Source organism: Chaetodon auriga, chromosome 11 (assembly GCF_051107435.1).
Source record: "Chaetodon auriga isolate fChaAug3 chromosome 11, fChaAug3.hap1, whole genome shotgun sequence".
Taxonomy (NCBI): domain Eukaryota; kingdom Metazoa; phylum Chordata; class Actinopteri; order Chaetodontiformes; family Chaetodontidae; genus Chaetodon; species Chaetodon auriga.
In genome coordinates, this window is record NC_135084.1 from 11,280,465 (window position 1) to 11,423,927 (window position 143,463).

The 143,463-nt window shown below is 42.5% G+C and overlaps 7 protein-coding genes across 12 annotated transcripts in view; 3 read left to right on the top strand and 4 right to left on the bottom strand.

Moving 5' to 3' along the window:
• Window positions 1-7,521, top strand: part of tmem87b (transmembrane protein 87B) — a 9,203-nt gene extending 1,682 nt beyond the window's left edge. The window contains exons 6-19 of one of the 4 annotated variants that reach the window (XM_076743428.1): window positions 96-273; window positions 1,053-1,114; window positions 1,329-1,512; window positions 1,998-2,097; window positions 2,201-2,294; window positions 3,006-3,077; window positions 3,859-3,967; window positions 4,045-4,103; window positions 4,201-4,304; window positions 4,392-4,465; window positions 4,576-4,646; window positions 4,793-4,845; window positions 4,948-4,978; window positions 5,236-7,521. In XM_076743428.1, the coding sequence (XP_076599543.1) occupies window positions 96-273; window positions 1,053-1,114; window positions 1,329-1,512; window positions 1,998-2,097; window positions 2,201-2,294; window positions 3,006-3,077; window positions 3,859-3,967; window positions 4,045-4,103; window positions 4,201-4,304; window positions 4,392-4,465; window positions 4,576-4,646; window positions 4,793-4,845; window positions 4,948-4,978; window positions 5,236-5,277 (1,233 nt within the window). In that variant the 3' untranslated portion in view covers window positions 5,278-7,521. Of the gene's footprint in view, window positions 1-95; window positions 274-1,052; window positions 1,115-1,328; window positions 1,513-1,997; window positions 2,098-2,200; window positions 2,295-2,659; window positions 2,743-3,005; window positions 3,078-3,858; window positions 3,968-4,044; window positions 4,104-4,200; window positions 4,305-4,391; window positions 4,466-4,575; window positions 4,647-4,792; window positions 4,846-4,947; window positions 4,979-5,235 lie in introns of all 4 variants that reach the window. The other 3 variants (XM_076743426.1, XM_076743424.1, XM_076743427.1) reach the window with 3 other exon arrangements.
• Window positions 7,522-9,695: 2,174 nt separating this feature from the next.
• fbln7 (fibulin 7) lies at window positions 9,696-20,431 on the bottom strand. Its single transcript, XM_076743162.1, has 8 exons — window positions 20,141-20,431; window positions 18,656-18,818; window positions 16,020-16,196; window positions 13,944-14,069; window positions 13,707-13,844; window positions 12,933-13,070; window positions 12,392-12,530; window positions 9,696-10,925 (listed from the first exon to the last, which is right to left on the bottom strand). Exons 1-8 carry the CDS (start codon window positions 20,216-20,218, stop codon window positions 10,553-10,555), a joined length of 1,332 nt encoding a protein of 443 aa, XP_076599277.1. The 5' UTR covers window positions 20,219-20,431; the 3' UTR covers window positions 9,696-10,552.
• Window positions 20,432-21,429: 998 nt separating this feature from the next.
• Window positions 21,430-29,885, top strand: zc3h6 (zinc finger CCCH-type containing 6). The gene is made up of 12 exons (XM_076743673.1): window positions 21,430-21,884; window positions 23,747-23,966; window positions 24,083-24,205; window positions 24,294-24,534; window positions 24,666-24,808; window positions 24,975-25,103; window positions 25,193-25,307; window positions 25,426-25,535; window positions 25,642-25,874; window positions 25,973-26,388; window positions 26,484-26,669; window positions 26,934-29,885. The coding sequence occupies exons 1-12, from the start codon at window positions 21,799-21,801 to the stop codon at window positions 28,424-28,426; spliced, it is 3,495 nt and encodes a 1,164-aa protein (XP_076599788.1). The 5' UTR covers window positions 21,430-21,798; the 3' UTR covers window positions 28,427-29,885.
• Window positions 29,886-30,321: 436 nt separating this feature from the next.
• Window positions 30,322-33,443, bottom strand: LOC143328464 (uncharacterized). The gene is made up of 5 exons (XM_076743612.1): window positions 32,407-33,443; window positions 32,143-32,322; window positions 31,887-32,059; window positions 31,680-31,797; window positions 30,322-31,559 (listed from the first exon to the last, which is right to left on the bottom strand). Exons 1-5 carry the CDS (start codon window positions 33,289-33,291, stop codon window positions 31,350-31,352), a joined length of 1,566 nt encoding a protein of 521 aa, XP_076599727.1. The 5' UTR covers window positions 33,292-33,443; the 3' UTR covers window positions 30,322-31,349.
• A 4,945-nt stretch (window positions 33,444-38,388) lies between these two features.
• itga9 (integrin, alpha 9) lies at window positions 38,389-85,402 on the bottom strand. Its single transcript, XM_076743933.1, has 28 exons — window positions 84,963-85,402; window positions 84,547-84,674; window positions 82,919-83,025; window positions 80,534-80,657; window positions 78,633-78,700; window positions 76,363-76,492; window positions 76,199-76,284; window positions 76,042-76,104; window positions 75,449-75,586; window positions 74,897-75,002; window positions 73,141-73,235; window positions 72,738-72,828; window positions 72,378-72,423; window positions 72,110-72,264; window positions 70,199-70,359; window positions 54,580-54,732; window positions 53,290-53,366; window positions 52,710-52,857; window positions 48,914-49,000; window positions 48,655-48,734; window positions 48,428-48,511; window positions 47,865-47,973; window positions 47,642-47,749; window positions 46,217-46,342; window positions 45,922-46,041; window positions 45,738-45,833; window positions 42,686-42,805; window positions 38,389-40,808 (listed from the first exon to the last, which is right to left on the bottom strand). Exons 1-28 carry the CDS (start codon window positions 85,148-85,150, stop codon window positions 40,710-40,712), a joined length of 3,093 nt encoding a protein of 1,030 aa, XP_076600048.1. The 5' UTR covers window positions 85,151-85,402; the 3' UTR covers window positions 38,389-40,709.
• Window positions 85,403-87,158: 1,756 nt separating this feature from the next.
• On the bottom strand, window positions 87,159-110,863 carry golga4 (golgin A4). Of its 3 annotated transcripts, none has more exons than XM_076742435.1 (25): window positions 110,645-110,863; window positions 109,422-109,493; window positions 107,754-107,855; window positions 104,637-104,705; window positions 104,191-104,502; window positions 104,045-104,092; window positions 103,903-103,959; window positions 103,717-103,815; window positions 103,275-103,419; window positions 102,964-103,154; window positions 101,668-101,751; window positions 101,164-101,311; window positions 100,898-101,076; window positions 100,480-100,578; window positions 100,209-100,364; window positions 95,609-99,201; window positions 95,393-95,514; window positions 94,877-95,007; window positions 93,635-93,721; window positions 92,175-92,195; window positions 91,962-92,030; window positions 91,512-91,587; window positions 89,552-89,649; window positions 87,997-88,083; window positions 87,159-87,865 (listed from the first exon to the last, which is right to left on the bottom strand). In XM_076742435.1, the coding sequence occupies exons 1-25, from the start codon at window positions 110,720-110,722 to the stop codon at window positions 87,851-87,853; spliced, it is 6,138 nt and encodes a 2,045-aa protein (XP_076598550.1). In that variant the 5' UTR covers window positions 110,723-110,863; the 3' UTR covers window positions 87,159-87,850. The 3 variants fall into 3 exon arrangements, with proteins under 3 accessions (XP_076598550.1, XP_076598549.1, XP_076598551.1); XM_076742434.1 differs by having other exon boundaries at window positions 104,191-104,517; XM_076742436.1 differs by lacking the exon at window positions 107,754-107,855 and having other exon boundaries at window positions 104,191-104,517.
• Window positions 110,864-128,232: 17,369 nt separating this feature from the next.
• kcnk12 (potassium channel, subfamily K, member 12) overlaps window positions 128,233-143,463 on the top strand; it is a 23,165-nt gene continuing 7,934 nt past the window's right edge. Inside the window, exon 1 of the mRNA XM_076743917.1 lies at window positions 128,233-129,113. Coding sequence (XP_076600032.1) covers window positions 128,774-129,113 — 340 coding nt within the window. The 5' untranslated portion in view covers window positions 128,233-128,773. The remainder of the gene's footprint in view (window positions 129,114-143,463) is intronic.

Here is a 143,463-nt window from a genome sequence, read left to right on the forward strand (position 1 = left end):
GAAAACAGAAAAAAGTGCTCTTTAGGGAGCACAGTCTGTCTCAATTCAGTGTTTTTTGAAGTGATAAACACTGTATTATGTTTGTAATACTGCAGGATGAAAAGGAGATCAGATGGCTCACTGAGGAGTATGATGACAGCAGCAGCAGCAGCGTGAAGAACGGCAGTTTAAGTATCAAAGACAACGTCATCGCCACCACGTGGAAGGATGGGCCGTACCTGCTGGTTGTTAAGTTTGTGACCAGTCAACAGGATGTCAGCTGGAATTTAACAGGTGAGATTTTACATGATGAGCAACTAATGGACTGTGTGACTGGCTTAGAGCAACATTATCGCCCTGTATTATTTCACTCTGCGTGGACATGCCGTTGAAAGCATTGATTGATCGAAAAGTCGGCCAGAACGGTGCATTAATGTGTGGAAATGACTTCCCTAATCAGAAGCTGGCTCATAATTGCGAAGCTGCCTGCAGCCGACAGTGAAGTGTCAGATTTCAAAACCAAGAGAAACAAATTATCAGTGGCTGTTTGCATGCACACTAATTTTCCACTGTTATTACCAATTTGACGAGGTTCCACATTTGATGTGGGTCATGTAAACACCGTATTCTGTCTGTAGCATTTTCCAATTAAGACATGTGGGATGTGCTGATATTATTTGGATTTTAGGAACATTCTTTGGATTTGTATACTTTATGCCCGGCCTTGCCGACAGTTTGGAAGGTTGTGGTCGAGATGTGTGCACAAAACAAAAGCCCACGTTTTAGGTTTAAAGGAGAAACACACCTACCTTTAAACATTATTAATCATTATCACAACTCCAAGTGTTTCAAGAAGGTGGTTGAATGAGTGAGAGAGGGAGTTAATGGGAGAATGCACGGCTGCATGTAAATGAAAATATTAGCAGAAAATACATTTGCATTTGCCATGTATACAGCATAGTCAGAATATTGTCTTTTTTGGTATAAGGACATAAAAAGGGAATATTTTGGGCAAGTAAATGTAATCAATGTGTTTGCTTCACTTGTCTCATGTCTGCATTTTGTTTTTCCAGTTCATGTTGTGATGAAGGGCAGCCATGGCTACATTTCTATCACAGAATGGCCTCTCATGATTGTAAGTAGATGAGTTAAGGAATCAGTTTTTGTGAATTATGTCAGAACCATTAATCACCCATTTGTAAAACAAATACCTTTGAGCCTCATTATATTCAAGTGACCTATACGTAATAGTAGATGTTTTTGGATGACCCGTCCTCATGTGTCTAATTAATGAAGAGAAACTGCTCTCACGTGCGTTTCTATACTAATCCCTCACTCTCGCCTCGCAGTTCTACATGGTGATGTGCATAGTGTACATCCTGTACGCCCTGCTGTGGTTCATCTGGGCATCGTGCTACTGGAAGGATCTGCTGAGGATCCAGTTCTGGATAGCAGGCGTCATATTCTTGGGGATGGTGGAGAAGGCTGTTTTCTGTGCGGAATATGAAAACACCAATGCTGTCGGCTCTGCTTGTGAGTGTCTACGGATCAGTCACAAAATACCTTTTACCTTTTTCCATGTGAGACAGTAAGATGTTTCTTTCCATGCCTCCACGCCGGCAACAACTGTGGTCAGAGGTATTGTGTTTTCAGGTTGTCCATCCGTCCACATTGTCGTCACCACAGGCTCATTGGTTTTGCTGATGTTGAGCTTCAGGTGATTGTTGTTGCACCATGTGATGAAGCTCTCCATCAGTCCTTTGTACTGCTCTGTAAAAATAATCTCTAAGTGAAGACAGCTTGTTTCTCACTCGAAATTATTCACTGGAATCATACATGTCAATATAGTTTTAACCAAAAAAGACACTTAATACCTTTTATTAAGTCGCTTCAAAGTCTTCAGTACATGTATTATATGAGTCTGACCAGATGTGGATGTAAAGGTAAATTTACTGGTTGGCTGAGTCGTACAACCATAAAGTGGTAATTCTAGTTCTTCCTGTTGCTCCTGCCTTTAGCTCCAGGTCTGTTGATCTTTGCCGAGCTGGTCTCTGCCCTCAAGAGGACTTTGGCTCGATTGCTCGTCATCATCGTCAGCCTCGGCTATGGCATTGTAAAGTATGTCAGCATTTATCTGCACACACAACCACACAGCTACTTTATTGTTTGTAAAACCTAAATGATTGCGCAAACAAAATCAGGCAATCCGCTTTCGTTTTAGGCCTCGACTGGGGACAGTAATGCACAGAGTTGTGGGGCTCGGCATCCTCTACTTTGCCTTTGCTAGCATTGAAGGTGTTCTGAGGATTACTGGGGTGAGTTATGTTCTCTGATTTATTTATTTATTTAGTTTTTTGATTGAGATCGGACGTTAGAATTGTAATTGTTTATTTAATCTAACAAAGTCATAAAATCCCAAAGATACTGACAACGATTTGAATCAGAGGAAGGTGATTCATTCCCATTATTCAATGGTCAAAAGTGAATTTGATTAAGATTCTGATGATCAGTGACTTGGACTCATTGTTTCACCTCTGGTTGATTATAACCTGACATGAAAGATAATCAAGAGTTAACTGTTAGTTAACTATTATTAGTTTGTTTTTACATTTTGTTTTGAAGTAAAACTGACATCACTGTTTGTGTATTTTCTTGATTTGTTGGGTGGGCAAAAATCAAGGGTCGAGACAATGGCCCGGTGCTCATTACAGAGATTGTTCTGGCTGTGTGTGACTCCTGCGCCATCTGGTTCATATCCTTCCAGTGTGCTCCTCAGCAGCACCAATAATCAATAGTTTTTATACCCGAACCACCAATCACAAAGTGGACAAACCCGTTTAATGCAGTGTTTTTATGTCGTCTTACCTTGTGGGTTGAATGATTTGATATTTTCTTCTCTGCTCTTTGGTGAACGGTTCTATATTTTACTGCTGATGCTGCCTTTTCATTTCCCATCCTATCTGTGTTTTTCCACATCTCTCTTGTCTTCCTCATGTCCTGTGGTCCTGCTCTATCCTCCCTTCTAGGCGAAAGACTCTGACTTGGCCCTGCTGGCCAGCATTCCCCTGGCTCTGCTTGACTCCTCTCTGTGCTGGTGGATATCCTTTTGTGCACCTAAAACCTATCCCTGTGTGGTTCCCTTCTGCCCTTCACCTCCTTCCCATGAGCCCAGATTAGACCAGGAGAGCTTTATCTGCAGCTGTCTTATTCCTTACCCACATGATTAGCAGTAAAAGAGCACTTAAACTGCAAAGTGGCGGGTTGACGTTTTAACTGCTCTTAGCATCCTCCATTGCTAGTGCTTCTTTTCTTGCGCAGTCAGTCGCAGTCAACATTTTGAAGAAGTTCCTTTTAACAGGCAGTAACCTCGAACAAAACCGCGAACATGAACAGATGGATGGCCATCTGCCTCGACCGGCTGGGGAGAGAGAGTGAGAAATAAGACTATTAACAATAATAATAATAGTGTATCATAGTATACGTATATATTCAAATATTTTTTGAATATGTATTTAATAATAGTAGAGATGTGACTCATAGTCATGACAGTTGCCGTGCCTGTCATGCAGTACCACAGTAGTAGGTGCAACCATGATCCACAATCCAGGTGCTGCCATGATCCATGGGAACCTGCAAGACGAGAAAGCACGAGGACTCTGGGGAAGAAGCCAGCTTAGTAACATTAATCGGACATAGCTGGAAATAGTTGGTAGTGTGCACCTAATTAGTTGAATTGTATAAGACTGTGATTGCAAAGAAGTAAGGCAAAACATGGACGTTAACTACAGCATCACATGTAGTGGTAATCTTCATCGATGGGGCCTCATCGATGAACATGTACAGTTTCTGTGGAACATGTTTACCTTGACTGCCATTAACATCTTTGTCAGCCTGGCACAAACCATCAAGACCCTGAAGCTGAGGAGGAACCCCGTCAAGTTGTCTCTCTACAGACACTTTACAAACACGTTAATATTTGCTGTCGTTGGTAAGTGGCTCCACTTGTAGCAGTTTGCACACAGTGGAGCGAGTTTGTGTCTCAAATCTCGCCCTTTTCTCCCTCAGCTTCCATCATTTTCATAGGCTGGACAGCAAAGAAGTTCAGGCTAGCAGATTGCCAGTCTGTGAGTATGGTTTGGCGTATTTGTATTTGTAGTAGTGTTTCCAAAAATATTTTTAGTTGGCATTTTATTGATGATCACACCTGTTTTTGTGTGAAAGGACTGGATTGAGCTGTGGGTGGAAGATGCTTTCTGGAGGTTTTTGTTCTCCGTCGTCCTGCTCGTCATAATGTTTTTGTGGAGACCATCTGCAAACAACCAAAGGCGAGTAGTGTGTTCGGACTGTTGAATTCACCAACACTTTTTTTCTTTCTTTCTGGTATTTTAACCACTTCATTTCAATACCCACAGGTATGCTTTCACGCCTCTCATTGACGACTCTGACGATGAGGAGATTGAGGAGTTCATCGCCTCTCCGAACATTGGTACAATAACATCATGGGAGTCTTGCTTTCACCTGTAACGCAGAAATTCAGTGTCTAGTATTCTCGTAATATTTATTTCTCTTCCCCGCTTGTGTTTTTTCTGTTCACAGCAGATGGTATAAAGTTGAGGGCATCGAAAAGTGAGGCAAATGGCACAGTGAAGCCTGCTGAAACAAACCCAGTCAGTAACACAGCTGCACACCTTGTTTGAATAGTGTTGTATTCATTAATTAGCTGTCCAAGTTTAGGAAATGCTGCCGTACAAGTTTCACACAGTTCAGCAGATGGCAGCATTTACTTTTTCATCTTGTTTTTCTGCTTGTCCAGGATGAGGACTTGAAGTGGGTGGAGGATAACATTCCTAGCTCTCTCACTGATGTGTAAGCATCCCATCACATTGTATTTATTACTCCAGCAAGGTGTTTTCAAATAAGATGTGTGATTGTAACAGAGTCTGTCTTTGGTCCTGTTTGTCGCTGCAGAGCTCTACCAGTCCTGCTGGACTCAGATGAGGTATGTGTCACTTTCTAATCTTCAAAACAGAATTCACACACAACATTATTTTTCTAACCAGAGATGGTCAGTCTCGATCTGTGGAGATGAGCAACTTTGTTCAAAAACACTTACAGAAATGCCATCGGTACCTACATTAAAATGAAGTGAATATATGTGCTCTGCCACAATGGACTGCTTGACAGGCTGTCAGGCTTGATTGGCAAAATGTCTTTATGTCCCTCTGGCATGGTTTATATTTGCATATTCTTTCCCAGGAAATCATGACGACCAGATATGAGATGTCCAAGCTGGAGTGAGGCAAAGCCTTTGCAGCCATCAGCTGACGTGAAGGGAGGACATAGAAGCTGTCCCTGTCTCTGTAGGAGGGTTTTCTCCAGGATTTCCAGTCGGGTGGTGGTGGTGATGGTGGTGGTGGAGGAGTGCCATTTAGCTTTTCAGGGGATTTCCCTGTTCGGTTGCTACTATGCAGGGTGGAGCAGGCCGCAATTTAGGGGGATCTCTGCTCATGTCCTCATCTGCTCAAGAGCAAAGGACTCTGCCAGAGGAAAACTGTCTTTTCACTGACCAACTGGTTCACTTTTTCCAAAGAGAATGTTTCATTTTATATTAAGTGCTGTATTTATTTCTGTTATGTTCGTGTGAATTTATTTTAGCGGAGAATTAAAGGTCCAGTGTGTTGGATTTAGTGACATTTTGCGCTAAGGTTGCAGATTACAGCCAGATGAATATCCCTCTCTTCACACCCCCCCCCCCCCGACCAAGTGTGCAGGAGAACCTACCGTGGCCACGAAAGGCCCTCTCTGAAGCCGGTGTTTGGTCTTATCTGGGTTACTGTAAGCATCCTAAGGTGATGTAAATACAATGATTCTTATTTTCAGCTTATAATACACTTGTGAAAACATACTCATGAATATTAGTTTGGGTTTTTGTCGTATTCTAGCAGTAGATCCCTCTAAATCTGACACACTGGTCCTTTAAGAACACTGGGCCTCATGCGTGAACATACTCTCAAATATACATTAAGTGTCTTTTACAGGGTCTCTAGATGTTATTGGCTGGTTTCAATAAAACAGGATGCCTATTTATTGTGGGGAAAAATAATTCAAAGGACTTTTTTCAGTAATTAACATCAAAAAATGATTTATCTAAGCTGGTGTTTGCACCAGAAGAGAGAGAGAATTTGACCTCAGTGTGTTATTGATTCAATATAATTCAATATAAATACATTATTGTGAAGTTCCCAAAAGTTATGGAGTACAGTAAACATTCACATGTGACTGTGTCTGAGGTACACTCTTCTTGTTGCCAGCATTAAAATCTGAGACAAGAAAACTTAGAAAACTTCCACCGCAGTGATGTCGAGTAGAACATTTGCTCTTATGCACTTTGAAGGTTGAAGCTGTGCCTACATGTTCTTCTTGTGTGAGGCCTAATCCGTTCAGGTAATTGAGAACAACATGTACGAAAGTGTCGTTCAGGTCTCGCGTTGAAGCCACCCGGCATCCCCAGTATTGGTGTGTGAATGAGGTCGAGAGGGACGAAGCACAAACAGGTGAATTTGTACAATTGAAATTTGCGTGCATCTGGGTTCAGTAGTGTAGAATTGGGGTTTTCAGTCATGTCTTGAATCTACTGTACGTGTGTCTTCTGAAATGAGGAGCAATATACTGTATGTTTGCTAATATGGAGTTCATTATTTATTTGTGTTTCAAGTGTACTTATAAGTTGTTGAAATGTGTGTGTGTATTCACCCGTGTTTACTCTTTAGTGTGTTTACAATGTGTACTTCCTTTTTTTTTGTAATGCATCGGGCCCTGAACAATCTCACAGTGTACCAGGCTTACTGCAACCTGCGGCGTGTTTCTTATTTCTTCCCATTTTTGCCTTCTGTGCTGATGAAATCGTTGTGTTGGATTCACAGAGACCTTAATATCATCCATGTTCATCCAAGAAGTCTTAATACATTTAGATTTTATTTTGGAAATGGCTGGCCTGGTGTGTTCGTCAGTGTTGTTTTAGAGTCAGGACACTGTTATTGTCTTCATGTATGTTGTCTTGAGTAAATGTAACAGCAGGACTTGTAATCTTATCTGTCTGGGCCATCCCATATTATGACACATTAGATGCAGTATGTGGTTAGCACGAGCACACGCTGATCACTGGTTTATAATGTCACTGCTCCTTTTGTTTTTGGGTTGGCAGCCTGGAATAATTGTGCTTATGATGGCAAGCTGTCCTTTTGTTATATAAAACTGCAGACACCTGCAGTGGACCTCGATTACTTGTACAGATGGGCTTTTGGCTGATTCCAGTTATTTCATAATTCCACAGGTGAAAAGGTCTCTGCAGAGAATGATTTTTTTTTTCTTTCAGGGGTGTCAAAGAACCAGGCTTGAACTTTTCATACCAGCAGCTTTCTTCTCTCTTCCTTCTCAGGAAGTCTGCACACCTAGATTAAAAACGAATCGAATACAAGAGATTGTTTCCTGATCCACGATTTTCAGTATTCGTTTGTTAATAAAAATACATATTTGACTAAGGATGTGATTTTGCGACATCACTTAAAATCTGTTTCTTTTTAAAGCTGGTTTTCGAACACCAGGTTCAGGAGGAAATAGAAGAAACTGTTGAATGAATGGGTGATTGTGAGGAAAATTATGATGAACGATAATGAAACACAGAGACTGAAGCACTGAGAGGTTGAATGAAGCCCTGTTGCCGAGTTTGCTCTCGAGCCATCAGCCTTTAATAGGCTTGTTACTAAGAGGGCTGAAACAACATAAAATACACAAACAACCCAATATCCTGACATTCAAGTTGTTTTATGGAGACCAAACTTATTAAACCTTTGAAATTAAAGGTGCACCTTTATACCAGGTGTTCGGGTTAAAACACAAGCATCAGAGACCCCCACAATAAAGAAGACAGAGTTTCAGCTAAAAGTAAAATAACATTTCTGAAACCACCAATGACCTGGATCCATCATGATCTGAGTGTTACATCTGAGCAACCTGCAGCATAAATTCATTCATTTTTTACGACCCATCATACATGAATGTTCTGTCTGAGCTGATAATAAGAGTGCATCAAACAGTATAATATATGGATAAAGCATGTCATTATTATGGCCTGAAATGGCAGATTACAGGCCACTTCAAAGCCAGAGCCGAAAGCAAAGGGACACGCAGTCTGCTTTCCTATACTCTCACATATTTGTGGAGCTCCTCCAAACATTTATCCCACATGAAAGATGATCCACAGGCGACCTCTCCCCCCTCCTGGATAATAAAAGTAGAACAGAATTCCTCCACTGTCTTTCATTCTGGACTAACCCACCAGCATCGCACATGCCTCTTTTCTGTTTTCATGGAGATCCATAGATTTAAGGTGTTTCGACTGAATGACTTATGGTTTTGTGCTTAAATAGGTGAAGTTCAGAGACGTTGTAGGAGGACACTGTGCGTACTGGAATTTCAAGAATTTATGATGTGGAGATTGTTTCCTTTGTTTTGTGAAAAGGTGCATGTGCTTTTTATAGGTGCTGTTTGACCAGGAGCTTTATAGTCCCAACCACAAAATAATAATGCACTCTAGCCCTGCAGTAACAAAGCAGATTACTAAAGCTCAAAGCACTAGTTTATGCTCTTCTTCAGCCAGTGTTGCTGAGTTTTTACTTGTCCCGTTTTGGGACTGCAGGTTTCCTGTATTTTGCCTAATGTCATGATTTCTGAGATGTGTCCAATTACCACAATTTAGCTGTTTTTGTGCCCGTTTCAGCCTGAAGTTCAGCACTGACAGTTAAGGCACAGGGAACTTGCATTGGTAAAGTGGAACCGTGATCACAGATATTTCCATACCACCATTACAAGACATTTACTTGAAGTTTCACAAACACAATATAAGCTTCCTCATATTGGTATTCACTGCAGGCCACTGCATCTTTGTGTGTCTGCTGTATATGTCACTACTATTACGGTTACTCTCCAGCAAATGGCCCGTGTTATGAGGCTCAGCACTCTCCAGTTGCCTCTGGTGATATCCTTCCTCCTCAGAGTGGACGAAACATGTGAACATCAAACAGCTGGAGGAGCCTGACACAAAGGCTGCAATGTGAGCGCTCCTGGTACGGTTACTGAAGGAAGTGACGCCTGCCATTAAAAGGCACACCGTCATTTTCAGAGCAGTGTGTTCCGTCAGGGCTTGTTTTTTGATTCTCACCATCCAGCCCTCCTCCCCCTGGAAGCATGCAGCTCTTCTGGCTCCTTTTATTGCAGTGTAAACCCCTGGATGGAGACGTGAAGGAAGTTAAGAGAACACATGTGGTGAACATTAGTCTCTTGTTTCTCTGACAAATAGACACACAGAGAGATGTTTTTGAAAATGTGACAGCTAAACCTACTGTTCCTCGTATTCAAGTCAGATAGAAATACTGCGATTCTTGTTTCCGAGACATGAAAAACACTGCTTTGACTTGTATTGTCTACGAACTGCTACCCCAGGGGTCATCTTATAAAACACATTCTTTCTTTCCAACTTTTCATCCATTCGGTCAGATAAGTTTTTACAGCCATCCAGCGTTCATTTATCACCTGTACCATGGTTTAAATTTCGCTCATTAAATTCACTCATAATGGATGCAGAATGAAAACAAGCACTGCCACAGGGACATTTAATACCACACTGTTCAGCATCAAGCGAGGCAGCTCTAACAAATACTGAAATGTTGGATTGACTTTATTTCAGTTACATAAAGACAATTAAAATTCCAGATAAATTGTGTAGTGCATTGGCAAGCTTGCCAAATTATCCTTGATTTAGAATATAATGAGGCTATTTCTGGGTAACATACAGAATATGAGTGATAGAGGAAAAATGCCCAGGTACAGTACTGTATCTACTGTTAAAAACAACTCCCTTAGAATAATGAATGGTGCCCTAAACAAGGCAAGCTAGTACAAAAAACCCAAAACAAATATACAGTATATGATGGAAGATAAACACGTGGCATACAGTATGTTACAATGTAGACACCAGCAATAATATTTCCAATAAATTAGAGCCATGGGAGCACTAATGTCTTATAGGGATTTATCATCAATAAAGCGAAGGCAGTGCATCAGCCCCAGGGCCTGACCCTGAGCTACACAGACATGATCTATGATGGACATAATAATAGAAACACATAACACATGACATAAAAGCAACAGCAATGACAAAAGCAGGTGTCCGTCCCTCCCAACCCATTCATTACGCTTTTGTTTAGCTGGTTTTCATGCATTCAAACGCACTCAGTCAAACATCATCAGTCAAAGCTCACACCGACACTGTTTAAAGAAGCATCTATGATGTTTTCTGACATATATTGTTATTCATAATATAACTGTTAAATATCAGCTTGTCACTCTGTTACTCTTTTGGTAATTTGGCCACTGAATGAACGATGGCCTCAGCTACACAGATAAATGACCTGGGGATGAAGAAACAGTATGAGTAAACTCAGTGCCCATCACACAATCTTCCTTGTTTCTCTTCGCCCTTCTGTCTCTAGTCTTCCTCCTTCGCGAGCTTGTCTCAGAAGTTGTAAGGTGAAACCAGAACGTGGACCCTGGCCACGTGCTTGGCCTGAAAGGTGCGGTCACTGTACTCAGACATGTCCACATCAACGCTGATCTCCTGCGGTCCACGCAGCTGCTGGACCAGTATCAGCTCACCGGTCTGCCTGTCTGAGCGCTGCATGACGAAGATGCCTCGGGAGTTTCCGCCCACAATGCCAAAGCGCAGGCTGTCCGGCCCGGTGCGCCCTGGGGCGGCGGCGGTCGCCATGCGGAACAGCGTGGCAGGCGTCTGCGGGTTGGACGGCAGAGACAGGTAGTGGAAGGACACAGTCTTAGGAGCCAGGTGGCAGGAGCGGCTGTCCATGGGGCAGGGGTTTCTCTCACACTGACTGCAGGAAAGAAATGCAGCAAAGACCTATTAAGCAGTGCAAAATGTGTGTTGAACATTTGTCACGTAATGCGGTCATTTTGTCATTTTTTCTGAGATCTCCCAGATGCTGTCTCGCCATCATCTGAAATTTGTTTTAATTTCCTGCAGCTGTGAGTAGCTATTTCCTTTAAGCGCTGCATTGTGGGACAGACCAAAAATAAAGTGGAATTGCACACTTACCTTTAAACCCATACTTAATTCAGCCACTTACTTCTTCACGGTGAATGCATTACAAAATCAGACCCTGCTTAGCGTTAGCATGTATGATGAAACGGGGGCATGGCTACTGTCTCATTCGATTTGCCGCTCTCTCCCTTGTTACAAGTGTTTTCCCAAACATTAATCCATCCCCTTTGCTGGCAGTGGAGCACTACTTCACCACGTTGATGGTTCAGTAGAAGCAGACAGAGCTTTGTTTCATACTCTTAAATGAGGCAGCTTGCTGGTGACTGGCAAATGGGGAGATGGAAGTTGTAATGTCTCCAAACATTTGGCCAGGACACCGATGTTCTACATGGCTTTAAATTGGAAAAAAAAAAAAAAGAGGTCACATAGCGAAGTTCTGCTGAGTATGCAGGCTCTTTGTCAGGAATGATTTGCATCATGGTGACATAGCTATAACCACAACTCTTATTTTTTATTGTCATCACTTCCATTGGTTATGATATCATTATAATAATGCAATAAAATCTGATGGGAAAAAGAATCTCGACCAGCCAGATGATCACGCAAATCAGCGGTCTAAACCACTTGATATGAAGGTAAAACTGATTGTGAGTGCACCCAGCAAGAGATAGCCTCTCACTGCACGCAACTACAGCAAGTACAGCAGGTCAAAGTTGAACCAGGATGCGTGTTGGCAAACTGTGATGCACGTTTATGGCAGCTTTAGTCACGGCTTCATCTGCAGCCTCCTCTGCTCAAAAAGTTTGGTTAACTTGGATGTTAGTAATATTGCTGCCTTGCCAGATCTCAGCGGTTGTCAGGGCGAGTTTAATGCTGTTTCCACCAATAGCAATGATGGCCAAAACCACCAAAATCAATCCCAAGATTTATGAAGCCTGAGTCTCTTGAAGTATTTTAGGTTACCTTGTTCAAGTGCACCTTTTCAATGATAGACCTTTCTTAATGCAGATACATGTATTCTGACCTCTTACTGTGCACCCTGAGTCACTGGCATGGATTGTTGGCACACCTGAACACAGCAATCGTCAGTTTAAATTGTGCTTTTTCTTGCTATTACAAGTCAAAATGTCTGCCAGGAGCCCATTAGTGCCTCACGGTTGGGTCTGACTTTGTGTACAGATGGCCATTTGAAAGTTGATGACAATTTCCTACTGAAACGTGGAGGACATGATCCCGGTTTATGTTCCTCTACAGCTTTTCACTGACAAAGTCGGGTCACGTTGGGGTGTATCCACTTACAAGGGAGATGTCTTGACATAGCTGATGTTGCCATGAGAACGGGGGCACTCCGGGTTGACACACTGAAAGCCTCCCCCTGTGTTGATACAAGTTGTCCCGCGGCTACAGTTGTGCTGCTGGCTTAAACACTCGTCCACATCTGGAAGACAAAACAGCAAAGGTATGTAAGAATGAGAATCGGGAAGAGAGACTTGCCAGACAGACTCCCTGCTTCCTGGTTACCACAGTGTGAGCAGGGGGTGCTGTGCTGTGATTGTTTATTTGGTTTTTTTCTAGTTTAGTCTCCGGCAAACGCCTCATGTCCTAAAGAACCCTTCTGCCGGGAAAGGGTGAGGTCATTCATTCCGCTGGCAAGCATCGTCAGCTTCAGGGGTGTAAATGAAAGTGGGCTGACAGACACCTCTGCAGAGACTGAACGCTCCGCTGTTAAAGGCTCCTCATCTTTCTAAATCACAGGTATTACTCTCCGGAGCTGCAGCCAGATCGGCAGCCAGGGCCCCCGTGAATGAGCCTTTGTCCTCTGCTCCCTCTTGTCACTCACCCTCACAGCTCCGCCCGTCTGGGAGCAACTTGTAGCCTTTGGGGCAAGAGCAGTGGTACGAGCCTGGGATGTTCACACACTCATGGACGCACAGCTTCCCTCCTTGGTCCAGCCGGTACACTTCACACTCATTTACATCTGTTGAGAGAAGGAAATGGATGTACGTGCCTGCTATAAACATGCGTCACATGACCAGGCCATGGCACTGTGCATATAAGAGTAGCTATGAGGGAGGAGATGTTTGGGACATAGGTAATGATATACCTCATACACACTGTTTAGTTTACAACACACTGAGGAACCAAGGCATGTTGTGTCTTTCTCTCAGGTTGTTGTCAGTATTTAGGTGCCTTAGTTTTGCCCTTTGAGTATCCTGGACATCAACACAGTTGGAGTAGCTGCATGAAAGCTCCCATTTCAAAATGTTACTCAACAAACTACATCTTAAAAGCAATTGGACTGTGACCTAAACGGATGCTAATCAGATTGTGACCTCTTGAGAGGATTATCTTGTTTGTCACAGACTGGCTCCACACATTACTCTCATTTGTGACCATATTAATCACTAAAGGAGTAAATGATCCAGGTATTCAGAGATCTTTCCAGCAGTAAAGCCCCTCTAACATCTGCTATTTGCCCTGCTGAGATGGCGTTGAGCAGGGCGCCAGCTCGAAGGAACTGCTCTGTAGCTGACCTTGCTTCTCTGTGAGGAGGAGCAGCAAAAGGAGAATTTCCCCACAGGGATCAATTAAGTAGCACATAATTACAGCTCACCCTGACAGATGCTGTTGTCAGAGGTGCCACTCATGTGAAAGCCCGCATCGCAGCTGCAGTGCTGGGCTCGGTTCACTTGGGCACAGCGAGGTCTCCGGCTGAACGCTGGATCATTCATAACACTCCACTCAGGTGGCGCTGCATTCGGGGAGAAATTATGAAAGTGGGAGACCTGTGCTGGACACATTGTTAACATGCACGTGAGCAGATCTCAGACGTTCATTTCGTGGTACTGACCTGTCTGGGTTTGGTGCTGGCAGTGAGAGCCACTCCAGTTCTGGGGGCAGGTGCATTTGTACTGGTTAACACCTTCCACACAGGTGCCTCCATTCTGGCAGGGATTACTTGCACACTCACTTATATCTGTGGGTGAAAAAGAGAGTGATCCCTGTCATTAACTTGTTGAAAAACACAACGGCAAAATCATCTGCAGCCCTGTTCATCAAACAGCATAAGTGATGGTAAAGACTGGGTCCTGTTTGAAATGGTAGTTTCACTAAAAAGAAAGAGTATGACACACACAGAAGTCCTTTTATCACCCATCCATAGAATCCCTTTACCATCTGTAAGGCCATTTACCATCCATCCACAGAGGGGCAATGAGTGTCCACCCACTTTGATAACTGATACTTAAGACTGAGAAACTGCCTGGTACTGTCATTATGGGCACAGCATGTCAGCTGTGAGTCAGTGATGCCCTTTTATTTGTTCCATTTCTGGAAAAGTAATACTTATCTTGATGAAATTTAATGGAGGCTATCATTAAAGTGTAATTCAATAAAATCCATCTGCATCTTCAAAGTTAAAAGTGCAACTTGTTGGTCTCTATGTTTTTCTCATATCTTCCTGTGTAGCAATGTGAAGCACATTAGAAGATTTAAAGGCTTTTCCATTCAGCAAAACAAGCAGTAGTGAAGTATCTTGTTGTCAACACCTTCTTAACAAGTTCCCATAAAACATTTTTTTAAGTGTTTCTATGGCCTCCACCTGGACATGTGCAGACTGGTATTACTGTAAATGCCTTTCACTGTACAGTAGTGTCAGGAATGGCCAATACTGAAATGCAAAAGGAGCTTGGTAAAAATACTACTGTATTCATACTGATATGTCTATAGTTGAGATTCATTCAGTCACCCACTAATAGTCTTATTTGTAACTGATAGCTCGTCAAACAGTGGCTGAGAAGATGCTTAACCTGTGTAAAATGATCTATCACTGTAACACGGCTCTACAATGTGTTCTGTCTGCCGAAGTTTGGACACAAGTGGACAAATAGCCTTATGAGCTCTGTTTGTGCGGTGAGCTCTCAGAGTTGTGCAGATGTTCAAATCACGAAGCAGCTTCTGCTCTTTGAGCTCCGGCGCTGAGGCCACAGTATAGGCTACTGGATGACAACCAGTCCCTTTAATGTTTATTTGGCTTCCCCAGGGGCCACCACAGGGCCATAACATGAAAAGGCCCACTTCTCTCTGCTAGATATTTTTAAACTCTTCTTAACTTTAAGGTTTTCACACTCAGTCAATACTGCTTTTTAAACATGACTAAATTTAGACCTGTTGCGCTGGGCTGAAAAACATGAACAGGGATAATACTGTGCAGAGTCAAGCCTTCTCATGTTGTTCTAGCCGTGAATGTCAATAAACGTATGCACATGCCACTTGGAATTTTTGGAAGAGAGCCACCAGTGCAGTCTGAAGGAGCTATCAATAGCATGCTTTGCATACTTCTGTGCTATCAGACCATGGTGTGGGTATAATGTCTGGACCTAACCCTGTCCAGAGGGACTGCTGTCAAAGAAGCAGGGAAACATGAGCAAGAGACCGGGGCTTTATCTTACAGTAGCTAAACCACTGCTGCTCATGAGGAGCAGAAAGCTGGAGGGTAAGGCACCCCACAGTGGAATGCAGTACAGGTGTTTTTCTGTGTTCAGAGACATTTAATGCCATTTTAACGAGGACTTCATTCAGTATGCTGTGGAGATCCAACTACTCCAAAGAATGCCTCTTTTCATGTCTGTTATCTGTGTATGTGCGAGGATCTCAGTTTGGCCTCTGGGGCTGCCGTCTCTTTCAGCATTCAGACTCTGCTGAGCCAAGGTTGCCTTAAATGGTCTGCGGAGATTTTTGCTCAGCAGTGAATGATACACAGACAAACATTGCACCAAATCATACTAGGCAATAATGGATGCATGTTTGTATGTGGAGAAAGTCATGGGGGTGAAAAGCTCCTAATCCAGTGCTGAAAACATACTGTAGCTGAAGTGAAACTGCAGTCCTCACCCGACTCAAACAGAACACTGGGTCAAAGGCTCACCTTTACAGAGGGCACTGACGCCGGTCCAGGTGCCATTGTCCCGGCAGACACGTGTGGCAGAACCAACGAGATGGTAACCCTGGGAACAAGTGAAATGGACCTCATGTCCAGCAAAGTACTTTGAGCCAAACTTGGTTCCATGAGCGGGGGCTTCCAGAGAGGGGCAGGTGGTGGGAGCTGTGGGAGAGAGAAAGAGAGCACGAGAGAAAGGCTGGTCACATGTGGAGTAAGCCTCCCGACATCCTCTGGCATTCTCTGCCTGGGGATATACACGTGTCACTGGGCAGTGCGGAGCCTTCGTGGGAAAGGACGGTTCAAATGCCTCATTTACAGTCAACCAGCACAGGACCGGCCATTTTCATTCGTCAGAACTTCACCAGCAGCCAAATGTTTTGCTATGCAGCATGGTCTGGAAAGTTTAACGCTTGCATAATGTATAACATAATTACATTACATAACATTATGAATGGATTACATTGTGATCTTTTATGAGAATCGTATGTCTCATCCAGCTCGAATTATGAGAAAATGTTTCCGTTCTTTCAACCACAAATGTAGACCGCTGTAAGATACTGTGTGATAAGTCAGTCTCTCATGGCCAGACCTCCATCAAGTCCAGCTCAGGTTTGCATAATGAGAGCCCACTGTACCTTTTTCTGACCAATTCTTTGGCTTAAGTTTGAGCCTGATGCCACAGGGAGATACCTGTGTGTATTATGGTTTTTGCATGTATTGTATAAAGGGAAACCTATACGTTTGAGTAGGCTAACTATGTTTTATTCTACTATAATAAGTAATTCATTAAACTGTATCTCAATAAAAATGTCTGTGGACTGTTGGATCTTCATTCTGATCTGAGCATTTTAAGCAGGTAGTGCTGTAATTTCACTTTCTTCTCTTCATTTTGTTGAGCCTTTATTGCTGTAAATGTAAAATATCAGCTTTGTCCTGTCTTGCCAAGTACTCTCCACAGAGTTATGGACTGCACTGGTCCATCACTAACAAATTGGCCTCAGTGCCTGCTGCCAAACAACACAATTCCACAGATCCACTTCCCTGTCAAGTACCCAGCTCTGTAACCGAGATGGCCCCGCACTGCAGGATGAATATATAATCCCATAATGGAAGAAGCCGTATCTGGCTCTCTTGATGTGCCTGGTTAATGAAAAACTGTTTGAAGATCAACTTCAAACAATTGAATGTTCCCTAAAATGTTGTAAATTAAATACGCTGGAATCTGAACTGAACGGTTATTCAGTGACTTATTGAACAAAGCCTCAGCCACATCATGCATATATGTGAAACTTCATACAGCGTGGATTGCAAATCAAATTACTACTCATTCAGGAAGCTTTTTCTCTGAAAATATGTCCAATGGATCACGGAGTAAATGACTTCCAGTTTTACAGCCAACCATATGCTGTGTGTTTACATGATCAGTGGAGAAAATGCAGACACGTCTTCTGTATCTTTGGCAGCCTCTCATCAGAGGTATTGATTTTACAGCAAGCGCATAAAGAATCTTTATTTAGTACGACTATAAAGTCTATTTAATATAGTTACTCACCATAAAGTACTATCAGGATGACATCCAACAGTCTAACTTTAAATCAACATAATCAATTGTTTTAAATGGGAAACTTCTACCACAGCAACAACCATTGCAGAAATATGGAATAAATATCTTCAGTTATGTAACACACTTGTCCTTATACACCACTCAATGATGTCTTCAAAATGTGAGTCAGTTGTTTAAGATTTCTTCCAATATCTGAACCAAATGTTCAAAAAGCAGAGACTGGTAGAGTATTTTTTTTTACATATTATGTAAAAGAAAAAAAAAATCATGCCTCAGTGAGAGTTACTTCTATCAACACCACACACTGATTGATTTACTTGAGCAGTTGGATGCATGTTTATGATAATTACATCTTACCAAATGCCATGATCCAGTCTTATTGTAAAATGGCAGACAGAACAGAATGTAATCATTTCTTGCTCAACGTAAACATGTGCAGACGTCAAACAGCCAGAATAAACCTAAAACACCTGTTTCTGTGAGTGTGGGTTTGTGCGTGGCTTTTAAGTAATATATTTTATTTCTGTAAATGAATAAAATGTTTGTCATTTATTCATTATTAAGTAAATTATAGATTAATTAAAATACTACTGCTAATAATAAGAATAATAATTATGGTGGGTAACTTATTTCTGACAGTAAAAAGTTTGATATATGATCATCTACTGTGTAGAAGAACAAGTTGATGAAGATGATGATAGAGGACAAAAGACCTTTTTCACAGAAGAGATTTAGATCTTGACAAGCTTCAGAGGGAAAAGAAATAATAACAGAATGAATTATGGCTGAATTCCTTTCAGCTCCTTCAGTTTAAGGCTTCTTGTATTGTTCACGGTGGCTCACTGTCACACTGGCATGGCTTACTGGGACACATGAATAGACTGGAGCCATTGTTAATATTACTAGTAAAGCCTGCACTTTCCTTCAATGACAAATGTGAATGTCTGCCGTGAAAAAGGCGTGTGAAGATGAAAATGATGATGACTGTGGTGACAGACATGAAAGCTAGGGCGGCGTTAGAGCTGGTGTAGTGTGCTGTTACCTGTTCATTACTCACCAGCTGACTGGTCTGCTTGAGGCAGCTTGGAGACGGAGTTCTGAAGCGTTGCCAGCTTTGACTTCATGATCCTGAGGCCCTCTGTAAACCGCATCTCCTGGCCTTTCAGAAACTTCTCCATTTGACGAAGGACCCCAACCACCTGGTGCTTATCCATGCACGTCTGTGAATAGAGCGCGAGCACCATGAGCAGAATTAAGAGTTATAAAAGAGTCTTGGCAAAACATTTCGGGGTGCGATGACTTTCCAACCAGAAAACGAGCACAGGAATAAAGGTTAGCTCAGTTTAACGCTCATAAAATATAAAACATGAGCGGTGAATAAACATTAATGTGCAGCTGTGGAACATGATGTAACTGAAACTAAATCCATCTTATTGGTGGGCATATGGTTGTTAAGGTTACAAAGTGTTTTCATCGATATCAAAATACATTATGTAACATTGACAAGACCAATTAGTGAGATGTGAGGCATTTTACTCTACTTGTATGATGCACTAACTCACCATGGTTTCTTTTACTTGCTTTCCTCTATTTTCCATTAGACCTCATTGCACTCTCGTGTGAGATATCCTGGGCATACCATCTCTCTTCTTCCCTCCCTCCCTCACCCCTTTTGTCTTACTACCACAACTCCAGTGGCAGACACAGCTGGACAAAAGCTGTCTGGCAGATGTCAGAGGGACCTAAGTCCAAAATGCTGTTCCTCTGTATATTTTGCATGGCGGTAGGACGGCACATGCTCATTGGATAAACCTGAATGGGCAGACTCAAAAATAGCATGGGTGCCACAAGCAGTTACTTGAGGGGGAAAGCTTGTCAAGCCATTACAAGGTTCCACAGGGAAAAGTGCCTCTAATCCTTTCAGGAGGGTTTATTAATCACATGCTCGTTGGAACAGTTTCTCTGTGCAGCATACCTTGGATTCCTGCACTGGCATTTGGTGGGCTTTGTACAATAACAAGCCTCAATACATTTAAATTCATTGTGCGTATGGTTTGGACCTGTGCAGTAGTTAGGCAGTGTTCTGCTCCGTTTACCTGCCCCAGGCAAAGGGGAAATGCCACCAGCTGAAAAGACATGAGAGGACTCATATCCGGACGCTACAATGATATTTTTTTATTATTATTACTTAATGCAGAAGGTATCAATTTCTCCAGTGAAAACTGTTAACTGGTGTGATCACAAACCTGGTAAAACTGAAAATGACACAAGCCTTATACATAATACAAGATGGATGAAGTGGTTAAAATAATTCGATTATTTAATGGGGTGACTTTTTATGGCTAACAGGATTAGAATAAAAATGAATTACTTTCCCTGAAATGTACATGAATATTTCTGAAACAGGCCTACTGTTTGATCACATGTTGACGTTTCATATAGCTGCACACTTTATTGAGAAGGTTGGTCCAGGCAGCACATCCTCTTGGACAATCAAGCATTAAACTAAACATTAAACTAATCTAAAGTAAACTGTTCTTACCTGAACTGCAGCATGACCACTGTGGACGGCTGTCAAACAGAGCAAGAGCAAACACCTGCGTTGGAAAGTCAGAGCCATCTGTGAAAGTCCAGTGACAATGAAGTAATACTGCTCGTTCTCCAAGATTTAGAAAGCTTCTTTCTTTTTATGCTGCTTCAACAAAATCCAAAAAACAGTAATCTCTTGTGAAAATTCGTCCCCTGGTTTCAAGAGTTTGGAGGATGATCATCAGTCATCAGGTGTCTGAGGCAGAGACGCACTCCCGTCTCTTCAGATGCACTCGGAAAGTTTAGCTTCGAAGCTCTGCACGCCACCTAGGTTTCCTGCAGCAGGGATCCCTCCCACCCAGGCACTCCCCAACATTTACACGTTTTTTCTCCTAACATCTCTGTGGCAGAAAAGGAAATTTCACAATAGTGAAAGTCAGATATCTGACAAGTTGCACGAGTATAATATTATTAGTATGTTAGTTATGCTTGTTACCATGGTCATTTAAAGTCACAATAATTCTTTATTTTTCTGCCAAACTCAAATAAATGCATTGGATTTCCTCAGTTTGTTATGATGTTCATTACGAAACAGGTTGCTAACCGCACGTGATCTCTGATTGACTGAGTCGCCTAAACGCACCTGGAGTGACCAAGTTGGCTAACTGTAACAGGTAATAGCCACATAGTTCATTTGTTAAGGATACGTTGTTTTGTCGAGTAGAAAGAAAAACGGTTATTTAAAGCTTATTTTTAGCCTATCGACTAAACATATTTCACACTACCGTATTATGTTTATTAGCTTGACGTTACCGTTGTACAAGCAAAATATGAAGGTCTTTTCGGGTTTGGTTTGTAGAGCCAGAGCTACACCTAGTGGTGAACGACAGGACTGCACAATATTTAACGAGCGCGTGAAGTCAAGCTCATGCAAAGGTCGTGCGTGTTAGTGTTCGCGCGCGAGAGTAAAAAAAACAAGGAAATGAATGCGCAGCTTTCTACAGGAAAGCGAGAAAGATAATCTGCCTCAGCTGTTTGCCTGATTTAAAACCACGAACTCGGTTCGTTATAGCGGCGTAATACACAAAGTTATAAATTAAAACATTAACAAAGGGCAAAATTGAGCGTCGGAGACGCTTCGTTGTTGCAGATGTTGAAATTAACTGACAATGCTTTAAGCCAATGAAAATCGCAGCTCTCTGTGTCCGTGCGCCGTCTGACCAATAGTTGATGAGTATTTGTCATATCCAAGTTAGATAGATCCCGCTACGACTATATATAGGTGGAGGAATACGCGATCTAGGAATGTGCTGCAGACCTCAGAAGCCATTTTGAGATGATGTCCCTGTTGAGAAAGCCTATGAAGATGCTGAAATCAACGAACATGGTTACATTTCTGTCTGTTTCTCCCTCCGTCTCCTCTATTTCACCATGGCAGCTGTCAACCGACGGGACATTAGCAAAGCGGGGTATCAAGCTGTGCTCACAGAGTTAAAACGTCATTGATATGAAAGAGGAGAGTGTCTGTTTACTGTCTCTGTCGAGACATGTAACACCGTGAGTTTTTTCCAGTCTGAAATCTTCCAGCATCTCTCACAACCCAACGTCTCCTTGAGTGACTGAGTGAATTCACTCTTTTACCGGAGAGAAGGGAGGCAGATCCGTTTTCCAATGGCTTCTGTGAGCCTTGTTTCCAGTCCCCCAGCCCCTGTTCTTGACAAAAACATGACAGACTCTGAGCTTGCAGGGGATGAAAGGTCGAGTAACATTCTTATGCGATTCTTAATACGCTCATCTGTGCGTTTCAGTGCTGTGGGTCTACATGCTTGTGTTACTGTTTTTGTTTTTTTAACCATGAATTGCAGAGTTTAGAGTCCACGGTTTCCCCCTCCTCAAAAGGTCTTTGCATGCCTCTTTGGTGCAGTTTAGTAGCGCTGTCCAAATAGCCTAGATTTCCCATCACCGTGTCGATGAGACTCATTCATGATCATTTCCATGCAAGATAGCGGACCTCATCGTTTGTGTTGTTGTGGTACTGGGACGGATTCACGGCTTCATTGTTGCCATCTGCAGGAGGCTATGCAAATGATGTAAATGTGCCACGCCCATCCTCGTCCTGGACTCCCCCTAGCGGACACCTGGCAGTACTGCTGAGACAGGGTTCACGCAGGGTTGAGTTGATGGGCTTCTGCTGGGTTTAGGCCATACCTGTGCCCTTGCCATTGGTCTCTGGTCCTAACAGGGCTGCCAGATGATGTGAACAAAGAGGGACAAGAATTTGCTGGTGTCAAACCAAAGATTTCACCAGGTGATTTCACGGTCTGACACAACAACGAAGATGTAAAAGGTGTTGTAGTGTTTGGCTGGAACAAAAGTTGGTGTCGCCTCAGCTGTTGAACGTGTGTCTGTCCCTGTCTTAGACTGTCCATGCCTCACTCAGGGCATCTATTTGCCCTCTTACATGGATCGATCACTGCTTTAAGTTCTTAAAAAGGGTCAGAAGAGACATGCAGAACGCCAATAGGGACTCCATGTTTGATTGTAAGTGCTAAATAGGGAGATTGTGGTTTTACTGCCTTTGTATTACTGTAACGATGGTATCGTTGGAAAATCCATTTTTCTTTATGTATTGAGTCGTTATGGTGGGATGCTTGTGTACCATCCTCATAAACTGTAACACTTCTAACAGTGATGCTAGAGTGAAGTATTTGCCTGTATTTGTTATCACTCTTCAGTTAGATGTGTGATTATGGACACATGAAAACAGGGAAGGATAGTTTTATGCCAGTTTTCTCTTATCATATGCAACAAGTTGGGATCTCTGCTGCTGTAACTGGACTAAAAGTTGAGTTTAGGTACAGTATTGTGGTACCTTGAGATGTGGATGGTGTCATGTTGAAGCATGATATGCACTAGTGTCAGAAGAAGAGGTATCTCGTCCCTGTGGAGACAGACAGGGATCAGTGGATGGACATTCTTTCCCATTTCACGGTGTCTTCGTTACATGCTCGTACCTGCACTTTGTTTTTAAAGCGGCTGACGTTACATGTTATGGGCAGAATAATAACACTGATACTAATGTATATCATACTTTTATATGAAATGGTTTCACATGGACAGTTATACTTTTTACATTAAATGTCCTTAAGCATTAATTTCAGTGTATTACAGCGTCCATCAATTGACATTGATGTATCCTTGTATTTATTCCTTTGGAGAGTTCCTACATATGTAGTCAAGCCGTTCAGCCTGATAGCTTTAGTTGAAATTTATTCAAAACGTTTGTGACTTTGCTAATTATATACGAATAATTTGCTTTTACTTTACAGCAGACCTTTGTCATAGAGATTTTGACTTGGCAACATGTGTGCTGAATAATATATAATGTAAAGTTACATTATGAAGTCACGGAATAAATCTGAGGATGTTTTAGTACAGAGGTTTCGAGTGTATTGGAAAACTCTGAGATGAGGTTTGCTACTTTGCTCCAAATGAGGGGAAAAGTTCCAGATTATCTGCTCATGATGTGAAAAACATTTGAATTATGTGTAAGACAAAACATACAGGACACAAACCCTTACAGTTGCACTCACTGCACTGACTGTTTTCCTGCTTTTAGAGAGGATGGCGAACTGGAAGACGGAGAAATAGATGATGAAGGGATTGGAATTGAAGAGGAGAACAAAGAGGCTGCAGAGGTGAATGACGACAAAGAGAAAGAGAAGGAAAAAGAAAAAGCTAAAGAGAAAGAAGAAAAGACTCACAGGCACTCCAGGAAAAGATACAAAAAGACCAGAGAGAAGAGGAGGTCTAAAAGGAGGAGGCGCGACAGACAGAAAGTAGGATGCAATCATACTTGTTATTTCAACTTAATATATCTCACTGCTGCTGCAGTTAAAGCATGTGAGTGAACTCATTTTAAATTCAGTGTTTCTCCTTTGTACCCTGTCCTCAGCACCACTCCCCCTCCAGCAGCTCCAGCTCTGACAGTTATGACTCCGACTATGACCGAGTAGAAAGACCCAAAAACCGGAAGAGCCAGGGATCTAGCCGCGAGTCCGATGGCCAGTCGTCTCAGGTGAGCTCATGACTGCTGCCATGCTGTCACTGTGTATTCACGTAAGCATTAGTGTGTGACAGTTTGTCTTTGATTGTTGACTTGACAGCATGGACGAGATTCAAAGGGAGGCCATGGCAAGTCTCCGCCCCACAAGAGCAGCGATTTTGACAAATACAGCGACTACAGTGATGACAAGTATGACTACGATGAAGAGGAGGATGATTACGAAGATGACATGTCCGAGTATCCGCAGGCAAAAGATTCGACTTCCCAGAGTCTGGGAAAGGGACGCCATGCTAAAGACCATATGAAGAGAGGAAACATGAGGGGGATGAAACAACAGCAGTGTATGAACGCTTTTCATTTCAGATCATGTCTGTGAAAGATAGAAGGTTTTGTGATTTATGTGATAATGTAACTGTATGCATCGGTAAGGTTACAGAGAGTTTGATCACTTCTTCTAAAATGTCTTTTTCAGTTGGGCAGAGGGGAAGAGGCAGAGGTAGTGGACCAGGAAGAGGACGCGGGATGCTCAACAAGAACAAGAAGCTCAAGGGCAAACCCTGGGGAGGACGTGGACGAGGCCGAGGAGGAGACCAGGGTATGGAAGACATGGCGCCGGTAAGTATGCCCCTGGTAATTCAGCCAGATGTGTTAGTATTATTTAACAATCCTGAGGTGGGACGCTGTGTACAATGTCAGTAAAATGGGATAACTTGCTAATCCTTTTGGCATACACTGAATATTAACAAGTTAGAAATAGACAAAACTTTCATTTGTTTCACAGGAAGGAAAAAATTCTTCCGGTTTTCAGAAGAAACGGCCAATCATGAGCAAGGAGTTCATCAACCAGCACACGGTTGAACACAATGGTCGATACATCTGCAAGTATTTCCTGGAGGGTCGATGCATCAAGGTGCTGTAGCACTAATGCTGTTTTGCTTGTTTTAACAATGTGACAATGCTGAAATATTTGAAAGATAACAGAATATTTTCTTCATGCAGGGGGAACAGTGCAAGTTTGAACATGAGCTCGTCGTACCAGATAAGAAAAAGGAGCTTTGTAAATTTTACCTCCAAGGATACTGCAGCAAAGGAGATAATTGCATTTACATGCACAATATCCTTTGCTTATCATGACAGCTGTTTTTAATTACATTGGTATAATTGTGTGGTATAATTAACTGGAATCTCATTACACCTTTTAATTAGTCCCATTCCTTAACCTGTGATTGCACATGAATACCCGTGCAAGTTCTTTCACACAGGAGCCAAATGTTATCAAGGAGACAACTGCAAATTCTCCCATGAAACTTTGACTGATGTGACCAAAGAATTGCTTGAAAAGGTAACACAAGAAGAAAAAGTGCTTTTTAGATTTGGACTATGCCAACAGAGTGTCAGCTCTAACGGTCAACAATTATCCCGTTTGCTCTTGCTGACTCATTTGTTAGATCATTAACACTGAAGAGGAGAACGCCCGCGAGGACGAGTTGGAGCTGGAGGATCTGAGAAAGCAGGGAATCGCCCCACTTCCAAAGCCTCCTCCTGGGGTGGGGTTGCTGCCCACTCCTGGTCAGAGTAGTCCCACAGATGGAGCCGCTGGCCAAGCTGGGAAGAAGATCCCCTCCCTGTTTGAAATCAAGGTTCAACCGACTGTAAACTTGGCACAAAAAATTGGTCTGAGGTAACCACGATAATCTGTAATCAAATGAAAAAATGTAATCAAATTCTCCGGAGTGTTTGGAGCTCACCCTGAGTCTGCTTGTGCACATTTTTTTTCAGTGGCTCCAACTTCTCCCAGAATCAAGGTGAAGGCACCAATCAGTTCAGTGGAGGCCCTGAGGACCCGCAGAGTGGAGGTATGGCGCCTTCAGGCCCTGCCGCTCCTCCTATACCTCCCCCTGGATCACCTGTTCCCATGGGTCACCCTACTGGGCCACCCATGCCGCAGAGCCCACCCGGACAACACCCACCACACGGATTTCCAATGCAGCCACCAATCCCCCCTGGTCAGCCCCCACCCTTCCATGGAAACCGACACAATATCAACCCTCAGATGAGTATGCAGAGGCCTCCGTTCCCTCCTATACCTGATCTGCAGATGCTGCAAAGCCTCTTCCCTTTTCCATCGATGGGTCAGAACCCAGTAGAGTTCTTCAGCAGCTTCCTCCGAAACCAGGCCATGGGTCAACAAGGAGGTCAGTGTTATATTTATATGGTTATCCAATAGGTTAATTCATAACTGTTACTGAAATGGCAAAGACATCTTTTTGTTTTATTTTCAATCTGGTAGACCCTAGCTTGGCCTTCATACAGAACCTCCAGCAGCAGATGGGTGCAGAGTCACAGTTGCAGTCTTTACCACCAGCAGTACAGAAAGCCATCTTTTTACATCTGACACAACAGCAACAACAAGAGTCACATCCACAGGGGAATGAGCCACAGAGAGCAGAGGGCCAGGATGATAATGCAAACAGAGGTAAGTCCCAGGGGAAAGAAGCAGGTTTGCTGAATTAATTAAGATAAAAAGCAGAACTGCTTCAGAAATGGAGCACAGGCTGAAGTAACAAGACCTGTATTACCCAGGAAAATTATCATCAGTACATCATCAGTAAACCTGCTTTTTGAAACAAGTCCCAGATGAGACACGGTGTTGATACACAGATAATTCGCAAACGTGCTCTGAGAGAACAAACATGTAAATATGATATAATCTTTCTTTTTTTCTTTGTTTTTTTGGCAGATGAAACTACAAACTGGTACTCCAGTGACGAGGAGGATGGGAGCTGTGTTTCCTCCATCCTTAAATCTCTAAAGAAGCAGAGTGAGATGCAACAGTCTCAGTCCAAGCCCACCCAGGCTGCCACAGGTGCTCCAGCGCTGGGTGACCCTCGGCTTGTGAAGGAGAGGGCCCCACCCAGTGACCCCCGTGTGAAGACAGACCCTCGACAGCGACCCCCAGATATGAAAAAGGACTCGGATGGAGCTACAGACCCACGGCTCTCCAGAGACCCCAGGAAGATGAGACCAATGGAGCCGAGTTCTTATCGCCAGCAGAGCCACCCTGGTTCTCAGAAGCCTCCCACAGGAGATGAGGACGATGAAGGAGAGCGGGAGCTCAGGGACAAAGCCGTTCTCATCCCTCTAGAAGCCGGCCCTGGTGTGCTGCTGCGGGACCCTCGTTGCCAGCTAAAGCAGTTTAGCCACATCCGGGTGGACATCTTGCTCCAGCGGCCGGCCTTTGCTCAGACAGTGGTGTGGGCCCCTGAGGACCTCATCCCTTCCCTCGTTCCCAAACAGGAACACTCCATCAACCTGCCCCTTCCACCCCTAATCGCAGATGCTCAGATGAACCGAACAAACCTGCCTGACCACCCCCCCATCATCAGCCCTCCGCCGACTGACCCCAGACTGGCTGCTGCACGCCTGAAGGAACGTATGAGTCGACTGTCCTCTGGATCTCTAGAGTCTCGATCCTCCACTGAAAGACCTGCGGATCCGCGTCAGCAGAAGTCTCTGGACCCCAGACTCAAGCGTGCAGGGAGTCTGGACTCCAAGCTCCTGGGTCAGAAAGAACCCTCCTCTGGAGGAGGTGTTGTGGACCCCAGGCTACAGAAGGCCAGTGCTAGCTCCGCTCCTCATGCTGCACGAGCCAAGCAAGAGCCGGAGAAGCTGCCTCCATATGCCCCCCGTCTGGCATCCTCTGGAGGAGGGCTAGAGAGTCCCACTACGATCCTTGGGGGCATCAGTCTGTATGATCCTCGTAATCAAACCGAGCAGGCTCAGAAGGAGCAAGCAGAGCCTCCTAAAAAGGCAGGGATCCTCAAACACCCAGATAAGAAAGACAGTACTCCGCCACCATCACTCTCTCCAACCCAACAAAGTAGCTCCTTCGAAGACACTAAAAGCACAGACGTGGCTTCAGATCAGCCTCAACCTTCCAGTTCTCCCATAGTGCCTCCTGCCTCACCTGTCAAACCTCCCGCAGTTCATAATCTCCCCATCCAGGCACTGGCCGGGCTGATCCGACCCCAGTACACTGACCCCAGGCAGGCCAAACTAGGAGGACAGGGCAGTACAGGAGCACAAGAGGAGGCAGAAGAAAAGAAGGAGAAGGGGCAAGAGGAGGCCATGGAGGAGGAACCAAAACAGGACGATCCAGAGGAGGCAGATGACAGGACACTTAAAGATGTGTTCAAGACCTTCGATCCCACTGCTTCCCCTTTCTGTCAGTAGACACTATTAGCCTTTATTTAGTGTTACATGAACCTATTTATTTCTGTATATAAACGATCCTGTATAGAATCCAATACTATACAGTGCACCATACACTTGTCAGTATGGAGACGATGCTCGATATGTGCACAGACACAGTGTATAGTTCCTCTCGACATAATCATATTAATGCTGAAATGTGTGTTTCGGAAGTGTATTAAGGTCTTTTATCATTGTGTAATTTTCATGTATGTTTTAAACAATCAGAAAGAGAGCAGGCAGTACACTCTGTAGAACAGATCATTCACTCTACGCGCAGAGAGGTGACATTAAGTCGATCAAGCCACACTTGTCAGAATTCCCTTGAGAACTTTTGTATTATTTATTTCAAGACACTTTTATATTATGAGATTTTTATGTTTGTGCTCACTTTTATGAGAGGGGATTTTTTTCACAAGGAGTCAACAGATGCTTTCTGGAACATTTACATTTTTTTTTACCACACATCCTGGTATGAGTTTGTGACTTGTCATCCTCTGATACGACTAGGTCAGATTATTAAAAACAGAGTCACTTTTTACCACACGTTTTTCAGACGGGCACGTTCGGGCTACACTGGCTGATGTTGAGGTACAGACGTTTGTGTAGCGATGTTTGAGTGTTGTTGCCTTTCACAGCATTGTGTTTTTAGATTAAAGTCTCTACAATCAAGCCAGCTTGCTGAAATATTTGTGCACAGCTCCCTGCTTAGTTGAGAAGACGTGTGATTTTACAATATTACGGTTCAATTTCTACATCGTACTTTGACTTTTTTCATGAAGTGGCCTCAGTGTTTGAGACTATAACGTTACTGCTGTAGGCTTTTGTAACAACATATTGATGACAGTGAGTGGAGTTAATTAATATTGACTACTTAATTGAGTTTGTCGATGTCGTTCCACAAAACACTCACTGCTAACAAGCTTGTACATAGCAGGTAAACTGTCTATCACTTGTTTTCATCAGAATAGGAAAGAAAGAAAGAAGGTGTACTATACAAAAAGAGAGATGCAGATATATATGATACAAATATGACCTTTATGAATATGTTTAGTATTGAGTTTTGTTGGAGTGCAGCTGCAGCTGACCTTATACGGGGTTATGCGTGCTATAAAGAGTGAATGTTGTCGGCTTCAGGTGGCATCACGCGAGGCAGTTTGTATTATTTGACAGTTGTCGATCTGCTAAGATGAGCTATCCCTGTTGAAACTAAGCTATGTACTTTTTTTATTGTTTTCATAAGTCACATTGTAAATGCCTATTTTGTATCATGTGTACAGTCTGGTTTTGAGTGTTTTAATGAATTATGCTTTTTTCCCCGCCCTTGTCAATATAGTGGTTATTGTTGTAATAATACTGTATGACATTTTAACAACACATATTCCCATCACATCTCAGTGATTTTGTTATGAATATCTGAAATAAAGAGATGAAACATAAAGGTGTTTTCTTGCAGAATCGCACATCAAGTTGTAATCTTAGAGCGTGTTGATTTAGTAACATGTCAAGTGCTACATCCAGCGGTGGAAAGTAACTCATTACATTTGCTCAAGTATGATGTACAAATTTGAGATACTTTTCTAGAGTATTTACATTTTATTGCTACTTTATACCTCTACTGCATTACATTTCAGAGGTATTTTGTTCTTTTTACCTCACTACATTTGTTTTACAGTGATAGTCACTATTTACTTTTCAGATTATTACTTTTGTTTACAGAAAATAGAGAAGCTTATAAAATACATCATAAATCAAGCACTGCCTGTTTGAGGGCTCTTCTCACACTCAGATATCTATGAGTTGTTCGCAGTTCTACCAAAGATTTGTTATGCGTCGGCAGGATTTGGACTCAATCGCGGACACACAGACGGGGAGTAAGGGTAAAATAGGAATTTATTGAATGAGCAATTAGGGGAGACTACAGGTACACAGGAAACTTGTAGCAGGGAAGTCCTGAAAACAGCTGGTGAGACACGAGGTGAGAGCAGCTCAGAGACGCTGGAGTGCACAGAGCTCATGTGGTGTGAGTATTTGCATTGAGGGCACGTGGTGGTGGAGGCACAGGTGAAGCTGGAGATTGGTGAAGGTGAACTCACTGATCAAAAAGGGAAAAAGACATGGGATCAGGCACTGGGGGATCTTTCGCATGGGAAAAAAAAAAAAACTAGATCTTTACTAATACTCGTAGGTAGCACTGGTAACAGCCAACAATACCACTAAGCAGCGGAAACAATCTGGCAACAAGTCCTCAGTCCACAGCCTTTATGCTGTGCTTGATTGTGATGAGTCCCAGCTGTGTTGGAGCTCCCAGCCACCTGGAGAACCACGCCCAGCCTCTGCCAAAAAAAGGAAACACAGGAAACAAAGCCCCACACCTCTCCACAGCACACAAGAAAACCTTACCACACCAAAACAGGATGGTTTCATTTGAATCAGACTTTGAGATTCACAGAGGTCAAATTATTCAGTATTTCACAGAATGGAAAGATAAATAAAAAGTCTCCAAAATTACGACAGAGTTTTGCAGAAAAACTTGACCCCTAGGCTGGAAACCACTTGACTAAACTACCTGTGCTGCATGTAAAGCAGTTCAAACTAGATCCACATCAGTGATTAGATCAAGGTACTTTTACTTTTGATAAATTATATGATATGTTTGCATTTTTACTTTCACTTGAAGTAGAATGGCTTTACATTGTTCTGGTGGTACTTTTACTGAAGTAAAAGATCTGAATACATCTTCCAGCACTGATTAAATCAAATTTCAGCTTAATTTGCTGAAGTGTCCTTGAGGATGACAGTCTTTGAAATCTCCCTCCAAGGGTAAAGTGGATTTCACATTATTATTATATCAAAGAGAAAACAAAAAATGTGATCTGTCTTCTTATTTCTTGTGACACAAATACTACTTGTGTTTTGAGGGGGTAGAGGTCACATTGACTGGTGGAGCAAGACTGGGTGCTAGAGGGTGGGATGAGGTCTTCCTCAAACCCAGCTCATCAGTCTCTAGGTTACAGGTCAGTTGGGCTCGATGGATCTCTAGCTTCCTCCTCCACTGGAAACACAAGGCTGTAGCCTCTGCACCATCAGAGTTCGGCTCGGGCTGCCTCAAACCCTGGAGTAAGAGAGAAATTGTACAGTTTTAATGGCTCAGGAGACAATTCTCACAAAATGTGACATAACAGAAGATCTCCTATCATTACAGATTTAGTTAGATTTCTTATGTTAGATTTACTGTCATGCAGGCTGTCTCTGCAGCGTGGACCCCACGCAGGACTGTGTGGAGTAGATTTTGTGCATTCTTCACGAGGATCTCATCAGATGATTTGCACCCAGGTGTGACAGCATTGACACTAAGTAAAGATACAGCAACAGAAAAAAACATCTCATTTCCTTTCTTTCTTTTATTTTATAGCTTAGATTGCAGCCTAAGTCTTCTGACCTGGAGATGATGTTGAGCTGGTTGGTGATGGTGAGAATCTGCTCGACTATGAGGGAGAGTTCAACCGTACACTGTTTATCCAGGCAGTGGTTGGTAATAACTCTGATAAACTGAGTTACGGACTGGCAGTTTGAGATCACATCTTTGGCTGCATTGACAAATGCCTCTTTATTCTGGAACAAAAGAAATCATTGTGGACAAGAGTGCCTGCAAATACCAAGATCAAGGTAATATAGTGCCCCCTGATGGTCATTACCGGTATTGGGCCTTTCTTCTTCAGGTACTGAGTCATGTAACATATTGTGTCAGCGATCTTCCTGGTCACCTGGACAATTCTGTTGTCCTTGGGATCCCAGCTGTCACTTTCTTGCTTTAAAAAAAGGGACATGTCAGTCAGGCCAGAAGCTTCTTTGAATGCGCCAGACCAGAAACCATCCTTTAGAGAAAAATAGAGAAATGATTTATTGTGACAAACAGGAATCACTGAGCTGTAATGTCTTGTTCATCACGAGGTACCTACATCTTTTATCAAATTTCCATATTTGGCCACAGCTGCAAAGTTCATATTCTGTTCTGCAACATTTTCTATGTTGCCTCTCTGCCAGGATATCCCTGCTGTGTCAGAGGGAAATTTTGCTTTTTTGACTTCAGGTGGAATTGTGGGCAACACGTCTGTGATATCCTCTGGTGTTCTGCCCAGTAGACCAGCCCTGATGTGCTCTTTAGCCTCTTGGTGAATCCCGTCTTGCTTCTTGAGCTCCTCCACCACGTAGTGAGCCTTGGCTGACCAGGACTGTATCTGCACATCCAGACTGAGTGTGTCACAAATGTAGTGAGTCTCCACCATGAGCCTCGCCCGACTGATTATATCTGAGATTTGAAAAGACAGGTGGTCGTTGATAGACCTCAGATTAGAGCGGACACGTGGGTCATGGATATAGTTTAAGGAGTCCTCAACTCTTTTGGTGGCAAGTTTTACACTTTCAAAAAGTGTTTGTGCTGTGTTTTCAAATTTCTGCTCTGCATCTTCTGTGTTGTTCTCTCTAAATTGTTTAGCAGCTAAATAAGCAATGCTGACAAGGCTTTGAGGTGCGCTGTCATAATCCTTATTTGCTTTGCTTAAATGACCAGAAAGCATTTTAATTTTGATCAAAAGATGTCGTTGAAAGAACTCTGACTTTGCAAGTCGCATCACACTTGGTGTAATTTCAAGCTCCTCTGCAGCTTTAAGATAGGCTTCAGTCAGTGTTTTTAGTTCATCCCGGTATCCTGTTAACTGTTTTGATTTGAAAGCACTTTTGCAATTGAGGCTGGTCAACCTCGCTGCCTCTTGGATTCGAAGCGAGCTCTCAGACAACGCTGATAGCTGTTTCTGAGGGCCAAGATGGTTCATTGCAGTTGACATTCCCAAAATCTTATCAAGAGAATTTAGCAAAATCTGAATAGACAGGCCCCAAAGAATGCAAAGTCCCTCTAGTTGGTCGACCTGTCCTTCCAATAACGAAGAGAACTCTACCAGATACCTTGTGTTGTTCTGGGCTTTGTTCAGCTTGCTGTGTAAAACGCTGAATGTTTCTTGACCATCTCCTTGTGACTTTGTTAAATCAGACGATGTCAAGAGCTGGACTACATCAGCACATAAAATCACCACTTCATTTAGTTGCTGTCTGACAGCAGCTGCCATGTCTGGCAGATTTCCTCGCAGCTCAGTGTAAACAGCATGATACCAGGTTCCAGCCACCGGCAATAAAACCTTTCTGGTGTTGTTAATCAGGTCAGAAAACTGTGTGCTGTGTTTGAAGATGCTCTCTGTGCTCATCGCTGAGCTCATCGCCGTCTCTTGAGCCGTCCGGACAAGCAGCGGAGTCAGTGACACCAGCTCTGCTCTGAAACTTTCCAATGTCTGACCATCAACCGCGTCAACAATGGCCAACGCTTCCTTTGCAGCTTGAGCGTAACAGTTTGACAACTCAAGAACACTGGTGCAGGCCTGGTTGAGAGCTGTCACATCTTTCCCTTTAGTCACAGCTACAACTTCATACAGGAGGGGTAAAAGGTCAAATTCAAGAGGCTCCTGGATCAGCCTGGGCTCATCGCAGACAGCTGGCATCTTTAAATCATCGCTGTCATATTTATGAGTCAGTTCTGCATCTATGGTTTCCTCATCTGAGTGCTCCTCTGCATGTTCAGATTGCAAATCCCTCTCCATGACCTCCAAAATAGGAGAATCAGAGCCTCTTCTCATATTATCCAGGTTGAGTTCACACATGTCTTTGACTGGTAACCATGACTGTGAGATTTCAGGCTGACGTGCCCCCTCTCGCAGCGGGCTCAGGAGGTGTGGATGCTGCTGGCCGTCCAGTCCTTGCCTGAGCACTTTAAAATGTTGAACAGCCATGGCAACATTATCTGAAAAAGCAGTATATACCTCCACATTTAGTCTGGAACCTAAAAGCATTTCTCTGACTGACTCGCTCACATTGGTTTGTGATGACTGAACCTGTTTCAGCAGGACCAGGAGGCCATTCCTATAGATGGGGTTATCACTTCTGTCCAGGTACCTCTTCACTGACTGAATCACCAGCTTCATGTGACAAATAAGGTTCGTTGCATGTTCTTTAAACAGTTCATAGCTTTGTTCTCTGTACGCTGTGTCACATCCATGTCGGTCATTGATCATCTCATTAATAGCAATGCTGGTGAGCTCTCTGACATTCATTACGTCACTGAGAGCATCCTGAAGCTGACTCGTCTCTTCCTCCCATTTTCGACACACATCATGAAGCTTCTGCACAGTTTGCATTGAATTATCTGCTAGTTCCAGTGAAAGAGGTGTGATCCGAGCTCTAAGTCTTGTAAGGCCTGCTCGTGAGTTCTCCACATTCTCCAAACTCTTTGCATCAACAGCCACAGCTGAGATAAAATTAGCCATTTGGATTACTCTGTCAGTGGAAGAAATGAAATCCTCAACTAGTGGTTGAATAAAGTTCAAATCCATCTCTGTAGAAGAATGTGCAACCAGGACCTGTCTTGCCACACTCAAAAGTTCCTCAACTGTTGAAGAAGCTGTAAGAAATGTGTCCAAGACTTGATACAGAACAGTGGTCATCAAAGCTTTGTCAAGTATTTGTATTTGCTGCACCAACAAAGTGCAGGTTTTCTCAAGGCTCTGTGCAGAATCATTAGGATCCTCTGAGGACTTTAAAATCCTTTTTATGTCTGACCAGAACTGCAGGATGTGACGACAATGCCCCACCACTCTCTGCTGAAACTCTCTACGAGAAGAATTTGCCACAACCATACAGTGAAATACAAGATCTCTTACCAGGCTGTCAAAACCACAGCCTCGGATTGAGGATGTTGAGGAAATACTAAGTAGTTGCAACAGACTGTTCCTCCTCTCTGTGTAATACCCACAAGGACCCAGTGATCCACTAAGGCATTCACTTTTCAGGGTTATAATAATGTCTCCCACTGTGCCCTGCACCTTGTCCAGAATGTATGTCTTGGCTGCCTGTGCCTGCTCACTTGTAGGGTGTTTGATGGTCGTGCACATGGCCGTGTGCAGCATGGAGATGCATCTTCTCAGGGTCTCCAAGGAATCAAGAAGCTGTTTTGTTTGTTTGGGATCCTGTAAGGAGTGTGCTCTCTCCACTGTCAGACTGTTGAGAAGGAGCAGAGCCTGAGAAAACACCTGGAAAGATTTGAGCAGAGATTTGATGTCTGAGGAAGAGCCAAGCTCAGAAAGGCACTCCAAAACACGATCGGCAGCAGCTACAACTCTCCTTATAGTAGCATCGTCGTCCACAATCAAAACCTAAGAGCAGAGAGAAAAATAAAATGACAACAATCACAACTGAAATGTGGTAAAAAACATTCATGGTCTGAAGAGGATGAAGCCTACTGACTTTGATCATCCTGACTTTTCCTCTTTTACCACCATGAGATTTTTCTTAGTGAAATGTCTTGAAAACTGTACAGATTTTTAATGAAATTTGGTTTAGATATGCATGGCCATGAACTGTAAAGATTGTACATGCTGATGATTAGCAGGTATGAGGTTAACCGTGTTCTAGTTCAACATGTTAGCATGTGAGCATGCTGATGTTAGCGTTTAGCGACCAATTTGCCTTAATAGTCTCATGTGGAGCTGCTTGTACGGCTGTGGATTCTTAGTTTTGTTCATATTCGTACATGATAAGTGTATTCTTGTGTGCAAATGATAAATACAATCTACTCATGCAATAATGTCACTGATCAAATGTGATGACCAGATATAAAATCTACAATAGAAATGAAAGCTAGGTTTGTATGCATAGAAGTCAAAAAAAGTTCTCCATTGTGGTGAGCAGGTAGGCTACTGCATATATGAAGTAACTTGTTTTGCAGTAAGAGTCCATAATATTATGACCATAGCAATTATGGGTGAAGACAAAAGTCAATGTGGCAATCTCTTCCCATAATCTTGGACAATGATGGGAAGCAGTGCTATTATGCCTGCTTTGTTCTCACTGTAGCAACTATTGTTTAAAGAAAATGTTGAAACTCAAATTACAGAAATTGCTGTATTCAAATCTGATACTCTAGTGTGCTGAAATAGTTTTGGCAGATTCGGGCAGCATTTCCCACAACCAAAGAGAAGAAAGAAGAGTTCCTCACACACCATGTGATGTTATACCCCTGCAGAGTTATAAACAGTTATGACAGTGTCAGTAACAAAGTAGATTTTTGTGCCCTTTTTCCAATTTACAAGCTCTGACTGATGTAATCCCCTTTCAAAAATGACTGCATGCTAGCATGACATGACAGATATCAGTAACTAACATTGGATTCATTGTCCTCACTGAAGTTAATTTAATCTGGTATTTATAACAACACTGGAAGTTTAGGCAAATGCTTTTGGATATATTAGGTAAAATCTAGAACGACCTGCAGTTTGGTGTCTTATTGTGATAAGCAGTATTCCTAATTAAGGAAACCTCTGGGAAAGTAAAAATCAGATGCAGCTGTGGACGATGAATCTATTGGCGCCTGTCAGTGCCTTTAATCAGTCAGTCATTTCTTTCTCCTTATCTCTGTTAAGTTTTAAAAGTATAATATCTACACTGAATGTATATTTAGTAAGCTTGCAGAAAAGAAAAACCATACTTTGACTACTCCAAGGAAGACGCTCTGTGTGGCAGTGATGAGCTCCTCTCTGTGCTCATTCAAACTGGGCTGGATGTTGAGTTTCTGGGCTGCCAGCAGCACATGTTGTCCAGACACGGTGACTGACTCCAACAGGGACGACATCTCCATGTGCAAAACTTCATCCTCTGTCTCACATATGTGCCTGGAAGCAAAGCACCTGGTGTTTATCTGATAATATATCACACTTCAGTCTCTTATATAAATTATAAGAGGTCACGTGTTGTTCATGCCTGCAGCCTCGTACATGAAAGCTCCGGTCTTAACCTCAGTAAGCTCCACTCTGTACATACCTGGAAGCCACTGCTGCCATGTTCTCAGTAGCTGCAGCCACAGCCTGGGCTGCACCCTCCAGCTGGCTGAAGTGTTCAGGTTCGTCTGTGCTGTCACACAGCAGCACCAAGTGGCATAAATGACTTGCAATTGGTGCAACCACCTCCTCCACCGCAGCAGTCCTGATCAACCCATGATCCAATGAAGCGGACATAGTTGGCAGAGTGATTCTCTGTGGTCAAAGGAAAACCAGCAGGTCCATCTGTTGTGGTGCTCCGGCTGTATTCAGTGTGGTAGCTGTATTAATAATTCATTGCACTCTACAGAGGAGCTTGTGCTTTGTTTCATAGCAACTGGGGTCACCTGACCAAACACACAACCTCACCAGGTTTAAAGAGTAATCAGCATTTCTTTCTTCACGTACTTGCTGTGTATGCGAATCTGCTGCAGCACTGCTCCTGCAAGGAGAATATGATGCAACTAAAAAGTGTTCTCATTATCAATGACTCTATCACTTATTATTTTCACTTACTGATTTTAGTTTAGTCAAGTGGGTTTAACAAATATTGGACATTAAGGTTTGCCAATAAAGACTTTTCATCCGGATATACTGCCACAACACAACTTGTCATTGAACAGTCAATACCATTGTTGTGACATGGTTGAACTTGAAAGAGAGACCATTTGGCATGTGCTCAGGGAAATGAACTGGACCTTACAAAGGGCTTGAAGTAAATATAAATTGGCAAACATTACAGACATACAAACACAGTTGCATTTTTTAATTAGATTGATGGTTGTGTAATTTATATTAAAAAGTTCTAGGGTATACTGACTATCAGTTGATTGTAAGATAATTGATTACAATGTTCTGTAAAAAGTATTTAAAAAATGTCATCTTTTGTGTAAAAAGCACTGAAGATCAGTGTCCCACTTAAACAGGCAAGCTGTCCAACCAATCTTTAAAAACCTGATTGGGTTTTAAGAGTCTGCCACATTTTTTTTTTTTTTTTTTTTACATTATTGGGTATTGTCTGTACATGTACAGCAAAGCTGCCAGCAGAGAGCACCACACACCATCAGAATAAGAAGTGAACCAATGACCACACAGGACTCATGATGACAAAAACAGCATACGGAGCCATGAAATGTCACTCAATTTATCAACAGATAAATATACAGCTCAGACATCTTTAAACATCAAACATACAGCACACTATAATGGAAATGATATTCAGTGACAGTAGTATACTCAGAACAAAACCCCAAATAACGGTGTGATTAACGGTGACAACGAACATACAAAAAAATATAACCATCACAGTTAAAATTTACCAAAATGTCAAGTGTCGGTTTCTCTGCATGCATCGTTCTAACAGATGCAGAGGAAGACGTGAATGTGTACAGTATATGCCGTCATGCCAGTGGAATTAAATGGTAAAATAAAGTGTATCGGATCAAGAAAAGATTCCTACGGCACAAGCAATCATAGTGAGCCATAAAGTGTCTTTGCACTGAAGTCTTATAGAAAAATGTGAAACATTAAAATATAGTTTTTGTTCTTTGGCATTGCACATTTAAATCTGGCTGTGGTCTACTCCAAAATTCATGAGACTGCAGGGTTTCATCCTAACATACTGCATATCTTTTTTTATATATATAATTAATTATCATCCATAAATTCTCCTAAACTGACATCAAACGAATTTTTTCATGTTATTTTGAGCTCTTCAAATGTATAAAATAGCTATATTCTTACTTCTCTGGGCACATTTAATATAAAATGCATTGCGTTCTGCAAATTCTCGTTCACAATCAAGCCCAGCTTTAAAAAGAACGTGTGGGGTAAAAATTTGGGTACAGAGGAGCTGTGAAGTGGCAGATTTTTAGGACGCTGACATTCCTCTATGTTGACTTAAAATAAGCTTTTCCCAGAAGCCCCAAAGAGCTCATTTATGTGTAGTGATTGAGTGCAGCACATTCCCACCTATTTTTAGGGCATTACTCATGCCACGGGCCCCTATAAATGACTGTAGGTGGACTCCCATTGCAGACTTTCATCTGGCCGTGGAGAGTAATGTGTCTCGTATTTCACACTAAAACCCAATGCCTAATAACATAATAGTAATATTAAATATGGGCTGCTTAGGTGAAGCCTGGAAAGGTTTTGGAAATAAATCATGATCAGATCTTATGTCATGATATAGAGCTAATCATTTCCTACATTAATTCAGTGAGAATTAACAACGTAATCAACTACGATATCTTCATTTGAGCCAGGAAGATTCTGGGGGTCCATCTAAAAAGTTAGCTGCATACCTGAGCAATAGCTTTGAGGAAAAGCGGCTTCAGATATTTGCTCTTCTGTGCATTGCACTTCTGAGGCATTTGTCCATTCAAAGGACCGCAGAGAGTAAAGAACTTCAAATCTGACAAAATCATCCACTTTTATCACCTGCAAACAACTCAGTTAAAAGCCATAACAAATGGAATGCTTAAAGAGTCACGAAGCTTGAAATGTAACTGGCGGCTTTTATGGTCCTAATGACCTCCATGAGCACTTTTACTGGGCCTCCACTGCCTCTGAGACACTAACAGATGACATGAGGACATAGCTTTTAATCATTGTGTGTGCGGGTCTAAAACACAGAAACTCTGGTCGATTATCTGTGGGAGGGAGGGGCAGTCAGATGTGTAAAACAGATATTTATAAGCCAGAAAAACTAAAGAAAAGATACAATCTTTCACTCCCAGGAAGAACTGAATATACAAACGACTCCAATCATATACTATACAGGACAAATCTTTGGCATTAAAGTAAAGCTATGGAGCCAAGGCATTCATTCTTATCAAACATCAGTGCTTTTAGGAAAACATACTGCAGATACAGTATGTTTATAATGGCCTTCAAAACCCCAACTCTACTCGAAGCCCAGTTTTACGCAATATGGCTTAAAGTGTATGTATAAAAATAAATTTGCTATGTAACACAGCCCTGAGGGTTTTGTTGTCCACCAGTATTCATGCCGTCTCCACATCCCCATACGGATGTGGGTCTCCATCAACAGCTCCGCTCAGCTGGCTGGGAGTTACCTCCTTTGAGATTAGCTGAATTCCACAGCAAGTGTCCTCTGGCAAGCCACACTGTCACCTCAGAAGCCTGTTTCCTGGACCCCCACCCACAAAAAACTATCAAGTCTCCAAAAAATATGGAGAATATTCTTCTCTTCCACATATGGAAGACTGAAGGGCCTGGTGCCACTTGGGCGGCTAGGCAGTGAGACCCCGTGCTATTGGATCCTACCCGACCCAATCCCTAATCTCATTGGCTCTTCTGGGACCCCCCCGACTCCACTGCAAGTCTCAGTGGTTCTTTTCCATCCAGTCCCAGCTTTCATCACTGTCCTTCCTGTTCTTTTCAGCCTCGATGATCTCTCTGTAGCGCCGACGGAAGAATCCCATCTGTCAAAGAAGGAGAGGAACAAACATTTGAGTGGTTAGTGAGGTGCATCTGTGGTCAGATCAGACTCCAGGAGTGAAACACCTGTGGTTTTGCATGTTTGAGTTCATCAAATACAAATCAAACATACTTACATTACTGCTCAATGTTTTCCAGAGATTTTTAGGGTAGATTTTCCTCCATGAGGCGGTCATTTTTTCAAACAAGGCTACTTGAGATAGGTAACGCACAGCTGTGACCTTTGAACATAGTCAGCTAGCTGTTTGCCCCGTTTCCAGTCTGTGTGCTAAGCTAAGCTAACACTCTGCTGATTGCAGCTTTATGTTCACTGAGCATTGATTTTCCCAGTGTCTTTCCCAAAATGTTGATCTAGTCCTTGAAGTAACAACACATTGCAGTGCATAAATCAAAAACATGTGTTGATGGTAATTTGGTGATAATTTAGAAACCATGTTGTCATTGCATAGTTACTGAAGGGGGTACTTACAAGTTAGCATTAGTTAGTATTCAACTGTAAAATGTCCTGGTTTTAAATAACTAAATTTATTATCCTTATGTTAAAAAAATATTGTCTGATCCAGTATTTCATTAGATTTTCCAACTTTTTGATATCAATATCACTTTAAAGAGAGCACTATATTGTGTTACAAGTCTGAAGGAAATATATACATTTTTAGACTGTAATATAATGTAGCTAGAAGGGACTGGTGTAAAAACCTACTTGTCGGTGGGTTCAGGGGTGCTCTGACACCTAAGACTTACGAGATTCTGTTGCAGACCACCAATATTTTTAATGTTAAAAAAAAGTACTTAACATAACAATATTTTCTTACTTGTCTTCTGGATTTGATTTTACATAGCCTGTAAAAGTGATGTGACCTTAAGGTCACTGTAATGGATATATCTTTAAGGTACAAATATCTGTAAATTGAGATTTCTCCTGCAGTGAAGCAAATGGAAAACAATGGAGGTCTGGCCAATCGGAAATCAATTTAAAACATCATGGCATGCTTTGAAAAACTGGGCCTCAGTAATGTAAAACATACACAATTTGAGGTTAATAGGCATAACCACCAGCATGGATGGAAGCAAATCAAGCATTTCCCCTGTACTAAGGTGTTGTTTCTTTAGGAATCTAATATTGTATGCTAATTTACATTTAACTGACCTATAACATGCATATACCAAGTGTAATGCAAATGAAATATGAGAGGATTGGGGAGAGCAGTAGATTCTTGGTGTGAATCTAAACAAAGCCATGATGCCGCTCTCCCTATGACTCCATTCATTTATCTGCGTTTGACTACTTAAGTTTATTGATACAGACCTGAACTCTCCTCAGGCATTTCCTGAAAAGAGCAATACAGGACATGTGCTGCTCTTGTAAGTGGGGTTTATTTTGGCAAGATCCAAGGACCTGGGGATCGGGGGGGAACGTATCCCAGGACCAACATTCCAAAGTTTAGTTGTGGTATTCCCGGTGGAAAAAGAAGCAGTGAAACAGAAAAGGAGTTTTGTGCTCACAGGGCCTCTGAACATCAGTGTAATTGCCATTTCCCTTTTAGATACGTCTTTCATGTGGTATGGTGTGAATTATTGTCCGGTCTGTGATTTGTCCTTTTCATGGTTGTTTAAGGCCCAAAGCAAGCTCTCACCCCCACCTCTTCCCCTACCTCCAGCTGTCTCTGTACAACTGGATACTGTGCTGTCGTCTGACCAGAGTCAGGCACAGGGCCTTTGGCTGCGACACACAAGTTTGTGACAACTCCCTCTTGCTTACTGTTGTAGCTTCAGCAAAATATAGTGAGAAAAACAAGCAGTTTCATGACTAATGCTGTGAGCTCCAAAAAAAAAAATCAGTGTGTGCTGATGTGTTTACCTTCCAGAGAAGCACAGCTAACAGCAAAAAGATGAGGATTCCCACCAGCAGACTGATGGCAATGATCCAGCCAACTACGTAACCCCTCGGCTCCTGACTGTGGAGAGCCTCAAACACCAGCTGAAACACAGCAACACTTCAGTCAGTCAGTGAGTCACACTGAAATACATCACACACGGGCAGAGACACAAAGAGTACTCATTAAGTCATGTGGTGCTAATGATGCAATGTAGTGCAACAAGACACATCTTATTTCAGCCTGCTTTAGTCATTCAAGAGGAGCTACATGTAGAGCTAAACACAGCGTGAAACATGACACTGATTGGATTTATTTCATAGAGAACACATTCAGTCAATGAATCATGTAAACAAGAAACACAAAAAGCAGTTGAAATCAATGTTGATTTAAAATCCAGGGCAGGACAGGATGGTTACAGTGTCCCTTGCTGCACATGCAACAAACAGCCTGCAGCACAAATTATAAAGAACTTTTTGTGTTGCAAAACACACTTTTATTCATGTCATATTTCTTGCCATTCTAGCTATGCTGTGACAAATGGACTCTAAATTTGTCCATTTGTATTTTAGTTTATAACAAAGTACCTGTAAAACTAATGACATTCATACTTAGCAGATGTTAGCATGCTAACACCCAGGTGGGGAACATGCCAAACATTGTAACCACTTAACATCAGCATGCTAGCATTGTCATCATGTTAGCATGCTGATGTTAGTTTTAGCCCTCAGCACCGCTCTGTCTGTGCACAGCCTGACAACTTAGTCTTCAACATTGCCTCCAACACAATGGTGGCTTTCATGTTTATTATTACTGGTATGAATAACATCATAGAACTAGTAAAAAAGCTTGATCATCACGGCTTCATAACACACCACTCTTTACACGTTGATGTGTTTAATGCCAACAAATATTCATCTTATTAGGTCAGTGCAATTCAAACTAATATATCACCCACTCCCTTTTTCAATTTCAAGCCTCATGCCTTGAAACTGATTCCTTGAAGGCCTTGAGGCTAATTTTGAGTTATCTCGTCTGTTCTGGGAGGTTTGGCAACTCCTAAAAAATAGCCTGGTTCCACAATAAATATGACCATTTAAGTTGGTTCCCATGACACAAGTGAACGCTGACCTGCTGGTTAATCCGTCACTGACAGCAAACCCAGTTCACTTAACCCAATGCACACTGTAACGCTTAACTGCAATGGAGGGAAGCAGTGTCCAGTGATAAATGCTGTATTTATTGTAATTAAGTAACCACTATCATTGTGAACTGCTTTCAATCGTCAGTGCTTTGATTTTAATTACATTTTCTAATAATTACCACTCATTTTATATGTGTGACGGGCTCCCGTTCTACTTTGAAACAGTTCTTTTGAAGCTGTTTGATATGTCTGTACATGAGTCATTTCCAACAAAATTACTTTGACTGCTCAAATTGGTTTGCACTGAATTAACAGTGGTTTGACTTAAGAGAAATATTGCATTACTCTTCACAACATCTTGGCATGATTTAATGTCAGCATTCAGGCCTTAAATGGGAAACTACACATTCTGGGATTGTGAAATAGTCGGCTTTATTTACTCATGATCTTAAACAAAGGCAAATAACTATAAATAAATGTGTAACTCCCAAACGTCAGATAATCCTGCATAATTTGTTGCTGCAAACAACAATTTCAGAACTGACGGTGGAATTTCACTGCTTCAATGTGCAATGCTGCACGGGCTTTGAACACAAATGCGGCATGAGATGCCAACTGTGAGCCAAGACTCAACCAAGTGGACAAGTGAAGATTAATCTCTGCTGAATAGTTTCCCACATTAACACCTCCCCTGTACTCTGAGCTCTGGAATCTAGCTGTTGTTATGCATGCCAAGGCGCTTGCGTATATAGAAAGTTGAAAGCTCTACTGGTTGATGCTCTCTGACTCTGATTTTCCCAATTTAACTTGTGCAATCAGTTCATTCTGGGAATGTCTGATTGAATGTGAAGTTCATTCAACTCAGCTCTGTGATGCTAAGTTTGTAACTTGCGTACTTACAACAGAATGCTATTGATTTATGTCAGTTTGTTTGCATGCCACGGAGGATAAAAACTGAGCTGCACTAGCTGTAAGCAATGCAACCAGGGACCACAAATTATATTTTGCAGTGTGTACTCTAGCCAGCAGTCATCCTGAGGGAAAAGGTAACTGTGTTCACTAAAACCTAGGGGAGTAATAGTGGCTGGAATGAGCGCACACTAAGTGCTGAAAGAGCAGCACGGTATGGACACATTCATGGCAAGTGTGAATTTTCCAAGCACAACTGAAGCTTAGGGTCAGCAGGGCGGCAGTCCGGTCAGCACCCTAATCACTTGAGAGATCCCACTGCAAGCATGCTGGGTGCTCAATATAATCATCTCATCTGATCTGGTGGGCCATTCAATCACTCAGCAAACAACAGTGGGGGGAGGGTCTGTCCTTGAGCACAGCTGAGGACCCTCCCAAAAAGTACCACCATACAGTATACCCACAGTCCCCAGCTGTTCACTGGTCGTCATGATTGTCATGATGGACTGTGGATCTAAAGATAAAAATATGTATGCTCATGATAGATTTTTCCCAGCAGAGAGCCCCCATCCTTTAACCAGAATGCACAGACTCGAGCCTCAATTAGCATCCGCTCAAGCTTTAAAGGGTTATTTCATCCAAATGCTAAATGCTCCACTTTATTCACCAGCTAGCTGTTAACTTTGCCCGTCTGTTGCAGTGGGTTAAATGGGACACTTGTGCCTGGAAACAAGCTTGATGTGAGCCAGAGTGAGGTAAAGTTGAGGATTGTAAAAAACAAAAAATCAGCTGAAAAAGGCTAAACTGCTAAAAAGAGATCTGATAAAAAAAAAGGGATGGTAATTCTTTGGTTTATAAGCTTGTTAACAGCTTTGTGATGTTCATTGCAGTCATTTTGTGTGCTGTAATTGACCTTGTTTAGGTACCAAACCATTGGAATCAGTGTACGTGGATGGCGTTTTCATAGCTCATGATGTACTCACAGAAATGTCCTCTGGCAGGCCCTTTGGCACCTCCACTGTTCTGTCATTTACTTGCACGCTGCCTCGTGTCACAAACTGGATCACAGAGGAACTATCCTGTGGGTTGAGAGAGGGTGGATTACTGTTACTATTACAATCACAATAACCTGGACTAAATCTATAAAGCTTGCGACATGTTTCTTACCCTCTTTAGGATTTCAGTATTGAGTAGAATTTTTATATCTATGCTCAAAGCCTCTTCTTTCAATTGTGGACCCAGACTGCAGGAGATGGTCATACATGCTCTTCCAGGCCGGTCACAGTCCTTTAAAAAAAGAGAGAAGAAGAAACGGAGAGTCAGGAAAGAGCAGGAGAAAGTGTGTGGGAGAGAGAGGCGTGATAAACAGATGTTGTACTGACTAAAAATACAAAAAACAAGCAGAATCCTCCCAGGGGGTGACAGTCAGTGACCTCAAAGTGCTTGAGGGCAGCATATTTACCAAGACTCTGCGTCCTGATTTGGTGAAGAAGGCAAATATGGAGTAGAAGATGTTCTCTCTGTCCTGGGGGATGGTGCACGGTGTCGGGTTCCTGTGAGGGGTGCAGTTCCCTCGGCTGTCGGCCACCTGAATCAGGACAGTGGTGGAGAAACATTATTTTGACTGAGACTTCAGGTAACATCGCATCCAGTGAACATAAATGAAGACATAAGAATAACATGAAGCAGGAAGTTAGTCATGTTGATGTTGCAAAGATAAGTTTGGATTTGGGTTTGACTGTGAAAAAGTAGACACAAGCACTTGTGTCATCTAAACTGGCCCAATCCCACCATTGTTGAGTCTCCAGGACTCACAGGAAGTTCCTCTCTAAAAGATGCTGGTACCCCTCCCAGGCAGATTTCCCATAAGGAGTGATTTAGAGGTGTCTGGTTTACTGCCCACCCCCGAGGGAGCACTTCCCCTTTCCCCTCTCCTCGGCCCAACCTGAAACTCAGGAGGTGGAAATATCCTCTGGCCTTCCTCATTGTCTGCTCTGCTGCCACCCAGCATGTCTGAGCTTTTATTGCTGTGCTCTCTCATGTCCTGTGTTTCTGCTGCCACTGCTGGTGTGAAGATTCATAGGCCGCACTAACTTTAACATAGTGAAATCCCTCACAAGAAGAGAAGTTTCACAGTAAATAACGAAGGCTGAGGGATTTTGTGTGGAAAAACTAAAAAAGCAACAGTCAGGAACTCGATGTCAAGTATGAAAAAATGAAGGTCTATATAAAATGTTAGAATATCTGGCGATAAAATACAAGTGTGCAACTGTCTGGTGTGCCAAAGGCTAGACGCAGTGTTAACGGCGTCTATGATGTGTGGGTCCAGGCTGGGATGGTACTGGGCAGTAGCCAGCTCTGCAGGTGTCCCATTCCTGTTTCGTGCAAGCTGTCTGATCCCCTGAAAGTGATTCCAGATGGGCTCAAGGAGGGTGGGATTCAGTCAACCCCGTCTGCCCATTCACAGTAAATACAATTAACAGCTTGAGCCCCCCCACATTCTACCTATATGAAAGGAGTAATGCAAAGGTTAAGAAAACATTTAAACCCAGTGGGAGAATGGCGTTTCTTTATCTAAATGCAAAATGTTGTGAAACAAAATGGTCGGCTAGTTTCGGTGGCAACGTCAACACTTTCGCTCAGATTTTCACTGACCCAGTGGTGCAGCACACTAAGCAAATTGCCCATGCCATGACCAAAAGCAGCTTTCTGTCCATAAAAGTGTCCTCTGAGGTGCATACAAGTAACCGTGCCATGAAGAGAAGCAAGACCGACAGGCGCTGGCTGGATAAATGAGCTAAAAATGTGGCTGCCTGCAGGTGAATAAACTAATAAATAATGATTTGGGCTAGATAAATAATGTAGATAGACTGCTGTTGGCATCCACCTGTGTTTCAATGATGTGGAACATGTCAGCTCCGCTGCCAGCCAGCCGGTTGGGTATCCTGATGTCCACAGTGGAGCCAGGGAGCCTGCTGGGCCCCTTGTTTATGGCCTGGAACCACATCAGACGGAGACAGGGAAAGATGGAGACAAAGGAAAATAGAAGTGAATATATAGAGAAACATGCATAAATACTGAAAATCCAAAATGCTCTGAGCTAGCAGTACCTGGAAAGTGAGATTGAGAGGCTGAAAGTTGCACTCCATGTCTTCCAACTGGACGAAACGCGAGGCATCAATGGAGTTTCCATACACAAAGGAGCTCGGTGTCACCACACTGTAGCCACAGTGATCGGGAGAGAAGGAGAAGATGATGCATTCATTTATTTAAATGCACAGAGTTTCATAAGAATCCCTGTCTTCAGTCATATTATTAGCTGGACAGCAGAGCTGTTCTCAGCAGTTGAGACAAGAGTCAGATGTCTCCAGCCTTGCTCTGAAGCCTCCCTTCACATTAAAGACACACTGCAGCCTTATCAGATGTCAGAGTTCGGGCGGATTTGGACTGTTCTGCATCTCTCTGTGAAGCAGAGCTATGATAAACCCTTCAGAGATAAGACTTTTCAAGTTGACATGTTCCACACTGACAAAAGCATTCCTTCTCTTCCTGACAGCCAACAGATGAGCAACCAGGTCAAGTCTCCGTTTGAGGCATACGAACTCGAGACAGCTTTATGTTTGTACACCAGTAGCTACGCTGTTATGGGTGTTCGTGTTAGTCTTGTTCTTACCCAGTAATAGTCGTGTCAGTCTCATGAACCAGAGGGATGGACAGATCTAAACTGTTGTCAGAGAGTTTGTGCTCTGGATTGGCGCTACAACAGACAAGGAGAAATAAAGTTATTCAGTTATTTTATAAATCGATTGTGGATTCAATTCTACACCCATGAAAACTGTGTGGATTAATCAGCATTTTTATTCACTGAAATGAAAAAAAAAACCAACAACTATTACTCACCTTTTTGCTTGAACTAAGAACTGCAGTGTGTCATTTTCCCCTGAGAGCTGACTTGTGTCAAAAATAACTGCAAAATGATACTGGAGAGAAAAAGACAGAATAAACCTGAGTGTCACTGACCGTTTTGCATGTGATGCAGTATGACTGATGTGTTTTTCATGCAAAAAGTCAGCAGTAGGCTTTTACACACCAATGGGTGTGCACTAAAATGCATGCAGTGTTGACATTGTGCAATTAGCTCCATCTCGGTAGCAGCTACCTTAGTCTGTGCTCTCATGAAGGGAAATCCCACGCTGCATTTGAGGAAGTCCAAATCAACAAGCCCACAGGAAATGCCCTTCTCTTCCTGCAAAAAGACAGATAGACAGAGAGTGAGAGGAGGAAACAAAGACAGCCAGGCTGGAGACAGAGTGGGTGACGCTCACGGAGACACAGAGAGGAAGACGTAGTAGACAAGACGCAGACCGTGAGAGGGAACAATCAGTTCTGATAAGTTACCAAAAAAGCATCCAAGTTTTGGATGGTCAAATAAATGCAAATATCAGAGATAATGTAATCTATTATATATGCATGAGAAAGAGCAAGAGCATAGCCTTTAAAAACACACACACAGGCACACACCTGCCAACATTTACAGTGAGATCAAAGTTTTGTTAGAAACAGACCTCTGTATGGAAAAGAATAGCTTCACATATCTTACTGAAGCTCTAAATTAGGTTAAACGAAGAATGTACAAAGCAGTGATGGCACACACACATCTTAGCGGGTGGGTAATTGGACAACCTCCAGGCTGTGTGTTTGGAAGCTTGTCTAAACAATATGGAGCTTCACCGGCTGCGCTGTGTAAACACTCTGGCCTTGACCTGACGAGGAGTAAGAATTCTTTTAGCGAGGGTTCACTGTGAGGCTGTCGGCTGAGCTCGTGTGCTGAAAGCATGAAAGAGGTCAGAGATACTTCAGCAGTTAAAAAAAGGAAAAGAGACAGACTAGCGCTCCTGGAACATGCAGCAGGCGGCTTAATGTAAGCTATACAAAACGGTCCAGTTTGGGCCTGTGTTTATAACAGGCTTCCAAAAGTGATGAAGAAAAGAGGTGTGAAGGTTGTCTCTGCTGACATATTTAAAGGTACAGTATCATCCACACTCCCATTCCCCTTATTCAGCAGATTCCCAGTGTAAGTCCAGGGTGTGGCTGTGCCCTCCATCTTCATTAAGTCAGCTTAAATAAGCAGCGGTGCCCTTTGCATGAGACTACAGCAGGCCCTGTGAGGGGGGGTGGGGACCCCAGCACAACTGGCAATGATGGAATTTCCTCTATTTCCTGTATTCCTCCGTGCTGCTGTGCAAACACCGCCTGTCCCACGGGGCTGGGCAGGATTGGGGAAGTCAGCCTGTTTACCCATCATCCACCTGGCAGCCCTTGAGAGAGAGCAGAGCACTCAGACATATGGCGAGCTGTGCCTCCATGGGGGGAAGAGCGACAAAAGTCTGTTTGTTCAGTACTTCTTCACTTTCTGTCTCTTGCTTACTTTCTCTGGTCTTTCTCTGTCAGGAACAAATACACGCTGGGATTTTCACAAATGGCAGGCCCATTAAATATCACCGGGACTGTTTATTCGGAGTCAGATGAAGCATCTACTGGAGTAGTACGTCAGTGTGGATGACAACACACAGGAGGCTCATTTTCTGCATGTTCTGCATGTCTCTTTATGTCTCCAACCACTTGGGTATTTGTACATTTGGCTTTGCTTCGCTGTACCTTTTCCAAGCGAGTGTCATTACTTTCGACACAGGTATGAAGATGGAGCTTTGGGCTTCTTAGATTTGAAGCGCTACTGAAATTCACAACTTCTCACATTTCTCAGTTGCATTGCCAGTTTCTGGGCCTTTTACCATGATGTTCATTTGCTCTAACTGATAAATCACCAGAAATGTGTAGAGGAAGTATTCAGATCCTTCACTTAAGTAAAAGTGGTGATTTACACATATGAAGCGTTTTGACTATGTAATACACAACAGTGAAACACAGTGCATTACACTGAACATGAATTAGATTATCTAATGTGTCACTTAGCATAGAGCTGTTATATTGTGACGTACTGTATATCATCATTGGACAAACAAACATAAATACGATGATACTGATTTCAAATATCACTGCAGCATGAATGTGAAAGCAGTATTTTAATATTGTACCTGGCTGAGGGGAAAAAGCTCTTCATATGTTTCTGCGTCGTTTAATCTAACAAATCATAAATTAGAGGCAGATAAGCATCGTGTGTACAATCTTAACCTGAAAAGTAACTACTAGCTATAGCTTTCAGATAAACGTGGTAGAACAGAAGTAAAAACTGCCAGAGGGCCACAATTGCCAGAAGTCTAATGGCACAAAACATCTGCTAGGGCACTGGCCTTTTAGGAAAAAAACCCCAAGAGATAAAAAAAGAAAACACAGAAGCCGGTGCAGCAGTCTCTGAGTCCCACGGGAGCAAAGGCAGTGCTCCTGGAACCAACTCACCTCAACAGCCCTCTGACAGCTTGTGCTGCAAGAACAACAGACAGATAACACATCCCACTCGCACTAAATATGAGGGGAGTGCAAGTTCAGGCTTCACTCACTGGAAAAAAGCCTCGGGGGAGGATTGGGAGCTGACCTCAACTTTGGAAAGAGGGTCACACCATCACCTTGGACTTCTCCAGTAGTAATTAGAAGTGTCTCAAGGAGCATATGGCAGTAAATCTGCTCGGTGGCCTCTCTGTCATCTCTTCATACTGTTCACTTCCTGTTCCCTTTGTGCAGCAGGCCACCCTGACTTATCAGGCTCCTGAACAAAAAGAGGCTCTGTGGCTGCTGGTAACCTGATACTTAATTACTTCATTGAATTAGCTATGAAACTCAAACCGAAACACTGTTTTTCTAATATGTGCCTGCAGCATGTATTCTATCTAAATTCAATTTCAGCTTTGGGGGGGGGGGGGGGGGGGTTAAATCATGTCACAGATTGAGCGCTTTACAGAGATGATCCTTATCCATCACAGGGTGCAAAACCCAGCTGGAGGATAAACATGAGGTTCATTTCGAAGGGGAAAGCCTTCATGATGGATGCTGTCCCCTCGAGCAGCCGAAAAGCTGCAGTGAACCGGGGCAGGCTCATATGAGAGCACTCGGCCTGATGTGGCGACTTCACTCAACCGTGAGCCGACCTGCTGGCCTCTTTGCAACAAGTGAGCAAACAGACGTGAGCAGAGGCAGAGGTGGCCGCTGTGAAATCCATCCGCATGCAGCGTGGTCTCGAGAAAAGTCTCTCAGGTTTAATGTGGGATGGCAGTGGGTAGATATTTGTTTAACAGTGACAGAATGCAGAAATCATTTTCTGTTAGAGGTCAGAGAGTGCGAGGCCTGACCAACATCTCCACGAAGGTCATTTACAAAGCTCACTTTACCTGTATTTACCAGAATATATATGGCCCTATTTCATCTTGCATGAGGGAGTTTTTGGACATGAGTAATGTGATTTGAACGGTACATAAGTCAAACTTGTGGGAATATGAAGTATGTGTGTTCTGATTTGATCTCGTGCATGGAGCTCATATGTTGTTAACATGGTGCTTTGCCTTGAATGAGTCAGAGAAGCGTACGACAGGTCGGTCAGAGGAGGTGACCTATGAGAAGAGACAGCTGCTGCTGCTGCTGCTGCTGCTCTCCTACTCTTCATGCTTTTATCTGCAGGGCTGCCTACACAGCTCAGGCAAAGCTTTAAGTTGATATGTCTGTTTTTCTGTGTGCTCCACTGTTTAGACTGTGCTCTGGACATTTAATCAGTCTTTTAAAATAAACTATCTTTTAGAAAATGTAGTGGAAGACTGATGGTATTCAGCCGGAATGTACATATGTGTTACATACGTATGTGTAATGTGGCTGTCGGTATCATTTCAGTGATTCACTTGTGCTTTACCCACATCTTTTCAACTAAACAATCAAATACGTTTGAGAAATAAACATGCGCACTCGAGTAAACAAACAGTAGATACTTCACACTGATGAGAGGGACAGACCTTCTGCCAGAAGTTGATGTAGAACACTTCTCTGGAGAAGTTGAAGTAGATGTTGGTGTCGTAAGCGTCGTCCCCAGCGTTGGAGATGGTCAGGTTCAAAGACACGTTCTTCACTCCTCCGAGGGCCAAATGGGGTTTGCTATGCAGCCTGACAGGAACATGAAGTTGACAATGCATTTCAGAGAGTAAATAAACTTCAGGATGAGCAGTCAGCAAAGATTTATATCAACAAGGAATCTAAGTTTTGTTTTATTTTGAAATTTTGACTGGAAGTAAACAAAAGAGGAGTGGCCTTAAAAACAGAGTATTTGCTTGTTTTTGGACTAAAACAAAGAATATAGAAGATGACTACATCCTACCAAAGCAGGCATATACTGTAAGTAAATGTACAGAGAGCAAAAGATGCACAACAAAAAGAGAGGGAACTCCCTTTGTATGGAAAAACATATGGATATCCTCCAAGCATACGTCATGGTTCCACTACCCACACCCACATGGCCTATGACTTCAGCCTGCTTCCTCAGTGCTGACGAAACGGCAAAGACAGACTGAATCTGAAGTGTGAAGTTTAGTTTTTTACCCAGAGAGCAGCAGTTTCCCATGGAGCCTCAGGTCTGCAGCGCAGTCGTCCGACAGGCAGTTCTTCTCAAACCAAGTCTGAAGAGGAAACAGTAAAGTACACAGTTCATATGACCTCATGCTGTCAGTGCACTGAAAACACCAGCTCTGTGTTCAGACTAGGGGGCAGTGTTGTGTTGTTGTTGGAGCTATCCAGCAGATATTTCTTTATCCACAAAGGCCACAATCTTTACTCTATCTGATCTCTCTTTTAATCAGTCAGAGGATGGCCCTTGGTTTAAGGCTGAATCATGAAAGGAAACACAAGTCGAGCAGTGAGGCTCGATGTAACGTTGATGAGCTTTGGATGAATGGACCCTGTAGGTGCTGAAAGGTGCAAATCCCTCCGTTTTTCAAGAAGTGCAGACGGTGGGGAAACACATGTGGGGCAGGTTAGAGGTGGTTGCAAAGAAAATAAATGAATCAGTCTTTTTGGATTCCACTCAAGAAAAGCTAACACAGATAATAATAAGCTGGTAACCAACACCAAATCATTATAACCTCAATTTGAGCTGTTTCCTTCGTTCCTCCTGCGGTCTGAGGGATGACACGACTTTGTTCTGTGTAATTGTCTGAGGAGACGGCCTAGATCAGAATCTGAATTAGCTGACAGTGTTAAGTTTGAGGGATTTCCTGTCCTCATCTGTTGCAACGCACCTGAACCGAAGCATTTTTACATCAAAGCGCAGGACGATACTGGATATGAATGATTTATGAGCAGAAATGAAAAATGAGCTCGAAAGTGGCTTGAATTTCAGAATATTCAGTATCCTGTGACGGTAAATTGAAACAAATGTGTGAGAAACCCTCAGTGGTGCTCATTTTCTTACACAGAATGATAAATTATGAAATTCATTTTCAGTGATCATAGCTTTGATCATCCATTATATCTCGTGGTCCAGGAAAACAAAAGTCCAATGCAATCATTTAATTAGAGACTACACACTAATATACACCAGAAATGGTTAAAATATGTTTATATTAGAAAGTCCTCTAATGGTTTACTTGTATCTTAAATCCGACTACTGACAAGGAATCTCCCTGTAATTAAGATGCCAGAGGAAGAGGAATATAATACACTGTGGATTATCACCATTCTCCATTTTTTGTCACAATATTAAGCTGTTTTTTCTGGTAATTTATCTTCTTGCCCAAAATCTCTGAGAAGCCCTGAAACCTTTGACATGTCAGTTTAAGAGGATTTCTACTCTCATATATTTCAAAACCACACGATTTTCGCAGAGTGTTTTACCTCATTCCTCACGGCGATCTTGTTTCCTTTCCTCCATCGCAGCACTGGAGTGAGTGCGGGCAGGTCTCGCTCCTGGTGGCCTGTCACCACATGCTTCCCGAGGCTGTAAGCCACCTCGAACGTGATGGCTGTGAACACATCCTTCACGTCTTTCTGCAGGGAGCACAAACAACAAGGCTGTAGCAGAGAATTTGTCCCACCATGTCCACAAGTTAGATGTTAAAACTCCCTGTAACCTCGAAGAAATAACTGTCATGTAACAGCCAGGGTGATTATGGCAATTTAACATCTTTCTCCAATTGACGCCTGGCACAAAGACTGATTGCACAGCAGATTATCAGAAAGATCATACTGTTTGAATGTGATGTTTTCACTGTAATCACTGCGCCAAAGATCCACAGGGTTGAACGCAGATGTAAGGATACTGATGAACCGCACAAACCGATCCAATCTGGTTTAAATGGATGCGTGAAACAAGTCTCTCATCAATTGCTGTTTATTATTTGTCGTTTTGCTGAAAGTAATAAAATCGGGGCCACCACTAAGTTCTCAGCAAAGCGAGCACATGGATGGTTTTTTTTGAACCTGCTGGCACTGCCTCTGAGAGATATCTTTGCGTTTCTGGCGGCTCCATCTAAGACCACAGAAGAAGTGTTTGATTTGGCATCAGGTTTGGAAATAATGCAGACAGAATGAAAACAGAGGGCTAAATGTGATCAAATCCCATATCTTCATTAGATGACAGCGCTGAAAGACGTACATGGGAAAAGCAGATACTGATGTGCCTTCTCATCTCTTCTGTCTGTTACAGCGGCTCAGTGGGTCTGGCTCTGGCCTTCTAAACGCCACAACAAAACACACACAGGCTCCATAGGCGACCTGTGTCCCTTTGCTCAACTGCTGTCTGCTGTCTACCAACATGGAGCCAAACCCAGAACGTAAACACAAAGGGCTTCCCTGTGTTTTCCGGCGGTCACTTAGGCCACTCGTTCTTTCGCACTTTCTCTCTCTTTTGTCCGTTATCATTGCATTTTCCAGTGTCCACCCACCCATCCTCTTTCCTCAGGCCGGCACAGAGCCAGTCTGGGCTTTGAACACATGAGGCATTACCAGTGGAAGACCCACCCAAGCCATCAACAGTGAGAGAGTTACAGCAGGAAGGAGTGAATGTTAGTGCAGGACATGAATAGACAAAAACAGAAGGGGCTCATTTGGGAAACGGTGCTGCACATGCAGATAAAGACACGGCCTTGCTGATACCATCAGTTTTTAGGGATTTTCTGTCATTTGGTTAAAAGTAGGGCTGTAAATCACTTATATTTCCACTCTCAATTCATCTGCCTATTATTTCTTTATTACTCAATTCATCTTTTCATTTCTAAAAAAATTCTAAGAGCCCAAGCTGCCATATCCAGCCTTAAATGATTAACCAATTATCAAAATAGTAGCAGAAAAGAGTTCAATAAAAAAAAAAAACAATTGATGAATCAACTAATTGTTTCAGCTCTAATTGAAACTGACAACGCTGATTGGCCATAACCACGTCAGGACTGCTCAAGAAAAAGGCCGAACAACCCAGAGACAAGAGGTTGACCTCACATCCATCACTTACAGACTTATAGAGACAGTGTTGTTCTAGTAACATGTCGGCTCAGCTGGGAGGTAACGTCACACAATGTTGTAGTCAGTGCTGGACAAGTGGAGGTATATGATGTGAGGCACTGACAAAGCCCTCAGCCTCAGTAGCCATTAAAGCAGAACGCCTTAAATGGCCCCTGTCCGCTTGGCCTCTGAGTGAACTGATCCCCTGGGAGTCGACTGCTCGGGTCTCCAGCCCCAAACTCCCACCGCTTCTCTCACATTTTAACAAGCCACAGGAGAACATGAGAGAGACTTGATGACTTGAAATGAAATGTTGTGTTTTTGCACAATCTCATGCCTAAAGACTGACTTTTATGCACAAGTAAATAAGGCATCTTTCCATTAAAGCAGTGTGCTGTTTTGACAGAGCGTCTATTATTGTGCCCATACAGGATCACTTTCTTGAAACATAGGACTACAGATGGCTAACTAACTGGAGAGCTCCCAAAACTCACAGCAAGCTCATATTAGAAGTGCCAGAGGCCATTCGGTAACACTTGGCCTAAACTTTTATTATCCCTTGATCAATGCTGCCAATTGCCCAACCCGAGTCCACGCCCCTGGCCCAGTCACCTACTCCCTCCTGATCCTGCTTTTGATTCGTGTATTTATGGAACAGAGCAGTTCCTGAGCTCCAGCTGAGAGGGACAACGGCTAGTGTTAACTGCCTAGTACCTATGATTTTATGGAAAGGAACACAACAACTGTTCCTTACAGGCTGGTGAAGTTCACAGGAGAAAGCTTGCGACAGGCCATTCTCTACTCAAAGGCTTCTACTGTGTTAATCCTCCTTCAAACGTAGAGGCCGCAGGGTGGGCCCCCGATATCAGATCAGATCAGCACTTCTGGGATTTATGTTATTTAAAGGCCAGTACAATGAAAGTGGACAAACGAAACAGCAGGTTTAGATTAGCTATCAGTTTTGAACAGTTTAAAGTGACAGTCAGTGACATTTGAAAGAAGAAATAAAACGTTCTTCTGCTTCTGAATGAAGACTTGAACTCATGAGCAGTAAAACGCTCACTAGCTCATTTTAATACAGTCAGGGGTTTTGCTGCTACAGCCTCATTTGGTCTGGTATGACCAGCATAGCTTATGTTGGCTAACTTTAAATAAATGACGTTACTGAATCAGTTTGCTGACTTTGCTTACTATTACTCGGACTCTACTGATGGCAACTGACTTGAGAAGACCCTGAAAAACGAAAGACAATTAAGTGCTATCCTGTAATTACCACTTGTGGCCATGGTCACACTTTAAAACAGATAATTATTACTTTTACAGTATGTGATTATACCATATTTTAAAATCTTCTCATGACATAAGCTTTTTTTTATTTGTTTTTGTTTTTTGTGTGGTTTCAGACCTCTGAATGACCACGAACATAACTTATTCAGAGATTCAAATAGGTCTGACGGTGTGGTCATTGATGGCTTTTTCCGCCATCTGCAGAATCAGTCGGCCAATCAGAGCTAACAAGGTGGATGCCATCATCTTACATAGCTAGTAACCTATTTCTGTCTGTTTTGACACTTCCTCTGGGGGGTGCCAAAGTCAGAAACTTTGAAATCTTACACAAAACGGCTTTAAACAAGATGAAGGATTTATTTTACAGTATCCTTTGAGAGGGAAACACTGCCAATACAAAAGGTAAATTTCCTGCATGGTCACTTTAACGTGGTCTGAACCCTCTCATCATCCCATGGACAAAATTACTTATTATTGGTTCCATTCACACTGCAGATTCCAGCAAACTCAGCGGGAAGCAACCGTTTTCCAGCCATTCCCACTGTACTTTGGAAACTGTAAATTACCAACGGTGGGACAAAAAATCTGCAGTTGCAATCTTTTATGACACACTTGATACAAACTCTTTGTCCCTATATGCATATTCATGTAGTTAACTCACAGGATGGAGGACAGCTTGTCACTCTGCATGTTTTGAGAGAAAACAACTGGGAATCAAACCTTCACCTACAACTCAACCTTTCTCCTCGGAACAAGGTTTCTGCCAATATACTATCTCAGTATTTATGTTCACACCCAAGACCCATTTATTTGTTACGACAGAATATAACTCCCACCTTACCATCCATTCTTTCCTCTCACTTGCCTTTGTGCTGCCTGTATGACTCTTTTCTAAACAGCCATACTTTATGCTTGCATGTTTCCAGGAACATAAACACTGCTACTGTATGCATTAATCTGACTTAGTTGAACACATTTTATAGATTTCACTCTGAACTCTAGTTGAGCTGTACATAAGCTTATGTTGCAAGCTCTGATTCCCACATGTTAATTTGATCAACAACATGGCAACGCACCAAGCTGCCCCTTCATCACAGAGCAGCTCCACCACGGTGGGTGCGGGGAGGATGACGTCAGGCTGAAAACGGCTCTGATCGTCAGTTTTAAAGGTCCCATGCTTGGCTGAAATACACATGAGCTCCTCTCTCAGCCAAACCATTCCTTCAAAAGCATATGGCTTAAGCCCGGTCATGGGAAGTCTTTATTAACTCATGAGGGAAGTGCGCACACAGCACTCCTTTTTAGGACAATGGATGTTTGGATGACTTGCAGGTTGAGGCCATTTCATTCAAGGACTAAACGCCAGAGAATCTTAGATTAAATGGAAAAAAGCTTTTTAGTTAAGTGATGAATGGATTTGGCCTGTCGAAGGTTAGGGTTATCTGTATATAACAGAACACAAGGAGACAAGTTGAAAGTATTTACAATAATGTCTGCAGCATATGGCAGACATGCACTTAAGCAGTTTATCTCAGTTTGTACTTGAAAAACGTGTCGAGGTGAGACAGTTATTGAAGTTTGTAGTGTGTATCTCTCCTCCAGACTGACTACAGGTCAAACTGTAGCAGCTGCTAGAATAGGTTAGCAGATGTTGAGGAGCTGAGAATGACAAACTGTGTAGGAGTAGGAAAGAGTGTCGTCCAACTGTTTCAGAAAACTTTCAGGAGAAGTCAAATGTGAACAGCTTCATTCTGTCTGCAAAAATAATCCTACTCTTCTGATTCTTCTTGGTCGCATGTGTCATGCAGAAAGGTTAAGAGTCTGTACTCCGCTTTATCATGGACAGAAAAGGTCACACATCTATTAACAAATCCCTCATGTTTAACAGAATTATTTTTGGTTTGATCTTCTCTTATTTGATTTATCTGCCATGAACTTCACTCGTATCTAACAACCATCTTTTACATCCTGCTTAATTCCCCCAAGGAGCAGCTCCTCATTTCAGAGTGCTGCTGCCAGCGATGGGATTTTTTTTTTTTAATGTGAAAACCTTTCTTCAAGGACATTGTCAAGGACCTCTTAGTGAGAATGAGTGCAGCTGCCTCTGAAGATGGTGATTCTTTACAGTTATGTTCTTTGTGTGCTCTTCCTCTTGCTGTTTTGTTGCTTTAACTGTGCCCTGATTGCTCAGTTCCTGCACCCACCAGTGTGTCCTCACTGGCTTGTCATTTCAAAGAGGTGTTTTTCTGCCTCTGGTCATTTTAATTGAAGTAATTTACACTTCTTTTGCTTGTGTTTCTGGTGTTATTTTGGTATTCTTTGGACATATGGGGGCAGCAGAACAAGCAAACTCAACACTGACATATTATCACCTTATTGCAAATGTGATGGCAAATAGTTGCTTATTGACACATTCAGCAGACTCAGAACAACATTAGCATTCATTTGGAGTCATGTTTCTGGTCCTATTTTGGTCTTCTGAGAGAAATTTAGCAGCTCTTTAGCAAATGTTCCACTATGTTCATAAGTGAGCTACTGACTTACTGTCTACTGTTTGGTCCTGGGCAGCTGGTCTACCAGCTTTTTCACAGAAAACAGCTGCGTGAAACAACACAGATGAGACGAGAGTGAACCAAAGCAAAACAAAGTTGTGGGCTGTAACATCAAAATAATGAGCTGAAAGATGCAAAAATAATAGCAAACCTGCAGAGAAGGGTGATAATTATCTGTGGGTTCATCACTATGAGAGACAAGCTTCACATTACATGTAGTTATCTGATCAATTTTTTATATAATAATAGTGCAACTTTAAACCCACAATGACAATTTTCTGTGAGCACAACTCTGACGTATCATCATCTTTTAAGTTGATATGGTGAACTTGTTGTTATCCAGCAGTTTAGGGGCAACATTAGCATTCATTTGAAGTTGTGTTTATGGTCATTTTGGTCACTACCAACTCCTGAGGGAAACATCTTGCTCTTTAGCAACTAAATGCTCTACTGTGCTCACCAGCTAGTCGCTGACTATGTCGGTGTGCTTTCTGATGCTGTGCAGGGCACTCTGAACAGTAAAGTTGAGGGACACCGAAACAATGAGCTGAAAGTCACCAATAAGCTCTGTAGAGCTGAGGAGAGCTGCTTGTTCGAAACAGTGACATGAGTCAGGAACTAACCATGTTCTCCATATCCTGTCTTGTTAAAGAACTTGGGTTTTAATACCTTCAGTCTGTCCAAAACCAAATCATTCTGAGTAATCTGAAAATGCCAGACTACCAGTCAGACAAAATGTATGCTGTGTGCCTTTGAAAACTGTTCCCATTCAACATTTCATCATGAGCCATGCTTACTCCAACCAATGGAAACTATTTGAGCCTGTCTGATGTTAGTGGTAGAGGCAGTGATTCTCAGATGTGTGTCCAGTTTCAGGCACCAACCTGATAAATCACACACCGTAACTGCACAACCTGTAGTGCATCAAAACACAGTCCAGGAACAAATCAAACTGCCAAAGTGTTTCAAAAGAGGGAACAGACGGGTTCAGAGTCCATCGTACATCGTGCCTAGCACAAAAAACAAACACGTTATTCTTGCTGAGAGCTACACGGGGAATATTTCTGCTTATTAAACTAATTTCGTAAGAAATGAACACAAATGAGTGGAATTACATGGCAATCAGTGCTTTTAGTAAACAGTGGAGCAGATTTGCATACAAGTAAACCTTTGGGCAGAAATCGCAAAACCCTTCTGACTGACGTGTAAACCTTTTACTGGTCACTTTGACACATAGATAAAAAATGAGGACAGGAGTGTATTTTCACATCAGAATAGTTGGTACAATGAAAGTCTGTCACGTGGTCATGGAGTCATGGAGTTTGAATCTGGAATAATCTCCTCTCTAACTCTCATGCCATTCCCTCCATTCCCCTTTCTTCCCCATCTTAAATCATTAGTATCTTGTGTTTCCGCTTCAATTGTGATTTATGTCCAGTTTGCGAGGGTCATTGCTATTCCTGTTCCTCATTGGAACAGTCCTTAATTAAGAATTCCCTTTAATTTCAACCCCTCCTTGACCTTATCACCCCCCCAAAAAATGCATAGAGCATGAGAGAAAAATAACCATTTTCAAAGACAGAACACTGAATCCTCAAATTCTGGGCTGCTGTTTCCGTGAAAACATAAATCAAGCAAATCCCAACCTTTAGCAGGACTGAGTGCTGCTAGATACGGTGGTGCGTCGTAATGTGTCCCATGAGCAAACACATATTTCCTCCAAGCTGAAAACAGAGAAGCACCATCACTTAACCGACAGGAAACGTAAACCATCTGTACTGTCATGCATGAATAACAAACACCAATAAATACCATGCTGTTCTTAACACAACACGCACACCGGAACACCTATTTGCAGAAATGCATACATGATATTCAAAATCCTTGTTTCACACACCAACATTTCTCTGAAACACACCTCTTTGCCTCAGACTTTGAGTAAAACGACTCACCTCAATAAAGATCCCGAGGGTGCAGATAAGGAGATATAATACATCTCATATGCTTTCGAGAATCCAAGCCTATTGAATTTATTGCTTTTTAAAACAACGTTCAGGTAAACACAAATTACAGGAAACTTTTATGGCCTCGCATGCATCATGAAGAAGGCATTCAACATTTGACCCTTGGACAGTTAAAACCACAGCTGGGATTTATAAAGGAGGAGAGAAAGGTGCCTCACTTCCCCAGTGGAAATTAGCAGATGGAAGAGGTTTACTGCTCAAACATACCGAATTCATCAGCGTGTTATTTTTACTACATTCTATCAACAACAACTTGATTTAACGCCAGTGCTAACTATAGCTGCATTCGTGTAATATCTAGATCTGAAATCCAGCCAGCCACCTATAAATACACAGATGTGTTCCCTCATATCTCAGTTCCTCCTCTCTCAGCTGCCACATTGTGATATTCTCAACACAACTATTTTCAGTATCACAACTACATCACATTTGAGAGCATTACAGGGTTTTACAGTCTTGTAATGACCCGAAAGCTGTAAAGCTGAGCTCTGCAAATTCAGCAGCAAACTGAGGAGCAGAACTGAGGGGAAATTAGTGTACAAATTCCCCAAATTCTCAACCCAGGGCTTCCGTCACCATCATGTCTATCTACCCTCAACCCCCCATTGATCTCTATTCTAAGTGACGACTGTGGAGTCACCACAGGGACACATGCACGGCTCTCCTATGAAGCAAAACAACTCTAGTGCTGTTAAAAAAAAAAAAAAAAAGGAAGAATCCAGATGAGGTCCTTTTAAGGAAGCAGTTTGGGGTCTTGAGAAGTGGAAATCTAATAGAAACAAGCTGGCTTTAGTCACCACTTAAGTCTGAGTATATTTGCAATAATGGGAAAAACACTAATACTACTACTGATGAAGAAAAAGAGGAATGCTTCCGGCCGAGTGAGATAAAAGCTGTGTTCACATCACTACCTTGGTCACTATTCCTAACATCATAAACAATCCACAGTTTATTCTAATGTTGAAAGTACTTGACTTGTTGGCCACTTAAGATTCATCATTATTTAGTAGCATCATTGGCCCACTGTCACATAACAGTAACTTACACATCTATCAAATACAAAGCACTGCATTGTGTGACTTCTAACAAAAAGTAATTAACATGTGATGGCCAGTACATGTACTTGAGTTGCATGCATTTCACAATGATTACAAACACTCTTATAAAATGGCAGGCAGGTAAATCTAGAGTAATATGCAACACATTTCAGGCGTTTTACTGGGTTTTACATCATCTATCTGAAAGCATCAGAATTCTACTTGAGAATTTTGTTGGCATTTAGAAAGAAGAACAAGCATCTGAAGACTTCCTGTCAATGAGAGATTAACTTTCTCCAACGTCCTGAAAGACCGTCTTTGTACATAAACAGGAAGCTCGTTATCTGTACTCTTACGCGATTAATTGCAGAAGCACATTTTCCAGAAGAATTAACATTACTTCATAAAGTTCCCAGCTACTTATTTTTGCACCAGTTTTGTGCGACAGTTCAAGTAATATTACATTGTAATGACATGCATTCACTGAGAATTACCAGTTCAACCTCTGATAGATGAGATACCAGCAGCTCAAAATGTGCAGTTTCACAAATAGAGTACGGTGTGTTTGTGTGTGTGCGTTTGTGTGCGTGTTTGAGTCTGTTCCATCCTGGTGACAGAGGAGGTCTCCAGATGCTTCCTGCAGCTGAGTTTAGCCACTGTGCACAAAATCTGGGGCACTTTTACTTTACTGTTACTGTTGGAGTCATTGTTTTTCGATTAAGCTCAAATAAAACTGCAGCACGCAAACACAAATTTGTCAAAATCACCTGATGAGGGCAGGTTGCCGCCTCTGCCAGACATAAATAAAGCCTTGTTGTTGTTGTATATACTTGTTTCACTTCCCTTGTGGCGGATCTTACCTGCTTAGACAGGAAGCAGAGTTTGATGTTGACGCCACCACATCAGGAATATACACTAATATTAACAAACGGGTCAAGTAGTGGGAAATGATAACAGGGTCACCGTCAGGTTCTTCAGGAAGCGTCATGGAGATGCCAAGTGATGAAGTAATCACAGCCATTTGTCTTATCCTGTGTGTTGAAGCAAAGGCCCCATCACAGGCAGCGCTTATGACATTCGACACGCACACACATTCGCCACTGAACAGCCATACACATACATGTTTCCTCTGCAGTGGATGTGGGAAACATGGCAAGAGAAACTCTTTCATTGTGGTCAGACTTGGCCACCCATTACGTTGCCTTGCGGTGGCATCATGTGGCAGTAATGCGGCCAAAAGACTGCGGAAACATTTTGCCCGGCATGCATAGCTGCCAAAATCAACAAATCATCAAATCTGCTCAACCTTTGCTCGGCCTTGATATGAGTAACAACGATGGATTTACTATGGCAACAACACAGAGCAGGTCTAATGAGCAGCCATACCAAAAATAATACCTCACTTATATCTTCAGTGCACATGTACGGGAGGAACTTCGTGAGAAATTTGACTTGTTTGACTGAAACAAACGTCTGCTGGCTGCGCACTCCCAAAACAAGCCCGGAGAAGAACTGTCTAACGTTCACTCTGGCACGACCATGTAGGGAAATCCTGACCAAAACATTACCCTGAGCTAAAATTAACCTGAATAGCTCTTCTTTAGTATCCAGTAAATCCTATTAACACTAAGACTTGCAGACAAAGCATTAAGCTGAACTTATTTATATGACACCATTTGATTTATTATCGCAGAGCACAATGTGTGTGTGGGTGTGTGTGTGTGTGTGTATTATATATTAATTTTTTTCATAATGTGCCTTATAAATAGGTGGTTGACTGGCTGCTATGTGTAATAGAAGACAGCTGGACCTGATTAACTTCCTGCTATATACTTCTTTGTATCAGCTCTCTTGGCCTGAGGTAAATGAAACCGGGGGAACAGCATCAAGGGAATTGCACATTTCTGTAGAACTGCAAAGAGGCAAACAAAGCCAGCAGTGTGGCAGCAGCCCGGCTCTGGGTTTCCACGTGCCAGACGGTGTTGAGGCTCTGGTACTTTGTCTTATAGGGGATTGTTGGGGATGCAGTGGCAGGAACTCCTGCCTTGCCATACTCTCCTGGGCTTCCTGTTTGTCTGTGGAGAGCAGACTGAGGTCAAACAGTGAGTGGAAATGATTTTTCATATTTGTTTTGACTTCTTTAGTGGATTTCACTACATAATACAGTAAAAGTACCGTCAGAAAAGTGGAGGACACTCGGTTGTTTGCAGTTTTGCAGAGTCATGCAAATGTTCACATATGTGATTTTTGCCATTTTTGCTTATTATTGTAAGCGACTTAAAGTAAGTGCATTGAACTATGTGGATACAACCAAACAATTGCAAGAATCACATAAAATGTCATCAAAAATGCTGATCTACATATAGAACAATAGGAGAATATGAGCTAGAGAAAAAGTGCTTTTTTAAATCACATCTATGGGCCAATATGCACTCTGATCAGATGAGTTTTCAGTCTGTGACGGAAGACGAGTTTCTGCTGTCCTGATGTCAACAGGGAGCTCGTTGCACCACCGTGGAGCCTAGACAGTGATACTATGGATTATTTTGACTTTACCATTTGGTAGTGCCTAATTCCAGATTTCAGTCATTTGAGGACACTGACAGCAGACACACCAGAACACAAACCACCAGTAACATGGATTTATTCCCTGACTTTAAAGCTGCAATTTATGTCTCTTGTTGACTTTGTTTTGCAACAAAATATGACACGTAAAAGATCTGTCCAACACATATAGCCAAATTAGATACGAATGAGGTACAGTATGATACTAACAAGCAGACACACAGGCAGGTTAAAACATAAACTCCTAATGATGCCATGAACCTTCTGTAACTTCACACACCATCATCATCATCATCCCTGTTAAATCTTATGCATGGTAATGCTCAAATACAACATGTCTCTAGTTTTTCCATTCAGCCATAGGAGACTGGCGATGGCCTCAGTACACTTAGCTTTGACAGATCGATGTTCACCCTGCAGATGACCCAATAACAGCAGGAGTCATCAGAATGAAGTTTGGTAGACCTTTAAATACTCCAGTGGTGCCAAGCAAATGTTAGGGGGGCATGAAATGTAGGGCACATACTCTACTAGTGGAATATAGGCCAGAGAAAAGAGGGGGGGAAAGTGAGCAGGATACTTTACGAGCTAAATTAAACAGACAACTGTTAGAGGCAGGGCTTTAACTGCTTATTTTAGCTCCTCCTTGGAGACTGAGACGCATCTACGAAGCTACACAATATCACTCATGACCACAAATGGAACTGGCTCTTGGCATGATTTCAAGGCTCATGTGCAATGGGACTGCTGGAGTAAAAACACGCATATGACGATGGATAAACTGGCAAAGACGTAAACACGCCGCGAGATGTGATCACAGAAGAAGTGCAGAACATTAATCAAAGGAATATTTAAAAGGTGTTTACGAAGTCAAGCAATAAATCAAAGCCAAGCAAGCAGTAAAAGCCAGCGTACAACCAAACAGCACTTCGCACAATGAGTAATGAATGCTTTATAGAAAGACTCTTGTCACAGCGTGATGTTGACATTACACCTGTTGCACGTTAAATCTATGGACACCGATGTCCTCTACTCAACATATAGTGTGCATACGAAGGTAAACAAAGTACAGAACATGATCTGAATACTTCAGTCATTTAATTTCTTTTTGTCAGCTGTGTGGCTGTATGGATGGCAATATCCATCTGTCAATCCACCACTTTGGTCCAGACTCAAATATGTCAACAAATACATGATGGATTGCTGTGAACTTTTATACAGACATTCATGGTTCGCAGATAATGTATCCTGATGATTTTGCTGATCCCCTGACTTTTCCTCTGGCGCCAACATGAGGAGTGTTTAGACTTTTCAGAGTGAAAAGTCTAAACTACTGGATGGATTGTCATGACATCTGTACAGACATTTATGTGAACTGTAACAACTTCAGTTAGTCTTTAACTTTTCATCTAGTGCCATCATCAGTTCAAAATATTCATTTGTCTAATACTAATAATGTTGCTAAATAGCAAATGAAACATTTGCTAGTTAGCAACATGCTAAATTAAGATGGAAGTTATCAGCATGTTAACATACTGTGCATTTAGCTCAAAGCATTGCCGTGCCTAAGTACAGCCAGTATAGGGCCGCTAGCATGGATGCCAACTACTATAGCGTGCTATCATACCCACCCTACGTAAGATGAGCAGTATCCAGTATGTCTGCATATAAAAAGTCAATTACCTGTCTCGTAAGTATGTGCACTGCTCCAGTTGTCTGTCCTTGACGCCACAGAAATTAACTTTAATTGCTGAGACATCCAGTTGGACATGAATAATATTCAAAACCTTCAAGCTATTTCACTACAACAGCAATTTGAGAAACTACCATACCACAGAAGGATAACATGCCAGTTGTACAAAATTACTTAATACAACACATCAAGCTGAAGAATTTCTGCATGGTGGTTCTCGCATGAAATGAGTCATTGCCAGCTCACCCACAGCACCTCTGATCATCTGAGCCCTAATCATGCTTCAGTCGTCACTGCTAGGAACTGTTTTCCCTTCCGAAATGTGAGGTAAAACTGAAGTAAAAGCCTGCACGGAGTTTATTTAGCTAAAAATAACCAAACAAAGACCATCTGGAGTGCTGGTATGCTGTTCGTCGATGCCAATGAAAACATGTTTAAAGTGATCAACATGAAAGACTTACATAATTTCAGAAGGAATTATTCTTGAAAAAAAGTTAGAGAGATTGAACCATTAGCTTCTGTACTCTGTGCTCCCTAAACCACTCCTGCTCTGCCCTTGTGTTCTCAACACTTCATGATTTACTCAGTGGCCGCTCCAGCTTTTTACTCGATTTCAGATGGTGAAAATTGAGCATGTCTATTCCAGCCCTGTTGCTGCATGTATATTACGTAGAGCGAATACAACTTTAACAGCGCCTTATTAAGTTTGGCTGCTAGCTGAGGTCCTTTAAAAGTGTTTATATAATTTCCAAAGTCAACAAATGGGGTCGACAGATGGTCAGCAGAGTTACAAACGTGAGAGTGGCTCAGAATAGCTCATGGCCACCTTCCACCAGCCCTCACGCATCAGGGCTTGAGCAATCAACCCTGACGTGAGGGTTTTCCATCAGCAGCGCCAGCACGCAGTTCCAGTTGACACACCAGCCCCGCACCCTGCTGTGACGCTAGCCTCACTCCTGTGTTTTCACTGTATGTTTTAGCTGAGAGAAAGGTGGAGCGGGGGTGCACAATCCCTTGAGGATGCAGTCGGGCAACCAGCTGGTTTCCATTAGCATACCTCTTCTGAGGAAAGGGAGGACTGGCGCATGTGGGCAGACACATGAGGAAGATAAATGAAGCGATTGGTCAAGCAGACTAGACCCCCTCCCAGAGCGGAGCCAGATCACCTCTGATTATGGTGATTCTTTAGCTCTTCTCTTAAGTTTAGGACAAACATGTGGTGTATGATAATAAAGACTCATGGCAGACAGTGATCATGATAGGTCATAATCCTTGCCCCCTTTACTTTTCAAACATATCTAAGGGCACTCACTCTGTAAACAGTTTGCTAAGGTTGTAATTTGGGTGCCACACCTTTACCGTCCTGTGTGGCTCTTCAGCTTTTGGTAACTCTGGTGGAGCAGGTGGAATTTGTGGCAACGTATAATTAAAAAATAATAATCCACACAGCTAGAGTGCAACCTGCAGCACTTCACACCCAGCCACACAAAGCCTCCAGGTGAAAGATCTGCATGAAGTCATCCAAAAAAAGTAAGTAAAGTATTTACTGAGTATCCAGTCTTTATGCTAGGATAAGCTAACCGCCTCCTGGCTCCAGCTTCATTATGAACAGACATGAGTGTGGTATCCATCTTCTCATCTTACACTCGGCATGACATCAAATGCGTCCATTTCCCGAAATGTTTCCCAAAAAAGAACTATTCCTTCAGCAACATCAAGAAATAATTTCATCCTGCAACATCAGTTCCTCAACTAACCAACAGAGCTGCAAAATGCGTCTCGTCCCTGAAGTAACATCTTACCTGACAGATGGCACTTAAAGTGTGTTTATCTCACAGCAAGAGAGATGCCACAGATATGTGGCAGCTAAGAGCTACAACTGAGTGATAATTCATTCGCCCACACACAAACCTAAACCTAAAGATGTCTGGTTTAAGTGTAGAAATCTCAGAAAAATTCCCTCCTCTTAAAGTTCTGTGACTTGAAAGTGAGACAAATTACATTTGAAATGTTAGATTCTTCTATCCGGGCTTACTGAGGCGCTGGAAAAACACGCGCCAGACTTCACTGATAGCTGTGATGTGTGCTGTGATGAATAAAGGAGCTTATTGCTACATCTGCTCCGTGTGATATACACTCATTATAGTCTGAATGGTTGAAGGAAGAGAGGCAGGCGTGGTAATGACAGCCCTCCTCAGTTGGCAGCTCAGCCTCCCACGGTGAAAGCGCCTGGAGAGCACAGTTAAGAATGCCAGTGAAATTTACAGGCCTGCACTGGGCCTCTGCATTAGAGGAGGTGAAACATGGATGGTGCCCTCAGGACGAGGACCCTCACTGTGGTTACACGGCGAAATCACAGAGGAACACAATAGAGGGACTATGCAGTGACAAAGGAGACCCTGTTTCCTGTTTCTGTCAGTTTCTGCAGGCACACACTTGAGCAGCATGGTTTCATGAACCATCAAGTGCCTGACTGTTACCTTTAACCTAACACAGCAGGGTGACACAAAGAGCTTCCCAGCAGATGCCTGCTGATCCGTAGCCTTCAGCTACAGCAACCACTGCTTACACCACTATAAGATATGTGATGGCCCTTACTTTATTTGACACTTTAATGTTTGTGTTGTTTTCATCTGTCTAAACATTTCAGCGACAAATGTACGCACTTTGATGCTCCAACCAAAAACTACATAAATAGATAAGAAAGAAAAACACAGCCCATAAGCAAATAACTCATATCAAATGTCAACACTGCAGGGTGAGAGCGCTCCGGGTCATGGGAAAGACCAACTGAGGACATGAGCAGCACATGGACAACGCAAACACAGCCAACACTAGAACCAGAATATCCGCTCTTACCTTAACGTAGGCAGTGTAGCGCTGGCACTCGTCCCTGTTGATGTCCAGGCTGAGCTGCTGGCTCATTTGGCTGATCTGAGATCCGCTCTGAGTGAAGTAGACCCGCGAAGGCTGGCTCTTCTGTCGCTTATCCACATCAGCTGTCAAGTTGTACAGCAACTCTGAGAAGAGACAGAAATAACTGTTGGTGCTGGTTCTTTGAGCAAAGATGATCTTGAGAAACACTTCAAGTATGCAGGGTTTGGCTTCCTGCTAGCTGCCATCAAAACATGGTAGAAAGTAAATTATCTCTTATTGCAGGAAAATGAATGTGAGTCAGAGGGAAGATGGGAACGTGTTTGACATTTCTTGGTCAGATCATCTGATATTACTTTAACTTAACAAGAGCCCTTTGTTCTGTGTTGTGTAATGAAATGGTGCTAATTTCAGTAGATTTTAAGGTCCAGTGTGTAGGGTTTAGGGGGATTTTTTGGCAGAAATAGAACATAATATTCGTAAATATGTTTTTGTTGGTATACAATCAGCCGAAAATAAGAACTGTTGTTTTTAGTTGACTTAGAATGAGCTCTTTGTATCCACGGAGAGAGAAGATCCTCCTCCATGAATTCCGCCATGTTTCTACAGTGGTCCAGAACAGACAAACCAAACACTGGTACACGAGAGAGTCGTGTTTTTCGTGGTTTTTAACGGCCACCATATGCTCTCCTACGCTTGGAAGGGGAGCATGAGGTGAGGGGGATTCAGTTGGTTGCAGTCTTGCTGCCTTTAATGGAATTTGCCCATAGGTTTGCTACTGTGAACACTGGCTTTGGACAGTCATCAATTTAGATGAAATTTTGAACTTCATAATCTCATCTACAAGCCAGCAAAGACATGAAGAAGAGCTATAAAGTTATAAAGCTATTTTATTAATGTTAGCTCATTCTGGAATGAACTTAAACATAAACACAGGCTTTTTGTGCTCATATTTTTCATAGCTTAAGGTGAGCAGACAAAAAAGGAAATTAATTTTCCAGCTGGTGAGACAGAACGAGTATTGCTATGAAAGAAAACATTTCAATTACAACATTCCCGTTGGTTCCACCCCTGGCTTTAGTGACACTGAAACAGTGAACAACTTCAAATCTATTTTGTATTGAGAAATCATAAGCATGAAGACAAACATTACCAACATTTCCGGGAAAACCATACATGGGCCTCTGTCCATTTAAAATCCAGTCCTCTGAATGAATCAGCCTCAGTCTGTCGTAATTGCTTAAAGAGTGTGTCATACTGGTAAAACAGTTGGAAGGATGGCAAACACACCCCAGTTGGAGCAAAGCCTAACTGTTTCCCCCCATCCAACACAGGGAACGCCATGAGCTCACTCCAGAGGAGGCAAAGGAGGGTTTCATTATGGGAGTCACCAAACACATGGTGCTGCACTTTCCATGGTGTTCGCCAGACGGCTAAACAGAGAGGCTTTATTTCTGCGAGCCAGGACGTAGTCATTATGTAACGACAGGGCTCCTGCTCCCCTGGGGGGGCTGTGAATGACCACACCCTAACACTGGAACAGGACTGCACCTCAGCACTCAACAGGCACCGCACCCAAGAGCCTGTTAGCAAAGGCTGAAGGGTAAACCATCGGCCAAACGCGCCAACACTCAGCCACAGGCCAAAAGCTAAACGCACTGACCATCTTCAAGCACGGGGAGAATTGCTCAGCATCATCATGTTTACAAATGACCATAATATATTGCATCTGCAGGGGTTGGATTACAGATCAACAACAGTGACAAAGAAATTAGTGAATTATTATTATTATTTAGTCTTTAGGGTCTGTGCAAGTAATATCGGTCACAGGTAGTTTAGTGGATCTTTCAGAGTGGACCGACAACTGAAGTTTCTCTTGTCAGGATTTGTCCTCACCTATCCGTCCGGGCAGCTGTCTTCCTCGGAAGCGCATGCAGACAGTGACATGGAAGCAGTTTAGATTCTGGTGGCCCTCATGGCACTGCGGCACAGAGATGTTGATGGAGACAGGCAGGAAGATGGAGACATCCACCGTAATGACAGGCCGGGTTCTACAACCACACAAACCGACACAGGAACAGAGTGTGGGAGAGACTGAACGTTAAAATGGCTCGAAGGTAGAAAAACATAGTGCAGCGTCACAGAGAATGATCCGGTTCCTCACCTCAGCAGCACCACACTGTCTGCCATGAAAGCCCCAATAGTGACATCTGCAACAAATACAAAAGATTGATCTTCAAGAGGTATGACATCACTACAACATCTGCTGACAGCACTCTTTACACCTGCGGAGCCAGAACAATGCACAGAGGTCTCACTGTCATGCTGGCTAAGTCCGAATGTCAGCTGTGGAATGCAGTAAACAAGATGCCTCTATCACGAGTCTTTGCATTGCTGCTGCAAAAGAATGAGTCAAAAACCATGAGGGTGGAAAAACAAATATTTAATCATCAGATCCTTTCCTCTTCTTCTGATGTGCTTAGGACAACCTTTCAAGCCTTCATCTAGTCTGGTGTGACAGTACCTGCGTATCCGTTGCCGTCCATGTCCACATTGCCAGAGACTGACTGGCCAAACATCTGCAGGCCAGGGTTTACACTGCGCCCAGACAGTTTCTGTAACAGATACCAGGCTTCAAATAACACACGTGAACCACCATGGAAAAAAAGAGCACATCGTATCATTTGCTTTTGCTTTGTGTTCGTTTTTCAAAGAAGAATGATGTACAAGATAAATAAAACATTTGGTAGCTTAGCATTAAGGCTGTAAACAGCTAGTGTGGCTCCTCCATAGTTCATAAACACACCTTCATGATATATTTTGTTTGTTTCAACTGTACACAAGTGTAAAAAACTATAGCTTTTCAGTACATTTCCCACAGCGTCTAGCATATCTTACGGCTGTCTGACCGTAGGAAGAGCTCTTACCATGGAATATTTGCTGATGATTCCTGTGGCATCTCCATGGTAGATATAAACCGCTCCGGCATAGTCATCCTCTTTAGGTGCTCCTATGGCTACATCTGAGGAGACAATTAGAGGAGAAAAAGTGTTTCTGGTAAAAGCTGGCATAGAAATGATCGAGTACATAAATGACCGTGTGTGTTTATGAATGTATACAAAAGCTTTCATTAACCTGTTTGCTTTCAGCTGGCCAGTGCCTGGGAAACAAGCTGTTACAGTAAGACTCTTAATAGACAATTAAGTGTTGTTAGTGGTCATAAAAACTTGTGCGACCTCTGAGAGAGTGGAAACAAGACTATAAAGTGCTGGCGAGGGCACTGAAACAACGTCTCCTTATCCCATTTCCACAGCAAGTCCATATATAAACTTTCTTTTTATAAACCCAAACACTTCCATGCCATGATGTGCAGCATACCAACTGAAATGCTAAAAAGAATGGCACTCCTTTGTGCAAATGCCACACAATATAAGAGTAGGCTGAAAAAAAGTAATTTGGTAGTGAAACCAAATGTGTAGAAGGATTTCTACAGTAGTTCTTTCAAATTAAATGGTAGCAGTCTAGTTGTAAATAACAGACTGTCAGTCAGCGAGCAAGTCTGGCTCTTTCGACACAGCGAGAGTGACGAGTTACAAGATGAGTTATACTTCCCAGCTGCCATCTTTCTTCACACACACACACACACACACAGAATGTGCCAGGCTGCAAGCCTTGAGGCGTATCTCACATGGAGATGAAACCAGGCAGCTCCCAGGCCAGAGTGTGAGGCGGACGCCAAGTCGAGCCCTCAGAGCCAAGCCACGCGAATGCCAGGGAAACAGACAGTGTAAATGTATGTCTCTGTGTGTGTCTCTCTCTCTGTGTTTAGAATTAATAATTGTTTGCATCTGGATGATGCGAGGGTGAGAAAGGGGAATATTCTCTTAAAATTCCCCTCGCCGCAGGGTAATCAAAACAAAATGTCTGTGAAGATGAGGGGTTTTATTGCACCTACTGAGCATCTCAACCAGCCTACACAACAATGTCACCCTAACAGCACTGAATACTATTGTAATGTAGTTGTGATTGCCTGGATTATAGACTCATAGACCACTGGAGGGCAGTTAAATGAGTTGTACATATAAAACACGACCCCCACCTGAGTTCTGACCTCTCACCAGTGACTCCAGTGTTACAAACGGCTTACATGCCCAGAGAAAGTTTAGTGGTGAAAGGACAATACCAGCAGTCTGGAGCTGTTCATTTTGGTGGATTCAAGGACTCTCTGGGATCAGATACTCAAGATGAAATGAATATGATGTTTGTTTTGGTTTGTACTGCAGAAACTGGTTCATAAAGAGAGTTTTTAAGAGACTCTCTGCTCTACCACTACATATGTCCAAAGTTAAACTTCAACAAATGAGCTCATTTGGTCAGTGTGATGGAGATCATAGTGAAATAAATTAAAAAAACAGTGGTCGCCTGCAAGATAGGAAGTAAATCTTGGTTGACTGATTTGTGTTTAATGGACTTAAGTGTGTTAAACCCCCGGTGTGGTCCTTTAAGTCTGTGGTTCCCTTTTTGTCCTTTGACCACTTAAACTAGGCAACCCTGAAAATGGACAAGCAGTCCTAAATGTGCAAAGAACATCTACAGTTCAAAGTTCCTCTGCTGTTGAAGACCATGTGATAGGTTCAAAGAGCAAGCAAGCCCAGAGGTTGAGTGGACGCTGCATTGACTGACCTTGATATCCGTCGTCATCTATGTCTCCAATGGCGGTGATGCATTCTCCGAAGTGTGCATTGAAAGCATTGTCACCACTCAAAACGGCTTCCTCCTCCATCACCCCCTGAAAACAGCAGCAGGAAAGATCACAGTTTATACAGTGAACTGGCAGAAGACAAACGAAAGATCCTCCAGTTCGCTGCTGCAGTTTTTTCTCAGATAAAATTCTTTGGCAACAACTGCAGCTGCTCGGCTTTTATCCAAATGATTTAACAACCAAACAGTCAACTTCCTCGCAAAATAACTCAGAAATACAAAATGTACAAACAGAGGCTTTAGTCTTGGTCGGTTACATAATCTCACAATGCTGCCCTGTTTTACTCTACTATCATAACAACAAACATGGACAGAAACAAATCAAACATGAACAGAGGGAAAAATCGACACAGCAGACAATAATAACAGCACAGAAATGTGCATATGTGTAGTTCAAAGACAATGGACAAACTAAAAAAAATAAATCTGCAAGTGATGGTGTCACGTTCCCACTGACCCACGGATCCCACTCACATTGCCCTTGCTGAGGTACACAGACACCTGGCCCTCATCCCGGAGCTGGCTGTGCATGGGTGCCCCCACCAGCAGGTCCGACAGGCCGTCCTGGTTCAGATCAACTGCACACAATGAGGAGCCAAAGTAAGAGCCCATCTGGAACCAAGCCGAGCCACAGAGCAATGGGTCAGATCACAGACACTTCTTCTTCAGTTCATACGATTCACATACGATTCACACTCCGACTGATTCATTTCCCCTTTAACATCAGTATGGATATATTTACACAGCTTATGTCTTCAAGCTACCCTGACTTCCTGTCATTTATTCTGAATGGAAAGCATTAGCTTCCTCCCTGGCTGTGGTTTCTGGCAAGTGGGTTTATTCTTTAAATCGCTGTCTAAACACTGAACCGAGACAGTGCAGTGCAGTTCTGACAACAAAGCAATTAGAGTAGCGTGTGTGCAATGCATGGCAAGAATCAACCACAACATCCAAGAGGAAGATTAGCTTCAGAAAATACTGCTGTGCTGTTCTTAATGAAAAAAATGTAAAAGCCTCAATGCAAAATATGTGCTGCATCATGATGAAGACCACGTCCGAGCTCATACCATTTTCCCTGAGGCTTGAAAACTCTTCACCAAAGACACGCCGTCGATTTTGAAAATGTAAACCTGTGCAGGAGAAAAACAAATCACTGTAGCACGCAAGGAAAGAGAAGGAGTGCCAGTCAACAGCTGGAAACAAGACAAAAGATGAAGAGCCTACTTTTCCGCTGCCGCTGTGCTGAGGCGCCCCTGCGGCTACGTCTATTACATTAGGAGAGGAGAAGTGTCCAGCGGTCACGGCATAGCCTGGAGACACAGATAAAAATCAGCTGGAGCTCCTTCTATATGCTGATATATAATTCATCCTCATTGACAGGCTCTCACCAAGGTAGCTGTATCTGTGGGAGTCGACGTTTTCTTTGTTTGGGCTGTAGAAGGACTCAGAAGTCAGGTTGTACACCTTGATCGTCCCGGTCCAGTAGTAGGACCCAGGCGCCCCCATCACCACCAGCTCCTGAAGATGAAACCACCCCCCGCATTCATTCAGATGACTGTGACTTTGACTCACCTTCTATCTACGCTGCAACAGCACGCTGAAGGAAAGGGGAAAAAAAAAGGGAAAACGCTGCTGGGGGAGCGTCTGGTTAACCAATGGCCGCAGACTGGTTTGTGCTATCTGCTCCTAACCGCGCAGCCAGATGGCACGCCGGCTGAAGCTGCCTCCTTTGAAGCGATGAGGAATTCAGAGCGCGGGCAAAAGTGACAGCTGTAAAATGAGTTGTTCACAGCTTTTTGTTGTGATGATGCTCTGGGGCTATTAAAGGGCCAGAGCATGACAATTAAGATGCTCTGTTTCGACTACACTTAAAGTGCTCTATGGTTGCTCAGCGCTTTTGCTCTCTGTCACAGGACACCACTGAGAGTTCAAACAACATGAGCAACACAGCGAGGACCTTACTCAGCAGTATATAACCCCTGTGTCGAGGTGTCAAACATCTGGGCACCATGGTTCAGACAGGGATAAGGTCTAACAGTTGGACATCATTCTTTAAATTCTTTGCATTCTTTCAAAGGGGGGCTTGTTCAAATGCTTTACCGGATCAACACTGACATCCTCAGTCTGTGAAGGTGCGATGATTTTATCTTCAGTGGGTTCACTGTGGAACAGTATCAGAATCTTTTCTTCCCTGAAGTCAAAAGTTTCAATTTCAATTTTCATGTTTCACATGATTTTGACTGCACCCTCTCAGGCTGCAGTAAAACTTCCACTCCTGTACAGATCTCTCCAGCTTGCAGTACATATTGCGTTTTTCTCACTGGGGTTTACATAATAAAATAATGAAACTAAACCCAACTTAACATTACGTCATACACTGCTGTGAGCCTTCATAACAGCCGTGAACAGACTTTCAAGGGCTCTTGGACTCTGCGTCCAAACACACATATCAAAGGTTCTGTGGTGAAATGTTCAACAAGTTAGCAGGCAGATCATGTGGAATGATCCCAGTTTAGTATCTGTGACAGGAAAATCAATGTTAAAAGCAAAACAACATGTGTGACACGTCTGCATGCTCTTCACACTCGATTTTGTAAATGTAGAGTCTGAGAAAAGTACATTTGTCACACTGGAGAACCAGAGACTGATGAGAGTTTCTGCAGAAAGCTAAACTAATGTTATTTAGCATAGGTTAAAAAGAAGGAAAACATTTCACCCTGAGGGCACAGCTGTGCTGCGAGGACACATTTTAAGTCACTTACAGTCTACTGTACTTCACTGTATGTCCCAAATTGAGCGTGACTGCAATTTGAGATTTGAAAAGGAGCTTTGCAGCACACAAGGAACATCAGGAAAGAATTACATTGCTAATGTATAGAAAGCAAAATGTCAAAACTGATCAAATATACATTTTCAAACATAAACGTAGCCCTCACATGCACATTTTTTAACTATATTTTTGCTCAGATGCGTTTTTACGTTAAATCTGTTGATCCTCCTCACCCTCCTTCCGCCTCATCTTTCTACAGACAGACAAACATGTGGGAGCCCGAAAGGTATTTGTAAGATACAAAAAGGTGCTGTGCAACCAAGGATAATGTCATGTGTTCCTACAAAACAGGGGTGCATCTATGCTACAGAGAAAAGGAAACCAGTATTTCCTTAAATGCTTTATCTTGTGCAACCACACCAGGTCAAGTGAGGCCGCTGCAGCCTTTCCTACAGTATCTGCCTGTGGAAACATAAGCTAACTGCTATCAGCAGTTAGTCAGCAGAGCTTTGATACAAATACTCATGTATATCTGACTGTAGAATTCAGATTTTCCACACCATTTGACATCTTAAACAACTTGGGGAGAGAAATCCCCCTCTGCCACATATATAACCACTCTGCTAACTATCACTATAATACCAGAGGCTCTAAGTCAGCAAAGAGTGAAAGAGGGGTCTTTGAAACATTTGGCATGTGGCAATGTTAATGGTAATCAGGCTTTCAAGTGAGAAAATGAGTCACCCTAAACAGAGAAAAGAGGCTGGTGAAGCTCTACGAGTGTCCAGACAGCAGAAGTCAGATGACGACAAACAACTATCTCTATGCTAGACTAACAGAATGAGAGTATTACATGGATTAAGAGGACGAACAAGCACTGTTACTGACCTCCATAAAAACTCCTGCTATCCCGGCTTGGCACGAGCCGTGCTCTTCCCCGTATTTCTGCTTATAGTCTGTAAGAAAAAACAAACCACAAGTTATTTCACTGTGTGCTTGAGCCAGCATTTACTGGAGTTTTTCCTGCATTCCATATGGAGCTAGTCAAAGTCCCAGTTCCATCCTGGAGGAATCTGGGGGCAGAAAGCAGACTGAGAGAAGGGGCGCAACACCACATTTAACAAGAGGACCGCTTACTTGTCAGGGGGGGACACAGTGCTCTCAGGTTACAAAAATATTGAGCTTGGATCTGCGCAAAATGCACTGTAAATATGGTCCCATGCAAAGTCTGTCTGGCTTAAGAGTTACGGAAGGAAGTGAAATCCTGACCTGGGAGCACAATTAAGGTGGGAAAACAGCCTTTGATAAATAGCTCTGGGTCACGTATCAAAACACATACAGAACGCATTTGCATGAGTCAGTTTCAAACATTATAGCGTACATTATTTTTCAAAAGGAGCTTGATTTTTAGTGTTGCAGAGGGTGTGAAAAGGAAAACAAGCTGTGGCCCAAATGGATTTGATTTACTACGTCATAACAAGTAAGTCAATCTGTCCTTCAAAGCACCTGATTTCTGGAATATCAAGCCAAAGTCAGCGTGATTACACCTTTGAGAAAATGTTTTTCTTTTGCAAAAAGGTGCACAGGGAAAGTCTCCATCTCCACTGGACAAATGCTCATATATTCAGGTTAACAAACTGTGTCCTTGAGCTGGCTCTTGCCAGTGTACTTGTGTTGAACTGAGGGAGAGATATCACACTTCAAGGCTCTTCTGCTACTGGTCTTGAGTGCCAAAACACCAATCAGGGGCTAGAAGCAGATGTGGGGCTTTGCACCGATGGTGCTGGCTTCAGAGATCACATGGAATGATAAAATATAACCACAAAGGAGGATAAACAGACCAAACCAGTGGGTCCAAACCTGGTGGTCTGGACCTCTCAAGGGGTCTTAAGATAAATCTGATCGGATCATAAGATGATTAAATGAATAAGAAACAAAGGCTAGTAGCTACATAGCTACAGCTATGCTCACAGCTCCGTGTGACTGTACTAACATGCTGATGTTGAGCAGGTCTGATGTCCACCATCTTCAGGATCCAATATGCTTCATCAGAACTGCTTGTGGGACGTTTGAAAAACTTTGGAAAACCTCCACCCCAAACGCATTTGTGATGTTGGATGTCTGTAACTTTCTGACATTCACACCCACTTTGTGTCGTGATTGGTCAGCTGTGTGGAGGATGTACGATAAGATGGGTTTGAACCTCTCTGCCAGCTCTCTGTGTTTACACGACTATTTCTGTCACGTTTCACTTGAACAACGGAGTACAGCACTCTGAGTGATTCCAGGAGAGAATGTGAAATATGTTATCCCCTTAGCACTTGTTTAGCATGTTAGCGTTTTCTAATTTTTACTAAAACCAAAGTACAATGGAAGTTGTTTCGACCTAATGATGAGGTTCAATGACAAGACAAGGGATCACAAAAGTCTTTGGCGGTGGGCAGACTGACCGACACTGCAATCCCAAGAGCCAAATAATGCTAATTTTTTCTACCTTTTCTCTAATTTCTTCCTTTTTCTCATGAAATATATCTTTAGACCTTTAAAAATGCCGCTCGTTACTCCACACTAAATCTATAATCTGAGTCTTTGCTTGTTTTTTAGGGACTTAAGAGGCAAAAGGGCCGGGAGCCAGTGGACTAAACCAACAAGACCTCTCACCCCAGCGACGCGTTTGAACTTTTCTAGCATTATTCTGCCTAACAGGAGAAGTTCGTGTGAGTTGAAATGAAGGAAAAATGCTAATTAAATTTGTGCTGTGCTTGTCCACCATGGTGCCTGTGCTGTACCTTCATAACAAGGGATGAGCGGTTTGGTCCTGCCCTGCAGGGTGGGAGGAATGATGGAACAGTATCCATGAGGAAGGATGTGCTCTGAGTCGTAGTAGACGTTTTTCCAGCGGTGGGCACAAGCCTGCAAGAGAAAAGCAGGAACGGAAAACAAGTTCAGACACATGTTCATTCTGTAAACACCAACACTTCAGAGTGGAGGCAGGCGCTCCTCGACCACGCTGATAGTTTAATCCTCTTCCTCGCAGGGCTGGAGTCAGTGCGTCTCTGCGGCTGTCAAATGATCGTCAATGAGAGGGGGGATTAAAGCCCATCCATTACTCTGACCATAACAGCCACGGTCTGTGGTGTGAATATCTCAGCTGCAGCTTGAGAACTGCGTTTCCTAAGCGGCAGTTAATATGCAGCAAGGAAGTTTTCGCAGTAACATTTGTCCTTTAAAAGTTTTAATTTCAAAACAGCTCCTCCAGACTTCACAGGCAGCTGGAGAAGCCAAAAGTTCAGACAGAGAAGAAAAAAATTTGGATCAAAAGGCAAAGAACAAACTCCCACACTATTATGCTGCTGCTGAAACAGGGGGTCCATTTCTAAAACTGACAGTGAATAATTCTCAAAACAATATTTTGCTACTGTGTTTTTCAGAATAAAACATTCCACAGATCAGTGAGCAAACAGGATAATATGGACTAGATTTCAAAGACTGCACAAACCAGGCCATAAATGTGTAAATGTGGTAATAATTTAGTCCCGGGGGGGGGGGGCAGGCAGGGGGTTGGGGGCGGCTCCTGTGGCTCTGGGGACAGATCTGGACGCCTCTGTGCAGATTCATTTCCCCTCACACTGTTTTACTCTTCTCAGCCCCTCCCCTCTCCACACACACACACACACACACACACACACACACACACACACACACACAGCCAATCTAAATGAATTTAAGAGCTCGGGAGATTGTGGGCGCACACAGAGCATCAGATGACTGTCTGGAAGCAAGATGCTATGTTGAGAAACGCTTGTGTTTCAAAGGACAGCCTGGTTAACACTAGTAGCAGCACCAGCATACACTGTAGCCCTTAAGTAGAGGGAGATTCATTGAAAAAAGATCAATCAGCTGACATGAACACAGCAAAAGGAGCTCTTGAAGCAGCTGACAAGTTCTGTCCACGCAGGGAAGGAGGCTTTTACAGTTGGAGTTTGGAGCCTGTGCTGTTGTCATGTCCCTGTTCAGTTAAAGGGCTCACTGGTCATAAACAAGGCCTTCACTGAAAGCGCAGATGAAATCACCCCGATACACATCTGCCAAACAGCCGTTTCCCTCCTGTTGCACAGAAACGTGAGTCCACTCAGATGAGATAAAAAAAAAGAAAAAAAACTTTGGGGAGGCACAGGGACACGTGGCTCTGGAGAGTCACCACCTTTCTTTTATCATAACCCTGTCTGGCCTCGAAGCTTGTTGTCTACAACTGTACGCTCAAATTCTTACGACGGACAACTCCAAGAAGTCTTCAAATTTAGACAGCCTGACTGACGAGTAAAGCCAGGGTTTGAAAATCATGCCAGTGCATTCCACTGAGGCATAAAAGTGGACCAAAGATAAACATATTGAAAGGAATCGAGTTTTAACAGGCCAAAGAATTATCTGGACGTCTGCAGGGGGATGAATTCTTCTGATTTTTTGACTCGCAGAGGGTGAGACCAATCAGCAGCAGGTACTCCAACGCATTCACACCTGTCATGAGTGTTTAAAGAGTTGTCCCGTCCACCAGTCGCCTTCAAACTGTCCTGGAAGGCCGCTTGTTCCCTCGCTACCCACCGCGCAGGAGACTGGGGGGTTAACGTTTAATGAAAGGCTGCCCTTGGATGGGACCACCGCAGAGGGGCTGAAGCCTAAACAAACTCAGCCAGCTGCCCTATGATCTCTGTGCAAACACCCAGCCAAGCACCTCTGGGATTAGCACCACTCGTTAGTCTATTTCTCTAAATCCCCTCTCTTGATTTTTATAAACAACAATCTGCTCTTGACAAACCCTGTTCCACTGACTCGTCCAGCTCCAAACACGAGGTAAATGTTTCACAGCATTATGTAACTGCACAGCGGTTTCCAAATCTGTCTGACATTAGCTGTTACTCCAGCTTTGAATATGCAAAAAAAATGAAAACGTACTTGTGCAAAAAGTTCATGAGCATGTAACCCTGAATGGAAGGAGAGGCCTTGTTGCTAAACGAGGGCTGTAATGTTGAGACCAGCTGTGGTTTAACAGTGTGGTTCATGGTACAACATTTGTAACAATGATGTCGGTATAATCAGGTCTGTCTTTACGAGTGTACATGGTTCGCATTAAACAATTTGGTGTAGTGACTGTGGTGTCGTGTCCCCAAGCTCACCAGTATTTTGCCGTCGGCTCTGTCCTGGCGGGCCAGGCTGACCCCCATCCACTCATCATCCCTGTCTCCCTGGCACGTCTTCCCACAAGACTCTCTGGGCTTGTTTCCTGAAAGACAATGAGAGCAGTTTACAGCTGTTGAGTCATCAGGACGGAGGAAGTCTTGGAGAAAATAACTTGTCACTTGTCAGTTTTGGGCTTTATCCTTTATTTCTGCTGAGTGTGTGAGTGCGTTTCACACAGCTGACAGTTTGAAATACTGGAGATCAATGCAACGCTTTTTCATAACAACTCTTCTGTTACTGTACAGCTCTTACTGGGCGGTCAATACAGTCAGTCACCTTCACTCAAAGAGAAAATCTATTATGATACCAACAGCAGGTTAGCCCAACACCAACACTGGATTTTTGGGATTGAAATCAATACTGATATTTCAGTGTTAAGTCTAATAATAACATACTGACTGATAATCCTTTTTTAAATAATGATCCCTTTAGGACTGCAAATAATGATTCTATTCAGAATTGAGTAACTTACAAATCATTTTCCCAACCAATTGATTAAATGTTTGGTCAATAAAACATCAGACAATAATAAAAAATGCCTGTCACGATCTCCTCAAGGCCAAGGAAATACCAGCAAATGTCAGAAGTCCACATGCACATATAAAAATCCAAATAACTCACTAATGTGCATATCATACTGCTTGATCATAAATCATAAAGATGATTAAGAACAGAAATCCACAAACTGTTACATTGACATAAATGTGCAGAATTGGGGGAGGAAAGCCAATAAAAAGATCTATGGCACTGCTAAATTTTTAAGAGTCCAAATTTCCCTTAGTTGCCCCCCTCCCCCAACTTTTATTCTCTATCTCCCTGAAGACAATTGATTCAGCACAATGGCATGTGGCTGTGAGTGTTCCTCTGTCTCAGTGTGTTTTGGGTTCCCAGAGGCCCGTCGGAGTCCAGTTTCTTGGGTCTGTGCGGCTCACAGAGCACCACGCAGGACACACTCACTGTGGTAATGGATGTTTGTTGTGGTAATGTGTGGTTTTTTTTTTTTCAGGTGACACATTGACTGAGCACAGGGGGTTAATATTAAAGCCATGCCTTTACCGGCTTTCTTGACCACAAGAACAGAGCCAGGGGTTTAAGGGGGTGAAGCTCAACTTTTTGGCTCACGTGCTTGGAAAATATTAGCAGGAGCATAAATCATATTTATCAAAACATTTATAGACCTCTGCACACAGAATCCGCTTTTCTTTTGCATGTCTACATTTAACAGGTTCAGACCTAAAAGAACAACCATAGCACTGTTACAAGTAGTATAAGGCTGCATTATTCTGATAAAACAAAACAGATGCTTGGGGGAGTTTATGCAAAGAGTGGACAAGAAAAGGCTGCAGGAAAGCCCAAGTGTGTGTGTGTGTGTGTGTGTGTGTGTGTGTGTGTGTGTGTGTGTGTGTGTGTGTGTGTGTGTGTGTGTGTGAACTGCAGCAACAGATAGTGATCTTCTCTGTGTCCTTTTCTAAACTGTTCACGTTGTGCGTGTGTGCATGTGTTGCCCTGAGGCTGCAGTTAGTGTACATGTCCTTATTGCTCTTGTGCATCAGCGGTGACTGACCTCTTCCCAGATCCATCTCCGTGCAGCGGCGCTCTGGGTTGCTGTGAACTCGACACTTATATACAGCTCCAGGAGAATGCACAGAGCTACTGTAGGTCGAATTTGCCCTCGGAGCCCCCACTATTACCCTGAAGACACGAGGAGAGGGGAGAGGATGGGACACAGTGGGATGTTCACCCGTCAAACACCTTACAGTACCTTTAATTTGTGCCACTGAAACTTTTAAATAAAAGAAGAAAATCTACTGCCAGCAAAAAAAGAAAAGAAAAGAAAAGAAAAGGCTTTTCATGAGAAGAATTACCCGTTAATGTTCAGCATTTATTGGGTGTGGATGCAGGATTTGCTTCAAAAGTACAAATTCATTGTATCATTGAGAGAGAATAGCATTTGTAACAACGCTGCAACATGGGACTCACCAGCGTGTGTTGTCATGATAATGCTCCAGCACAGAATAGCCAAAAAAACTAGAATTTGGTCCGCGGAACACCAAAGGATGCTCTAAGTCTATATTGTAAGAATAAGCCACTGAAAAAGAGAGATAGACGTAGAAAACATTTTGTAATCCGGTTTTTTGTCTCCAAAGAGGAGCCATCCCTTTGCGCATCGCGCGTAATAACGCGGTTCAAGTGTCCAAAGCGATGAAGTGAAAAAATGAGGGACTGTCAGCTCTTCAGTGGTCAAGAAGAAGAAGAAAAAACAATAATGAGGAACTGTCAGCTCTTCAGTGGTCCAACTGTTATAAAACTATCTTTCGCTTCTTTCTTCGTGGTCTCGCGCAGCGTGGAGGCTGTGATGGCATGAGGAAAGGCTTGAGGAGGAAAGTTAACGGTCCGCTAAATAACGGTGCGTCAGCTTCTCTCCATTCTGTGTCAATCTGAGAAAGTTGTTGCTCGCAGGCTCCCTGTCGTGGTGATAAATGCGGTCAGCTGTGTGAAGTTAACAAGAGGCAGCCGGGATGAGACCGGAAAATTCAGTCAAAATAAAAGCATCGCCGTAAGTTGCGCTTATGTTAAGAGCTCTTTAAAGCTTTTAATATGAAAGGTTAAACCGGAAGATGTGTTTCATTGCGGTGCACTGACACGGGTAACGCGGTCATGGAGAGACGCGAATGGTTTTGAGGCGCAAAGCATCACATTTCACCCGTGGGCTTCAGGGGCTCCAGTCACCTACAGTGAGAGATGAGGGCGCACTGCTGCCATCTAACGTTTTCCTCTCCCGATGAACTGACTGACATCCTCATCTTCATATATTAAAAACAAAAAAAAAAAAAAAAAAAAAAAAAACTTTTTATTGATTTTTAGTCATTGAAGACGTGAGATTCTCAGAGTTTGAATCAGGGTTAGGGATATTTCCCAGCACAGTTACACAGAGATGTGAGTAACCCGTTTGAGGAATTCAAAGCCTTTACAATAAGAGAGCTTTTGTTGCAGACTTTTACCAAATGAAAACCCACTCAAGAGACCCCTCTGATGTGGGTTCTTTCTCTGTCCCCTGAAAACAAAGCAATGTCTCCCAGTTGTGACCACTTTAGTTTCTTGTTTAATCTGAATACTTTCTAGAGTCCTGGTAAATGACCAAGCTTTGCACGAAAAGAGTAAAGATTAAAGGAGAGTCTGAAAAATGCCAAATGTTGTGTTGCAGAAAAGCTTCTCTCTTTGCTGTTTTCTCTTTTCTTACTCCTTTGTATTTTACCTTGCAACTTCTGGGTTTGGAACCACTGTGTGTTTATTGTGCAATAGCATGTACAGTTAATAAGATCCCTTCATTGTCATCTGCACAGTATATTTACTGCACATAAACCACCTCTGTATATACTCCTTTATAATCCATACAATACTTCAGTGTTCTTTGAACTGTGCCATCACCAGAATCCAAGTACATACAAACAATCTGACCTGAATTAACATAAGTTTGTTGTCCAGCTCTTGCCTGTAAATAACAGGCTAGCTTCATGTTTAGGTTTGCTTGCTTTTATTTAGTTGCAGGTCTTCATTTGTATCCTCCTCTACATATGAATTTGCTCTCTGTGCTGTTTTAAGGTCCACCCACACTCAATGTGTTTTGCTCAATGGATGTTTGGGCTTCACTGTGCACAATGATGTACAGTTTGACACTATAACACTGGAAAGCTTCCAGAGCTCACCTCAAATCAGAGTTTAAGATGTATAAGCACAAATTTTGTGACATCACAACCAGTCTGGAAGGTAATCATTGGTCCAATATGCTACTTCCTTATATGTTCATTGATATTGCTGCTCCACAGTATGTCTTTATTTCTATCCTCCTACACCACATTCAAAGTCCTTGTAAGTGTCAACATAATGACTTCCATCTCTTCATTCATAAAACTACATTTTTGTTGTGGAGGAGAGAAATAAAGGTCACACAAAGGTCACCCTTACTGAGGTATGTGACCTACTACCAACTGGATCTTTAAAACCCAGATGTGTTGTGATGTCTGCATTCCATGTGTCTATTTCAACAGGATGTTATCATACTTTTATCTTCTGTTAGATGGGCTGAACAAAGTTACACCAGCTAATGAGATAAGCTATTGGGTTTAGCATGCAAGATACTGTATGACAGTGAGGATAAATGAGTGACAAACGGTGTTCTGTAAATAAGATTTAATCTGTTAGTCTGAAAATGTATAGCAAGTCATATAGTGCCCTATAGTACAGTTTTAATTATCATAGTACAATTTACAGTCTGTGTTTTGTGTTTCTATGTCAGTGTCAGTGACAAAATATAAAGCATAGAAAAGCTGTGTTAGACAAAGAAGGTCCAGAGGCCAGTATATCTTTATGTGGTGTGAGTGCACAGTTAAAGGGTCGTTTACAGTCTCACAGAGGAAGTGATTCAGACAACAGCACAACACAGAAACCTATAAATCAACTGACCTGTCAGCATCAATATGTGATAATGATAAAATTTATTGCACAAGCCAATCTGTATAAACACATTCTAACATAAAAGGAAAACAATTTAACTTAATCTAAAACATATAAATTAACTAATTCCATTTCAGAGTAAAACTGGATTCATGGAAGATTTGTGTTTCTGGCATATTCTCTAATTCCCTCATACCTTTAGATATACTCACATATGCACACACGCGCACGCACACACACACACCACACTTATGTCCCAGTGTGTGCTCAAACACACATACAAACACCCACACCCACATACGCATGACATGAAATGAGAAAGAGAGAAGGGCTTCATCAAATCCATGGCAGTCTTCCCTTCAGCAGCAGTAGCAGCAGATTTCCATCCCATAGTACACAAATCATTCAGGCACTCATCGTAACCACGGCTGTGGAGGGACACACGTGAAATTAATGCAATGAATCATGAGTTTATCAGTGAAGATTTGGAGTCATATGCACTAAATGCCAGAAGGCTGAGGTGAGTGAAAGTTTCCTTGGGAGCTAAACAGATGCTTACAATTGCTTTTGAGTCTTCTTTGTCCAACACCTTTTGTGCCTGGTCTGGAGGAAACTTGAGCATGGAGGTAATCACTTTGGCCATAGTCTGAGGAGCAAATGAATAAAAAAACAAAAGAACATCATCTTCGATGTACATTTTCAGTGTTTCTAGGACAATTCTGTCCCTTTCAAAAACACGACATACACTAACCACCTACCTTTGACACTGCGATCTGAGACAATTTAAGGCCATCAAGGAAGAGGAAAAAAAAAAAAAATCAAGTCCAGGCCTATCTCCTGGGGTGCATGCATTTCCCCATAAACACAAGGGATAATCAGAAACAGGGCTGCTGTGTAGGAAACTGAACTGCTCAACAACACTAAACAAGGCCAGTGTGTCTTTAAAAGGCAAATCTGCGTCATGCAAGATGTATGTTGTAGCCTGCAGCCTGGGGGACATCCTCCTCACAGGGGAGGTCTGCCGTGTTGCCATAAAGACTAACTGTTTGCTGAGGAGCTGGGAAAATCCCGCTGACTTTAGGACCATGTCAACAGCACTGTTAATTAGGGAGATCACTGTTAATTTTACCCACGAAGACCGGACACAACATGACTTTTAAACGATGTCCTAAATGCTCTCACGTTTTGTGGGGCAAACAGAGGTCAAAGGGTACCCCGCAAAAAAAAAAAAAGAAAAAGAAAAAATACTCTTCGATATCATCCGCTCTCATTCCAACGTGGTTGGTTTTAAATTGTTTGGTTTGGTGCAGTTTATCGACCACATCCTGACATATTTAGAAATTTCAACATTACAGTCGTTGTCAGGGGGCTCCATTTTCACCGTGCCGCACCAATCAGCCGAGCTAATCTCGTCTCCCCGAGTGGTGTTTTGGTGCCCGGTGCACACAGGTGGTGGAGAGGTGCAAACAGGTGGGAGGTGTATTCAAATGAGGAAGCGCAAAGCGAGTTAATATTTTGGTACAAACTGTGTTTCACAGAGAGCAGACGTCTTAACCACGCCACTCTGCTGCCATTTCGGTAATTTTATCAATAACAGCAAATGAAGTGCTTATGAACGGTATGAACAGCTTCTCCTTCCGTTCATTACATCCCTGCAGCCATCTAAAGGTAGAGTTACGTTAAATCTGTAGCCACTGCCATGAGAAGTGCAGCACCATCAGACACGGCTGTCCATCGTGATTAAATCACGTGCAAGTGCCACCAGGCTGCTACAGAATAACCACACACTTGGCTCAGCTGTTGTGATTGGCTGAGAGTGCATATATTAACGAGCACACCCTCTGATCTCCAATCACCTTCACTCTTTTGCACTTTGCAGCACATACGTGAACCAAAACAGCAGGTGTGCTTGGAGGTGCCCACACAGCTCGTGCCCCCAACACCTACTGCTGGGTGCTTGTGCAATCAAAACAGAGCCCATGGACTTAAAGAGTTGTTCCTGCTGTTTTTACAGCCAACCAACCATTTCTAAAGATGAATATATAAAATGTATAATGTTAACAATCATGCAATGTTTTCTTATGTATAATAATGTAAGAAAAACATGAGCATACTTTTGTTTCCCGTCCCATCATGTATTCAAACAGCACCTTCCTCAGGTACTCCATCTCAGTGGCCTCTGAGAGTGGATCAGAGCTGTTGAATCCAGAATCTGTGAAATCAGGAAAAAACAGTCATTTAATCATCTGAGACCTGGCTAGTCACACTGCAGTACATTCTTGAATAACACTGTGATAATAAACCGTCATATTCAAATAATATTTCATGAAAAATGTTTTAAATAGCCAAGCTTCTCTCTCTAAGGGCTCTCGGGTCCTGTTACTGTGCTATGTGGCAATGCTGTAAATTAATTCTGCTTTTATAGGACTACGTGTTAACTACTCTACTCTGCAGCTGTGGCCAGGTCTCAAGAGTTTGTGGTGAGAGACAGCAAAAAAATACAAAATAAAACGTTGCCATAAGATCTAAATCAGGACAAACTTCCTAAAACATTAGAAATGTGGTTTGTAAATGCACAGCGTTTATTTTTCTTGTCTAGTTTTAAAGTAAAACAATGTTTGTCACTGTCCGCTTCATGTTTGTGCTAGCAGCCATACACACAGCCGCTTTCTGCACAGGTACAGGCCCAAATTAAGCACCGACTATGAGTGCAGGAAAGAATGGTGGAGCGTAGCCTGAGCAAATGAATACCGCAAGAGTCAAAGAATGAACATTTTAATTCTCCGCCCACAGCTATAACACCATTATCCCTCTAAAAACTATGAATGGGAAACTATGCTGCAGCATGGACAGGGCTGGTAACACTTAGACTACTGCCTGTAGCACTAAAATATCCCCATCAGGTCTTTAATATGGAACAACACCCACCTCTTCTGTGCTTATCTGGAATATTCATTCAGACAACACCAAATGTCCAAATGCATGTGCCAAGACAGACCACGCGATTGGAAGAGAGGAAAAGGTGATAGAGGAGCACAAGCAGCTCTTTGATCTCTCTTGAGTGAAGTACTGGGTGACCAATAAACCCCACAGCCTTTGTCCTGCTGACCTCCAGCTGACCGTACCACCCCACCAAAAGACATGAAACCACATATCAACAGCCTTCTGATCAGCCCTTCTACCTGAAGCCACTGAGGCTCAACAGATTCATAATGAGTCACTAATAAGTACTGTAGTCCAAACACAGGACAGAGGAGGTATCTGGCTGGAGTTAGTGTGTGTATTGCTGTGTGCGGCAGGGTCCTGTGTGGGAGACATTAAGGCCACAATCTGCAAAACCCATTAAATGTGAGGATGGCTTCTTCACCACCCCCCTTCTGACAGCAGATTCTCTTTATTACACCAGCAGGGAAGCTCTAAGAGGAGGGCAGAATTCACACAATCGGCCTACATACTTTCTCTCTCTCTCTCTCTCACACACACACGTTCAGTTTACGATATACTTGAGGAAACTGCGTCGATTTACAGTCAGCACCTAGAGGATTACCCTGGCCTTAACCACAATGGTTATATGTTTAACCCTAACCCTTACTCTAACCTTAACCAAACCCTAATTATAACCACAGCTCTAACCCTAACCAGTAAGCCTAAAATCACCCTGAGTGGGCCGAAATGTCCTCAAAAGCATGGTCAAACCAGGCCACACACCATCACACACTATCCAGACTCACATTGTCTCCTGACACATCCATGAAGAGATGTAGGGGCTGGCAGATGATTGGTAGTGTGTCAAAACTCTGAGATGCTACAGAGCAGCGAGACCCCTTGGACAATAATAATGAAATGCATATGTTACCGCAACCTATAATTACAGCATATGCTATGTGTTAAAAATCCCTACTGGAATATAAAAGTCCGGTAACCTGTCTTGTGTTGTGGGTGTATGTAGTTTATGTTACAGTGTCTCATGACATTGCATGTGTCCAAGCATGTGGTATGGTGTCTTTGTTGTGCTGATCTACAAGAAAATTGGCTCAAGAAGCAGAACTAAGTGATTCAGGGTGTTAACTTTACCTTTGAATGTGCTCCCGAGATGAGTTACAACAGTGCTCCGGTGGAAACATTTAATCTTGTCCTCAAGCGTGTGAATCTGCCGTGGAGGAACACACAAGCATGTGCAGATTAATAATAAAGAGAGGCTATTTAACCCCAGTGGGTTAATTCTATGCATTAGCCTAATTGCCGCACGGGACATGAGCGCAGCATTTTGCTGACCATCCTCGGGGGGTGTTTGTGAGAATGACGATGTGTGTGAGAAAAACTGTGGGAGGCGTTGCTCTGATTGTTTATAGGGTTAAACCAAATGTAAACAGATGTGCTGTGTAATTAAGTTGATGCAGCAGGAGAGCAGTAGCTCCTTATGCTGGAGGCCACAGAATCCTGAGAATACACTGCGTGGGATTTGCTGTTCACTTGTCCCCAGCGAAGAGCGCGCACACACACACACAGGGCCCCGACACTCACTCTCTCAATGAAGCCCTGCTCCTTCAGCCGAGCCTCGCTCAGCAAAGTCGTCTTCTCCGCGAGCTGAGCCTGTGGTAGAGGAGCACACAGCGTGAATATCTGTGAGAACTGGCAGCTTAACGGTGAAACACGTAACGCAGCGTGTAAAAACGACGCGCCCATCAATGATGCATGTTTTCCTGATCAAACAATTATAACACAGTGGAAACATACCTGCAGTTCTGTTGTGCTCATCTGTGTCCAAATAAATAAGGAAAAAGGGAAGATACTGTGTGTTAGAATAAGAAAAAGATACATGTGCAAAATAATAATACACAAATTCAATCAGAAATGATAATAATAACTACATAAACTGTTTATCTCTCATCTCAACAAATCCCATGAAAGACCAAAACCAACAACAAAGTTTGTGTATCCACAGTTTCATACTGTAGATCTGATTACTGTGTCCCTGAACTATTAAAAATGCATAAATGAGCCACATTGTTGCACTGCCTGCCTTCATCACAATCAACACGGGCACTGTAGTGATTTTGAGTCAAATGTGTATTAATCCACCGCTGAAAATAATCCCCAAAAATAGGCATTTTAGTCCTGTGTGAGCAATGTTTTCTAAAAGCTTTGGGACATCCAAGTGGAAGGAGAAAGAAGTGAGAGACGAGCTAACTCACTGTTGGTTTGGTGTTTTCGTTTCGTCTGCTCACACAGACAAAACTGGATTTGTACTTCTGAAAGAGTGTTGGTCTGCTGTCTCTAAGGAGGCACACTGACCCACTGTCGAAATGAAGAATGGTTTGTGAGGCCCATAGTAAGGCCTCCCTGAGCATAAACCCATACAATCCACCCATAAAATTATTACCTCACCAGGGAAAAATGCAGCAGAGAGCAGTGTAATTCTCTGTGTTTGTGTGCATCTGGACCCAGTGTAAAGGTAGAAGAATCCGTCCGGGGGTCTCGTGGCACCCCAACACCTGGGTCAAACTTCTCTCTGGAGTGCTCTCGTCCTATCTGGCCCATTTCCAGCGTGCACATCTTGCATGTGAGTATTTCTGTCGTATAAATCTAAGGCCTAGAATCACTTCATATGATGATAATTGAGAACAGGGATCGAGGCTGGCTGCTGCCTCGCAATCTCTGCTTCCCTAGGAGAACATTCCTGAGTGATTCAGACGAGCTTCACAGGATCCGGCGTGCTTTGGAGAGCAGCCACAGGACTGGGGCGAGAGGCTGATCAGAGCAAAGTATGTAAGCAAACTGTCCCTGAGCTCTCAGGCGGAATCCTTCAATTATAAAGCAAGACAGAGGAGAAGTTAACTGATAAGTGCTCAGCCTGTTAACCTGGATGTGAACTTCCAAACACTAAGGTATGGACACAGAAAGGCATCTGGATCAGGCTGTCACTCAAACGTTTCCATCAGACTCCTGCCTTTTCCCAGAGGAGCAGGAGAGGGAGCTAAAAAGAAGTGATTTCATGCAGTGACTTACGATTTCAACAGAATCACTCCATAAACTTAATCTAAACCTGCAGTTTGAGACATAACGGACTTTAACAGCAGCAGGTATGAATTTCTACATCTGTGTAAACAGAAAAATGTCCCCCATGTATCAACGGGTTGTGACACTAATCGCAGATGTCTGGCGACCTGCTGAATATGGGTCAGACATGTTTGTACCTCAGCAGTGTCGTGGCTCCTTCCTTGCAACTCCTCCAGTTCTTTCTGGACTTGCCACACTCTGCCTCCCATCTCCTCCTCTCGACTCTGGGGGAAAAAAAAAAAAACAATTGCTGAGTAATTTCCTATGTTTCATCTCAGCATCACAACTCACAGCTCAAGTATGTTGGTCAAATCACTCGATCAGTGTCTGTCTTCTTTCAGACGTCCCGCCCTTGTTTGGAGACAGCGAAGGAGACAATTTTAAACCAGCCGCGGACTGTTCCTCAAGGATCAGCTGTCTGGTTTCCAAATATATATATCATTCAGCAGGCATTGATTAATGATTGTGTTTTTTTGTGAGATGTGGAAACATTGTGGAGTAGTCGAATTAATGCTGTGATTGAAATAATACATATCCACATATTAAGTCATGTAACACTCAAACAATGTTGTGATTAAGAGCTTGTGAAAACAAGTTAGCAAACAAGCAGAGAAGAAACAGGCGAAAGATTTCTATGATCTGAAGAGACTAAACAGTACAGTGAGCGAAAAACGTAAAAAATAAACATTCGAATCGTTAGCAAACTCATAGATAAATGATTGAAAGAGCTAAAAGTAGTGGATACATGGTTGAAAAAGCTAAAATGAATGGACACATGGTTAATTCTTACTTTTCTAATGAAAAACATAAACTTCACATATCGAATGAACTTTTTAAAGTTTAAAAAAAGTGATGGATACATCATTGAAAAGGCTGAAGAGCTGAAATAGTTAGCAAGCTTAAAGTAATGAACAGAATTGTTAAAGTAACTAAAGTTAGTGGCTAACAGTTGACATAGTCCCTTTAAAGTGATACATAAATGACTGAAACACGAATGATTGAAAAGACTAAACAAAGTGGACAAACAGCTGAGACAGCTGGCAAGCTTGACATGAGCCATTCTTCACAAGGCAATATTTTATACACTTTTGTATGTAATGTCTCAATAGCTGATTTTACTTTGTGTCTTTTTATTGTTTATTTGTTCTTTTTTAAATCTCCTTTCTTGTTCCTGCTGTTGTAACAAGTGATCCCAGTGTGGGATCAATAAAGTCTTATCTTACAGTAATTGATAGAAATGCTGAAATAGCTAAAAAGTAAAGGATAATGGTTGAAATAATTAGCTTCCTAAAGGTGCTTGGGGTTAATCTCTTCATGGTAAACATATAAAATGAGGTCTTATTTGAGGAAAACTGTGGTTCAGCTCCACCCTTCTGTACCTGTATAACCTGTTCATATGTCTGAACAGTTCTGTGCAAATCATCCTCCTTCTGGGAAAGCAGCTTCCTCAGCTGACTGACTTCTTCACGATGGCTGCTGATGAGCTCCGATTCTACGCTCTGGGCCTTGCCTGTGCCGAGGAAAGGGATGGACGCCAGAGTTAGCACATAAAAAAAATAACCAAATTCATCTGGAATGTAATAATGTTTAATAGTGGAGGAAAGGAGGAAACACGGCAGTTCAGACGCACTGTTTCCAAACGCAACGATCGCTCAATTTGTTCCACCCAAGGTCGAGATTAAAAAGAAAAAAAAACACAATGTTTCCATGTAATTATTCCACCCTACTACTGTACAGGAGAGAAATCCTACTGACTTTGAATTTCCACTTAAAGGCAGCTGTATGGGTACCTAAAACATAATTAGCCTGCCGCGATTTCACCACAACAAACGACGATACTGTGAATCACTCATTTCCCATGCTTTACAACACAGGAGTGGAGAATCCTGCCTCACCGATGGCCTCCTTCACTGCTTTATCAAGCTCCGTCTCTTTCAAAGCCATCTGTGTGTTGATTTCCCTCATTAGCTGCTTGATAGCAGAATTGTGCTTCATTTCCACATCTTCCAACTCCAGCCTGTTAGAACAGATAGAGGAGGAAATGTCAGTTTTACAGATAATATCTTATTTTAATTATTTATTATAAACTGGCATCATATGCTTAAGCTTACTTAAGCTTCTTCTCATGCTCCTCCGTCAACTCTTTCTTCATGTATTCTAGGTCCTGCTCATGCTCCTTCCTCAGTAATCGGATGTCTTTCTGCAGCCTGGAGAAGTCTTTCTGGATTTTCTCCTTCTCGTTCTTCACCTGACTCAGACTGCTCTTGAGAGACTCTAGAGAATCGCCGTCTTCTTCTTCCGTCGGAGAGTGGTTTTGCATGGCGCTCTTGGTTTGCTGGATGCTGCTACACTCCACCATCGCCTCAGCCTCGGGTGGTGATGGATGTGGGACCTGCTGAGCAGCTGACCGATGCTGACCGAGCAGAACGTCCTTCTCACATAATTCTTCTTTCAGTCGATATATTTCTGCAAGAAGGCTGCCGTTCTGCTCTTCTGCTTCTTTCAGCTTTGCTTCGGTTTCATGCGACCCTGATTCAGTTTCTATGAGCTCTCCTTGTCGTGCTACATCCCTCTGAAGCGAGGACAGCTTCTCTTCGTACATGCTCGTCAGTTCCTCTAAGGACTTTTCTTTATCTAGCCTCTCATTACTCAGAATCTGTTCAAGTTGTTTCTCCTGCTCTTCCTTAACTTTGACAAGAGCTTCCTCCAGTGTTTTTGTTTTCTCTTCTAATGTTTCTGTGTACTGTTTGCCGGACGTTTCGCTGCTCTTGGTTTCCTCCAGGCTGGTCTGAAGAGCCTTGATGGCCTGCTCTTTTTCCTCCAGCTGCGAGGTAAGCTGTTTTTTAATCTGACTGATTTTCTGCTCGGCTTTCTTCTTCAGCTCTGATACTTTCCGAGCGCTCTCCGCAGACATCTTCTCAGTTGCCTTCAGGCTCTCCTCCTTGCTCTTGATGAGCTCATCTTTCACCTTTTCAAATTCCGCCCTTTGACTTTCAAGCTTGTGTTCACACTTTTGGTTGTCTTCCTCAAGCAAGCGTAGTTTTTCCACCAACTCCTGCTCCAAGATGCCGTTCTGAGTGCACTGCATCTGGGTCTGCTGCAGCTGCTCTGTAAACTCTCTCTTTTCATCCTCCCTGATGCTGTGTTGCTGTTTGAGGTCAGCTGTGAGTTGTTCACACTCTTTTGTCTTTAAGGCTAACTGCTCCTGAAGCTCACCAAGGCGACTGATGCAACTCTCCAGCTCCGAGGTAAGTCCGCTGACCTTCTGCTCCTTCTCACTCAACACCTGGTCCATCTCAGACTTGCTGATGGACTGATTGTCAATACTCGCTGTCAGCCTTTGCAGAGCGTCATTCTTCTCAGAGATTTCTCGCTCCAGCTCTTCAAGCCTGGTCTGTAGAGATGTGATAGTGTTGTCACACTGGCTCAACTTGGCCTGTGCCTTGTTCTCGTACTCAGACAGGCTGTTCCTGAGTGCATTCGCCTGCTCTAAAGCAGACTTTCTGTCCCGCTCTAATCTCTCTGTGGTCTCAGCAGCCTGTTGTCTCTCCTCTTCGTACTGCTGGTTCAGCTGATTTATGGCTTCCTCCTTCTCTTTTATGCTACTTTCGAGCTGATTTTTCAAGTCACTGATGATGCTTTCCAAGTTACTGATATGGGACTCGTTTGTTTTCATACTCTCTGACATGATTCTGTTTGCTTCACTCAGCTCCTCAATTCTCTGAACTTTCTCACTGACAGACTGAGAATGGTTCTCCTTCTCCTGTGTTAAGGCTGTGACGTGCTCAGTGTGAGCATTTACCTGAGCAGTCATCTGGTCTAGTGAAATGCATAGATTCTTATTCTCCTCCTTCTGCTGGCGGAGATTCTCCTCTAAAGTGCAAATTGTTTCTACTTTAGTATGGATAGCGGCTTGTAGTTGAACGACATTTTCCTCAAATTTCTTCTTCAAGTCCTCACTTTCCTTACATGTGGAACCTTCCACTGCTTTAAGCTGCATCTCTGTTTCCTCCAGCTTATCTGACAAGGTCTTTAACTTCTCTCTGTTCTCTTCCTTTGCTGTGTTTAGCTGGTCTTGGAGGGAGTTCCTCTCACTCAGAGCCTGGTTAAGGTTCCTCTCCACCGACTCCATTTGCTCTTTGAGCAACGCCTCGGCCTGGGACAAACTTTCAAGCTTAACCGCTGCTTCGTTAAGCTCTTCTTGCAGCTTCTGCACGGTGGTTTCTCGAATTGCCAGGTCCTCCTTTAAATCTTTTATTTCACACACGGCCTGCTCGTTCTCCTCTTTGCCTCTGCAAAGTTGCTGAGACGTTTCCTCCAGTTCCTGAGCCTTCTCTTGTAGTATGTGCCAGTGCTTCTCCATTAATTCCTCCTCCTGCTGTCCTAACTTCTCCTGCCAACGATGCTCCAGCTCCTCAATCGCATGCTTGTGGGCGTCATGTAGCTTCTCCAGTTCTTCCTTATGGTTGGCCTGCAGCTCAGACATTGCACTACTGAGGCCTTGGGAACTTTTTTGGGCCATTTCCACAATTTTCTCTTGAACTTGTAGTTCTTTCTGCTGAAGCTCTTTCTCCTTCTTTTCAAGCTCCTTCTTCATGGTTTCTTCATTCTGCTGAAGCTTTTTCTTAAAGCTCTCATGCATTTCTTTGGCCTTCTGTTTAAACTTTTCCATTTTTGTCTCCTGCGTTTTCAGCTTCGCTTCCATCTCAGTTATGGTGGTTTTCATCTTCTTCTCGAGGGCAGCTTTTTCATTATCCAGCTGTTTCTTGAGGTGTGTTTGTTCTTCCTGCTTAGTGTTCAGTTCTGCGGTAAATGACTTCTCTTGCTCGCACAGCTCCTTTCTGCTCTGTTCTAACTGGTGCTCTAACTCTTGAAGTGACTTGTCTTTTTGTTGGCAATCATTCTTTGCTACTTCCAACTGATGCTGCAAATCTGTCAAATCCTTCTTACACTGTTCAAACTCCTCTGAGATCTTACTGAACTGCGCATTAGATTCCTTTAGCCTCACGTTCTCGAGCTGGGATTGTGAGACACATTGCTGCAGCTCCTCCAATTCTTTAACTTTGACCTTCAGCTCGTGTGATTCTTCTTGTGATGTTTTTTCTCTAAGCATGTGCTCTTCAATTTCCTTTTCCTTTTCTCTCAGAACAATCTTCAACGCATTCAGTTCCTCCTTCAGAGTTTTCTCTATGCCTCCGAGTGACTGCTTGTGCTCCTGTTTGATATTTTCGAGCTCTACATTGTGCTTTGCCTCCCAGTCTTGAAACCTCTTCTCGTGGTCCTGTTGAGCTAAACTATGAGATTCCTCAGCTGCCACCAACTTCTCCTCCAGGAGCTGTTTCCTCTTCAAAGCATCAGAAAGTTCAGCAGAAACTGCCTCTACCTCTGCCTGCTTTGCATCCAGTTTCTCTAAAGTTTTCTGGTTCATGTCTTCAACATGCGTTTGGAACTGCACTTCTTTATCTTTCAGAAGGGTCTCCGTCTCAACGCTGTGTTTTTCCTTGAGCTCCTCAAGAGCAGCATTATGCTGCTGGGTCAGGGTGCTCTTGTGCTTTTCCAGCTGCTCCTGGTGCTTTTCCTCTAACGCAGAGATTTGCTCTTTGTGTTTATCCTTCAGCTCGTCCAACTGACTGGAAAGTTCATGGGACAGACTTGCTCCATCTTGTGAGATCTTCTCCTGAGAGCTCTCCAGCTCCAATATTCTCTGCAACCACAGACAAGTCGATACAGTTAATAATTTCACAGAATTCTGAAATGATACTTAGACAAATTGTCAATAATTAAGATATTTTTTAACAGTGGGACAGTACTGAATCAATCAAAGCTTCAAGGTCAAGTAGTACGTGTGGCATTTCTAAGTGACAGCTGGTCTAAGATTGAAGAACAGATGACGCTGTTAAAGCACTTCTACTGTTTCATGTGAAATTACTTCACAAATTTAATTTTAAATTGCTATTTTGCGACACATTATGCAATTCAAAAACATGCATTACGCTTACAGTAGAATATGCTCTAATCTGTACGGAGCTGAAAATGATGGAATGAATGGTATTTCAGAGATTGATTTTCCACTGAATAAATCCATTTTGCCCTCCCTCCCTGTGTGTGTGTGTGTGTGTACAATTATGTAGAGCCTAGATCTTGCCAAATAATTAAATAAACACATACAAATTTGATATGGGTCATTTGGCTTTCTTCCAAATGAATCATTTTCTGATAAAAACATGTGGGATATGCTGACATTATTCAGGTTTTAAGGGAATTCTTTGGCCATGTGTACAGCACATTTGGAAATTTGAGTCTCAGTTGGGGTATTTACTGCAGTTTAATACACACCGCCTCTTACCTATTTATGGTCACCTCTGTGTGTTGTCTAGCCAACAGTTATGCAAGGCCATGGTAGGGATGCAAGCACAATAGAAAAGCCCACATTTCTGGTTGCAAAGACAATCCCACCTATTTCTAAACATTCTGAAAAACCTGGAAATCAACAGGTTTTTCAATATGTGCAAATAAAATAATGGCATAAAATTATGGCAATGCTGACCATTTCAAGATAGTGGTTGAACAAATGAAAGATGGAGGCTGTGTTTGCACGGAAATGAGCAATGAATTGAGCCTCAAAGCATTCAGTAAGGTCCAATACTATCCAAGTCACTACATTTTTAACAAAGCAATTGTAAAACCAAACAAAACAAACAAAAAACTCACAGTTTTTGCAGCCTCCAGCTCCAGCTGTATCTCTTTAACCTTGTTATCAGCCTCTGTCCTTACAGCCGTCTTCTGCAACTCTGAATCCTCCAGAGCCAGAGAAGCCTGCTGTTCTCGCTCCTTGGCTAACTGGGCAAACTCCTCTTTGCATTGCTCCTAAACACCAAGAATCACGAGCAATGTCGAAATCAAAGATTAACAGCGGTTGCTTTTCATCTGATGGACTTGATTATGTTGTTAAATGAGATGAATGAAAACCTTTGGCACATACCACAGCTTTGTTGATTCTGGCAATTGTTTCTTCTTCTTTTGCAGCCAAAGCTTCACTGTGGAGTTTTTCCAGATTGGCCACTGTTTCCTCCGATGATTGCTATAATATCAATTACAAAAATGAAAAGAATCAGTGAATACAATCAAACATTAGTTTAAAAATATGTGAATAAAATAAAAGTATAAATTTGCCTTGCACTGCCCTCAATGTCAGTATTTAAGTATTTACCTAGGTAATACTGTTAATGACTGTTTGCTGTTTTTCCTCATGAAAACACTTCAGTTGGTGAGTTCAGTGTCACTACTTAGCTTCTATTAAGTGATGATAACATGTCATGTCATGCCAACTCAGTGTGTAGTAATGACTTCCCCTACATGTAAATGAATGCATGAACCTTCAGCAGAAGTCACTTCCTGACCTTCATGATGGTGACGACCTCCTGTTTGACTCGTGTGAGCTTCTGCTGCAGACTCTTCCTCTCTTCCTCACTGACCCTTTCAACTTCTTTCACTCGCTCCTCCAGCTGAACCTGCAGCTGTTTTCGGGCCTCCTCCGCCCTCTGAGCTACACCCAGTGCCCGCTCAAGTTCTTCAAATGCTTTAAAAAAACCGAAACCAAAAACATTGTTAACATATCTGGAAAACACATTTTTCTTGTCCAAATCAACAAGTGGATTCCCCTCACCTGATTTCTCTGCTTTTTCTTTCTGTTCCTGTAATTCTTCTTTCTGGGCAGTAGCCTGCTGGAGTCTGGCACGTAGCTGTGCAACCTCATCTTCTTTCATTTCCAACGTCTCATGCATTTGGCGCTTTGTCTCAGCAATTACCATTCCCTGAAAGACAACAACCCACGAAAGACAATCAACTTTTTAATAACCGTGTGGTCTGAGCAGATGTATTGACGTTGAAATTGATGCTGATTTGATAAGTACTATCTCAGCATTTTACACCCAAGTCAAGCTCTGTGTCTGTAATTGTTTTTGACTTTAAGTGCTTTCAGCATTCCTCACGCAGATCTCATGAGCTGCTGTCCATCCTGCAGAGCTGGGGTCAAAGTTTAAGAGGAACAATATGGGACTTCAAGGTGTCTGGCTTCTTTACTCAGTGGCAGAGTAAAAACATGTCTACAACTGAATCTGCAGGACTTTCAGTCAAGATGTGACTAAAGCCTGAAAAACTCCTCACTCACCTTGTCCTGCTCCAGCTGTTCAATGAGGTTCTTGGCATCTCGCAGCTGAGTGATCAACTTGGTCTTTTCTGTTGTGTGCAGCTCCTATAAACATAAAACATTTGACAGAATTACAAAGGACGATGTGACATATGTCCAGCTGTCAATGTCCAACTGCACACAGGGCCCTTTCTGATGTTGGGACTCATATCCTGTATATGCTTTGGTCAGATAACTTAAACAAAATGAGATGTTTGCTACACCACCCAGGATGCCTCACCCACAAGCCAAATGACCAGACCATGTATACAACCCACCTAAACCAACAAGGCAACCCAAATTACAGCCCAGCTAAGCAGCAGTGGCATGTAGTAGCTACGTCTCTGTGCCACTGCTGTGCAACCAGTGGTTACTAAACAGGAAGTGCTGGGCTGACTGCATTTCTCTGTTTGTTTGATCTGTGTGCGCAACAAGGCATGGATGTCTACATATTCTTTAGATTAACAGTATTCAGTAAAAAAAACTAATCATGTACAATTTTACTATGAATATCCAAAAAGCCCAATACAGCATATGACACTCGGTCAACCAGACTGTAAACAGAAAATTCAAAAATGCCTGAAGGTCTGGGATCGTGGACAGATGGTCTGTTTTATGGGATACTTGTCTGAGGCAGGGGATGAGCACAGCCTGCCCAGCAGTTCCAGGATGCCTTCATGCTGCTTAAGAGGGCTAAACGGCTGTTAACCTCTGCTTTTCCTGACAGAGGAAAGGCCATATTCCCAAACAGAGTGCAGATTCAACACTAAAATGATGTCCAAAAAAAAGGGATAAGACCGCTAGTCAATCAACATACAGTTGCAGACAATCTGTCTATTATCACAGCATCTTTGCAATACCAAACATCTGTTATCGGACGATGCAAAACATCAGAGCAGCTATGGACAAGCTAAACAAGCACAGTCATACCATTGAAGCTAAATGTTTTGAAATCAGTGAAAACAATGGTTCAGTCATGTCATGCTGACATGAACCCTCATCCTGGAGCTTGGCCAGAGAATTTGGATGTTCGGACTCTGAGAACCACAGCAAACCACTCTGTCATTTGCAGCATCTCAGTTCAGCCCCATTTTAATCAAACCTCCTCGTAATTACAGTTTACCGCCACATCAATTTCTAGCGAGTGGCTGTCTTCAGGAAAATGCTTTGAGAGATGTTGACTTTGTTCTTTTGAAAATACCTTAGTGACAAAGAGATACTGTGTATAAGTAGATAATATCTAGAATGTATCTTTGCCGTTGAACGTGGGTTAGCCACCTTTATCTTCTCCAGCTCCTGCAGTCTCTCCTGCAGCTGCTCCTGCAGAGTCTCATTCTCGGTGCCCAGCTGGGCGCTCCGCTCCTTGTGTGTGCGCATCACGTCTTTGCACTTCTGCAGCAGGTTTTCCTGCCGCTTCACTCTCTTCTGCAGAGCCTCCAAAAGCTTGGTCGGATCACTGTTGCCCTCTCCTGCCCAGAACGTAAAATGCACCGGTTAAGAAAAATAACATTTAAGTATCATGGACAATAACTTCCTGTTTTGCTCTTGCTGCCAACCAAAATACAGATATACACAAAAAGTGTGCTTACCCTCAGTGACTTCAGGCTCGAGTCCTTGCTCCTTCAAAGGACTTTGTGTAGAAGAGTCTGAAGCATCTTCAGATTGAGGGGCGTCTCCCTCAGGTGGGACAGTGCCGTCAGAGACCCCCTTGACTCGTTTCTTCAACAGAGCAACCTGTTAGAAAAGGCAAAAACCACAGTTAGTGAAATAAACCTCTGACTACTATAGCATTATTCTTTACATGCTTTGTGTACATTTGTCTCAGTTTCATGCATAGAATAGTTTAGGATTATGGTTGGTGCAACTTTTTCAAAGATATTTCAAAGATGTTTTTCATGTATTGTATAAATAAAGACTAAATTTTTTCCCAATGTTAAGTCATTAGTCATTTGTTGCTTCTCAATTCTGAAAGCTACTGCTGCAGTCTTGGTGCACATTTACAAAAAAAAAAATCCATGTAACAACACTCACCTGTGTTTGGAGTACGGTGATCATCTGGTCTTTCTCCTCCAGCGCTGCATCAAACTCATCCTGGAGGTGTTTCTTAGCCTGCTGGTCCATTTGAAGCTCCTAGAAATCATTCAATATGCTAAAACTTTAATCAAAAAGGAAAAACGATATTGACCTAGAGAGAGATTCGTAACATAATAGCCATACCTCCCGCAGCTCCCCTATCCTACGGAGAGCTTTATCTTGACTCTGACTGAGGATGACCTGAGCGGACGGAGAACAGAAATGAGCATGTGATCAGACCAGGATACAAACTTTTTCCTCAAAATGTCAAATGAAAATAAATTACCTGTGTCTTTTCTTTATCTCGTTGTACTGTTCGGTACGCAGTAACCAGCTGCAGGGTTAAGAATCGGAGTTGAGTAAAAGGGAAAGACGCAGAAAAGAATACTTCAAACTACTGATATTCACTGACACTCTCTGTGTGACTCTCACCTCTGAGTACTTCCCTCTGTACTTCCCCAGGCTCCTCTCCACTCTAAGCAATCGGTGCAACAACTGCTCTTTGGAAAGGGACTCTGCACTTCCCGGTGGCTCCTCAGCCTCGCTCTCAATATCTGAGGGGGGATCATATGTGGGGCCGCCCGGGAACTCGCTTTCTCCCACAGGTGTCAGGGAGTCACGCGATGAGCTTCGAACCAGGTTTTCTTTGGAGGGGGAGCGGAACAGGCTTTCTGCCCGACTGGCACCGCCACGAATCAACGACTCCATTGAGGGAACTTTCAACTGCAGTTTCTGGGTAAATGACTGTGTCTCCTCTCTCTGTGGGAAAAACCAAGAACATACATGAAAGCTCATTTTAAACATATCACGGAATGAATGACAGCATCATAACTTGAAGATCATAGAGGAGGAAGGAGAAGATTGGATAATTAACGTACATGAGGAGAAGCACTTCCATCCCCATTGATGCTACCTCTGGGAGATCTTGTCGGTCCTTTGGAGGCACTCTGCACGTAAGAAGACATTATGAGAGGAAGGCAAACTGTGCCAGTGAACTTGTCCTGAGCCAGTTAGTCATCCACACCCAGCATGGCTCTCCCTGATTACTCTGGAGGGAGCAATATTAGTATTGCTGGGAGCAATGCAGGGGCAATGGGTACCCTCATGCAACTTGGAAAAAACAGAGGGGTTAAATACATAAAAGAAGGCATCTCTACTGTACAGTAAACAAAAAGGGTTAAAACTAGACTCTACAGAACAGCCATGAAGTCAGAACAAACAGACAGTTAAAGTCAAGTAGGAGGACTGGCAGTGTCGTGTGCAGCTGTATTACAAGAGCACGAGAGTCACAACTGAAGGGAACGTTGAGCAGCTTAGTTGGTTTAGTTAACTTGTTAAGAAGCAGGATCAGAGTAAGCAAATTTTCTCCTCCTTTTTCCAGCTCCGAGCCACTCCTTCCTCTGGATTACCGTGCAAAACATTTCTGTCCTGTTTCTTGAAATATATTCTGATGGCAGCCACTTCCAGGATCTGTTTTGGTGGGTGCTGCAGGTTAGGAGAGGGTCTTTTCTCCACACATCAACATTTGAACTTGTTTTTACTGAACGTGTTCTCATTCTACTGCATATGGAGTGTGCTGTTTAATTCAGTGAGCGTGTGAATTGGTGTTTGTGTTGGAGTCAGCAGAACTAAATGAATGTAAAGGAGGTACTAATTATACTGTTTATGATACTGTCTAAGACGGTAACATTGAGGAAGACAGAGAGTTTACAAGAAAAGTCTTTATTTAAACAAACTGATGCTTGATTACTTCATTCTCACAGGTTTGTGTGAGTAAACAGGGATAAAAGACCAAATTTAAAAACTCCATATAGGATACAATACTTACTGACTTCTTTCACTACATCACCATGTGTTCATCCCATGTAAATGCTGATCATCTTTGCCTACAGTAAACCAAGAGCTGAATCCTTCTACCATGTTTCAGCACCACTTGTCAATATACTTCAGTCGCCTCACAGACTGACCATTGACTGAATCAAAAAATCCTGTGACTCACTACGACTACCTCCATCAAACACCAGCACAAGCATAATTCAAAGAGACAGAAGATTCCTTGAACATATCTCTGGTTAAAAGACAAACATAGCTGGCAAAACAAATGTGTACCTTCAAAATAAAATGAAATAAATAAATAAAAGAGTGACAGTTTAGTTTACTTTTGGATCAAGCAAATAACAGTTTGTGAGGATGTGTTGATATCATTTCAATAAGATGTAGATGGAACATGATAAAGATACTGTGTTGGATTTACAACCCCGATTCCAAAAAGTTGAGATGCTCTTTAAAACATTAATAAAACAGAATGTGATAACTTAATCCTTTTGACATATACTCCATTGAAAACAGTACAAAAACAATATATTTAATCTTTTACCTCATCATCTTGATTTTTGTAAATATCTGCTTATTCTGAATTTGATGCAGCAACGTGTTTCAAACAAGTTGGGACAGGAGCAACTGAAGACTGGGAAAGATGTGGAACGCTCCAAAAACACCTGTTTGGAAGATTCCACAGGTAAACAGGTTAACTGGTAACAGGTGATAGTGTCGTGATTGGGTATGAAAGGGGCATCGTGGAAAGGCTCAGTCATTCACAAGCGAGGATGGAGCGAGGTTCAACACTTTGTGAACACATGATTGTATGAAGGATATTACCACATGGGCTCAGGAAGACTTTGTAAAATTGCTGCCAGTAAACACAATTTGTTTGCAACTGATTGCATTCTGTTTTTGTTTTACACAGCGTCTTTTTTGGAATCAGGATTGAAAGATATTTCATCACAAGAGATGATCATGACACCAGTTGTATCTGTGGCTGCAACACATTCAAATTTTCCAGACTGATGTGCAATAATACACTGATCTCTACAGTCTGTTACCGACAACAGAGGAAAAGGTTTTAGGCTACCTTGTATCACCTGTATAGTTACATTAAATGCATTTTGCTTATTTTCTTAACTCAACTATATGTAATAAAGCGTTACTGACTTGACCCACTTCACCAGTATTCCTTTAGTTGTATTACTGACAAGGTTATTCACATGTCACCACTGACCCCAGTAGATGAATTTCTTATTTTAGTAATGTCAAACTGTGTTTGCTAATATAAAATACTCATATCACTGGACAATTACAACAGTAATGAATATAAATTTGAATTTTAAAATAAGATGGATGTTAGAGAAACTGCGAATAGCTATAGCCAAAACCCCTATTCAACACGTAGTTACGTGGTTATGAAAGCACAAACAACGTGTGGACATCAAACAAGCAGTTTTACATTACACATTACATTGAACATACATCTGAACAGAAAAACAGAACATTAGCGAAATGAACATAATGTATGGATTTAAAATCTGTTTTGTCTGTATCACAAATGACACTCAGTAGTTTAAGATTGTTGTTTTCCTCTAGTCCTGTTGCTGCCTCCACATATGAACACACATCATCTAGTTTTTGATGCATCTAAATCGGTGCTCTGGTCTGTTTGTTTACTTGGAAGAGTTAGACGCTATTCAACATTTAAACTAGTGAAAATGCCTTCCCATAGCTTGTGAAACTCTCCAAATAAACAGACGGGGAGAAGGGACATAGGCCGTCAGGCAACATTACGGGGTGCTGAGGGTCTATAAAGCAAGCAAATAAAGACACCTAAAGACAAGGGGGCAATACTCAATTCTGTGACAGATAATAATAACTGAAAGGTAGGGAAATAAGCCAACATATGGCAGAAAGCACACAAGCTTCTATCCCACAATGTCAACCTTAACTCCCATTAGATGCAGGGTTAGCCTAGATATGAGATGCCTTCTTGTTGCTAAATCCAAAGGAAACAGGAGACAGAGAGCAGGGAACAAGCTGTCCCTACTTGGGCCACAGTCCTCTACCGATTCCCCAAAGGCGCGGAGATGGGAGGAAGGAACAGGGCAAGAGGAGGAGGAGGAGGAGAAAGATGAGGAGGAAGAGACAGGAAGTGAGGACAAACTCACCACACTGGCTACCTGGGCCGTTTTGGGTCGTTTTGAATGGTCCAGAGCAAAGATAGTATATTCAGAGAGAAAAGCGGGCTCTGCTATCATCCCGGCCAGCATCTGACCCCGTCAGTGCAGTAACGGGACAAAAGGTGGGGAAAGGAGAGGAACACAGAGAGCAATGAGAAAAACAACACCATGAGCGTGAAATAGCGCTGGAGGGAGAGAAGAGGCTGGCCGAGAGAGACTGAGATGGATGGAGAGAGGGAGAGAGAGGGAGGGAGAGAGGGAGGGAGAGAGAGAGAGAGAGAGAGAGAGAGAGAGAGAGAGAGAGTATGGAATAGGAAGAAAAATAAGAAAAAATGGGAAAGTGAAACACTTGATCAACATTAATGTTATGGATAACAGTTTGACATCACTGCATGTAGTCTTAAGTTATGACATCGCCAAAAATAGGTTAATAATCAAATACACACTTTCAGAGATGTCAAAGTGTTAAAGATTTGTGAGGTGAAAAAAGATGCCGCGATGACAAGAAGCTCCTAAGTTTAGGGCACAAGAGCCCAAGTTACAACAACACACCTGTGCTTCCAAAGGATAAGAGAGAGAGTAGAGTATAGAGTATAGAAACCTGCATAAAAGCGGCACGGTCACTATTCCAGTTTGGGGTCTGCAGTGTTGAAATGTAGAAAACTCATCATGAATGAGTAATTAAGCCCATTTTTTTTTTATCTGAAGCTCAAACACCCGAAACTGTAAACATCCATATCTAAGCTCTAAAACAGTATTAGCCATATGTTGCATCATCAGTCATCGTCGGTACCTCATTGTCGGCCTACCTCCATCTAATGAATCAAAGAAGTCTTGCATAATCTTGCCCACATCCACTGGGGGAAAATATTGCAACAAATCACCAGAGAAAGAAAAACACTGAGAGGAGGATACATCAATTATTCATACAAATGCTGAAACGCGGTCTGCTCTCCACAGTATGAATGCCCTTTGCAGTGTCTCTCTTGGATGAGCAGAGTCAGTAAAATACAAATATATAAATTAGTTTGTGTCATTACATGAGCTATTAATGTATATATACAGTATATTGAATGATATCTATAAATGTGAAAAAGCTTTAAACAAAAGACCACACTTAATAATTGGCCAGATGTTTTCTGGCCAATTATTAACATGTAGCTACATGTAATGAGATCACCGTGCTGACTGCTATACAACCTCAGTCATCACAATGTTATTGTGGATCATCTGTTCTCATGGACCCTTCGTTGACTGACTGCCATCTGTTGCCTGAAGAAATAGAACTGCTACGATTCAGGAAATGTGCTTAGGGAATGAGTGCAGGGAATATAATGCATTTTATATCAAATTAACAAATTATGATCAATCAATGAAATTTAATTTGAGAGTAGATGATTGGTAGCCTACAGCCTTTGAAAACTGCTTGGTCACTGATATATTTTCACTTGGCACAGCAATCAAAAAGGCACTGGTTTGTTATTTAGGCAGCGTTAAGCATTAACAAAACACATGGCATATATTTTAAGGACTGTCAGAAACATTACTGTGTGTTGAAAATTAGAATATAAGCTGGGGAGAGAAAATGTCTGCAGGCCGCAGTTTGAGCTCAAACACGTTAAACATATATCCATCACAGACTGACGCCACGCTCACCTCTCTGTCACTGGGAGAGGGCGAGCCATCGTAAGAGGGGGTCTGGCTGCTGCGCCGGTCTCCAGAACCCATCTGTTAAAATAAAACAGAAGAAATACGTCCATCACAAAAACAGAATACACATAATCACAGCTATGCTCTCCCATAAGGTTTTGAAGACTTCGAGTCTTTTCGCTGCCTGACATATAATCACTTGATGGACGACTGCAACACTGCAGTTTGCCTGATCTTTGCCTCAGCTTTTCTTGTCATTGCACTCCACTGTTTGTCATTTTCACCTTCGAGCCCATCAGCTTAACATGCTGGTTGTGAAGCAAGAAAATAACAAACACAAACTCACTTTGCTTGCTCCAAACAACTTCAATTAGCATAAAGACAATCAGCAACTTGGACAGAATTACAGCAGTAAACACCACATGGCAGCTTCTTCCTGCCACAAAGTAGGTTTGGCAAACAACACTGGGTTTTGGATTTTTAAGAAAAAAATGGTCTGAGTTTATTTACAGCAGAATAGCACAAAAAAGAAAACAACATGTGCAAAATATGAATAAACTGCGGTGACAAACAAGGACAGATTAAACCCAAACAGCAGGGTGATTATGTATATTGGAATCTACAGTTTCGTCCGAAATGAAACAGCTTTGTTGCAGAATTTCTCGTGATTATTTACTCAAACTTTGACAGTTTGACAGCTGGAACAGGTGCGCTGTCTGCTCTGACCTTTAGTGTTCAAGCATTTCGATGACAGGCCTTTGACACAGACAGGATTTGCATGCGTCAAATAAAACTACCAGCTGACATCCACTGGCAGCCAAGAGAGCAACATAAAAAAGACCCGCCCCTATTGTCTAAGTGTGGATGCTCATGTTTCTCATGTTTTTCAAGTTCACGGTTGCCCACATGTTTTTGATTTTTCCACCTGTGACAACGAGTTTTACCAGTTACAAGTCGACTTGAACGCACCTTACCAGCAGCAGCAGCTGATGACAGCTAAGTTAGGCAGCTAAGTGACTTAGCATGGTGCTAACGTTAAACAAAAGGACCGACTGACAAAACAAGTTCACAAAAGTTGACAGCTTATATCAGCGACATATTACTTAACAACTGTTTTCGAAGCATGAACTATAACTTCTGCGAAACGGCAGCTATCTTCCTTGGCTAGCAACTCAGCAATGTAAACATATTAGCTTAGGTAGTTAGCTCTCTCCAACACAACAACCAACCTGGGCCTGCTGTGGTGACTGCGCATTCCTCTGCGGTGACTGCTCCTCGTTTATCCTCTGTTTAAGTTTTTTAAACATCTTGTCACGCCGGTGTAGCAAACAGCTGACGGACAGAGGACTACTATCAGCGGAGATGTATTTAGTTTTATATTTAGCCTGACATCCAGTCCTCAGTGCTAGACTTCCTTGTTCGCTTCTGATTTCCAGCAGGTGACCGCGCTCAGTGCGCATGTGCGGCCAACGTGGAGGAAAACTGAAACGCCAGAGTTAAAGGGCCAGTCCGGCCTAAATTAGCTACAGCGCCACCTTTGGAGGAGGAGAAGCACTCCTGTGATTTTTAGCTCTGAACAGGTTCTGCTGGTGTTACCGCCGTTTTTTTTTTTTTTTTTTTTTTTTTTTTTTTTTTTAACTGCTTAATGACATGGCTGGCATGAAAAGTGTTTTTACACACCAGTATTGTATAAGCCTGCTTTTCATAACATGGTCAAGTAAAAATGGCTTTGTTGGCCACAGGAACACTAGTTACAACTAGGTTAGAATAAAGTTATGCTATTATTACTGTCCTTTAAAGGGAGTTACATTTAGTTTTATTCTTGCAACACATTTTATGCAAAATTTAGGAAGGCTTTCTGATCCCTCAGCACAGGTTATGGCCCTACTGTTGATATCACTTGGTAGAATTTCAACCAGAGTGATTTTTTCTTCTCCCACTGCTGCATTTTATTTTAAAAAAGAAAAGTCAGAATTTGGTGTAACTTAAGTTCATACATTTATTCACGTTGTTATTCGCCTAGTTATCTTCATCAGATTTGTCTTGGTCTTTAAACTTAAAAAACACCCTCATACACCAAATGTGAACTTAAATACTAAACAAACTTCATAGAAAATACTGTCCAAAAAAAAAAAAAAAAAAGTTCCTCTCTTGTTTTTCTGTTTTTATTTATTAAACATGTATTTAACAGTAATATATATTTGCACAAATTAAGAAGAGAACTGTACTGCAGAAGCATACAGCAGACAGAAGAGGGCACTGTTTAAGCAGGCTTTACTGTAATTTTGCTTCAGGCCTGTTCAGAGCACAACTAACCAGACTTACGTAACACTATAATCAAGTTTTCATGGTTGGCACTATTTTTCTCTGCCAAAAGAAGATTCATTACTTTCTCTTTATTCTTAGGCAGCATCCCTAAAAGTGAATGTCACAGGGAAAAGCTGCTGTGTAACATGCTGTTGCTAATTTAACGATCTGTAGAGTGGTACTTAATGCCTTCTCTGCTACCACACCTGAACCAGTGACAGCTTTACCAGTGTGATGCTGGTGAACTGGGCAGACAGGTTTGTACCATCATAAGCAGATGGCTTCTATCTAATACAGCAGATCTTTTTTTTTTTTTTTTTGGCTATGGTATTGAGCAGTGTGGAGATTGGTTACAGTTGCAATGCAGACTTATTTTTTATTCCATTTGATTTCAGGATATTAAACAGATAGTTTAGAAAGTGGCAGAGTGCACCCAGTATTGTTAGTGTTGTGTGTGTGTGTGTGTGTGTGTGTGTGTGTCCATAATATGGGGGGGCAACACATATTGTTCTTGTGAAGCTTTGTGCAACATTTGTTTTACATGAGCTCATACTGAGCCACAGTGGTTAATAATTACTGTAGATTAGAATTTGTTTTCACAGTAGAAACAAGGTCCATGCAAGACATAAAACACAAACAGATCAAAATGTTCTTCAAATTGTTTATCTGATGATCTGTTATGGAGTCCCTGCACACTAATGTTTTATATTAATCCTATAATGGTGCATAACTAAAGATAGAAAGTCTGCATGTCTGCTCTTCCTCTGACTCATAGTGTCTCTGTAACTGATAGAGAGGTTGATAGAGAAGATCACACTGTGGGTATGAGTCATGCTTTAAATATGTGGTATTTTCCTTCCTTTGGGATCTGGCCATGTGCAAATATCTGGAAAAAAAAATATCTGAGTCAGACTTTGTTGTCTGGTGGAGAAAGAATACAAGACATGTCGTTTTGGAGCCCAGATGCATTGAAATGAAGAGTAGAATGAAGATGTGATTTGCATTTTTTCACCATTTTGGCTTTAATGTTTACGACTCAGCAGGGCTTTTGATCTATGATGTGTGCCTGGAACAGTGAGTATGAACGATGGGTGGTTAAGGGCAGAGCGATGGAGCTCCTCTATATCATGCCCGGAGGCGTACAGCAGAGAGGATAAGTATAGTCAACACAAGGGAATCAGCTACTGCATGTCTGCTGCGGTTAGATTAGCGAGTTTAAGTAGTTTGTAGCAAAAACGGTTTCAAACAGTTTGATGAAGTTAGAACAAAAAGTCCAAGTATCACACTGTTGAGACAGCTGTACTGTAATGCTATGGTTGGCAGGTGTACAATATAGTAATGTATTCCTGAATAAGGGTTACACTGAGGTTGAACATTCACTCCTGACCTTGGAAAAAGCTGGATTCATTAAGTAGCAGCTCTTGAGCTTTGGATGAGATCACATGATCTTCATTAATAAATTGAGTTTGCTCAGTTGTCCTTCTTGGCCTTGGAAGACAGTCGCTGAGAATACAGACTCACCACAAGGTCCATTCAGTAGCTGATCTTGAGCTTTGGATCATATAATATGATCAGTTTTTCAGTCCTTAATACCCGAGTTTAAAAGTCTTGCATCAGCTTAATGTACATAAAGTATCAATAGTACTATTTCTCCATAGAATCACTGCATATGGCATCACTGGATTGTTAATACTGATACATCAGCGTATATCTTACTGTTGTCACAGTTTTAACTACTTTATTTACTCTTAGGTATTTCAGTCCTGTGGTTCCCAGAATAGGGCTCAGACCCACACCAAAGGGTGGCAAGATAAATCAGAGGGGTTGTTAGATGATTAATGGGGTCAGAAAGAAGTAAAAAATAAAAAAATAAAAAGTTCTGCTACGGGGTCATTTTTTCAAACTTATCTCTAGTCTTTGCTTTTTTGTGAAATGTTGGATGATGTTATGTCTGTGGGCCTTGAACAGTTACATCATTGAAACCCTGTAGAAGTTGGAGGGGAAACGTCTCTTTGGTGGAGCTGCTAACATAGACCCCTGAAATATAACAAGCGGCCAAAACTAGACACTATTAAAGGCAAATCAGCAGTACAGTTTTTAGATATTTTCAAGCTTCCATCATTCATAATTCCTGTGTAATCAGCAACAGCCAGTTCTAATGTGACGACTCATTTTGTAGAAATGTAATTAATGTGATTAAAGCATCATTTCATAAATGCTACAGAGCTAATGCATTTGGCCCATTCTAAACTCAAATCTACATTTCTATTTTCACATAGGAACTCGCCTGGTTTGTCTTGGTTGCAGACCACTCAGCACATTCACTTTGGAGCAGCTCTACCTATGAACTCCAGGAGAGTAATGGGCACCTCAGATTCACTGCTGACAGCACAGTGAGCTTCAGAGACCAGATCAATAAGAAGACAGCTATAAATCCCTGTGGTTTATTGATGCCCAATTAAAAGCATATCTGCAGGAGCATCTGTAGACCAAGCAAACGTTACACAGCTTGGACTTTGGGAATAAGTGTGCCTTTCTCAACTTGAGAGGAATGCTGATCAGAGTTAGCATGGGAAGACGTGCCAGAGTGCCATTAATGAACAAAACTGTAAAATGGAGATGTGCAGAAGGGGCGAATGCGAAGTTAGTGTGACCCATAGTCAGAATAAATGTTCACATCATGTGAAATAACAGTGCCTTCTTAATCATTTTGATCAGCAATCGCTTCATCTAAGAATAAAATCTGGAAATGATGATCAGGTAAACCAATATTTTACCAGTTTGCACTCAGAGGTTTTCAGCTGATATGTGCTGAAGTGCAGAGGTATATGGGCTCCAACTGTCATCACGCAGCATCTCTTAAAATTCCAGCTTTACACATGATTGTCTCCCTGGAGGCAGAATCCTGAGAGTAAGGGCCAAACTAATTAAATATTGATACACTTCATGCCTCACTTGACATTGCTTGTCCCGGCCCTTTCTCACCTGCATCCTCTCTAAAAAATCTTTTCAGAATGCAGAGTGGAATAAAGAACAGTCTCATGGCAGGTCTTGTACGTGTCTACAGTAATTTCAGCATCTGCGCCCTTTGCCCTTCGTGTTTGCTGATGTACACGTGGTTTATTCGACACAGCAAATCTTCTAAACCATCCAAGATTTTGCATACTGTGTGTGTCCAAAGGGCTTCAAATACCAAGAAGCAAATATAGCAGCTTTAAGTCAAAAATGCTAAAGAGCTACTTATTTATTTTTACACAGGGTTTAAAGTATAACTCCATATTCCTTTTTTTTTTTATGTTGAAAGATGTGTCACTCTCGTGCTGAGGTGGATGTAACAACTGTTTTGAACACTGATTGATGATTAAGGGCTGGTACACTGACCAGCTCTTGCCCCCTTCCCACCTCCCATGGAGTCATCATCTGGTTGTTTTGTGCCCATGCCTCCTGTCACAGTGATCCCATGCCAGCTTGAAGAGCCTGTCTCAAAAGCGGATCCTGGGCACGTCTTTGTCGCTGGCATGGGGATAAGCATTGCACAGCAAAGAGCACAGCCATCAACTCTCAAGCCCTGTCCAAAAACAGCAGTAGAAGATGGTTTGCAAACCTTGCCATGCAGACTTTCAATGTTATGCATCTAAAGATTTAGGGAGATCTATTGGCAGGATATGACAGAAATGTGTAATCACTTGAAAATAAGAATGTTTTCATTGGCTAGAATGAGCTCTTTATATCAACAGTGGTCCTCTTCCACAGACCCCATGTTGCACTGCCATGTTTCTACAGTAGCCCGCAAAGGACAAACCGAACACCAGCCCATTTCATGGTTTTTGTTTTCTTTTGTTTTGTTTTTACAGATGCTTGGAAAGGGAGAGGTGAGGCAAGCGGTATTCAGCTGGTTGCAATCTGCAACCTCACCAATAGATGCCACTCCCACACACTGGTCCTTTAAATTGTCTTTCCTGTCTCAGGAGGAAATGTGTGTTCATGGCCTGCGCCTGTATTTGTCTCACAAATAAAAAAAATGTAAAAAAAATCAGACATGCAATATACACAATGTACATTCATACTCCAACATTTATACCCAGCTTGCTATGTTTCAGGTAGGAACTGGACTCAACAGCAGACACGCAGACAGGGGGTACGGGAAAAACAGGAATTTATTAAATGTGCAAGGAGGAAACTCGAAGCTAGGTAGTCCTGGGAACAGCAGGTGAGGCACAAGGTTCAGAGCAGTTCATAGATGTGCTGGAGCGCACAGCACTCAGGTGGGGAGAGTACTTGCGTAGCGGGCATGAGATGGTGGAGGCACAGATGGAGCAAGGTTGGTTGTGGTTGAGGGCTGGAGGCATGGTGGCAGAGATGCTGGAGGTGGGACCGGGGCTCGTAAACTGACTGGTCTGAAAACAAAGGGAAAAAGACACAGGTGATGAGACACTGGAGAACATACGCTCAAAGATAACAAACACTTGTACCTCTGGTAACTGGCCAACAACACCATTAAGCAGCAGAACCAATCTGGCATCTTTATACTGTCCTGATTGTGATGAGTCCCAGCTGTGTAGGAGCCAGCTCCCAGCCACCTGGAGAACCACGCCCAGCCTTTGCCAAAAAGGCCCAACCCCACACCACAGCACATAAAGAAAGCCCACGTTTTCCAAATCACCACACAGATATACTCACATACACATGCAAACAGATATTTCTGATATTTTATTTATGGCATATGGGACAAAACGTCCTGTATCTGCAACCAGAGAGTGGATTGGGGGGTGTAACTTACTATGGAGCATCTGTGATGGGTGATTCTCTAAAACAATGTTTTTTATGGTATTTCTTATATGTTGCTGCATGTTGTTGTTGTGGTTTAATGTTGGGTGGATCCACTAGATGGAGCTACCCTTGCATAGCAACACACCCACCTTACTCAGAGCAGGATCATGCTTTGTTCCATATGTTATAAGAGGAAAAACAAAGCGAGAGACGATGCAGTTGTGGCCTTATCTCGAACAGCCAATGACAATTCATGGTAGCCTAAAGAGACGGCATAAACATTTATTGTGTATATGAGGGGGCGATATCCATTGATATCCTCTGTATGTTTTCACATCTTGACACATTGTTTTGTGCATTTATGTCAGCCTGATATATAATATTAGCTATATTGTTTTTTTATTTGTATCAACAGCTCATCATTGTTCACAAGTTACCATCTCCTTGCAACCTCTGAAAGCACCATGTGAACACTTGGCACAAGACGCTTGTCTGAGCAGATACTTTGACCTGTGATAACAAGAAAGCCCAGGTGTAACTGATAACATTAATGATGGCTCTGTTCCATTTAGCCGAGCCAAATAGCTGTGTCGATGAGACAGATTGTACAATTTTCACAGCAGACATTTTTGACCTGCCATTGTGAGAAAAGCACAGGCGTTCCTAATGACATTAACGGTGGCGATCCGTTCTGTTCAAGTGTCCCAGCAATTCATGACAGTGTAGATGATAAACATGCTAATGCTATCTGATTTTTGCAAATCATGGTGGACTGAGAACAGCTGTTGGCTTGCTCACAGCCTGCCTAACCATCTGACAGCTTGTACCCTGCCCCCTGTCGGACCTCTGTAGATGTCAGTGTATTCCCAGATCTCAAAAATCACACTGGTGAATACATGATCATAAAAAGTGGAAATGGTAGCCAAAATAGCAAAAATGAGACTTAAGTTGTAATAGACTGAAAGTCTCCTTGCAGTGGCTAAAACAGAACAGGCTGGGTGGCCGATGCTGCCAAACTTTAGATTGCTGTTTCTTTGTAAGTTTTGGCTGCGTTGCTCACTGTTCAGCAAATGCTGCATAGTTTCCCTTAAATGACTGACAACAGAGCAAAAGACCAATCATGAGCACACTGTTTTGAACCACACCTTTACCACCTTAACTGTCGGGCTGGCAAATCTAAAAATGACCACATGAGCCATTGACCACATGAGTGAGGAATTCGCTGACAAATACATTATGATTAGTTGTATGAGGACCTATTAAAAAGTTATCAAGTAAAGATCGAAATGCCTTCTGCGTGAACAAATTCAATTAAGTCAAATAAATGCATGCTTAAAGTGAGATGGGTGCTGGCATTTCACTGACTTTTCAGGGCCAAAACATTGAATGAATCAATAACCAGAGCTGGAGTTAAGCTACTTACACAGTTTGTGTAAGTTGTTTCTATATGAAAATTGACAGCACCAGCATAAAACACAACCTGATTTTCTGCCAGAGAGGGTTACTAATAAATCTTGAAAAAGATGGTATGTGGGCTGTATGAATAATGCGATAAACACAGAAACCGAAGACCTCTGAAAGTCTCGCTTTGTGGGTAAATTATGTGCTTTTTGTTACATATGCTGTTTCACCTTGTCAGTAATGTCAAATATGTGATCTGGCATAGAGCACAGGCTTCTATGTAACTAGCCACTGCCTCTCCCGGATATGAATACTAGTCCCAAACCCCGAATGTTAAGCAGTTAAATTGCTGTCTGCAAGGCATTCCCCACAGCTGGGGACTCACACAGAACTACACATTCCCCCCGAGGACATAATTGCTCTTCCTTTTGTTTCATCTGTCAGTATATCATAACTTTCTTCATAATTGCTGTGGGAAGAGGGAAGAGAGGAATCTTGCTCTTTGGAGGTATTGACTCCACTGCTGCAATTTGTTTTGCTCCCACGCTATTATGACACATTTAGAAATAATAAAAAGCAAAGAAGAAGAAAGAGGGATGATGATCCATGTGGACTGGTAACTCCTTAGGCTTCTGTGTGATGCGGGACTGGTTATGTTTGTCCGATGAGGATAATGGCGTCATTACAATGACCCCCGCTGTTTAAAGATTCAGCATCTTGAGTGGAAGAGGGTACACCTGGATGAACATGTTTTATGTAACAAGGGTAATCTTCCCAGAAGGCTGTACTGGTCCCAGTATAATTATCTCTCAAGCAATTGGACTTCCATCCTTCTCTGTGGTCAGAGCCATTGGTATATCCAGATGGCCAATAAACTGCACATCCATCCCTGTCTTATCTCCTCTACAAAGCCTATTAGTGCTTACTTCTAGTTATTTGGCACGAAAGGGCAGAAATACTAAAAAATAAATCACTACATTATATTTCATAGCATATATTTTGTGTTTATACATTGTTTTCAGCGCTTGAGGTAATGTCCTCAGTAATTTCGAGTAATTTGGTGGTTTAAAGGCACACGATGAAGGAATTGTGGATTGGTTTCCATGACTCAAACCCTTTGCCCAACATCGATGCTTACAGTCACATCCCAACTTCACCTGAGCACTGTGATTGGCTGGGTGCTACACACCTACTGCCCAAGATTGCAGCCCAGAAATGTCCTGAACACAGCAAAAATAAGACAATGCAGGAAGAGGGCAAGGTCTCTGCAGATGAATACACCACCGCACACTTGTGGTGGATCATAAGTGATGACTGAGAGGGATTACTTTTGCATGAGTCTTTACATTGTTTTATTGGACAATCCTGCGTAGTATAACTTTAACCTTCCTGGGTGGAGTTAACGTTCTATGTTTGAAATAAAGTAATTCAGGGTGGGTATCTTATAGTCTGCTTCATTAAAGATGTGTCTACAAAACCAGACAGCAGCAGTTTTTAAAGTTTCTGTCCGCAGATCATTTTTAGGGAACAATGAGGAGCTGCAGTGAGCTGTTAGATGAGCGGGCTACAACTTCAAGCCCTGCTGCTGTGTGGAAAACCACTTTAGATTTAGATCAGATAACAGTTGCGACTATGCAAGTGCACTTAGAAACAGATGCATCAATTGCTATTCTGTTGTTCAATGAGTGTTTGTTTTGGATTAAATCGCGTTTACTGTTATTACTTGTAGCCACAGGCGCCAAAGCAGCATGACTGAAATCCTAAGGATTACAACTTTAAAGAAGAGAAATGTAAACATTTTAGGGACTTTATTTTTAATATCCAGCCCTCCTTTTCCCTGGCGAGGTGTATGTGTGTCTGTTTGTGTGTGTGTGTGTTTGGGGGGTGAATTATGGGGACATGGATGCATGACCTCAGCATTTCCAAAATCCTGGCAAAGGCCCAGATTGTTTTACAATTTTATCATGCATACATAATAGGAAAGTGCTCTGCATGGATATCAGACAGGAGGACGCAGTGTTGCATAATAACCATTGAGTTGAAACTTGTCACTTATCTCCGTGAATCCTATCAAGTGAGTTCCAATTAGCCTCTACACTGATATGAATATGTGTCTAATTAGATACACTTTCATGTTTTTAGAATACGACAAGGCATCTGGCACCACAGATAGACGCTCATCTGTTGCTGACAATGATCAGACAAACATCACTCCATAGCCTATTAAAATGTCTCCAGTGTGTCCTTACTGTGGCCACCATTGTCACGGTACAACCTTGAAAGGGGTTTGATAAGCCAAGCAGAGTGAACAGCTGCAGGTCCAGTCTCATGGTGCACAGGCAGGGGAGGTTTCTTTTTGGTAATGGCAAGAGGGGTTATCTATCTGTCCCCTCATCACCATGCCAGTGGTAATAAAATGTTGCTTTGTGGCAGAGGATAAAAGCAAACCTCCTGATAACTGTGGTTCCTCCCCCTCTGAGCTCCTCGGGGTGGGGCTGAGACGGAGAAGCCATTAGAGAAGAAAGAAGCAGTAATCTGATCATGTCCCATAGGGGCAAATGCAGCATCAGTCAACGGTGCCATATTCTCAACCGTCTGCCCCGGAGCAAACATCAATTTCTCATTTGTTCCGACTTTACATCAGATGATATCTATGCACTTCTGTGTCTGTATCATCGCAGCAACCTCTTCACTCACCTGACTGCAGGAAAACATGCAGTTTGACTTTATGAAGTGAATAGCATGCTGGATGACTGCTAATAAAAGACAAAGTTGCTAATATTGATTGACAAAGGCTTTAGTCCATTTATGTGTGTTCAAGGTAAACTGATATCAATACTGCTCTAAAGCTCCTGTCCAGGTCTAGATTTTGGAGGGATAAAACTTACAGCAATGGTGGAAAATGATTCTATGTGGCTCCTACCAAAGTCTGTTTGATGAGAAATAGCTTGTTTTTGATTGAATTAACAGTTTGGTGGGTGTTATATTTACCATAATTTCTTAGGGCATGGTTGATGGCTTTGTTAAAAGGATTTCCTGCTTTACAAGCAAGGTTCCACACAAACAAATGAGACAGGGTTTGCATTATTGAATCCAGGCTTTTTAAAGGTGTGTGCAGCCAAGATAAACAGTCCCATATCACAGGGAAAAATGCCCACACTCGCCCACAGAGAAACTAGAGGAGGCTCTTCTAGTTTCGAAGTTGTGCTGAAGAGGATGTTTTCACATTGTCACCTTTTGCACATGTAATAAGCAGATTCTTGTTGAATCTGAAGAACCTCTTCTATATATATATTTTTTCTTTTTTGTCTGTGTGGGCATTTTTCCTATGATATGGGACTACTTCTTTAATCATATTGCTAAAAGTTAATTACTTAATTACTATTCACCAGTAGTCACAACATCCACAGGAGGCTGTAAAAACTGTGTGTGACAAGAAGAGCATTAATGAGCTTTCAGTTTCTGTCATTTCTTTTGAGCATTTTAGGGATTCAAGCACTGTTTTAGCAGTTTATCAGCAGCTTGAAAACTGGACCAGCATTTTCTGTATGTTCAGTGACTCGGTTCATAGCATCACATGATGTTACAGCAGCATAATTCTGGTGTTTATTTCCTGTCTTGCTGGAATAAAAATGAGGAGGAAACATTTATTTTGATATGTGTGGGTTTGAGATATTCATACATCACAAGGCCACGACCTATAGGAGGCTGGATCCATAACATCAACACATAGTCGAATAAAATCATCCCACTGGCTGAAAGGGAGATTTGAAAGCTTTTTTTTTTTTTTTGAGAGCTTTGTGGGGCAGAGCTGGCCTCTCACAATCTGCTGACTAAGATGCTCGCTGAGAACGCAGCATACCTTATCAAACCACTTTTAATGTGCCGTGAAGTCTCTGTCTCCATTCCACAACAACATAACATGCTGTCTAATTCCCTCTGCACCTCACAACACCTGCTGAACATCCGGTTTGTGGTGAAAGTGTTTCTGAGCCGCTGTGAAAACACAGATTTAGACAAAAGGCATGAAATTAAAATCAGCCCACTAAGCATAGTTCAGACATTGTTTGTGTAGCATTTTGTCTCTAGGGATTAAGGTACCTTTAATGTCCCTGTGCAGTGAATGCAACCAAGCTGCCCCATTTACCTCCTATCCCTTTATATTAGAGATTAAAAAAGTAGCTGGAGGAGGAAATCCCAATTTAAAATGTTTGTATTTTACAAAGGTCTAAGCTTGGTTTCGAAGGTGAGGGTAATAATTTTAATTAAATTACAGTATGATAAAATTGGTCCTTGGGAGTGTAACAGAAATGCTATGCAAGCCTCTGCACCCTACTTAAAATCACTTCTAGCTTCCTGTATAGAAACCTGGCTTCCTATAGATAATGCTGTATGTGTATTTCCATCTTTATTGCTACAAACAGCGCAGTGCTTTACTGTCTTGTCCTTGACTGATGCTCATTTATAGCATCCTTTACCATGTCACATCTCCTCTCATCTGGACTGAGGCAGCTGATCGACTCTGGTAAGAAAATCAACTTGAAACTATAAAAGTGAGGAAGGATAATAATAGGATTTTGAAAAGTGAGCGGGACGTGTTCCCCTATCCCCTGTGGAAATTACGCTTTTCATACTTAATAACCCATGTGACTGTAGATATCTACAGATGGCCTTTGTTATAATACCAGCAAACATTCTGGCAGTGTATGTGTTTGTGTGTATGTGTGCATGTTGTCATATGCAGGTGTGTATGGATCCCGCGTGTACCGTGCCACAGTGTTATCATCTAGGCACATCTAAATTAAAAAAGTTGTTGGAAAGCGATCGAACAGAAAGATAGAGCCTATGGAGAGAGGGAAACTTATAGGCGACTGTCACCATGATGAATGAACAGCAGGGAGAGTCACATTTCCTTCACCGTGCAGTTCAAAGTCTCAAAGCTGATTTAAAGGAACTGTATACGCAACACATGGCCAGGAATCTATATTATCCTAGGAACAATTGATTGTTCCTCTCTGTGGGTGAAGTGTTATGATCTTGTAATGAATAGGAGCATTCTTGGGTGTTATTGCTCTTTCCATAACTCATTTCTATTGAGGAAATTGAGAACTGCCATTTGTGGGCACATAAACATACAGTAAATATGGGGAGTGACTTTTCTGAGATGGTGCATTTATACCAGAGCTCTGGGTTTACAGCAAAACTACTAGACCATGACATTTGCTGCTTCAAGGGATTTGCAGCAACCAGGGATGCAGGCCGTGGGATATACAGCTGTCCAATCAGCCTTTTCCCAGTAATTAACAGACCCTCGCTACATCTCAGTCAACTGTCTGTTTGTGCAAGTTTGGCTTCTGTGTTTCGTGGTCTTAAAGGAATAAAGACAATCCGAAAAGAAAAACACTGCGATGTCTCATGGTGCTCCATCAGGCTTTCACTTCTTATGTAAATACATACGGCAAAGTTAAACATGATGCTACATGTGTTGAATATGAAAAGTCAACCGTACTGCAGCTGGTTACTAGCATGAGGATGGTTTAGGGAGATAAGCATCCAAAGCAAGCTTTTCTACAGTCAGCCACTCCTCTCGCACATTAGCTTTCCAGTCTGAAGTGGTGTTTGATAAAAAGATTATGACAGTTAAAGAGCCAGCAATACGCTGGCTGAAATACCCCTGGGACACTTCGTTCCTCCTTGTGCCATTTAGCTTGTCGGAAAGTTATGATATGTTAGTTTGTAACTCCACTCCTCTGGCTGCCCTTGAGAGCTGCAGGCTGTTGAAAAGGTGAGTGGATTTGAAAGATGTAATAATGCGAGAGAACTGCAGCAAATCACGTAGAGCTCTTACTGTGTACCATCTCCAGGTTTTGACCGGATCGCTGTCATGAGTGTCTCACCAAGAGAAATAAGCTCCACATGAGAGGATCCTCTCAAAAGGCCACAATTTAGAGGATATAAAAATAGATTTGTCTCACTCTGCAGGAGAACTAAAATGAATGTGTTGCATGGAGGTATTATAACACAAATATTGATTAAAAGGGTCAGGGGGTGGATGTGGACAGAAGGTGGGGATAGGTGAGACAGTACAAGCAGAATAGAGGGAAAACTTTGTGTTTTTGTAGCTTTTTAAATGTGATGTAATTCCTCCTAAGGTGATGAGGCTTGCATGATCCTTCCACTGAGGTATCACAACCAAAACAGCTTTACACTTTCAAAAAGACGTGGGCAGCAAGAGCCCTGTGGAGCAGAAAATCTTCTATTGTTGGACAGGGTTCACCTCAATCCAGTGCTGAGCAACCGAGTAGCCAAGCGGATATATTTCTTTAGCAAAATGAAATGCAGGTTCCACAAATGGATGGACCACCTTAAACCTACCTCCCCTCAAATAATTCACCTTCCAGGAGTTTCTTGGAGCGCTTTTGTTGTTGGACTGTAAATCTAATTGGATTCTTGATGGCAAATCCTTCTCAGCGGGAAGAGTGAGGAAATGGTTTTCATTTAGAGCAAATGCACGCACGCGCACACACACACACATGCACACAAAAGCACACACAAAAGAAGTGGATTAAAGTTGTGGGACAGACGCGCTGATTGACTTTTGTCAGTGCTTGTGTCAGAGATTATTACAGGAGTTTATTTAAAAAGAAAACCTCTGGTTCATAATGGCAGACTGGCAGAGGCAAAGCAGTGGCTTTGACTTCTACACATTATTCTTTGTGATAGAAATAAATGTAAACTTGTTATCAGCAGGCAAAGCTCTACTTTTAAAGCTGCTGAGATACAGAAGAACTACTGCATGCATAGTGAGATCAGCACTCTGGGATTTCGACCATTTTGGCTTGTTTTGCTTGCTTAATTAGCATTATCTGTTTTCCTCATTTGAGCTATTCCCATGAAATTCAATGATTATGGACTCAGACTGACATGGTGCGCAGGTGTTGCTATGCTTTGTCAATCGCTCTGAAGCCCTCATGACAAATAAGGTTCCTTTCAAATCTCAGAGGACTGTGTTGGGCAAATTGGCCTTGTCAAGCCAGATCTAAATCAATACCCCCACTTTTTTAAACACTACTGTGCATGTTTTTTTTCTTTTTTCCTCTAACATCAACCTTACATGCTAGAATTTGTGGAATGCATCCGTTCACATTAGTCCATTATAGGACGCCGTGTCGCGTGTTTTTGAAAATGACAAAATGATTGATTCGCCATATGTTCTCAATCATTGGGAACAGCTCTTGCTCAGCAGGGCGAGAGGAAATCCCTCATTCCCCTTCCTCACTGTTTCATTTCTCACTGTAAGTGGATGTGTGTCCTCCCCTGTCACCTCATCTTTATTCACAGCAGGAGCCCTTGTTGCTGCACTCTGAAGGATTGTCTCTCCTCTGTCTTTCCCACATGTCCTCTGTATCTTCTGTAACGGGCCAGTTAAAGCGCGTGCCAAGGTACAGCTGGAGTGCATTTACTGCTTAACACTTAGCCTACATTACTGCAAAATGGCAGAGCTTGCAGGTGTTTTTTTTTTTTTTTTTCCTGAGAAGGGTTGGTATATTTTTACTGTCTGACTATGAACTTTTAAAAAGATTTTCATAAATAAAAAGATGAATTCATGAACAAGACAACACACCCGTGCTTTTTTTTCTTCTATAGACATTATTGATTAACTGATTTGATGATTCCTCTCTGCTTATGTTACTGCTACAACAGGCTTTCACATGAATCATTGTCCCATAAATGCCATTGCTGGCCACAGTGGCTGTTGCAAAGCAAACGCTCGCTTTAATAAACATTAAAGCTTTAGCCTTAAACGCACCACATGACATAGCGGTTTTTAGCTACTCTGAATCTTATCAAATTGAGACTAAAAGTGATGCATGTTGAAATGTTCCATCAAAAATCATTCAAATACATTGCATTATTGCATTCTTATAGTGTGCTATTATTAAGTGTGTATACAACTTATAAATGGAGGAAGTTAAGATAAAGTGTGACCAAATAAATCCGGTTATGAGACAGTGATGTTTAAAAATGCTGGATACGGTGTCTCAGTGTATTGCCTGAAAACAAATGGGCCCTGGATTAGTTTCCGCTTCAGTTGCACAGGTTTCCTCCCACAGTCAGGTGGACTGGAGACTCTAAATTGCCTGAAGGTATGAATGAGTGTCTGCACTGTACGTCTGAAAGCCTGTAATAACTTCCCTGCCTTCCACCCGAGGCATGCTGGGATGGTCTGCAGCTCTCTGTGACCCTGAGAAGAAATTAGTGGGTAGAGAATATGAAAGAGAGAAAAAGGGAACATGTGCTTCACTTAATTCCCACTGATCAGCATTTCTGTCACGTTGCTCACCGTCACCATCACTGATGTTGCGACGTCACCCCCTCTGTATTCTGCTTGTGTTTCATGTTTTCTGTAAGTCTTGTGCATTCATGTCGAGTATAAGCTCACTTCCTACCGCAAAGAGCACAAGCTATAGTTAGCTAAATGTACAGGCCCTCTGTCAATGCCACAAACATAACTTTCCATTGACGTCTTCTTCTATATACTTCTCTGTCCTCTGCATTCGTGCATTCTGTAGCAATGATTATAATTGACAAGGACAGTGTGCAGCTGTGATAACAGTGCTGAGCATGCCCTTGTTCTGCATCCTGCCTTGATATTTGCAAGCCAATTAGCTAGATTAGAAAACATAATCAATACATCCACCTCATGCAACCTCACTACTGTCTTCCCATGAGAAAAACAGCCACTGCCTATCACAACAACATGGATTTAAACCTCGCGTTTGGGCTCGGCTTCCCATAGGACATCTTCTCTTCTTAGGGACCACTATTGTTTATGCATTTCTGAAAAAGTGTTTAAAGTCTTTATATCTACTAAACAGCACGTCTGAAGTCTACAGTCACAGTTTATTTGTGACAGAGACTCGCTGCCTCCACTTCAGTTGGATAACTCAGCCTTTTAAAGCATCGGTCGATGTTTTCACAGGTATTTTCATGGATCAGCAGCTGCAGGTCATCATTGATTTTGTTAGAATCTCCACTGCATGTCCAACAACCCAAAAGGATATTGTTCCTTTTTCCCGAACGGTAATTTGAGCCTTGTGTGCCTTGTAGGAGTTCACTCAACCGTGTCCTTTGTTCTGAAAACTGTCAATAGGAAGTCTTGACCTGCTGGAAACGTGACCAGACTCTTGTTGTCTGTTTTATGCAGATTTTGGCAACAACCTAACTGCTTGCCCAAAAAGTATGGGTGCCTTGCAGAAGTCTCCTTCTTACCAATAAGTCTTCTCTTGGGTCTTAAAAGCATGCAGAGTGGGTCGTTACTCACTTAAGCCAAGTGAAACATTGACAGCAGGGTGAGATCATGTCTCTCTACAACCATTTTCTTAATATTACTGGAATATCACGTGTGTGCAATAGGCAAATTCTTAGGACAGATAAATATATTATGCTGTAATATTATTACTTTCAGTAGTGGAAATTAACAAAATACATTTACACACTGTACTTAAACACAATTTTGAGGCACCTCATTTTCCATTTTCTATTATTGTTGTTGTACTTTTAGTCCACTGCATTTACTAGTTTACTAGTTACTTTATAAAGTATGATTGGAGCAAAATACATATTTAATTAATCATAGACATTGAATGAAAAATAAACGTATGAGACATTTTCAGCTCAACATTCCTACTGTGCTTCTTGCTGTGAGCATTCTCTGTGTCCTCTCCTTTATATCAATCTGAAACTCTTTTGACGTCTCAACAGTGTATAAATTAGTTAAAATTTCGTGCATCTGAAACGATAATCCAGCATATGATTAATTCATCATAATAACAACAGGAGGCATTTTTCTGCCTGCAAAATGAATGTCTTTCAATTTACTAACAATACTTTTGTACTGAAGACAGAGCTTTTACTTGGATTATTTTTGGTTACTTTTGCTACATGATTTGAACACTTCTTCAATCACTAATTTCAGAGAACATTCTTTTTAAATGTGTCCGTGGGTCCGTGTTAAAACTTTTTTTCAGCTGGTACACGCAGCAGTGTACCCTTGTTTCTGCATCTGAGCCCAGTTTGCAGTGAGTAGAGTGTCCTCAATGCGCATGGCACGTGGTAACACGGTTGGACTCAAGTGGAAATGTAAACCTTCTCTTATCTGAGGACGCACGGGGATACTGCTTTTCCTCAGATAACCAAACAACCCACACGTTTGGTATTATCTGCTGTCCGTCAGTGGTGAGTACTGTGGTCTCCGGTTTATAGCGAGGAGTGATCTCACCATATGCACTGATTGGATGCGCTGTGCCACTATAACGTCCTCGTGAACGCTGCAGCTCCACGCTTGTCCACACCAAGCACGCCTGAGGATAGATGACTTTATTTGGGAACGCGAGCGGGGGTTTTCCTGCGACACACAGATCTGTAACTTGCAGAATTTCGAGCGTCAGCGTGGAAACATTTTGGTGCAGCGGACCCAGAGGATACTACTACCACTGCTTGCATTCTCACAAAGAAGCGTTCGGCGCGTCCGGTTGGATTTAAGCTGCAGTCCACTTCACACCAACTGCACTGCCACAACTGTGAGAGAAAATGTATCTGTCATGAGACTGTGCGCCTGCAGCTTTTCTCATGAACTCCTCCGTCGATCTGCAGACTTACATCCACAAGTGGAGCGTTTTTCTGCATCTCAGCTCCAGATAATATCACTTCACAACTACCATGGGACAACGTGGCGGGTTAACTAGAAGAAATGTTGCCCACAGAAGTGCAGTGAGAGCTCAGGACAGTGACTTCCAGAGGACACCTGCAGACGAGTGAATGCCGTCTCCGATGTGGAGCTTGTCGCTGTCCGACGCGCGAGTGGTGCTGAAATTTGGATGATGCCTGACCAGCGACTGCAAGGCTGCCGCTCCCTGCACCTCAACGAGGACAACGGCCGCTTCGTGCTGCTCGCCGTCCTCATCATACTGTACCTGCTGTGCGGCGCTGCGGTCTTCTCGGCCATAGAGAGGCCCTCGGAGCTGCGGGCACACGGCCGCTGGAACGGGACGCTCCTCAACTTCAGTGAGACCTTCAACATCAGCCTGCAGGACCTCAACTCCTTCCTGCGGGAGTACGAGGCTGCCATCGCCGCCGGGATCCGGGCTGATGCCCTGAGGCCACGATGGGATTTTACAGGGGCTTTTTATTTTGTTGGAACTGTGGTGTCGACTATAGGTGGGTGATGTATGCAGCATTCATTGATTTCCCTGACCTTTGCGTACAAACATTTGGTTGCAGGCATGCTGTCCTATTTGTTGAAAAACATATATTATTCCAAGAAAACCAAAGATAGCCAGGCACATTAAGCCTCATAAATAGAAAATAGCCCCCAAAGAATATATATTAATCAGCTTTTAAGTAGGTGTGGGGCCTATTTGGAACCGCGTGCCCTCAAATAAGTTGGAGAATGGTCAATATTCATGTGGGTTCTGTTTGTTAAATAATCATAACATCACTGACAGTCTGGATGTCAAAAGGACTGGAGCTGCCATCCCAGTAGGCTGCTTTCTTTCCACTGGCTTACATACAGAATAACAGATTAACATTTTTGTTTTTTCCAGTCATGTGTTACATTTTGGCTGTGAGGGACTTTGGCAATGGGGGCGACATCTGACTCGCCTGCCAGGAATGGCACACTCATCCCTGGCTATAGGACAGCACCCATGGGTGCTGTTTTTCTTTTTTTTTTTTTCTTTTTTTTTTGCCACATTTCCATTCAAACCAACAGGAATGTCAATGAGAAGCCCCGTCTGCTCCCCCTCATTTTAACATTTACTTGTGCGATAGGTCAGAAAAGAGCAAGTGTCCCTCGCAGGGCACCCTGAGGGCCAGTGGTGTGGTGCACTGCATGGCTGATGGCTAACTAACACCCCTCTGCCCCTCCCTCGCTGGCAGCCAGAGAGGAGCCACAGCACACAGCGAGTGAGTGAGTGAGAATGGGTGAATGTACAAATGAACACACTCCAGGTAATCATTTGAGCTGACAGCAGCTGTCTATCTCTGACCTTGCCCTCAAGACACAAAACATATACACTGTGATAGCCCCTGCACCTCCCATTAATTGGAAACTGTGGCAAGGGGGGTGATAAGGGAAACTAATGGCTGCGTAAGGGTACACGGGGAAAATGGAAACACACGAGCAGGGAACCTGTCAGGGCTTTACTTACTGTAGACCTGTCATGAGAGCTTTACTGGCTCCTCCACCTTTTGCTCTCAGATACACAAATGCAGAGCTCTCGGGGAGCCCGTGCACTCAGCTCACCCAGTCGCAGGAAGGGGAACCACAGCAGCTGTGTTTGTGTACACGTCTGTGCCAGGTTGAAATCCTTTGTGCTCCAGTTGTCATGCAGCAGTGCAGTCTTCCCCCGACAAGCAGATCATATAAACTGACTCAGCTGCTTGGGGGAAAACAAGGGGGAAGAGGGTGATGTCTGACAACAGTATTTGTCTTTTTCTTATGCTCGTATGGATTTCTGTTTTGATTTCCATCTCGCTTTGATCTCTCCTCCAGCCCCCACCCCTACGGCGTGCGCTCTACTTTTCCTGCATGCCTGGGAGCCGGTGATATAAAAGGGATTTGGGGGCCTCCCCACACAACTCTTTATCAGACTGGCATCCCTCTGCGCTCTCTAGACACTCCTCCCAAGCACTTCCAGCCTCTGCCTATGCTGTGGCAGAGGCTTCAAATCAACAGTGACACTTTGTTCCCCTTGATGTGCCTCCATGATATCACTTTGAAGAATGAAAGTGGAGCCGTGGCCACTCGAGGCACTTGTTTACCCAGGCTTTTGGGCAGATTCACCGGTCATTAGTACTGCATCTAGTGTGTTGTTTCCCAATTTGAAGAAGTACTGCAAGAAACACAGTATTGTCCAAACAAATGCAACAAAATCAGCTCTTTGACATTTCTCTCCAATTTTTTTTTATATCTTAACCACTTTTTTTTTTTTTGGATAAAAACAACGTCATCACAGGAGCTACTCTGTCGCCTTAGAAGATGACATGGAAAGCTCACTCTTGACCTTGAACATGGTAGTGGACAAAAGCGCACTCGCCACTCTCTTCTGGAGTTTGCAGTTGTGACACATGATCTTTCTTTGCAGTAGCCAGGTTGTCATGGAAATATCTCAGCTGGCAGCAAACTAAGATCAAGGTCAAGGATGAGCTTTCAGTCTTAACTTTTTAGTCATGCTGTGGCTCTAGGGTGCGTCAATCTGTCGGGTGTCCACTCCGTCGGTCCGTCACTTTGATCCAGTCTAAAATATCTCAACAGCTACTGGATATGTTGCCACAACATTTAGCATGGTGTCCAGAGGATGAATCCGACTGACTTAAGTAGGATTTTCACCCGATGTGGTCAAAGTTTTCCAGTGAAATATTTTAAAATCTAATAAATGGATTATCATAAAAATAATGGCACCAGAGTTGGACTCCTTAAACTTCGGTGATCATTGCATCACCAGCAGGTGACCAACACTTTGGTTTAAGACCAATTACCTACAAAACTGACATTCTCATCGGCCTCAGTTGCACTTTGTGTTTAGTGCTAATTAGCCAATGCTAGCAAGCTAACATGCTAGTGACTAAGGTGAAGGTATTGCCTGTTAACCACATGGATGGATAAGGAGAACTGGATATGGTTCCACTTCTCAGCCTTGTTGCCAAATTGTCTCAGGGGCCACTTGTAGTATGACAACAACAAAAGACAGTTATGCACATGTCTGTACAGTCAGCTGCACAACATAGAAGCAAAACCGAAAGCTCAAAAACCTTTTTAGCTTTTGCGTTTGGTGAGCAATTTTCATACTAGTGAGTGGCTGCCATCTCTGACTCCGGTGTGTAGTTCCTATAATACATCCATGGTTAAACATCAACATGTTAGCGTTGTCTTTGTGAGCGTGTCAGCTTGATGACATTAGCATCTAGTTCACAGCACCGCTGTGTCTAAGTACAGTCTCACTGGGCTGCTAGCATGGCTGTGGACTCTCTGTCTTGTTTTTCATTTGTCTCGTCTTGTTGAAGTGTTGGATGCAAGAGTTTGTTTTTGTCAGCACCCAGCTCGTGGTTGTGTTGCCCTGTCCTACATTTTCAGACTGAGCTTTACTGTTTGCGTGCTCATTAAAGAGGGCACAAGAGTCTGCTCGGTAAACAGAATTTCTATTAATACAAAAGCTATTTATAACCACGAAGGCTGATTGATAGCTGACGATTGCCAATTAGGACAGCTCTCTGAAGCCATTTGGGGGCCGGAAGGTCTCGTTGTAAGTTGCTGTAATGACATTTTGGAGAAATGCTTTGTCAGTTTTGAAGAGATCCAAGGGGGAACACTTGTTTGAGAATCAAGAGCACTTAGTGATGGCTGTTTGATCTGAGACTTTTAACTTGTTGAGATTGAGTGGGAAAAGTCAGTTAGAGCAGCCAGTGGTTGGGCAGCTTTCCTTATAACATCCAGCTGCAGGTTTGGATTGTGTTCTGGGCGATTTATTTCTGGGATGGACTCTGTCCTGCCTCTTCTTGCCCCTGGCAGCCACTGCTGCTTCTTGTTCCATCACACTCACATCCACCCACTCAGAGAAGTCACAAAGGCAGACACAGCAAATAGGACAGTTTAACCAACAGCACAAAACAAACTCTCATGCAGTTTGTCCTTTAAATGAGGCCCAATTTAACCTCCATGCAGTCCACAACTTGCAAAATAAGGAGAAATGTCAGAGGCAGGCAGATTTAAAAGAAGATGACATCCTGCTAAACCCTGGCTATGCAGAACTGTGCTGCAGCATGATGACAAGGCGCTCTTCCCTCAGGATACACTGAGACAGGCATCATCACTCTTCCTAAACCATTGATTCCATGTTGAAATTTGATATTTTAATCAAAGAGGCCTCATTAGGTTAGTAGCCGTAACATATACTGTAATGTAAAATTATGTTGGCACGATAAGAGGGCGTTCAAAGCAACTTCATGGTATGTTCTAGGTGCAGCTTGTAGTGTTGCAGCTGCAGATTGCATTGGAAATGACCCACAGACTTTAGCTTAAAGCTGCACTCTCAGTATTTCTATATTAGCATCAGATGAAATGATTATTTGTTATGTGAAAGGAGTCGCCCCTCAACTCCACATTACATTACTATGCTAGCACTGTAGCCTCTTTCAGCACATTGTTTTGGTTTACCAGCCGCCACTTTCACCACCACCACTCTCACTGATGTTTACTGACACAGCAGGGAGGTCCCTTAGGAGAGGTGGAGACCAAAACAAAACCAAAAGGAGAGTGAACATATGGCTTAAATTTGACAGGTCATCCGAAAACACAATTCTGAATAAATGCTTACGTTCCTCTGTGTCTGCTGGGTTTGTAAATCATGAACAGTTGACTAACACTTAAGCAATATCAACTTTATACAGTGATATTATATAGCCGCTCACTGACCATAAGTTGCTTCATTTGGTCAAATGCATTGATGCACAGCTTATTCCGCCGTAAACAAGTGGCCAATAAAATCAATGAATCCCGCTTTGACTAACTGATGCATTATGCCCAGGTATGCCCATTAACATCAACATTATAAACATTACAGTAGAGCATTTGCTGCATGGCTGTATGTGCAGGAGTTGTTGGGTTCACCTTCTGTAAGTGGAATAGATAAATGTCCAGTCAAATCTATATCAAATGGACTCAGCTTACAGAAGTGAGTCTGTCAAACTGTACCTCTACATTTGACGGACTCATAGCATCTGAGGTAGCGCTTTTGAGTTTGAAATATAGTGTCTTATAACACTATAGGTCCTCTGTTGGGGCAGTCAGTGAACGTTTTGCTGTTAAAGCCAAGACGCAGTGCCAAAAACCACAATTCTTCCAATTTTACAGAATTTCTGCAGCTGTGTCTGGGATATCAAGCGTCTGTGCAAAATTTCATTTCATTTTATAGCTCCCACACCAAGCAAATCAGTGTTACCGCACAGTAAGTGAAGATGTGTCATCATGCCAAATTTAGTGAAAGTCTACACCATGTAGTGTCTGAGGAATCACTAGATGTTCAGCGGAGAAATGATAATGTTGTTCAACTCAAGAAAACTACAAGCTTGTTATGTCATGATCACAAAGAAATATTTAGGAAAAGCCACATCCTCTACTGCATTGTGTGCTCGACAGTTAAATAAAATAAGGCCTCACGGTTTAATGGTATCTTCCTTGTCTTCTTGTACCAATTTAAAAAGCGCTGATTTGGCAGCGGAGTCTCACTGAGGCACACTTGTGAGGTCTGCGTGACTATTACACGCCTGTCTGACCAGGGCCCATGTATCTGGACTGAAACCACAAACCAAATTTGTTCTCTGTACTGCACTGTGTAATTCTCGTGTCTCTGAGGTTACAAGCCGGCGTCACCTCAGACTGGCAGAGCGCGCGTTTGGCATTTAAGCAGTTTGAAATGTCACATGATAGACAGCGTGGATTCCTGAAGGCAGGCTGTGTTTTTGCTTTGATGTCGTGTTCTTATTTAGATTAACCGCTCTGTGCTGCCTCGCTGGGACAAAACCATCTGTGTTGTTGTTACTGTTGGGGTATGTTATAAATTTGCTTTCAGGAGGTGGGTGGGAAAGGTTTGCAATCTGTGAAAGCAGATTCAGTGGTGCACGGCAATGTTTCAGACGTGTTGTTGCCTTCTGTCTCTCACTTCTGCACTGTTGCGAGACCATCGCAGGCAGGGCTGACTCCTGTCTAACATCTCAACTGTAACAACTTTACTCCTCTGTTCATAACCACAGCAGCGCACTCATTTATTTGTCTTCATTCATTCAGTCATTTTGAGCTCTTGAACACTTTATACAGTGCGTTTCTGTGGGGCACCGTTGCAGTTGTGTTACGAAATAGAGTCTGCTCGTATCGCACAAGCAGCACATTACATAATGAGATGGAGATCACACTTTGAAGCTGGTCAGCGTGACTCTCTATTCTTTACCTTGTCTCTGCTGCCGTCTTTTTTTCCCCTCTCTTCTCTTTAGATCTCCTGGACCGCTCTGTGAAATCACAGACTCAGAGGAAATGTCACTGTTAAAAATGGAAAACAGAGGGCCTTCAGTCACATGAAAGGCACCGGGGGTCTCTTTAGATTGTGCGCTGTCCAGACGCTCAGCACAAACATTGTCCCTGGTGAGGAGGTGCAGCCATATTGCTGTATAGAAGGTTCATAAGACTGTGGCTAAATTAATCCAGTGGCTGTGTTTAATGCTGCACAAATCAATATTTTTATATTAAACCTGCATTGAGAGTATTTACACAAACACTGTCAACATGCTTATAACACCGTAGCCTCTCACCATACTCCACTGGTTATTGTAACCCACTTCATTGGAGTCACTCTTCTGCTCTGGCAAAACAGTCATTGCTGGCTGATTTAAAGCACTTCACTACCAGTGTGTCAGCACGGGAATGTCACCACAGACACCAGGCTCAAAAGCTCCAGTGTACTGTGAAATACTGTGGTGATAGGCTTGATCAGCACTGTGTGAACTCGCGAGGCCTTCAATGTAGCGGATGTTCGTTTATATGGAAGTCCCACACTCCGGCTCTGACACAGGGAAAAACGCTGTGTGTAATGTGAAAGGAGTCACTCGTCTCTGAGCTCATTGTTTAGGTTCATGGCCCACAACTCAAGTATCTTATTACACTTGTCTCTCACAGCTCTTACCAACCCTGTCTCTGCCTGCAGCAGGCAAGTCTTTTCATGGAAATCTATCCAATAGTGACCACCAAAAATCAAACAGTTCATGATATGATGCTGACAAAATGGACACAAACTGGTACATGGATGGATAATTCATCAATTTGAAAACAAATAAAGGGCAAAAAATCCTATAGTAATATGCTTACTTTTAGACTGACAATCACTCAACTCAGCAGTTGTGTGTTTTAAAAGTCAACGAAAAAAAAACTGTATTTTCCAGATAACACCACAGTTGCTTGACAAAAACATATTATCCCCTCCGATTCCTGACCCTTTCCAAGTTCCTCGTCCTTACTCAGTGCTTCCTGGTGTGGAGTAGAAATGTCTCTGTTTTTTTGTGTGTGTGCAGGGCAAAACCTGCTGAGAAGCACGGGCTTCCATAAATCTTCATCTCAGTTAACTGCTGCTGTGCAGGATGGCTGTACACACCTCTGCGCTCTCTCACAGTGGGTCATAAATCCACCCTGACTCGCTACGACGTGTGCTCGCCCATGTACAGTAACTCACAGACTCAGATCTTCATGGCCAAGTAATACCAAGATCATTTTAGAGGACACAGCAGATTTGCTGAGCCTCCGCCTCCTCAAACTGATTAGCATTTCACTGATTCTGCTCTTTGAACCTGCAAGGCAAAGAGAGGATAAACTCTGTGTGCTCTTTGCACTCTGCAGTCCTCTGACCTGCTTCCACGCAGTGCTAATCTCGACAGCCATTTTAGATTTCATTATGGTGTTAATATTTTGATCATCAGTTTCTCTGACAGTCCAATTTGCACTGGTGCTGATGTCAATGCTGACTAGCTGCTACATGAGCTTAAACTTTACCATAAGCAGAAAAGTCCCTCTCTTGAAACTTCTGGGTGGTTTCCAACCTTCGAAGCAGCAAAATCACACGCTTGCAGAGGCAAAGTGTTGCCATGTCGCAGAAAGCCTGCAAAGCAATTCCACTCTTGCACCAGCTGAACATTAAAATGCATCTTTGGGTCATGTATATAAATAGTTATCGGTGTTAATAAGCTAACAGCAAGTTGTTGAACAGCTTGATTTGGCAGCCGTCCATTTGTGAAGGGGCTGAGCAGAGAGAGAGGAGGACATGCTGCACTATTGTGTCTTGCAACGGCCTAAACACAAACAACGTGCTGACCTTGCATTTGTAAGATAGTAGTAGCATATTAAATTTCAGAACTGAGATTAATCCTCTCCTGATCCTCCACATTCCTTCGAGCCTTGGTCAAAACTTTTAAACAGTGCAAACACAATTACACTGACACACACGAGAGACTTTGCAGAGTGGAGGCACACACGACTTTTGAGCATAACCTTGAATCTGTAAGATGGTTGGTCATTATTAAATTACAAGATGAACGAACTGACAGAGCACTATGTCATCCCCGGAGCTTCACATCATGGGCTGCATGCTAGTGGGAGTCATGGCCAGTGCATATTACACATCTGCATTCAAGACAAATGACAAAACACAAGAGCTTGTTGAAAATTGGAAAGCAGATGCAGCACTGGCAGCTCACGTTGAAGCTTCCACATAATAATCTATTTTGATCAGAGCAACCAAAGCAGAACAATGTGCATATTTCAGTAAAAACCACGTGAGCTTCTTAGTGAACCCACACTGGCCTGACTGGAGCTTAATGGTTTTGCTCCAAGACACCACTTAGTTAATGGTTGTACTTTTTTTTTAACCAGCCAGCACAAGAATTTAAGTAGTTCAGGTAGCACACCTGCTTCTCTTCCAGTCATAATTTTCATTTCATAATGAAAGAACTATTCAAAACACCAGGAACACACGTAGCTGAATGTGCTGAATGGATATGTTTTGCCAGCACTCACAAATTTCTCAGCTGCCTCCAGGCTGGCAGCCTCTGGCACAGTCAGACAGTCTCATACTCATAGTGGGCACATGCAGTTAATGGGAAGTAAAACATCATTTAATTGTGAGCAACAGAGCACTGCCTCTTCATTTCTCTGAGGCGGCGTGATTCATGTATGATCCGAGATCATTATTGCAGCTGTCAGTAACTTAGCGGTCCCTGACAGGAATCAGGTTTTTGCACAGCCTTAAATTTCAGGGACTTGTGCTTTCAGATCATCATTAATGAAGAACCATTAAATCGAATGTCTACTGAACCTGAAGCATTTATTTCCTGCTGGCATCTAATTTGACTGTTTTCATGTAGCGCTTAAAAATCTGAAGCCACTATGAAAGACACTGTATGAGCACTCTGTGTTATCTATTATGCTGAACATAGAGGCTTATCGCACTGATCTGAGGGTAATAGTGTTTCAAAAGCTCCACCTGGACAGGTGTGTTTACTTTGGGGAATAATACAAGAGGGTTTTATGTAGCTAAGCTTTTATTCAAATGTTGACTGTGCATACAGTGTAAGATAATAGGACACACAAGGACACAGCCTTTAGATCATTCAGGGAGACACTATGCATCTGATAACAGAATGGCTCCTCGGTGTCATGAAAGGACAAAATCTGCATCACTGTTCGTAGATGAAGCCACATGAATCTTTGATTTTTCTTATTCAAGCCCTGACTTCCTAATCTATAACACTGCATAGCAGAGGAAGTCCATGCATGTTGGAGCCTTTTCATTCATTTTAAAGTTTGGCAGAGATGAAAAGCAGATGTTGGTGCAGATCCAAAGACAATGCAGCATGTTTTTTTTGACGATAAATCAATACAGACAGCGGCAGAGTCATAAATCCTCCTGGCTCTCTTTGCCAGTGAATTAACTACTGAGGTACAATTCGAAACACCGGACTCAGTTCCATTACACAGGAGCCAAATGAACCACAAAATCAGAAAGGGGAGGTGTGTTAGCATGCATTTTATTGAACAGGTTGGTGTTGCTCTATATATGTCACCTTGCTGTTTCAAACAAAGTGCACACGTCTGAACGGGTCCTCTTGTAATTTACATCTGTATCCACCTGCTTTAATTATGATCACCTCAGTCCATTATTAATTATTGTGCAGCCATGTGTAGCACCTGACACTCATTATCAATGCTTTGACATGCAGAACAGATAGCAGTAATATATCACCTGTATTGTGTGTGGGTGAGCTGAGTGTGAAATTCAATACCACATATTTTTTGCTTCAGGGCCTCATAGAAATATTGCTGCACGTGAAGCCTCTGAGTGGCTTGTTAATATTACTATAGCCTGTGTTTAATTTGTGCATGCAGTGCACAGGTGCAACAATATGGCTGCATTTCAAACTAAATTTGTCATGTACTGTACGTGACCTATCATCTGATTTTTTGTAAAGCTGGCAGCAACGTGTGAATGTTCCTATTATTATCCAGTCTGCCAGTAATCCTGGCAGCTCCTCAGCAGATGGTGGGGTGATGATGTCTCAGGTTTGGCCATGTTGCTGCTTCCTCAGCCCTCTGTCCTCTCTGCAGACCCCTGCCACGCCACCCCATGACTAATTATTTCCCGTTCGTCACAGAAACCCAGTCATCAGAGGGACGTGGCGTTTTCTGCTGCCGTCCCTATCAGGCCAATTTGAGAGTATTCCCTTTAGTGGGGCACAGTTGGTTTGACTGGGGGCTTGTTTTTAGACTCTTTAATTGGGGACATTGGGAGGCAATAGGAGGCAGAGATTTGATTTTTGGTTTGCAAAGCAGTCACATAATGAATCCTAGGCTCCATTTTCAGGCCCTCTAGGAGATGTGTGGGGGGATTTTGTCCTTGATGACACACACTGACCTTCAGATTCAATACGTGTCAGAGAGACAAGGTACATCACATGTCCTTCATTCAAACGCAGACAGGACTGTGAGTGCTTTTAGTTACCCTTTATTCTCGTGTGGGTTTCCATTAGGAGCTTTGGCCCGCTTGAAGCGGTTCTATCATGTATCTTTCCTGTATTGTATACTCTTTTAGCTGTTGTCAGTCAGTTCTGACTGGCCTTATATTCCCTCAATTATCAGCTGAACTCACTCACACTAAAAGCCGGTTGGCTTTGGGTAATTTGGCCTTGTGAGGCTATTTTCCAGTAAGATGAATCAATACACCTTTTTTAGGATACTTCGTTTTCGTAAAAGGTGTCAATTGGACCAAATATGTCACAAGCTTCAAGGTGACGTCTTTGAAAACTACACTGACTGTAGCACTCTCTAACTCTAGTTCCTTTTAGAAATGATGTGTGTAAACTGCCATTTTAAAGTTTAAGTTGGGTGATACTCTGTATTCTTCTCAGTGTCAGCATCTCAACAAGATGATTTTATTGCCTGTGTGGTCAAAACCTTACAGAACTTATTCCTCTGTGCTATAGAGCTCCATTTGTTTTCCAAGAACACACTGACGAGCTACACTGCTGTGTCTTGTTGTTTTGTCTGTTTCATTAAGAGTTTATTTTGAATTAATCACACATACACTAAGTTGCTTATATACATCTAAGTCCAAAATTCACTCTCTTTTTCTTTAGCTCTGTTTTTGGTCTCCACCTCCTCCTGAGGATAATTTCTTTAGCTGCTAAATGTTCCATTACGGTCAGCGGCAAGTTGCAAACTCTGTCTGCCATTTGGTGTATTGTGATCAAAAATGATGCATGAGGAGGTGAGAATGAAGCAAAACAGTGAAAGTTGCAGCCAAAAAACCCAAAACAATGCTAAAACACAGCTGAGAGGAATTGCAGAATTGGGTGATAGTTCTCTGGATTTATTTTCCATTAACCGTATTCATTTGATCCATTAATTTGTCTGAAAATGTTGATTATAGCGCTTTTGAAGATATGAAGAAGTCTTCAGTAAGAACTTGTGGGTTTGGGGCTGACTATCACAAACAGGACAGGAGAGCTGGAAAGTACCGAGAAACTGACTTTTTTTTTTTGGTATTTTTATGGGTTTTGTTGACAATAACAAACACAGAGAATATTGACAGCCTGAGTAACAGTTTCCACTTGGCTTAGAATCCGTCACCATAACTCTGATCATGTGTTTACATGCTTATTGAGAAATAGTTTCAATACACATACTGTTATACAGTAGAACAGCACAATTAAGCATTTTTTCACTGGGGGAAATTTCGCTCAGCTGAGGAGAATTTGAACAGAACTTTACAGATTTAATGGCTGCTGTTAGCTCGTTTGTGCTTCAGGCTCTTCAGATAATGAAATACCTGTTGAGTGTTGGAGGGTTATACAGTCCTTCTTACTCAGAGCGGTTTGCCGGTGTAAAATTTGATGATTGATTACTGCTAAGAGGCAAGTGGTCTCCTAAGTGTAGCGAATTAAAAGCACAACACTCATGAAGTCCATCAATACTTCTATTAGCAGCCCTCTCAGTAATTTGTGCTATTTGTTTAGATGCTGACTTTACAACACAAGTTAATGAGCCATTGTGATTTGTCATCAGATAATAATGAGAGCTGCTCCGTCTAAATCTTGTCATCTCTGATTGCTGCTGAGCAAATGTGATTTAAAGTTGATGAATGCTGACCTAAACACTGAAACCACTACAATCCAGTAACAATGTTTTTTTTTTTATCTCCCCCCCTTGATTTCATTTCCCCCCAGTCTGATAACCATCAGAGCATCTTCTTCTTCATCTCTTCAAACTGTCAAATAATAATTAATGGGTAATAATGGCACCATTTCCATCACGTTCCTTCTGGTTGAATCTCTAGTGTGTAATTATGTGTGCAAGCATCATAGGCCATTGGAGCATAATATCATTTTCTGTGTTGAGTTCAGCATACTTTATTTAATGTTAATGAATAAAAATTCTCCCAGGGCTCTGATTTAATTGGATTAGCACACATATGATTCCCCGCCTTATCAAGTTCTGCTGAATGAAATGACTCATCTTGGCTGGGACGGCGTGGAGCGATTAGTGTGTTCGCCAGGGTCAGCAGCAGGATCTTAGGTCAGGACGTGTGACTCCAGTCGTCACAATTAAGAGTTTTTCGGTCTAAATGACAAAGTCTCTGTGAGTAAAGTCACCCAGCATCTTTGTTTCAGCTTGCCTGTCCTTTGGTTTCTATTATTGTTCTGTGTTCCCTAATGCATCTTGACACGGTAGTCTGGAGTAATGGCTCTGAAATGCTACACTGAATCGATGCCTGGTGCCTTTTCCTCTCTTAGGTAATTTACTTGGTAATGAGAGACGGTGCAGAAGACTGTCTCTGCTCCTACTGAGAAGATGTAATCTGTTTTCCCTATTATTCAGTTGCGTTAAAAAGACTTGGGATGCTAATTAATTAACTATGAAACACTGAAATAGGATTCCACTGAAGGGCTTAATTTGGGTAATCACTGCCCCTCACCTTCCTGTCACCCAACAGTGCTTCGCTGTCTGTTACTGAACTTTGTCGCTATCTTTGTCAGATAATTCAGTGTCTGGTTTGATGTATAAAGTCTACCTGTGCGTGCGCAAGGCCATGGGGTGTGCATACATGTGTGGTCATGCTTGGGTTATATTCCCTCTTGTCTCTATAAAACAATCTGTATCAATCAGTGTTGATCTAAATGACCTGGCATGTCAACAGCAACCCCACAGGAGAGTGCTTTTCAGTGCCAGAGATAAGGTCAAAAAAGCCATTTTGGGTATCATAAAGTAAGTATTGTCTAGATATTGATGTCATTTATTACCTGACAAGGATGGTTATAGATGGGTTAGAGGAAAAAGGGGGAAAAGCGCTGCCCTAATGCTGCGAGAAGACTGAAATGGAGGACGGCCATGATGGAAAAATCAATTAACCTTGGCCTGGAAGTGAACTGGTTGATCTTTCAGCACGATTTTATTTGTTGACAAATATACCATCTGCCGTCCTGTGGATAAGGGACATGACATTGTGTGTGTGATTGTGTGTTAAAGTGTGTCCACATGTGGGTGTTCTCACTGGCCTTGGGAGAGGCGTATGAGTACTCATATGTTTGCATACTATTAACCATAAAACGTACACATGGAAGAGCAGACAACGTGCAGAAAAATCAAACAATAATAAAGAGACGTTCAGGCGTAACAGGCTTCCGTGAAGCCTCCACAACACACACGGCACAGTGTTTTCTACTAATTAGATGTTTTAGAATGTGACTAATTGATGTTTTGTACTGATAAAATCTAATTATGCTATAAACCAGAATGGGTGCCTACAGGGAGAAGTCTGAAGGTACAACAAATAACAATCATGTTACACAAAATTCAGCTTATTTTTTCTGACTTACTTCTTAGGATGGCTGTCGTGATAATAATGGTCTGTTGCTGGTCCAGACTGAAATATCTCAGCAACTATTGGATATATTGCTGTGAAATGTTGTGCAGACATTAATGGTCCCCAGAAGTAGAATCCAGCTGACTTTTCCTCCAGTGTCACCATGAGGTTTATATTTGTGGCGTCTCAACAAGAATTGGATGCATTGCTGTGATTTTTAGTACAGACATCCATGTCCCCCTCAGGAGGAATAAAACAAGTCCACTTTTCATCCAGGGCCATCATCAGGTCAAATTAAAATGGGTTCATTACTTGTTTATGACCAAACACATGGAAAACTAATGACATTCTAGTTAACCTCAGCTGTGCTGTGTGTTTAGTGCTAATCAACAAATATTAGCATGCAAACATGATAAACTGTGATGGTGAATGTGGCAAACATTACACCTGCTACATCACAAGGTTATAAGGGTTTTGACTTTTGGATTTATATTTAGTTTAGTCTTAGATTTTAGAGTGCTTTTGCTTGATTTATTTTAGTTTCAGATTTGCTTTTTTATGTTTAGTTTTAGGTAGCTGTATTTTCTTTTGGCATGTAACTACTTATAACTAAA

Coding starts and splice junctions, on each gene's coding strand:
- fbln7 (XM_076743162.1), bottom strand. CDS start 20,218: ATGGCTCTGACTTTCCAACGCAGGTGTTTGCTCTTGCTCTGTTTGACA. Junction 13,845..13,943: donor CCAGCACCAAACCCAGACAG/GTCAGTACCACG, acceptor CCCCGAATGCAG/CGCCACCTGAGTGGAGTGTT. Junction 13,071..13,706: donor TGACAACAGCATCTGTCAGG/GTGAGCTGTAAT, acceptor TTCTCTCAACAG/ATGTAAATGAGTGTGAAGTG.
- itga9 (XM_076743933.1), bottom strand. CDS start 85,150: ATGCGCAAAGGGATGGCTCCTCTTTGGAGACAAAAAACCGGATTACAA. Junction 48,735..48,913: donor TCATGAGAGCACAGACTAAG/GTAGCTGCTACC, acceptor TTTTCTCTCCAG/TATCATTTTGCAGTTATTTT. Junction 48,512..48,654: donor TTCTTAGTTCAAGCAAAAAG/GTGAGTAATAGT, acceptor TGTCTGTTGTAG/CGCCAATCCAGAGCACAAAC.
- zc3h6 (XM_076743673.1), top strand. CDS start 21,799: ATGGCTTCTGTGAGCCTTGTTTCCAGTCCCCCAGCCCCTGTTCTTGAC. Junction 25,104..25,192: donor TGGAGGGTCGATGCATCAAG/GTGCTGTAGCAC, acceptor TTCTTCATGCAG/GGGGAACAGTGCAAGTTTGA. Junction 25,536..25,641: donor CCAAAGAATTGCTTGAAAAG/GTAACACAAGAA, acceptor CTCATTTGTTAG/ATCATTAACACTGAAGAGGA.
- LOC143328464 (XM_076743612.1), bottom strand. CDS start 33,291: ATGTCAACTGCAATGAACCATCTTGGCCCTCAGAAACAGCTATCAGCG. Junction 32,323..32,406: donor ATGGAAATTTGATAAAAGAT/GTAGGTACCTCG, acceptor TTTTCTCTAAAG/GATGGTTTCTGGTCTGGCGC. Junction 31,798..31,886: donor CAGCTCAACATCATCTCCAG/GTCAGAAGACTT, acceptor ATCTTTACTTAG/TGTCAATGCTGTCACACCTG.
- golga4 (XM_076742434.1), bottom strand. CDS start 110,722: ATGTTTAAAAAACTTAAACAGAGGATAAACGAGGAGCAGTCACCGCAG. Junction 101,312..101,667: donor AACAGCTGGAGCAGGACAAG/GTGAGTGAGGAG, acceptor GTTGTCTTTCAG/GGAATGGTAATTGCTGAGAC. Junction 100,579..100,897: donor AGGTCGTCACCATCATGAAG/GTCAGGAAGTGA, acceptor TTGATATTATAG/CAATCATCGGAGGAAACAGT.